The sequence below is a fragment of the Pipra filicauda genome, unplaced genomic scaffold, assembly GCF_003945595.2.
Source record: "Pipra filicauda isolate LSUMZ 115617 unplaced genomic scaffold, ASM394559v2 scaffold296_size2174093_pilon, whole genome shotgun sequence".
NCBI classification, from domain to species: Eukaryota; Metazoa; Chordata; class Aves; order Passeriformes; family Pipridae; genus Pipra; species Pipra filicauda.
In genome coordinates, this window is record NW_024104416.1 from 1,956,378 (window position 1) to 2,100,556 (window position 144,179).

General features: G+C 40.5%; 1 protein-coding gene across 2 annotated transcripts; it reads right to left on the reverse strand.

Annotated features, from left to right (window-relative positions):
* Positions 1 to 17,787: 17,787 nt before the first annotated feature.
* On the reverse strand, positions 17,788 to 97,022 carry ADAMTS18 (ADAM metallopeptidase with thrombospondin type 1 motif 18). Of its 2 annotated transcripts, none has more exons than XM_027744745.2 (23): positions 96,779 to 97,022; positions 96,539 to 96,617; positions 94,357 to 94,673; positions 68,749 to 69,031; positions 64,874 to 65,073; positions 64,109 to 64,192; positions 63,016 to 63,175; positions 62,271 to 62,376; positions 58,341 to 58,478; positions 56,912 to 57,065; positions 55,795 to 55,890; positions 54,630 to 54,778; positions 48,888 to 49,060; positions 46,823 to 46,953; positions 46,563 to 46,686; positions 45,262 to 45,506; positions 34,796 to 34,937; positions 33,209 to 33,335; positions 28,144 to 28,348; positions 25,503 to 25,694; positions 24,939 to 25,151; positions 23,412 to 23,559; positions 17,788 to 19,840 (listed from the first exon to the last, which is right to left on the reverse strand). In XM_027744745.2, exons 1-23 carry the CDS (start codon positions 96,881 to 96,883, stop codon positions 19,725 to 19,727), a joined length of 3,687 nt encoding a protein of 1,228 aa, XP_027600546.1. In that variant the 5' UTR covers positions 96,884 to 97,022; the 3' UTR covers positions 17,788 to 19,724. The 2 variants fall into 2 exon arrangements, with proteins under 2 accessions (XP_027600546.1, XP_027600549.1); XM_027744748.2 differs by having other exon boundaries at positions 96,775 to 96,817.
* Positions 97,023 to 144,179: the final 47,157 nt, after the last annotated feature.

The following is a 144,179-nucleotide window of genomic DNA, read 5'->3' on the forward strand; positions in this document are numbered from 1 at the left end:
TAACTGAGAACCACTCAGCTACAGAGCTGATGTCAACAAGAAATAGTATTTAGTTATGCTGGATTGGGTTAGCAGTCAGTGTTTCTTATCAGATTTTTTAAAATATAGTTGTTCATGGGTCTGCAGGAGGCTTTTATGACAGATGTGTAGCTCATTTTAACCAAAGATACATTACCTACCACCTGCTTCAGAGGGTTTTTTTTATTTCAGTGCTCACATCTTTATGTTTTGCAAGTCTTTAGTCCTTATTCTCACTTTTCAACTGGTTGCCTACTTTTTAATCCCTTTCTTTAATATTCATTCAGCAAAATGCTTTAAGGTTTTGTTAATAGGGAAAGGATTCAGCAAGGTAGATGGGACTGAATACAATACAAGGTTTTAAGGTGACTTTCCTGAGCTCTAAGCAGAGCTGATCCTAATGGTAGATGATACTTTAGGAGAGACATAAACTCCTTGCCTGTCTCCCCAGCTTGAGCACAGAGATGCCAACACTGCCCTCTCAGCTGCAAGTGGCAGGGGGAAAAGGACAATTAAACAGTAATAGCTGCTGACTGGTTTATACACCATGCTGATAGTTTCAAAGTGCTGCAGCCTCAGAAAGACATATAAAACTGATGGTTTTAAGCTCACTTGACATTTTGTTCAGATAAGCACCAGTATTTTCCATGTCAGGGGAAAATCTGTGTATGTGTGTCTATAAATCAGAAAGCAAAGTCTGTTGTTCCATTTACTGGCAGCCTCAGGTTAGAGGACTGAAATGGCCCAAAGCAAAACCACTAAAATGTCGTAGAATCCTGCTTAGAATAATGATGGAAATGCCCAGTGAACTGCATGATGTGATGCTGACAATTCCTGGATATGGACAAGGAGCTATAACTACTGTAAAGGCAAGACAGCCTGAGGTAAGGACCAGGTGCTGGTGTCAGGAGCTTTCAGGAGAGGGTATGGAAAATGACCCAGGTCAGCTCTGCAGCTGAGAGAGGATGTATGTTTTGAAGAAAAGATTGGGAGATGGAGGTGAGGGTACTTATCTTTGGGTCATCAGAGCAAGATGGTCATTTTAAAGACTTAAAATACATCCCAACACCTTTCAACACCTAGATGTGGTTACTGGTTTGTTCTCAGTGTGGTTCTTTTTTCACTGTTCATTCATTCATTCAGCCTTTCTCTGATTTATTGTCCTGAAACCACAATTGTGTGAATTGGCTCCATGAAGTTATATAAGGTTTTAACAGATTCTCAGCCCCGGGGGGTGGAATCCTTCTTCCTCTCTATTTCCATCATCCCTGTCCTCTCCCCTTAAGGATAGGTGCATTCATTTCCTCTGTTAGCTGTTTTTGTGAAATAGTTAAATGCTGCCAGGCATTGAATCAGTTCACCTGTGATATGTCACACAACCCTGGCAGCAGATGCTATCCTGTTGTGAAAAAAAAAATCATATGCAAGTTATTTCTCACGTTCCTCTCAAGATAAACCTCTCATTTACTGTCTCAAGACAAACATCTATTTCTTTGTGAAGCTTAAATTATGTTTCTAGTTTGTTCATTATTATTTTTATTATTTTTCATTCACTTAAGAATGCTTCTTTATGCAGTGGACTTCAGTGAAAGCCATTTTGGTAAGAATTATGGGATGAACAAAGGTAGGATTTGAAATTTTCTTAATAGAAAAAACAAAGGTCTTGGGTGTTTTGGTTTTCTTTTCTTTCCAAGCAATTATTTTATGGGAGTACAACTGGAAGTTCCTCAAAACTTCACGCCTGAATTTCTGAAAAAAATAATTCCATCATGATCATTCCCATATGTTTTGTAAAAATAAATAGTTGTCTGTACTCAATTTGCTTCAACAATAGGCATTAAAATATTTGTTATATATTTATAGTGGACGCAGCTACAACATGTGTCTTCACGTCTTGTAAATAAATGCTTTTTCTCTTTGTTGGCCAATTCCACACTAGAAGTCTTTCTGAGATACCATCCTGTTGAAATCTTAGCTGACATGTTTTCTTTCCTGCCTTTTTATAACATTTCAGTGGTCTGGGACCTGAATTAAAATACATTCCTCAGTCTGATTTATTGTGTTATTTCATTTTTAAAGTTGCATGGTCACTGCAGTGCTACTACTATGTACAGGGTGAAAAGGAAAAGAACCTAAAGCTTTTCTTCAACCTGTTTTGCAAACTTAGGAACACCAAGCTGCACATTGGCATCGGCATGTGCTGTTCTCCAAATATTCTCAGGGGTATTTATTGGTGTAAGGAGCCTCCAGTCTGTGTAAAAATACCACAACCAGCTCCTTTGCCATATTCCCTTAGGGAATCAGAGGACATAAGAAAATTGTGTCTGATGTCTGCTGAACTCTGACCATCTGGCTATGGGAGATGTCACGTTGGAAGACACCCATTGTAGATTAGACCAGTTGCTTTGGCTCCCTGACTGTTAAGACACAGGAACTGGGTTGCTGGTTTCCCCAACACAGTCAATCCCATCTGCAGCAAATGGTTCCATGTAATGCTCCCATCAAGCTGTGCAACAGCCAAATCCATCACCATTTTCCTTGGCACCTCTACATGCAGATGCAGAGATAACTGTGCTATCTGGGATGTTCCTATGAGATCCCTTAGGGTAGCACTAATTCCTTAATGACTACCACAAGTGATTCCAATAGCTCATTGCCACGTAGTGAGACACAGCTCACATTCCCTGTTTCCTTTTTCAGAGAAGGGAATGTTTCTGTTCTGAGAAATGCACTAGATTTTCCTTCAAGTGTTTCTGAAAGAGCAGGACAAAGCCATTACACTGTCATGTAGGCTGCTTTTCCAAGCCCACACTTATCTGGCAATAAATACTTGGATAGGAGTAAGATGAAGTTGTGAAATCGAATCATGATGTCTCAGCAGATGGTAACAAGCAGCCTAAATACGAGGTGAGTGCCTCAGATGTTTGCCTTGACTCTGAGAAGAAGATTTATACAGTTGTGTTCTACCTTCAAAGGAAATACCTAAATGCCTTTGTTAATCTAGATCTGTGCTACATTAACTTTCATAGGCAGACAAGATCTCTGCTGCACTCTGAGGTAGATTATTGGTCCTTCTGAGCCAGGAGGCACGTAAAAGATGACAAGAGGGAATAGGCTTCTCTTGAATTTACCAGACAAGTTGATAAATTGTATGTGAAAAGGGAGGTTGGAAGTATAAATATGTTCTACATCCTTTCCATGACAGGCTATGGAATATTCATTATAAATGGAGACATAAAGCAGGAATAATCTTCCCCATGACCTCACTGTGACAAACTGGCTTTCTAATTCTTGCTGAGTGCTGATTATTACTTGGCTAACACTCTGAGCTGAAGATGAAGCATGTGCTAAGTTGCAAGAATTCTTACAAATAGGCTGAGCTATTTCCAGAAGGGCAATTTTAAGGACACATTCATGTTTTTACTTGCTGGAGTATTTTTTCTTAAGGCATAAGAGGAGATCCACATATGCTGAAAACCTTCAGGCAAAACCAATCTGAATGCAATTGCTCATTTATGCATTGTGTAGTGCCTGGCCCAAGGAAGCAGTGGGATTGGTAGGATTGGTTACATGCTAGGAAAGGCACTCTCATTAAACACCTTTTGGAGGTGTATATTATGGGAACAGGTATAACACTAATAAACTTGCTTCAGTTTTTATCGTCTCATGGCAAAGGTAGCTCAGAAATACATAGGTATAATATATAAGAGTAGAGGTAAGGGGTTCCTTGTTGAGTTTTATCACTTGCTGGGAACATCCAGGCTGTGTTTATGTATAGACTTTGCTCATGCTTTGCAAACAGCTCGAGCCAGTCAGCTCTACCTGAACAGTTGTCTTGTTGTTCCACACCTCTCTTATGTTGCATGATGTGCTTTTCCAAACCTCATCCCAACCCTTGATCAGTTCCTCTTACACTTACACAGCAACAAACTCCAGCCACGGGAACTCGACAGCATCTTTGTTCCCCTGTTTTCAGGGCCTGCTAGTGGGAGCCTTTTGCAATTTTGTTCCACAGCCATCTTAATGTCTAGTTATAGGAACAAGGGGGAGAAAGGTAAAAACTTTTCAGGCATTACTCCTGCTAAACAGCAAGGATAGTACGCTTCTGAGGATGGTTGTTTATAGCATTTCTTCTAATAATGTAAAAAAAATGTATAAATGAAGGATTTATCATTCATTTTCTAATAATCTAAACGCCTGTAGCTTGCTTTCAAAGATTTTCCATATGACATAGGACTTCTTCTGCAACTAATTCTACCATCTCACCACACAGTCTGCTTCTGTGGTACAACAATTTGGGGCTGAAATTAGGACCACTGGGGGAGATCAGTGGAGGGGATTGTCTCACATGAAGAGTGTAAAACACAATAGAATGAGCAAATACCTCTTTTAAGTTCTAGATGAGCTGTGGGAAGTTTTTGCTTCTATGAAGTTTCACAGACTACCTGAATTTAAATCTCCTAAATCTGTGAAAACACAGTAGGTTTTTTTACTTCTTTCAGATCAAAAATACGAGGCTTTCTCCAAAACTAGATAGGCTTAACCCTGAGCAGCACTGACAAGAGAGAAACACCATCTGCAGGCTCAGTGTTCCATTGGCTCTGTCATCTGAGCCCTGAGGTATTATCAGTGCAAGCACAGGGCTCATCCAGGCCATGGGATGAACCAGCAGGTGTATCTCACTTTCTCAGGTGGGTCAGCCTTTCTCCTGTTTTACAAAAACTGTGACAACTTTATGTCTCTGAGGTTGTTTTCCAGAAAAAATGGAAAAAATCGGGTTTTTTCAAGCAAGTCATCCAGCAAATGTAAGGGTTTGTTTCTTGTATTCTTGAAATGACTTTGAAACTTTGCTTCCTCAGGCAAGTCGTGCCTGCAGAGCACCTTTTGCCTGCACGCACTGCATTAGTGTGGTTGATTGCTGACTTCATCAAAAACCTCAAGCAAATTTTAATTGTTAAATTTGTGTTCTCATGTACCTCATGTTCAGTATCATGTATTGACAATAACAGAAATTTTTACAGGACATGCAGTGAGGATATAACCACATGCTCTCCTACTACCATTGGTTACTCTGCCACATTCTGTGCCAGCATGTCAGATTTGAAAAATTAAAAGCATAGTAAAAGAATTTCCAGTACATGTTTAATTTCATAGGCCTGTGAGTGTTCAGTTGATGTACAATGTGACTCCTGTAAAATGACTTTACTCTGACACCAGAGGTGAATTTCTAGCAGTTCCATACTTCAAGTTTTCAACAGCTTCAGCTATAATTTTATGTTCTTGCCTGCCTTCAAAATTAAAAAGTTAGTTAATCAGGGATAGAAACAATAAAATAATCCAAACTCAGTTTTGTGAAAGGTCTATGAAGATTTAAAAGGAATGTTTCTGTAGTTAAATATCTGGGAAGCAATAAAAACCCACCAAAATGTCCTCTGCAAGAAAATTCATGGCTCTAGTTTTGCCAGTCTACTTAGAGTATTTTCCAGAGGCTTTGGGGGATACTAATTTTCAATTTCCAAAGGTGGTAGCATTTCTTCCTAAATCAGAAGTCCCTGGAGAGATATTTTTGCCCTGAATCACTAAAGGTTAAATCCCTAATCACAAAGATATTCAATCAAGTTCTGTCCTTATTTTCAAACAACAGACAGATGGATGCAGCTTAATGGTCATTCATATGAGAAGTCAGTTATTTTTCCAGGGATATAGAAACTTGGCTTGCTTTTGGTCCCTTGGATGCTTTCCCTTCCTGCCAAGACTTTTCACTTCATGCAGCAGAGCAATGGTATTGAACAAATTGTCAAATGCATGAACAGAACTCTTAGAACAAAATTGCAGCTGTGCCCAAACCTATCTAGGTTCAGAGGTTGTTCACAACACTGTTTCTACAACCTTAAATTCTTCAATGCCTTGCAAATTGTCTTAAATTCTGTAATTCGAAAATGTCTTATGGTTACTAATGGGCACCTCACGAGGTGATTCTGGTGACAAGGTTGTGCCAGAACAAAAGGGAACACACAGATTAACTGCTCCAGGGGGTTCAGGTTCTCAGAAGGATGTTTTTAGGGACCACCACTGAAAAGATTTTAACCAATGTAGAAATTAGTGTCATGCAGGTATTACCTGAGAGAAAAAACACATTTGCATGTCTAACATAAAGAAAATATATTTTCTAGAACCCCAGGTGTTAAGAAGCAATACCTGCTGCATGGTCTGATAGGGATGAATTTTGCCAACAAGTTCTGTGTGGATTTCTGTACTAAACTGGAGAATTACCCTGGAGGCTGTGGAGACTGTCCCCTGAAAGAACCTTTGTAACTAAACTACAGCTGGATGCAGGTTTCAGGATAAAATTCCCTGCAGTACTAGAATTACAATAAAAAACAAGCAAAAAAACCCCCTCAGCACAGAGGAAGTGAACTCCCAGCACAAAGCTGGAAACCTCAGAGGCTGCAGAAGTGGCTGGCAGAAGTTCAGACCCAAATGTCAGAGGCAGCACCTGCAAATGTTGAATTCCAGCAGCAGGGCAGTGCTGGGAACCAGTGGCCACTGGTAGGTGAGCTCAGGTGGAGGAGAAGTATGACACTGCAGTGGAGATGTTCCAGAAGGTCTATGTTCCATGCTGTAAGTCTTTCCAACAGCTGGAACTTAATATTGTAAACTATAATTTGCCAAACTCCCTGATTTGACATTTAAAAACCAACCAACCAACAGAAAACATTCAAGAGCTAGAATGAACCCTTGAGATGTCAGATAAAACACTGCAGTGAACACAAGCCATTCAGGGCAGGTTGAGGCTTGTGACACTTGTGACACTTAATACTGTTTAAATCAATGGCACACACACAAAAAATATCAAGCCAAAAGCCTATGCTTAAAAATACTCAGGGCCAAGAAAGGAGAAATCCCACAAGAAAGAATTGCAGGACTCTACTAACCATGACAACCAATATCTGTTATACTGAAGTGGCTGAAACAATTCTAGTATTTGTAAATATCTCCTCAGAGCAAACTGGATATCCATATCATCCCAATTCTCATGGAGCATAAATTTTGCTAACTATTAATAACCAGGGCTGGGAAATGGGGAGGTTGAAGTCCGTACTTTAGAGATGCCCCAATTCTTTAATGCAAAAGCCTTAAATATCTGAGTGAGGCACTGAAAAGTGCTTATCTCACATGCCTGGGCACTGTTGCAGGAAAGCATGGCATCAAATTCCTCCCTGGGTACAAAAGAGAGGAAGAAGGAGGTTTATGGAGGCAGCAGTGTGAATTTGTGAGGATCTCTGCTGTTGGGGTGGTGTCCACCCTCCCTCTGGGGATACACGTCTGGTGACATCAGGATTGAACCCCTCTTGCCCTCTGAGTGAGATCTGAGTTCATACTCCAGTTCTGGTGGCTGTGGGAGGATAAACTCTGTAAGGGTGTAACTCTGCTCTGGAATAAATGTATACTGTTTCTCCTCCTCCACAGATTTTGTGTGGAACCTTTGTGCATATGTTCAGCTTCTACACAGAAGCAAGCCATACGTGCAGGCGAGCTCTTTGGAGGTGTGGAAAGCAAGAAACCAGTGAATGACCCCAGCCCCACATGTCTGGGGAGTTCAGAACTGGAGCTCTGGAGGCTGGAGGGCAGTGAATTCCTAGGGAACAGGGAGAAACTGGGACAGAAGAGCAGCAACCAGTGGGAAAGGGAAAGGAGGAGAGGCCTGGAGCACAGCGTGCCATCTCAGTGTGACCCAGTGCTTTTTGAGCCATGTGAGGCAAGGAAGATTTTGAGTGAGACCTAATTAAAATCATCTGGCCCTCATGAGAGAGGTTTCGTTTCCTTGCAATTATTTTTTTTGTGTCAAGGATATTTAATTAGGCATGTAGAGCTATGTTTCTGAGAGGAATTCAAAGCGCATTCATAGCTATTTTTAGGATGTTATTACATTGTTAGACTTGGGGATTACAAACACTGCAAGTCCATAAGAACAAAGAAACTATATGTCCAAGGCTGCAGTGGTTCAGGATTGACATGATCTGCACCTCGGGCCGTTCTCTGTATCTAAGTTCTGGGAGGCAATAAATATTTAAGTAGAAATTCCACAGCATCCCAAAGGGTACCATCATCAGGGTTTAATTGTTTCTTCTTTGACCTACTCACTCCCCTGCAGCCAATATGTGGCATACTGATAGTAGAAGAAACTTTGGAGAACCACAGTTTTGGTAAGGTTTTCCACTAATGTCTTAATTTTTTGTTTCAGCTGATCTGTTTTTAAAAATTTTTCTTTCAGTGATCACAGTTATAAAAGGAGACCATCTGGGAGCTTCACAGCAAAAAGCAATTTACTGAGCAGCAGTTAGTAGGTAACTGCTGGACTGATGAGGTGCTGGCTCTGGCTGCTTCATTATAATTCCACACATTCTGTGTCCTCCTAACACAGGGATAAAGTTGCATGTTGTGGCTCTGTGAGCATCCAGAGCACCAGCAGAGGTGTGGGACAATAAGTGTGTAACTTTGTCAGAGGTCTCCCTGGAATAACTTTGCACAGGCAATCTCAGAAATCACACCCGAGTGTTTTTCTGTGGACCCTTGTGGTTGAGGGATTTTGTATTTCCTTTTCCTCCATAGGGGTGGGATTGAGCACACACAATAGCAAATGCAAGTGCTATTCCTGAGGTGAACTGGGCTCACAGGTTCTCTTTTCTTACTCGAAAGACCACGCTATTTTCACAACCACATTCAAATTTGGGTTGACAGAAATGGCAGGATACACCACACCAGTGAAGTAGGCTGTCTGTGCTAATAGTGGAGTCACCATCCCTGGAAGTGTTCAAAAACTTGTGGATGTGGCACTTGAAGATGTGGTTTAGTGGTGAACATGGTGGCTGATGGTTGGATTTGGTGATCTCAGAGGTCTTTCACAATCTTAATGATTCTCTTATTCTGTCTCTCCCTCTGGACTTTGCCCCTTTTATAAGAAAAAGGTAAGGTGTATATATACATATATATATATATAAAAACCATATATACATATACTTGTTCCTAAACAAAGTTTTGAAATTCACTTAAACCCCAGACTTCTCTTTTAATACTTGAACTCTCACCCAGACATTCATCTCTAGAATCAAAAAGTGATAAGAAATCTTGTCTCAGAGCTGCTCAGTAATTGAAGAGCCCTTTTGATCTGCTACTGCACTGGCCGAGGCAAAGCCCCTCTGAAATCCATGCTAAGTTTAGCACTGTTTTAACACTGTATTTGTAGTAACTCCAAAATCTCTGAATTTTCTTCAAGCTCTTGATTCCTCCCTAAACTCACTAGGTGGCTGTCTAAGAACACACATAAGTCTCTTCCTTGCTCTGTACTTGTTCTCTTATTTGGCTCTTGTGTCTGTGCCCTTCTCTGCTCTCACACTGGAGAGCACCCTTTCCTCAGCCACAGCAGGCACCAGGTGCCACTGCACAGTCAGGGCTGAGGAAACCCAGTCCCACATGTCCTGGACACCAGATCCCTTCAATTAAACCAGTTTTGTTCTGCAAGGCAGAATTATGTATTTATATCAACTGAGTCCAAGCCTTGCTTGAATTATTTCCTTGCAACACCAGTATTTCAAATTCTATGTGGTATTCCTAAGAGTCAGGTAAAAATAGGGAATAAGGTGCATAATGAAGGCTACTTTGTTCTTCCAGTAAGTTAGGAGGGTGAGGCAAAGCAGCTTCCAGAATCTGGTAATTGTGGTTTGCATGTGAGGGGACAGGCTGAGAAAAAATCTGTGCTGTTCTAACATTCTTCTTGTTCAAGCCCTTGTTACCAGATGTGGCTTGAGTTTGGCTTTGTGCACACTGATGTTGTGTGGTTATGAATCCTTTAACTTAAGGGAAATAATTTCTGATCGAGATGAAAATTGGACCCCAAGGCTCAGGCTGAGATGAACTTTGGGCACGTATCTCAGTTTTCCAATGCTTCTCATTGGAAACCCTGACTTAGGAAGGAAAGTATGCACGGATCTATCTCCAGTCCATGTGTCATCCTATTGTCTTCAGTTCTGCAGAATATAGAGCAGGGAATTAGACCACACAGGAATGAATGCATCTCTCCAGAGCACCTCTGGATCTGGCTTCCATGGTTTATACTCCTCTGGACTACCCCAGAAAGAGGAGGCAGGGAATTGGCAGTGTCTTGTCTCTTTGCCTTACTGGGACTGCAGCAGAGCTGAATTGGCACATGGCTGGGAATGATTTTAATTGCTCATGCATGGAGGAACAAGGGAAAGGATGGGAGGATAGAAAGAAATATAAATGTTATCTGTACTTAATCAGTTTTTTCCCATCACCGTGTTTTCAACAGGATACTTACATTCCACAAAACAATAATTTTTCCTTTAGTTCAGCCTTGTTGAAAAACCTAGATTTACCTGACACTTTAACAGTTTTCAGTTGGAAACACTGAAATGAGATACTTAGTCTGAGGGCTGGGTCAACTCCATATCTTCCAGAAAATCTCAGACTGTGAAATAGTTTGTTTCCTGTCATCAGGACACCAAATGCTGATGTACAACTCTCCAGTGCCTTCTGGGAGTTGTAATTCCCTTGTTCTCTGCCCAGCTCTGGTATTTTTTGGCACCTTGCAACTACGTGATACCTTTTCCCCATGAAGATAAATGCATAGTTTTAAGCCTTCATTTGCCATAAATCTTAATTTGCATATTGCAAGTTTAGCTGGAATAATAACAAATTGCCAAAACGTTTTTTGCCTGGCTGTCAGACGAGTTTGAAAGCTAAATTCTTGGCTCAGAATCAGCAGGATTAATATGAGACGCTAAAACATGATACTGGAGCTGATCAAACCGTGCAACCTACACCTGAGGGGAATTTTTCTCATGGAATTCATAAAAATGTCCTTATTTTCTCTTGATTAGATGTGACTGTTAAGGTTTAAATAGAAAGCAGCAATTTCTACGTGGACAGCAGTGGGAGCTTTACTGTTCCAAAGCCATAACTTTTAATCAGCACAGTTCCCTGTCAGAGTGGATTACCCCAGGACACTTCACAACCCACTCTGCTCCCACCCCCTGATGGCTTTGGGGGGGAGCTTTGGAACAGGAGGAGGGAAGCAGTGAAAAAGGGGATGCAATTGTCCGAGAGAGACAGAGCTATGTGCCAAAATGTCTGAAGGTTTCAGGACTGTATGATTCTCACATTATTGGTACTTTATTTTTTAATCGACCGCTGTTTCTACAAAGGCAAATCCACTGTTTGCATTCCTCTTCTATGTAGTTAGTGTGCCACAGTAACCCAATTTGGAACCTGAGGTGTAAACTCTCCTTTCAAGGAGTCCTTTAGTAGTGGAGGATGCTGGCTGGGATCCATCCAGGAGGCATGAGGTTCACAAGGTTAATGAGAAGTTCAAGGAAGAGCATTTACAAAAGCCAGCATCAAGAACAGCCCAGTTCTTGTAGCACTCTGTTCATGGGCAAAGTGGGATTGTGCAGTCTAGGAAGCTCAGGAACTACCTCATTCTGGCTGTTACCTGATAAGAAGACTTAGCATGTATGAAATATTTGGGCGGGGGGCTGTCCACCTTAATTAAGATCCTTATATAAAAAAAAGAGCCTGTAAGAAGTATACAGTATGTATTGTATACATGTGGACATGTATACAATATATATGTATACATGTATACATGTGGACAAGTAGAGTTGGGGTAGCAGCTTCTAAAATTGGCTTTATCAGAGGAATCTCTAGCCTAAAAGGAGAATAAGACTTTTAGTCTCCCTTTAAGTCACGCTCTCTCAGCAGATCAGGGCTGTACTTGCCAACACAAGGACCCCATTGCACTTGCCTTTGTAAAACATGAGGTGTGAGTTGTGCCTGCACTAAATAAAATTAACCATTTAACCAACTTAATCAAAGAGGATACTGGATACAGTGACTTAGAGAGAGGTGGTTAAAGGGCTGAAAGGGATCACTTGTTTTAGCAAATCCAGTCTCTTACAACAACATGCTATGTCACAGGTGTACAGTCCAGAATGAATTCAAAGAGGATCCACTTTTCTCCTTCTCCTATTCCTTCCTCAGAGCAAGTGAAGAACTTGTAAAAACACTGTCTGCTTCCTTACAGCAGACCAGATACAGAACATAAAAGATTCAAACCCTGGTAATTCACAGAAGTTTGTAGAAAAGGTTAAAATATGTGCACTGATATCAGAAATCTCTCCAGGGTGACCTTAGTGCAGCTTTCCAGTATCTAAAGGGGCTCCAAGAGAGCCAGAGAGGGACTTTGGACAACAGCCTGGACAAGAGGGAATGGCTTCCCACTGCCAGAGGGCAGGGTTAGATGGCATATTGGGAAGAAATTCTTCCCTGTGAGGGTGGGGAGGCCCTGGTACAGCTTGCCCAGAGAAGCTGTGGCTGCCCCATCCCTGCAAGTGTCCAAGGCCAGGCTGGACAGGGCTTGGAGCAACCTGGGCTAGTGGAAGGTGTCCCTGCCCATGGCAGGGGGTTGGAGCGAGGTGAGCTTTAAGGTCCCTTCCAACCCAAACCATTCCATGATTCTATGATTCTATGACTCTATGGTTTAAAAGTCCTCAGACTAATAAATCTGGCAGACAGACAATGCAGAATCTAAATAAAACAGAGGAAATTTAACCAGCACAAGCTGTTGGACAAATCTGGGGGAGGGAAGGGGGGGTGGAAGAGGATGAACTTTAAGGTCCCTGCCAACCCATTCCATGATGCTATGAGTCTCTGAATGCATTTGAAAATGTCCAGAAAATCTTAACTGGGTGAAAAAATCCTCCTTCTTGACCGTAGATTTAGCATTGGTTATAAAAGAGTTGAGCAAATCACTCAACCAAGAACAAGAGAGTACTGGCAAATCTTGTGCAGTATCTCATCTCTCCTTTTTGTGAGTCAGAAGACAAATTCCTCCCTATTTTGTAATTCCAAGTTATGCTTCAAGATGAAAACCCCACTCCCAGCCCCTCCTGAAGACCGGAAGAAACACCAAAGAGTGGGCCAAATTAAATGCAAAGCCAATTCTGTGCAGCAAGCACAGGTCAGCCTGGCCTCGCTTCATCCTCGCAGTTATTGATCACAACAGGGCAGAGATCAGGAGCCCTGTAATCCCAAACACTCATTTATAGCTCTGGCTATCCTCTCACCTGTTCCATAAGCAGTTCTGTGAACATCTGCCTTCTCAGATGACATTTTTTTCCACAGTGCTCACACCCAACCTGCAGTGCTGCACTGAGGCAGGGAAGCTTTAGCTCTGCCTTCCTATTTGTATCACTACCTTGCTATTACCCTACTCTACCTTCTCTTCAGGAGTATGACTGGTGAAACTGGGCAGGATTCTCAACAATGTGTAAATTCTAGGGTAGAGTCACTGTGCTAAGGAGTAAATAAAGGGCTGATAGTGTCTCAGATGTAAAATGTCTTAGTGAGTTCAGTGTTCCTACAAGCCTGTGAGGGCTGTGTTGATCTGCCCTCAAATCCATGTGCCTGATATCACACAGGTCTGCTGTAGCTGGAAATTAGTAGATTGTTGCTGACACTTGAGCTTACCTGAACAATAACCTCATACCAAGTTCATGATTTTCCTGACGCGTTCCATTACAACTGAGAACCAACCAAAAAACCTCAGCATTAGCTGTTAACTGACCACAGGACACAAGGCCAGCTCTAGGTCCATGTAATATGGTCACTGTGTATCACAGAAGCCCTTATACCATCTAATGGCCTCACTCAATGTCTGGATGCTTTTCAAATGAGATGTTCCAGTATGTTTATACACAATTTTGGGTTTGCAACTAGTATTTTGGAAGTGGACACCAAAACCCTCCAAATGAAACTGTGGGAAATGATACAGTTTGAAGAAGTATATCCTATAGTTAATTGGGAGAGAGCTGTGTTTACAGCCTGTTATTGTCTGTGCTGGTTGGCTTTCCCCCAGCAAACACCAGAATGAGCAAGTCGTGGCAGTTCTGGGCAACTTGGCAACTGCAGTTTAGTTTTACAAAGCCTGAGCTGATGAGCTTTCTGCTGACAGGCAGTATCTCTCTCTAGAAGTGAAGTGTTCTGATCCAGTTAAAATATCATCTATCAGTGAAGGATGCTCTCCATTTAAAGTCTTTGAAAGTTAAAATTCCTTTAATGGACTTGGAATTACAGTATCTTTTTGCGGACGTAAAATAATGATTTGTATATTGAAACTTAGCTCCTGTGGATAAATGACATACCATTGATACATGAATATGAGCACTTTCTGCAGTGTTTTTCTGTTTATAACAGTTTGGGGCAAAACAATACCAGTGAGATGATCTGTTTGGATATTAAAAATATATCTAGAATACTGATTTTGTCTTTGTCCACCAAAAGTTATATTTCAGCTATAAAAGCCCCCAAAAAGAAAACTACAAAACACTTTGTTAACTAGCTTATAAAAGTCATTTTTTGGTGATGAATTTTGAGGAAATAAAGACCTCAACTACTTTTCCCTTGCTCAACAGTTACATTGAATGTACAACACGGAAATGTGAGGGGCATTATTTCCATGGAAGCAGAGTGTTGGCAGGGGAGAATACCTGCTTTAGGAAAAATACCTTCCCATTCTCCTATCAGACAGACCAATTCAGATGTTGAGGTGATTTGAGAAGATGAAGATCCCAAAGAAGAAGTTCTTGTGTGTGCTTTCCTCCTAGATCTGTTTGCTCCCCCATAGGTAAGACCTTCGTGAGTAAACATTTCCCTCGTAAACCCATTCAAATTCTTTTTGAATGAGCTTTTGTGTCAGCTCCCCTGTGTTATTATGAAAGGATTAGTGAACATTATCACAACAGAACATAATAAATTAATCCTTGGCAGCTCAAGTCACCTAAGGGATACTAAAGACCTGTCCTAAGTTGCAGTAGGCACACTGCAGTGTTCAGGCTGAAGTGTATGGGGACAATAGCTTGACTTAATGTTTAGAAAGTAAGCCTGGAAGTTAGGGCTTAGCTGAAGGTTCCTGCCTCCGTTGGCAGAATCCAGAAATTAAAACAAGTTCTGTTCATGACTGAATAATTCTTATCATTGGACAGAAAGTACATAAAATATTTAGCAGTTTGAAGCATAGGTCCTGTAATAGATGTTTTTCTTCAGGGAGCATAAGGAAAACTGCTTTTGGTGTTACTACATTGCACTGTGGATTGAGATATTCAGGTTTTGTCCCTAGTTCAGCCCCGTTGGGACATTCAGGCTGTTTCTGCCCTGGTATCTCTCATGGAAAATGTTTACATCCCTTCCCTTAGCCCTGCCTGGTGTGTGCTGGCTGTTAGAAGACAAGCTCTCAGGCCAGAGGGTGATTCTGATGCCTCTCCTTAGGGTACAGGCTCTGGCTTCCCACGGGCACTGTGAGACAGCTGCTGTAAATAACCCCCTGCATCTGTGCCCTCTGCAGGGCAAGGCTGGGGATCAGCTCCACACTGACTGTGCTCGTGTTCAGAGTGTGACAGACATCCAGGGACATGTTCCAGCCCAACCTGGACCTGGGTTGTTCTGAAGAGGAGGGCATGAAGGATATCTACAATGGAGGTTCACAGCAAGTAGGCAGGAGGGTTAGCTTGATTTGGCTGATGTTCACACAGTAGTGCCTGGGGAGGGATTTAAAGCATCTTCTAGAAGCCGCACCTCCTTATTTCAGGATTTTTTTGATGGAAAGAAGGCTTTGCCAAACCCTCACATCTCTGTAGTCCCCAGTTACTGGCATTGCTTTCCTCTGGGGACAGTCACTGTCTTGGTTAGGACTCGGCACCGAACACACCCCATTTCTGATGCACCCTCAGCAATGCTCAGCGTCTGCCTTCCAAACAGAGTCAGGACAAAGTTCCTCAGTATTGCTCTTCCAGATCTTATCTGCGTGAAGCTGCCTTTGAGACATTCTGCAGTGGCCAGACAGTGAGCCACCAGCAGCACTTTTCCTCCTAATCACAACGAGCTCCCTGATAACATGTTCTTTTCCTGTAGTTTCTTGTGGCACACTCGGGACTGTGAGCTCCTCACAACATGTGCACACAGTGCTGCACACAATGGGATCCCAGTGACTCAGTAGGGTTGCACTTCAACTACAATGGAAATAATAATGTTAATTTATTTTCTTGATGCTTTTGACTAGGATTTGCTGAAAAATAAAGGAAATATAGGCTATGGATCATGTTACCATAAAACCACATGAAGCGAAACGTTCATCTGTCTCCAGCATTTCATGTCTTCTGGGCATCTGAGAGAGTCGAGTTTGATTTACACAATCAAGCTATTCATTAAATATCTGTTTGAGTTTTAGGCAGATGCATCCTTTACCTGAGTGATGAAATCTGACTACAGGAAATGGAGCTGTTCCTTTGTGAAAAGACCCCATTCTGCTTTATAAAGTGAGCCTTGCAGCAATATACTTCTAGAAAACTGCCAAGCTTTGTATACCAAATACTGTTGTAAGGGCTCAGCAATAAAACAGTTGTGGACTTGGGGGTGATCCAAGCACACAATAGCACATCTTTATGCAATATTTCCTCTTTCAACATCCCTCTCCAACACTGTAATTCACTGACAACCGTCGGTTCATTTTAATTCCAAAATTCTAGCCCAGAACACTAAGCAGTTTATAGAGTCTGAATTCTTGTGTGGGCATATTAATTATTTAAATCACTAGTCTAAATCCTGTTCCAAAGAGCTCTTGCTGGGAGTCCTTCAGGAGCAGACTGATCTATTGCTTATTAATCACCTACTGGGTTGTACTGCGAGTCAGAGGCATGTTCAGTATTTCCTATCAACAACCCTCTGTATAGCTGGCTGTTGTGAGGGCACTGAGTGATTGTGAATGAAGGGAAAAGCAGCAAATATATGTCAGAGGATATATATAAAATGATCCAGTGAATTGATATAGCCCCTATTAGGAATTGGCTTGGAAACTTCTCAGACGAGTCATTTTTAGAAAAATAAAGTATCCCCAGGCAGATGGGAGAGGCTGTAAAACCCAACGCTGTGCTGAGTGAGGCTCCTTATCTTGCAAACCACCTTGCAGATAAACACACACAGGGAAGAATCCTGCTGGTTCAGGGGTACCCACAACTTTCCACTGCCTTTGGTGAGAGGAGCAATGGGTCAGGTCTGTCTTGCACAGAGAGGGGCAGCTGTATTTTTGTGTATTTTAGCTTTTGTGTTGTTATGAAAATAAACCCATGAAGTTTTGTCCATTTTGCCTTTTTGGACCTGAAATGGGCTCATTTCAGCTGTCTCAGTGGCAGGGCAGGCGTTCAAATGAGAAACACCTTCTGCTCTTAAAAAGCAACTCCAACATATTCACTGCCTGAATAACGAGCCGTGCATTCCTCACCAGCCAGGATAATGGGACCTTCAAAAGCAGAGAAGTTTCACATGACCTTAGTACATACGCCTGACTTTGAGTGCCTGAAAGGAGTGACCTCCATCCCATTCATCATCATGGCTTGTTAACACTCAGATCCACTGTTCTGTGGGTTCCCCCCAAAATTAACCCACCCCAGACCTGAATGGCAGGGCCATGGCTGGGCAGGGAGGTCACACTGAGCCACGGTGCCTGAATGGCCACTCCCCAGAGGACAGGCTTTTCTTGTGGGCAGCTCTGCCCCTCCACAGAACCAGCTCAGAGTCACAGACCTTTGCCAATTACGCAGCAGGAGATAACAGGATAATGTTCTCCTTAAACCCACTACGGGACAGTCAACACAGATGCAAAGGAAGGCATACAGCACTTATATTACTTGATATTAATTATAACCTCCATATTTTATTCATGAATTTTACAATTCCAAATATAATGAAACAGTTAGAGTATTTTATTACAAAGCTTATAAAATAATTAAATATTACACTTATAGTTTTTTGCCTTTTTTACACCATAATTCATACTTTGTGACACTACCATTTTCTTTCCTCAGTTGTCACTTAAGGAAGTGAGCAAAGAAATATAAAGGAAAAGCTATGCATTAATAAATTAATTATTTTACATAAAATAATAAAAAGGACACAATTATAAAAACAAAACAAAAACAACCTTGTAGTTTTCCTAGAAAAAAAAGTTATAATTACACAATGTCCAATATCAAGACAGAGCGGTGTAGGTTGAGATATGTTTCCAATCATCATTTCTTAGAGTATCACAGAATACATGTTTTTAATTTAAATTGTTGCAGAGGGAACTGCTAATTTTAAGTGACCACTGTCTGGCATTAGTGCTGAGTTGGCTAATTTTATGCTGAAACCATACTTTAAAAAAAACAGTCAAACTGAACTACATTCATCAAACAAAGTTGTGGGATTGGGTGGAATTAGATAAATAAGTCCCTCATAGGCACTCCCCAGAAAATTACAGTAGGACACAGCTCTGTCTCAGATGGGTTTGGCAAACAGGTTGGGGATTTTTCCAACGCAGAAACCTTTTGAACTGCACCATTTGATCGTGTCACCGAGCACCTCGATACTGAACGGTTACAAATATCATTATGTTTACAATTCTTTTGTTTGCTGGTGGATTCTGAACTAAATACAAGTATTTGGAGAGTGTATAAAAATAGAATTGACTTTTATTTGGTTTGAGTAAAAAATCCACTTATCTTTTTCAAGCGCTTTTTCCGCATAACCTGTGTGAATAAATAACTGTTCAGAGAAGTTCAGCATGAATTAATGGACTGTAATATTCTTATTATTTCCTTTGGGTAATGAATGAATCAAAATTTGCAGAGATTTGAGATTAAAAGGAAGACATTCTTCAGTATCTTGGCATTCAAACAATCTAGCTTCTGAAACAAAACTACTTTAAAATATCAAGTTTAAATTTTAAAATTACATATCTAATGAGCTTAGAAAGTTGAAAACATAACCATTGAGCTCAATAAATCTGAGTTCCTTGAGTTAGTTGAAACATGAAATCCTTATTAATTGTAACACAGCAATATTAAAAGTCCAAATATTCTAACGCTGAGTATTTCTAGGAATACATTTTCAAGTTACTAGTTAACCACCTCTGAGTTTCTACACAAAGCAGAAAATGAATTCTTCAAAATAATAAGAACATTAGCATGATGCAAAACTTGCTTTTCCAGCAGCAAGTCTGATAGAGAAGCACCATAAATCTTTGTAGTGCACTATTTACTTCTGGTGGTCACACGTGTGACACTGTGTTCTCCAGCCAACAGCCATTGGAATGTCTCTCTGTGGCAGCAAACAGCTTCCTCACCCTGGGACAACGGTATCATAAAAAAAATTATGAGAGGAAACGCTTTTGACAGTGTGCTCTGTCCTGCTGCCACGCCGTAGCCTTTCTCCTCCAGCTCCCCATCTCTTTTTTGCTTTGCATTCTGGTAAATTAGCCAGAAAAGGCTTCCTTGCCTTAATTTCTTCCTCGTAACATGTGACAGTGCAAAATGACACTTTTAAAGAAAGAAGAACTTCCCCTCGAGTCTCAGTGTTCAAGTGATCCATAGTACCCTGTGCTTTAGTGAGGTCAGCAAATAAAGAAAAAAAAGAAACATTCCTTTTTCAACACATATCCAACAATTACTGTACCTCAGACATTCCCTTAGAAAAAAAACAAGTCTCTTCCATCAGTGGTTTATGTGGCACCATGTCTTGCCTCAAAGTAGAGATAATTCCAACATAAATTGAAGAAGAGAATCCTGTCACTGAAGGGTTCAGATAACTCGCTGCTATCAGTTCTTCTTCGTGCATGATTTACAACACTGCTTGCCATAAAATTTGTGGTTACAGACACCATGCTGGGGCACCAGATGACACCAAGTGAAGAAATCCACACAAGAAGGATCATCTGAAGGAAAGAAATCCAAGCAATATGGTAAGACTGTGTTTTTAGCAAGTCTGCAAGTCAGGCAATATTTCCAAACATTTGTATGCAATTGTAAATATTAAAAACATGGTGGGTGACTCAATTCAAAGAAGAGGAAACATGAGCGAGTTTTCATCTCAAAAATACTAGTTTCTTTTTTTAATTTCTTAAGAGATCAAATTTACTAATTTATAGAGATAGAGCTAATATCACAGGAGGGTCAGAGGCTGAATTAAAAAATTTAGAGCACACTCTGAAGTTCAGGAAAACAGAAGGAAGTTCCACATTAGAGGATAGAAAAACTTATCTGTGTTTACACCTCTGATTACAAATGTTGTTCTAAAGCCAGGTACTTGCACATATGAGCCTGCTCTACACTTGATGCCAACTGCTTCTTGCCACCACCATCACACGGAGTTTACCTGCACCTCAAAGTAGTGTCAGCTCTGAGTGTGAGTGGGTGTCCACACAAACACATGGAAATGGGAATGCCTGGGCCCTGCTCTGAGCACACGTGGGCACAGAGTGCTCTGCTCCCTGTCTGTGTCCCAGCACTTTCTAGAGGCACTTCTTCCTCTCCATTCTGCTCTGCAGGGAACCTCAGAAATCTCTTCCTCAGACACTTCAGTTATGTGCCATGAATCAGGCTTTTAGGACTATGCCCTGTTGGTGAAATCTTAATTAAGTGCAATGAGAAAAGAGACAGTGTTTAGTTCTGAAAAGCCTTTAATTACAAATACAGGTAAATCATATTTTTCAATTAAGATCTTATTTCTCTTCAATTTCTCTACAGATCATTTATACACACAGCTCTGCTGCTTTAAAAATATTTCGTAGTTGCTCCTCTCTCCAGTTTTGTAGAGGATGCTTTATGTTTCTTTAAATGAGCAGAGTGATGATTCATTTGGATGATTTATAAACAAATTCACTGTGTCTGAGACAGCAATAGGACTCAATGAGCTTCAGCAAAATTTATAGCTAAACTGAAATCTCCTGTGAGCATGGGAAAAGATTTCATTCAGCTCTCAGAACTACTGTTTACATGGTCAATAAAAGGAATTTACAAGGAGACTGAAATAAAATCTAGCCACCACTGTCTGTATTCTCAGATCAGCTAAGCTGAGTCACAGCAGATAAATGCTCCCTCACATGGCACAGACAACTTCTTCATGTTCCCTGGACCAGGAATCATCTCCATCTCTCTATAGGAACTTCTTTGGATTCATCACCACTACTTTTTTTTAATTCCCTTTTATATCATGGCAAAGGTGATTTTTTTTTTTGTATGCCTTTATCACTCTCAAATTTGAATTAATAGGAAAATTATTTCTTTTTTTTTTTTTTTTTAATATGCCATTTTTTCTCAGCTTTTAAAAACTTAAGCCTGTCTGTAAATTCTAATGGTAGGGAAAGAAAACACTGTTCTTGAACAAACACTTGTCCAGGAAGTGGGGAGCTCAGCACTGAACTGCAGCCTTCCCACTCCACAGCACTGCCTTTCCATTCTGCATGGAGTGTCAGGAGGGATGCAGCTGGAGTTCAGCACCAACCTTCCCGTTCCTTCCCCTGCTGTCACCAGACAGAATCTGGGAGGAACCAAAACAGACAAGAGATGAAAAGCACACACCACACAGAGGAAGGAAAGCTGTTCTAAGTAAGACAGAAGAAGCTCTCGTGCCATGAAAGGGTAAATTTTTAAAAAATTACAAATTACTCTTTAAAAAAAAAAGTATGAGGAGGAAGCAACATTAATAAATCTTTATTCCCACTTTGAAGATCAGAGGGCAGTGTTAATATTACAGAGGTATGGCTGAAAACTTTACACTTGGGACCTAATCCAAGGACTGTTGGAAGGAACACAAAGAGTCCCACAAAATTCAGTGGATGGGGATCAGGCTGTCAGTCCCTTATTTCTATTTACCCAAGTATTTATACATTGTTCAGATTTTCATTCATTTAAGCAGTTGGATTTACTAGGAGTCACAGTGACCCTAACTGCATTTAGCAGAGGGGTGGAAATGACCTGGTTTGTCCAGGAAAGTGCAAACTCTCCCTGAAACATTAATTTCTTGCCTGTGATCACTGAGCTGGAGCTGCATGGCTGATAATAGAGACTGATTTGCTTCAATGTGATTCCAGCACAGCTGGTTTCCTCTCTTTCTGCTGGTTTAGACAGAAAGTTAGAGAGCAGTGAGGAGATAATTGATCTCTAGAGCCTGACGACCCAGGTATAATAAAGGGGAAAGGGCTCCTGCAGATGTGAGGAGAGAGAGAAACAGGCCAAGGCCAAAATTAATAACAGACAGTACTTCAAACATGAAATATAGCAGGGGAAAACAGGGGTGAAAGAAAAGTCCTTGCTATGTAACAGAAAAGGGAGTTATACAGGAACTCCAAAGTACAGCAGAACCTTTTAGGAAGGTTAATTTGAAGTGTTAGGAACATTTACTGATAAAAACAGCAGAACTATTTCTTATCCCTTTTAGGACCATTTCATCTCTATATCCTTGTTTGGATTAAGGTCCCCTGATAGATCAGCTTGATACTCTGCATGTCTTGAGCTGATGCAGTAGAATGGTTAGGATCTCCCTGGGTTTCACAGGGTTTCTGTGCACAGGGAATGCCAGGAATTGGGGCAGACACTGGGGGTGGTTGGCTAATGTCAGTTTACAAGATGCAGGGCCAGAGCTTGACCTCTGCTCCCAACTCCATTACCACCTTCCTCTTGCAATCCAGCTTGGGTTTTATAGAGGTTACTTTCAGCTCCCAGTTTTAAAATGGTAACAAGTCAATTAATGTGCAGTATTTTGAAAGCTAATGTTTAAAGTGCTTTAGCATACCTAGATAACCAGTGTTATGTGGGACAAACCTGGACCTCCATGAGTTTTTTTCACATAGTTAGGAAGGAGTCATGAACAGTGACCATCCTGTAACCAAATAAATGGGACAGGGTAATGCACCACTCTGTCTGTGATGGTGCTGAGAGAATTAATTCCTCTTCCATCATTCCCTGCTCCTCACATTGAAGAGGCAGAGAGGGATACAGTAGATATACAACTGGGGAGAGAGCTTAATTTCATGTTCCCTGATGGCACGTCTCAAGGACATTCTAGACAAAACATTTTTGGAGTCCCGGGATCTGGGTGCAATCTGAAGCTTGGTCTGACTTCAAAAGACTAAAAGTAAATGGCAAATTCTTATTGCTTAGCTCCAGAGTTGCTATTATTAATCACAAAGCAGTACCAGCACAGGATGCTTCTGTTATTCAACAAGAGAGTATAAAAGTGCAGCTCAGAACCAAACAGCATAACTATTTCACATACTGTTTTTAAAATCTCCTGTGTCAGTCATACTCTTAAGTTTGCTTTAAGAGGGCTCAATTTGAGAAGAGACATGATGTAGTATCAAACAGTTACTGTCAACCTGGAAGCCTGGGAAAAAATCATTTATGAAGGAACATGCCAAATCAGTGAGTGAAATGGAAAGGTGGGCTTTGCTGCCTATAGAATTCTAAGGAAACAACTCTGCTGCAGCATGTAGAGCCGAGTTTTACCTCTTTTCACGGGGACTGGGCAGAAGTTGGTGTTGCAAGCTCTCAGGACAGCTGGTTTCTGGTGGGGCAGGCACCCAGACGCTGGTCTCCCCTGGCGCAGGCACTGCACACTCCGGGTCTGCACTCCCCCTCCACAGGTCACCGTGCACTGAGGAGAAAAGGAAAAGCTGTCTTTCACAGCAGAGACTCTGGAAGCCCATGAAAGCCAAAGTGGGGAGTTTCAAGGGCTTTGGATGAGACTTTCAAAGCAAGAAAGGTCAGGATCGGATGTGTCGCTGTTCAGTAACCCCCACCAGGACCAACTTTTCAGAGACGTGTGTGTCTTTTGGTTATTTAAGGACTCAGCTGAAAATCTGGTTCCTTACTTAGGCATTGAGACAGAAACTGAACATTTTAGAAAACCTATTCCTGACTGCCTGCCCTGATTTCTTTTGATCTCTGGGCCCAATCCTGCTGCCTTAACAGAGATAAAACTCCCATTGGAACAATAATTTTGGCAGTATCTGGGGAAAACCACTATGCATTTGCAGGAAGAGCTATGAAGTATTTTAACATTAATAAGCCTTTTACTTGTATGTGTTTCATGAAGAGTTGTCTTTAAGATAAATGTGATCATTTTCATCTGATTGCAATTGTCAGGCATACATTGTTTCATGTAAATATTATTAAATGAGTGTGTGTCTCTTTGATATATGACTCATGAAGTAGATAAGTTCCAGAAATACAGAAGCTTGTTTGCAAGAATGTAGAAACAAATACAGACTGATCCCACAATTAATCATAGTATTTAGGGAATTCCAGGCAATCTGTGCAGATGCTCAAATACATTGTGCACAGAGATATGCAGTAGTTCAACCACAGTGCACTTTGAAGATGGAGAAGAAAGTGTTGGAAAATGAGTGTGGAATGTAATGCCTCTCAAGCACGAATAACATTTTTAGGTGACATTCTTCAGTTTCAGGACAAAGAAATGAGCTGCACCAAAGTACATGATGGATGTGGACCAGCTGCATCATGTTTCAGTGGCTGAGTGGTGTGGCCTTCTTTAGGGAATGGCTACGTGCAGGAGACACCTGGGAACTGTTAGTACTGGGGATGGCTCCAATGTACCACTGGACTTTTGATTCCAGCAGAATGTAAGGCTGGAGCTGGCTTTAATCTGGGCAGCCTGGGCTCACCCTGCCGTGGTCACAGTGGCATGGCTGTCAGCATTTTACAGCCATCAGCTCTTTGTGCCACTCCAGCCAGTGTGCCTTCTGTGGGATATGATGGAGTGTGGTGCTCTCCAAACCCAGCACGGACACCTCACCTGCATTCCAGGGCATGCACTGCCCAGGAGGCAGCAGTTGCACTGCAGTTGTGTTGTTCTGCAGAGCTGTGCAGGGAAGAGCACCAGGGGATGTGACTTGAGCTGCTGTACAGAGAAACTTGGTCCTTCTGCAAATTCCTTAGAGCCAAGACATGAAATAGTGCTGAAAGAGCAATAGCCAGGACAGGGAGAGAGGTGAGAGAGCTTTCCATTCCTACCTGCTGCCAGGGTGAGGAATACCAGCCAGACACCATGTTATACAATGTCTGTGATGGACAGGCTCCCTTGTTACAAGGTTCCTCCAGCTTGGTGTTTGGTTTCTTGAGGTTTCTGCATCTCCTCTGAGGGAAGGTGAGCAGTTTCCCGTGGCTGCTTTTCTCACCACATTTGAGTTCTCGCCTTTGCACGCCTGGGCCGCAGGAGGCTGAGCACTGCAGAGGCAAAATACACCTCTTACATCTACAGAAACACGGTCAGATAAAGGGGAATGTGCAAGAGAACCCAAAGTGTGCATTATAAAAGCACTGTAGAACTAAACCCACAAAGACCATGCTCGATAATGTGAAAACTGAAATACGAATCCAAGTCAGTGAAAGTCCTGGATAACAAAGACAGCAGGGTACATCTAACTACATCTGTGTTTCATGGAGGTTTGCCTAGAACACCTGATTTTCAAATGACAGCTCAGCTTTCTGTCCTCCCCATGGCTCGTGTGTGTCCCTGAGTCAGCATTTCCTAGAGCAGAAAGGCAGGCAGTGAGCCATGTAACTGCACCACTTTACCTCACTCCAGGAAGAAATCACCCACTGGAGCCGGTCATTTTTGGGACAGCGTCCCAGCACACAGGTCTGCTGGGATTCGGGTCTGTGGTCTCTGCTGCACATACTTTCAGGCAAGATTTTCACCTTGGGAGAACCAGTACTTTTGCAGTAGACATCCCGTTTCTTAAGACCTCTCCCACAAGTCTTGGAGCACTGTGATGGAAAGAAACACTCATTTGAAGCAGAGGAAATGAAAATTGGCATTATTTGTATTTTACAGCAGAATGTAGAAGTCATGGCTAACATGCTGTGTAGCTGCTATTGTATATAAGCAAACTTGAAATTCTGCTGGTACATAAGTAACAGTAACATCTGTATGTCACTTCTACAATGTTGCTCTAAGTGCTCTCTTAATGTAAGCTGTGAACTCTCACAGCCCCCATATAGAAGAGATATGAGTAATATCTCTTTTCCGTAGATGAGGTAAGTTGGACTTGTGAGCAAAATGCTTTTGTGAGCAAAGTGCTTTCTCCCTGCTCAGCACAGCTGAAAGCTGGTCCTAACCTCCCATGGCAGAATCTCCCATGGCAAGATGCTCTCAGCTATTTGTTATTTTGTCCTCACCTTGGCCTAGAGGGATGAGATAGAGGCAGAGAAAACCACCCAGGGAATTGATACATAACTCCTTCACCGAGCGGATCTCACCGCAAGACAGAATCTGATACAGACAGTGGTTAAGGAGTTACACCAAAGATGTTTTAATTGCCAACTGCAGCTTAGGACAAGTCACTGGTGAATAAATAAGCATTGCTGAACCGTAGCTCAGTGGAACAGGCATTCTGCAGCTTTCACTGCCTTAGCATACAACAAAATGCCTGAACGAGCCATTTCTGATGAAATGAAGGAATAAACACTGTCAGCTTCCTACTTTCTTGCACCCTCTTCTAATTGTTCTTCTTTCTACTAATTATTATGGGGCATGTTCCAAGGCAGAATCACTACTTGTGTCAAATTACAAGTGCTTTTAAAAGATTTCATGAAAGCACAGTTGTGTTGAGGATGTAACAGAAATACCTGCATGTTGAAAATCTGTGGTTTTAATCCTTCGCCAAACAAACAAAAAAGTTCTTTTCATTTAAAATGACTCTGATTTGTGTAGAGAGGCTGGGTTTAGATTAGATATTAGGAAGAAATCCTTTCCTGTGAGGGTGGGGAGGCCCTGGCACAGGTTGCCCAGAGAAGCTGTGGCTGCCCCATCCCTGGAAGTGTCCAAGGCCAGGTTGGACGGGGCTTGGAGCAACCTGGGCTAGTGGAAGGTGTCCCTGCCCATGGCAGGGGGTGGAATGAGATGAGCTTTAAGGTCCCTTCCAGCCCAAACATTTTGTGATTCTATGATTTTGCACTTTTTCCTCTTAACTCCTTTGAACTTGTGATCTAACAGTTTTCAGCTGAATCTCAAAATCTTTACTAACTTGTTCAATAGGCCTGTTAAACTACATTTCAGCAGGACTTGTAAACTTAAAATCTCTACACCTCTTAAAGAAGAGGAAAATGGATTTTTCTTAATTGTCATTTTTTTATTTTAGAGGAGTAAAGTCTGAATGTGGGAATGTGTTTGAAGATCTGGTTTTTACAATCTCCTGCCGCACTCAGGTTTCCTTCAGATACACTGTAAGAAGCTCCTTTTGGATTGTTAAAACTCTGTTTCAATGGACTACTGAGTGGTTACTGACTGTCACATTCCAGGGCACTGCCCTGGAGGGGCAGTCTGTGCCTCTCAGCTGGGAATGCTGAGGTCAAGGTGTTCTTGAACACCTAAAGAGTAACAGTGCCAAGAACAGAACACATAAGTAATACATTTTTCAATAAATTTAAATCCATCTCGAATCCTTTTGATATAAGTGTACTGCCAGCTCTCCTTTAAATCCCAGATTTCTCATTACTTTGCTTATCCTTACAGTAACCATTCACAATAACACCAACAGCAGTGAAAGATGGAGCAGAGCTGAGGTTTTTGTGAGCATCTGTGTGTTTTTTAGCTCAGGTGGTTCAATGTCAGGGACCTCTCAGGGTGTGTACACCCCTTTCAGCAGGGTGTGTACACACAGAATCTGCCCACAGGCCTCATGCCCCTCATGGCAGTATCTGCAGCAGCACTGCTGGCAGTAGAGTAGCTGCTCTAACAGTGGCAAAAGTACAGAAGTCATTAGTGAATGTGTAAATCACAAATTTATCAACCCACAATCCATATACATGTGTGTAACTCTAAGCCCAAATACTTCTTCATTCCTTGACTGCCTGTCACCTCTGAGAGAACTTAATATTGCTTGGGAAGTAATCTCAGAGGGGGTTAATGGCTTGAAGAATTCATAGAGCCGTAAGTTATGAAATCAGAAAGAATTATCTATCCATTTATGTGCACCACCTAAAAGAACACCACCTGTCTGCTCCTGGCAAGCCCTCCTGTCTGAGCACTGCTGAAGGCTGGTTACAAAGCATATATAGTTTACATGTTTATACACACATGGTTTACATATTCTCTTCATGAATGAAGCCACTTGCAAAACACTGAACTCCACAGAGTTTGCACTATTTTTCTTTTTGAGGAGAGTTTTTTGCAATGTTTTCATTATGCCAGCAGACTAAGATTTCTCCAAATTACCTGAGACCACGGGCCAGGGCTCCATTCTGGTGGGCAGTCCTGACTATTGCACATCTGCACCTGTGGGGGGGTGCTGACAGGACACAGGGAATGGGCCACGACCTCCTCTCTTTGGAAAGCCCTTTTCTGGACACACTGAATGAGGCGACTTTGCTGCCCTCCTCCACAAGACTTGCTGCATGTGCTCCACTCACCTGCTGACCAGCTTAGAGGAGGAAAGGCATGTTAGAAACACGGGAGTGCAATTAGCTTTATAAAATCAATACACATGAGCCACCTATCACATGTGAATTATTTAGGGACCCTGCTCAGCCGATCTCCTGATGGACTGATATCTGCTCAAGCAATCAGAGAGCTGTAGTTACATTATCTACCTTCAAAGCATGGAACATTTTGCTAGGGATAAAATATAAGTCACACAACTAGAAAAACAAGTACTGCTTATTTACAGTTCTCATCTACTAGAACCAGCTTGCCTATCAATCTGACTTGGAATCTGGAATTCCACGGGGACTGAGAGAGACGCTGCCGTTGAGGCTGGTGGAGTATTTAGAAAATATAAGGGTCTGGTTAACAAATCACCATTCCTTTTTAACCCTGTCTATGCTGTTTATTAAAACATCTCTCTCACACAGGAAAAGAAAAATGTTTTCTAAATAGATTATTTAGAAATGGATGATCCCTTTTGTCACTGTAGCTGCTGAAGAGACACAGACTAACAGAAGCCAAAGGAAGAAGACAAATAGATGGAGAGACTTCTGTAAAGAGATAAGGTTTGATTATTAGAAAGTTGTGCCCTTTGTTGATGACTTTTCCTTTTTACATCTCTCTCAGAAGACAGGATGAGGGAGGAAGATTCACCTAAGCTGATGTAAGGAAAAGTTGGCATGGAAAGGAAAAAAAGGCCAGTTTAGCTGAGATGTACCTACCAGGTTTGTGCTTAGATACACTCACCCAGGGAGACAAACGTGAAGGTATTTCTGTCAAACCCTACTGGTCTATATTCACCATAAAGAACTTGCTTGCTAAAAGCAGCAGTCCTGTCACCAGTGTCATGAGGATTTGAAAAGGCTCTGAAAGGCTGAGAGAGTTGGGGTTCTTCAGCCTGGAAAAGAGAAGGCTCAGGGGTGACCTAATTGTGCCCTCACAGTGCCTGAAGGGAGCCTGCAGGAAAGATGGAGAAGGACTTTTCACAAGGACAAGCACAAGGACAAAGGAGAATGGCTTTGAGCTGAAGGAGGGAAGGTTTAGATTAGATATTAGGAATAATTCTTCCCTGTGAGTGGGGAGGCCCTGGCACAGGTTGCCCAGAGAAGCTGTGGCTGCCCCATCCCTGCAAGTGTCCAAGGCCAGGTTGGACAGGGCTTGGAGCAACCTGGGCTGGTGGAAGGTGTCCCTGCCCGTGGCAGGGGGTGGAATGAGATGAGTTTTGGGGTCCCTTCCAACCCAAACCGTTCTGGGATTCTATGATTCTATGACTCTATGGTTTAAAAGTCCTCAGACTAATAAATCTGGCAGACAGACAATGCAGAATCTAAATAAAACAGAGGAAATTTAACCAGCACAAGCTGTTGGGCAAATCTGTGCTCGAGGCACAGACATGCTGCAGCTACACGTCATGTCCCTGAAGTGACACAAAGTCTGAGGAGTTACTGCCAGTTGTTTGGGGTAAGTTCAGTTTTGGAATGCCAAGAACTGCTCAGTACTTCTATTCTTGAAGCCCTGAGTGGGTCCCCAGCCATTGTGGAACACTTTGGAAACATTCAACCAAGTGTCTTTGTCCTCGAAGGCTTCCAATGTAAGACCATAAATAACAGCTAGATAGGAAAACAGAAGTGAAGAAACAGAGGAAATTCTGAATGACTAAACCATTACTCATTGAGAACTCTTATTCAAAGACCCAGCACTGAAATTAAACTGAGGATTTTAGAAAAGTTTTACAAATTTTTAATTATTTATTTCACAGAAAGGTTCTTGTCTCAAATCTGACCATTTGGCCTATCCTGCTTCCACAGTTTCTCACAGCATCAGTCCTGTGACCATTGGAATAGCTGCTTACATACAGTTTTAATGATAAGAAAGCTTTTTATTTCCTGTGTGAAAGATGCACAGCTTCCCACTTGCCTGTCTGTTCACATCTGCCTGAAAACAAAGCTAATTTTAATTTGTAGAAAATGCCTAAAAAGCCTAGTTTTGCAAAATCCCTCTGGGAATAGAAGAAATCCCAGCTCTCAGAGTCTAACAACTCCTGTAACTGCCAAAAGTAGGGGAAATATAAAAGGCACTAATTTAAGGACAAAGAAATATTAATGTGAAAAGTCAGTAGTTATGTAATTCCAGAAACACATCAGAAGTTTCCTTTTTGTCTGATTTATAAATATTTGGACCATTTCACTACAAACTTCTGGGAAAAGAGTTTTAATCCATTTTACAACTTTTAATTAGTTTGCCTTGATGTTTCTGACAACGGTGACTGGTAGACCAACCAAAAGTGTTCACTTTAAGAGTTTATTCACCATCACTGCTCAGAAAGTTCCCTTCTTCACAGAGGAGCGGGCAATAAACCTACTTTAATGTCCTCTAGTAAACTGCCATTTTCCAAGATTATCTGGGCTGTGATCCAAGAGTATCTTTCATTAGCTCAAATAACTAAATAATTATGACCAGGTTTGGCAGCTCTGAAACCCAACAACAACAGTGTGCAGCGCTGGTGCCTCTCTGTGTTCTTACTGTTGGGACAGTAGTTTGGTCCCACTCAGACTTATTTAATAAGCCTTTGTTCTTATGCAACAATTATTCCTCACTGACCCTTACAAGTCTGGAGCCTCTTTTATGTCCCAAAACTGACCCACTTGTATCTCATCTGCTAGTCACCTCCTTCCCTCGCCTGTTCTGTCTGCTGTACTTGGGTTTGTGTTATTTGCTGGCTATTAAGCATTCCTCCATGTGATTTATTAATTAATCCTACTTTTTTTTTTTTCTGTTGGCAGTCTCAGGTTTATGGGAAATATTACATGCTATGACTTTCTGGGCAGATTCCTCAGCAGAGAGATTCTGGCATAGTTTCACTCAGCCGAATGGCAATGTGTTAATTTAAGGCATGATCCTACATGTAGATCCTCCATGCATTAATATATCCTAAGGATTTTATGAATAATTAATTAGTGAGTTGAACTGTTTTTCCCTAGAGGTGCTTGGGGCTTTTACATCTTTTCTTTTTGTACTCTTTTTAGGGTTCAAGTCATTAAATGTATTTTAAATAGTAAATTATACAATAGTTGCAATTTCATCGTGAAAACACTGCACTGTGTGTCAAAATGGATATTCAGCAGTTTCACTGATAGGTATATCAGTGGATGTTCAAAGTACATCAGGACCTCAGGTTAATAGAAATGGAAATTCTGTGTGTGGTCAGTAGAAGTTAATGTGATTTGGGTGGAGCTTTATATAGCATAATGATGCCACATCAAAATGAAGGTAGGCATAAAGAGCTTAAAAACACTCCTGAGGACATCACAGACAATACATTTCTGTGGGCACGATACTGAGTTCATTGGATAAAAATAGTTCTGGCAGAAGATAAGTTGCATATGAAAAGACTGGGTTTGGCTACAAAGATTACTTAAAATTGGTATTGAGAAAATCATGTGGCTAAACGCAATGTAAAGAAACTGCTGAAGCAGGAACACGGGGCTCTCATGTCACATGTTACCATTATTTAAACCTTATCTCTGTTGTTTTGTGGTCAGAGTGTATAATTTGCCATTTGGGTTTTGTGTACTCTGCTGTAATCATTAAATTCTGCAGGAAATTCCAAACTATTACTGGACTATTTTTTAGTATGTTCAACATATTGCAAACTATGGATTTTTAAATAAAAACAAAGTCACTGCAGAACATATGCATCTTTTTGCTTTGCCCCATCATCCTCTTCTGGACTGGGGGAGAAGAGGAATGCTTTCTATTAAACTTCATTAAATGTGTTATTTTATGAAGTATGGGCTTAGCCAACTGCTTTTACTGCCCCGTTGCTTTCATCACTGGAGAGTAAAACCAGCAGATGACACCAGGTCTAGACCCTTCCTCCATTTCTTCTGCTTCGGTGCATCTTCAAATTTATTTATTTCCCACTGACTGAAACACTCTCAATTTTTTCAACATATCACTTTAGAAAATCTCCTGCTCTGGAGTCCAAATGTCTTGTCCAACATAGTACAGTTTTTGTGATCTTCAGTATAAAATTAAAATAATGCAAAGGTTGCAAAGTCAGGAATCCAAAGGTGAATAAAAAGCAGAAGAAAGATGGCCATTTATATCCCAATCTACCTATTTATACTCTAAGCCAAATAATACTGTGGTTAATTATATAAGCACACAACATTTTTTTTTTTTTTTTCAAAAGGACCCCTACTACAGCTACTATAAATCAGTGCAACTCCCTTGGTTTTTAAATTGATTTAGACCAGCTGGATTCTAAGAGCTTATCTATATGTCAATGTCTTCCTTTGCATCTCACCTTTCTTTTAGAAAATAGGGTTGTTCACATAGGCAATGCCTTCATATTTATTTCTGTGGGCACCAGGAGCATTGCTGACAATTTGTTTGGTTTAGATAGTCCTCTTCTTGGTATCACAATACTCCATGGGGCATTTTGCCCAAAAATCACTAATTACACTTCACAAGACTCTTTTAACCTAATCTAACATGTGGAATGTGAGTCGTGGGGGCCACGCTTGCACACAGGGAGTAGCACTTTACTCAGGAAATGGGCTTAGTGATTCAAGATGAGTAAAGGTGGCAGAGGAGGCCTGTGAGCGAGCTGGATTTGCTCTGTGTCACAGGGCTCACCCCAGCACGGTGACAGAGCTCAGCAGGCCCTGCTCAGACATCAGACACACCGACACTGTTATCCTTGGGCAGCAGCCACACCACTCACGTCTTTAAACAATCCCTGGTTCACGTTACAGAACACAAAGGGGGTCATCTCGCAGGGAAACAATTCCCTGTGCCTGGCACACTTGGGCACAAGGCACAGCCAGCAGGTACAAAAACACAGAGAACTTACTATGCTGGGCATGGATTGGTGTTGCATAGTTTTGTTTCAGTCAAGGGCTTCATCCTTGGGCCACAAAGGGAGGTGTTGACTCGTACACGATGATCTTCCAAACAAATTGCTTTTGCTGTAATGTGTCCTGGGGAAGCATTCGAAAAAAAATTGCACTACAATAAACATTTATTCAAAATGTAAGAGAAAAAGTAGTAGGCAACAATTTTAATTAAACAAGCCCAAGCTCATCCTTGGTACAATTCCACTGACTTCAACTAACTAAAACAGGTTTTTATCCAGCAACATGTTTTTAACATTGATTTCCTTCTTTGTACTATTGCAGTCAGATGAAAATTTGAGTTATAAGCAGCATATTTGCAGAATCTTCCCTCTGCAAAAGTTAGTGATTCTTCAGATCTTAATTCTCTGCAGACACTAGCAGGGCTTGTTTAGAGCCCTCCTCATGCACTTACAAACTGCAAATAGACATTCTGCACACTTTTTACAGTATATGTTTACAGACTCCAGAATTCTGCAGGTTCCTGTACCTACACTCAATCTAGTGTCAGCATCAGGACAGGTTACAGAGAAGACTGCAAATGCCTTAAGAGATGAAGTGATTTTCTAGATTTATCTTTTAACTGAGATCTATCATTCACCTCACACATGGTTCATTTGGCACAGTGAGTCAAATTTGGAAGCCCAATTGTTTCCATCATTTTTATGTTCATGCTGCAACCTTTTAAAGGGAAGGAAGAAAATACAGCTGTCATATTTTAGGGCTGCAGTGCTCCTGGTGGCTCTTTCTTCCATGAACTGTTTACTGAGATGCTGTGAAGTCTGACAACACTCTGGCAAGATATTCCTGAGTTTCACCTGGATGGACTATTTTGCCAATACAGGAGCACAACATGGCATTTCCTTCATTACCCAGTCCTGTTCTCTGGTATTAAAGACTTCCCACATGCCAGTTTTCTGCTTTCATTACATTACACTCCAGAATTATTCACTGACAGAACATCCAGGATTCAGAAAAAACAAACAGATGGTCTGTGCAAAGCAAGAGGAACATGGCAATAGGAACTCCTTAGCTTATATGGAATTTCAGACTTTGACCTGGCAGCATTAAAATATTGGTAATTAAACAGTGAGAAGATTTGGTGCAACTTTCAGTGAAGGTCTTGATAATATCTTAGTCTTTTGTTGCTCTCCACAGATAGAATAGATTTTCCTCATTTTACCTAATTTACCTCGATTCAGGATCTTTCAATGTTCCCCAACTGCAACTTCAAAGCACATATTTAATTCCCACATTACTTCAACATCAAGATTATCATATGGATATGGATTGACCTAAACAAAAAAGACTGAGTCATAGTGACATGAATTGAGCCTGGCATGGATTTTTTTTTTTCCTTTACTATAAAGGAAGTACAAAGGTACTTCATCTGTGTTCTAAATTGTCAGGTAAAAAAATGACCAGGTGTTCACTGTAACCCCCTGTATGTATCAATACACATTTGCAAAATTAAAGGCAGCTGAAGAGTTTGAGATGCTTTAAAAAGAATTAAACAGAAGAGGCTTGGCAGTTGGAAAGTTACCTACCACCACCACAGGTAGCTGAGCACTCAGACTGCACTGTCACCCAGGAGTAGCTGTGTTTTCTGACAGATGTCTTGTTTTCAGTGTTGGTTTTGGAAAATGTATATTCCCAAGCAATCCCAGGATTTTTGCCTTGTAACAGGATCTACAGAGGGGTATTTGGGGGTTGTTAAAAATAAAAAAAAAGGGAGGGAGTAAAAATGGCATTCTGTCAGTCTGAAGGAAGATGAGCTAAACATGATACAAACACAGTATACATATACACACCATGCTTGTGAAAGGATTTTTAGGCTGGCCATCAAAGCAATAAACACCAAAGTGTTGCTTGGACTTACAGCTGCCTGTAACAAAGGAGTGCAGAAACACACGGTCCTCCTGTAAATCAGGGGGCACCTGACTGGGTTGGTGAAGCAGCAGTGCCCTCAGCACACATGGAACATCACCCAAAGGCTCTTGGCACTGCACTATTTGTGCTGCCCCCGTGCAGCTCTCAGTGCTCTGCTCCTGGCCCTGACCCAGCTGGTCCCTGCACTCACTGGGAACCCACTGGCAGGGGCTGGAGTTTATCCACAGGGGATGGATTTGGGTTATGGGGGTGGGAGACATTTCCTCTCTTTCACTAAGCAAAGTCCAGGCTGATCCTTCCACAATGCCTTGTAGGAAGGAAGAAGCTTTTGCCCATTAAGGAGGACTCAAAACACTTCACTACAAGAAGCAAAGCAGTAGTAAAGCTCTGTGGGGTTGGGAGCAAAGGTGGTTGGAGATGGCTTCCTCAGTTCTTGAGGGTGAGGGTATAAAACAGAAGTTTCTTTCTTGTAAAAAAACTCTCTTCTATGCAGAAAAATTTTTTATGCAGATAAATTTTGCTTGGAAGACCCTCAGCTGGTATTTTTCTCATGATGATTGAAGCTGATAAAGCTTCAGTCCAGGAGAGAACCTGTCCTTGAGTGTCTACAGAGAAAGGATTGGAAAAATCTTTTACTTCACGACTTCAGCATAATGTGTTAGGAAATTTACAGAAAGTGTGATTACTGACTATAATAACAATCTTTGTCATTCAATTCAAGAGCCCAGCTCTCAAGGGTGTACTATTTTAGTGGTGAATTATATTGCAGTTTTCATGCAGGCAACTTTCTAAAATTCACTGTATTCATTTCAAGGCTGAATTATAATCAATGCAAGATGCACGAACATCTGACACACACCTAAATTTGGGGAGAAATTTCTACTTAATGACATTTATTTTAGAAACGTTTTGGCAGCAAAGTGCATTTATATTCATACTTAATAGAAACACTGCAAGAGTTTACAGTTACAGAGCTCTATGGATCTTGTCTTACTAACATAAAGAGCAGGTGCAGTTAACCTCAGTTCCTAAATATGCTTTTTGATAAGCATTAGCATTTCAAGTATAATTCAAGTCTATGTTAATGATTGCCATTCAAAACATTAATAAAGTTAAGTTCACATGATGTCTGACCCAAGCACTTAAGCAATCCATATAAATAGAACTGATCTCTGTATAGACTGATTTCATAAAAAAGCAACAAACTCGCATTTATGTTGTTTGAGACACAGGAATATAATAACATTTTGAAACCTAGCCATGGGTTTTAAAGTATTCTGAAAATGTACCCATTGGAAACCAGAAATTGCCCATGACAGTGAAAATTCAGACCAAATTTACGTGACCTCCAGCTCAATAATGTCGAACACATGAAGGACCTGGACTGCACACTGTTTACTTTTCTAGAAGAAAGAAAAATGGACGCTGTATTTTCCATTTTTAGTAGCCAAAGACTTGATTTCAGTCAGGGAACCTCAATAATGATCCAGACTGAGAATACAGCAATTAAGGCTGCAAAAGGCAAAATACTTCCAGAAGAATTGAAGAGTACGTGTCTCCTCAGGACAGGATTCAGATTAGAAGCTCCTTCAAGCCCAAGTAAATGGAACTATTAGATGTGAATATTTTCATCTCACCCATCCAAGCTTAATTCATGAGCACCTTAGAATACCTGTGAGATTATGGAAGAAATAGATCTGAGAGTAGTTGCTGACCTCTTTATTTTTACTGACATTTCTTGGTAGAAATGGTACAATGGGATCTGCTTTAGGGGTAAGTCACAGACACAGGTGTATCTCACAACTATTTTACAAGAACAGGATTAAAATTGGACACTCTGAAATTAGGAGAAGTTAGAATTGAGACTGCTGTGAAACTTCTCACTGCCCTGCAGGGATGCACCCCAAATCTCTGGATCTCCTGCTGGCTTCCCAGAAACCCTCTACCACGTTCAGTGCTCCCAGCACATGGTACCCACTAATGAGCACATCACAGAGCTCCTATATCTGACTTTAGGCTCATTCCTCAATGTGTGGTTCTGTGTCCTTTTTGCTGTACTCTGTTCAAACCATTCCCAAGTGTAACTTTCTTCAGGACCTTTCTTTTTCCCTTGAATATTCATCACTATCTGATGTAAATGTTTTATAAGATTTAACAGCCCCTTAAGATGAGGGAAAACATCTCTTCTACCTAAAATTTTTATTTTTAGAAAGCTATCAGACTGCTGATAGCAAAAAGTCCGGCTCTGTTAAAACAGCTGTTCCACTTTGAATCTTGAACCCCAAGTCCATGGGCACTAGAGTTTCCAGGTAAAACAGGGTGCAATAACCTGTTCACTCTACTTTCTTCTCTCAAGGACAAATTGAGACAAATATCTAAAGTGTAAAGTTTCAGAACATGTGCTTCAGGAAAAAAATGGGAGTTGTTAACTGTAGTAAGAATTGAGCCCTGGAAAACTATTCTTCAATTAAAACAATTCCTTCTTCTTACAGACCAGACCTCAAAATGTTTCAATTTGCTTTTACTCATCCGAAGGTCCTACGAGTCCAAGGTATTAGCACAGATCTCGGCATCTCAGGCAGCCAGAAACACTTTCTCCCATTTCAGTAGATGCTCTGTGTTCCTTCAAGCCCAGAGACTGAAATTCTGTCTGGCCTTTTAATACACAGTGTCAAAAGAGGAGGAGGTTTTGTCCACACCACAAAACCTCATGTAAGAGTTAGTCCTCATCTCATTTCATTCTGACAACCGTCATAAAACTGTGCTGTGTCAGTGGCCAAAACCCCAGTAAAGTTTAAAACCTTTCTAATAAAAATATCTTGAAGCATTAGACTGAACATTTGTCTTCTGAAAGCGCTCATTATTTTGTGACAGTAGAGGCAAGGAACAGAACGAATGCATCCAGAACACAGAATTCAGAACAGGAGAAAGGGAGGATGAGAAGGTAAAAGCGGCAAAAGGTTTTATTCCTGTTAAAACTGTTTTCTCCTGATGCTTCACCTGAGTGTAGGGAATGAAGAGGAAATGATCTTGGACAAGTCAGAACAAGACACCTCAGTATCTACCACTTCAGAGAACAACCACACAGCGGTGTAAGGAACTCACAGCCTCCAGCTGGGTGAGTGCCTGGGGGGTAAACCCTGGCAAGTTGGGCCATATGTATTTTAAGACCTTGGGCTACACCCCCTCCTTGCACATTGGGAAATAGCCACAATTATAACAGGCAGGTGAAGGGAACTTCCTCTCCATTTCCTGGCTGGCAGCCAAAGCTGGAGCCCCTTCCCACCCAGCAGACCGCAAGAGGGAATGTTTACCGAGCGAGAGCTGCACCCCAGTCAGGTGTCTGTCCTCCTGTATCATCCCAGCCACGTAGAAAAAAGGTAAAATCAAACTATGGAATAGCACTGGAAACAAAATATTGCAGGGCACAAAACCATATGCTTTAAAGTCCCTGGCACTCAGCTGAAAAATAGTATATTATGTATAATGTTCAACCAGGTTTTCATCAGGAATGCAATACTATTGCAAAGTTGCAATTTTGCCAAAGTAACGAGCATATAAAAAGTTTTCTATCGTATTTTCAAACATTCATTATAAAGCCCTTTCTTAACAACCCAATAACTGAAGTCTGCATATTCAGCCAAGTTATCAGACCTACAAATTTGGAAAGACCTCCAGTGCTAGTCTACTTAACTGGACACATTCCAGCATCTTTTCAGCCAACTGGCATTTGCTCCCAAATTTACAGCTGGCAAACAACCTCCTTAAACATTTCCAGTTCCTCAATAGAACTGTTTAATGTCTACCTTTAACACACCAACCACCTGACTTCAGACACAACACTCAGCAGCTCTGACCGCAGGGCGCAGAGTTATAAAATTTACAGCTTCTTGAGTTGGAAAACCACAGGCTCTACGGCTGGAATCTGCCGGATCTATCCCCAAGAAAAAGAACTGTGGCTTTTGCTTAGGGCACAAAATGTTAAAACAATGGATAAACTGAACTCTCCTGAGTAAAGAACCTTTTCCTTTTGCTGCTAATTTTGATGTGAGAGCTAAACCAATAAATTCTCCAAACTAGCTGTGCATCTGCTCCTTTGTTTGAGATTTTATTTTTTTCCCATGGCCATCCTAAGTTTCCAGTATAATACCTCTATTTTGCAGGCAGATTTTTAAAGAGTCTACCAATGTTGCTTTGTTAGGATTGACTCAGTGCTTTTCAGGGTTTTTTACTGTAAGATGTGTATGTGAAGTTACTTGCAGCACGCTGAATTAAGACAGATTAATTTAAGCAAGCTAAATTCCTCTTTCTTCCACAATATTTTGTCCAATGTACAGGAAGGCATACTAGTGCCTGGCTTGTAACAAGCCTAAAAAAGACTCATTAGGTCTGTGGAGGACTAACAGACATTTACAAATCACTTATAGAGTGAAGATGAGCATAGAGAAAAGAGCCAGGTAAACGACTATTTTCAGCTGCACACATTCTGCATGTGCCCAATTTACAAAATGGGCATGAGCCCCAACTTTGAATCCCAGCATCCGTGGGAGCTTTTATCCGTTTCTTCAAATTGCAGCTACACTTCCTGGGTCAGTCCCATGCTCTGTAAGTCTTTGAAAATTTCTTTAGGGGGATGTAGCAAGTTACTCTGTCTGCATGAGGGCAGATGGAGAAGTTTGTGTGGAAGACAAGTGCCTGGTGTGCTCTGCTTGAGACCTGCAGCTTTCATCCCCTGTGGATGTACACACTGTTCAATAAATATTGTAACATCCAACATCCTAAGCCAGATTCTGATTTCTCTGTTCAGTCAAGATTAATTCCATTGACTTCTCTGAATTTACTCTGGTTTCAGTAGGATAAATCTAAGCATGCAGCATATGGTGCTGGTGGAAAACTGCTTAAAACAAGTTTTAAAACAAGACCATTGTCTTGAATGGGCAGTTATTGGATGGGATCCTTGACAGTGGCTAACACCAGAGCTTCAAAGGAAAGTGAGAGAACACCTGTTTGGAAAGCAGTAAAGGAAGAATTACCCACTGAGTACTTAAGCCAAACCTTAAAACAAAAGGGGTTTTATCTCTTCAATATTTCTAAAGTAACTTTAAACACAATCCTAACTAAAAGCTTATGACAAACTACTGTTTTTCAAGAAAGTCCACTAAGGTCATTAAAAGGAAAAAAAAAAAAAGTAGTATCCTTGAAAGGTCCTACATGATCTCATTTCTACTTCAGCTGTTTCAAATTTATCTTCGTTGTTATAGTGTCTCCATTTTTTCACTGTTCACATGCTAAATGTACAACCTTCAGGGACACTGTCCAGCTAATCTCTCCTCACTACAGGAGAACCCTTTTATCCATTGTATTGCATCAACATCTGTATCTTATAAGCACATCTTAGTTCTCTTTAGCCTACTTTCTCTTTAGGGGAAATCAGTACAAATTTATCATCTAGTAGCTAATAATAAATGTAATCCTTTATAACTGCAACTTGGCTTTCTCCCAGTGGCAGCTACATCATCAGTAAAACCATTCCACCTGGCCTCCTTTCTCCTGTTTTACTCTATTGATAAAGAGGAAGTGATATCCTGGATTTAATTAGACATATTCCTGCCTTGAAGCTCCATTCACCTTCTCTTCCCATGGATGTCTGCCTCTTTACAAAGCATCCTTTCCATCTGTTACTTATTGATGTCAAAATAAACTCCTTTTTTTTCCACAAAGATCTCACAATTTCTTGATTCAGCAAGACTGAGGTCAACTTCAGTGAGGATACTGATCCTGTCTCATCCTGGAAAACTTTACAGTGCTTTCTCAAATCATATTTGACTTCTCAAATCAGTCAATTCTTCATCTGTTTATTGATAGCACGGAAAACCAAACTATAAAACTCCTGTGTTTCTAAGTCAGTTCATCAATCCCTGGCCATGCAGCGTTTTTCACGCCCACATAATAGTTCAGTTTCTTTTGCTCTTTCAGAATCTCTCCCAGGATTTGAGTGAGTTGTGGAGGGTGAATATTTCACCAAATGGATCTCACAGGTGAGTTCTGAGTTCTGTCGTGACAGAGCCCTGTGAGGGCAATGTCCCTTGGCCTCTGCCAGCCTCTTTTCCAAAGGATTTTGGTGCCCACTGGCAGCTCTTGTTTGCAAAGCTGGATAAATGAGTGATAAATATACTGATTGTTTCTCCCCAACTTAAATATTTTTCAGTTAACAGAAAAACACTGGCAAGGTCTTTAAATTGAAAGTGCTGACCTTGGATTACCTAAACCCAAACGACAGATAAATGAGTTGAATATATTCAACTACAATAAAAAAAAATTCCAGCTTATTTCTATTTAAGATGAGATAAATATTCTACAGAAACTGTATTTTAAAAGGCTGGTATCAATTTCTCATCCTAGATTAGCAACTAACTATCATATTTCTACCCCCTGACCAGTGATTGTTATTTCATGTAATCTAAATTGGGCTATTTCAGGAACTGCCTTCTGAATCCATGAATATTTTTCATTACAGCTGTTACTGGTTTATAAATACCCACAATCACCAAAACACTACTAATATTAACTTCAGAGGTGCACTGATACACCAGTTCTGAAGGACACAATTTTACTGGTTTTACCCTTGCTTCCACATGTGAAACGAATTCCTGAACAATCCAGAAAGGATCCTGATGAATCCTAAAATCTCATCATGTATTTACCCCTCCTGTAGTTGTGCTCAGGAAATAGCAGTCATACATATTTCATTCCACATTCACCTCACAATGTTCATCTTCTCCTCTTCTGAAAAATATTTAGCCACTATAATTTGTACTTCTTCTCCCACAACCCAGTTAAATTACAGATTCACTGTCCTTTGTCTTTTCTGGTATGACCCATTTCCATAATTACATACACTTAATATACATAAATATATATAAATACATGTATGTGCTGGGGAGGGGTTTTTGTGAAATTCTAGGGTAAGTAAGAAAAGCACTTTTTATGTCTTTTTCTTGTCTCTTACCCATTTTTGAATAGTGTTGAGGACTTCAAAGTCTGATTAAATGATACGTGCTCAGCTGAACTACTGAAAAGCCTGACAGAAAAGTAGATGCTCAGGAACATACTGTACAAGAAAACAGAAATACAAACCATTTCACAGAACTGCAAGGCTGAACTTGTGGTATGCAAGACAATAGGGAACTTAAAGATTTTTTTCTTTCTTGTTTGCATCTCCTCCTTCTCTCTTAATACACGCTTCAGATGTCTCTTTCAAGAAAATATTTTGGAGAATGACTGCATTTCAAAGGAAGTGATTGCCTTCAGCACAGACTTGCCAGACCTGCCTGGTCCCATCCTCTGCTGGGAATGCTGCTCCAAGGACGTGCATAACCTGAGCTTTCTGGATACACACAGATGGGTTTGCATGCAGAAATGAAGCAGAAAACCTGAGCCATTTGAGTCACCAAACGAATGTGGAACGAAACTATAACCACAGAATGAAGTGGGCACAAGCTGTGCTAATCTGTCTTTCAGTCATAGTGGAATGGCAATAAATACAGCTACAAAACCTTATACTTTCTGCCCACTCAAATAATAAAAGTTCCTGTATTTATACATGCAATTTATTTACTCAATACCTGCAGTGTGCATTTTTACAAGGGCTCACACTGAAGTATTCTGGGGGAAAAAGAAAATATCAACAAACCTAATCTAGAAAAGAAGTATTAAATATCATTTGAATACAACCTAATTACAAAATGAAGAAAAAGAATCTAAAGATTACAGGAAGAAGTTGAGGTCCAAACCCTGGAAAACCTTATCTTATCAAAACCTTAATTGAATAAAAAAATTGCTGGCATGACTTTTCCCGTATGCTTCTTTGAAAATTACAGATGAGATAAAAATGAAAACAAAGCTACACTGTATTATGCTTAAACACTCCTTTTTTCAGCCTTCTATCAGTTTCTGGTATTTATAGTGGAAGTAGGATTTGTTTCATTATTACTGCTCCAAGCAGATCTTCAGCAGTACGTGTGTTTTCTCATCAAAGTATATTTTCTTCAGTTTTCATTGGCATTTTTGAGTCTTAGAGTTACTGGTGAATCATAATTAATGCAGATCTCTGAATACAAAATTTGGCATTTTATTTCACAATTCAGCTTGTTGAATGTTGCTTTAATTATTAAAAGGGAAAAAATCCTTAACTGCAGTTCATAGATATCCATAATTGGGGAATACATAACAGTAACATTTTCAGTCAGAATCCCTAGCTACCAATGCCAGTGGTGTAGGTATTTCAATAAAAATACAAGGGAAGCTTAAATAAGCTCTGAAAGGAGAAACAGCCTCCAGTTAAATGTTACATCTTAATAAAACAGTTTAGCATAATTTGATAGGATGAAAATAGAAGTGTTATTTGGCATTAAAATTTTTTTCTTTAATCTTTATTCTGCAAAGTATGTGCAGAATATGCAGCCAAGTCGTCTTGCAGGAGATTTATTATTCATACTTTAACTCCATAATAACACAGCTCAAATCTACTTTGTGTTATGACAAATAAGATTCCTGAGAGCTCAGCTTAACATTTCACAGTATTTGTAAGTGTGGTTGTTTCTTTGGTGTAAGGCTGTTTTAGAGCTGATTTGCAGTCAGGGGAGCGTGTCTGTAACTTTCAGACTAAACTCTTCCTTGGACTAAAGGAAGATCCCTGCTAACACACATACCCAAAATGAATTTCTTCAATGGAGAAAAATGTTTCAAAAAGGCATTGAGAGTTAGGATGGCAATTTGTGAAAATACACACCCTTTACCCATGTCAAACTGTCCATTCTAAAACATGTGTTCACCCTGAAGTGCTTTAACATGTGTTCATGGTCCATGGCCCTCAGTGGCTCTTAAAGCCACGTTTAAGTACATTACTCAGTCAGTATGAATAACAGTAAAGCTCTTCAGCATTCCAAATAAACACTTTACTGAATACTTGTGAAAGTTTATGCAATCCTTGAAGAATATATTTCATGTCACAGTCTGTGCTTGTTCTCTCTCTTGGTTCAGCAGAACCAAGCTGGGTAAGGAGGTGGGATGGAGAGATCTGGGCTCCCTGCTGAGGCTGCAGGAAGTGGATTTCAGTGACAGGGATAGGGGATGGGGGGAAGGACTGCAGATGCTGCCTCAGACAGGGGGTACAGCACTCGCTCCCCTGCTCTCCAGGTGCACTACACCAACCTGAGTATTGCTGGAAGGGGTGGGAAGGAACTGAATCCCTTCTGGAGAGGACTCCTTCCTTCTCACAGGGAAGGAAGGATTCATAAAACAGACATAACAGCTGAGTTACAAAGCCAAAGACCTGTCAGAGCTTTCCAACAAAGCAGGCAAACTAACAGAGCTAACAGGGAGCAAAGACTTCAATGATTCAGCCAGAAATGGACCCTCAGATGTTCTGCTGCATTTTAAAAGAAAATCCAGTTAAGTAAACCAATGCAGGAAGAGATTATCCTTAGAACAGCAGCAGTAGTGGCCAATTTCGAAATTGTAAAACTGGAACAAACAATATAAGTACCAAATTTCCTTTCTACTAACTATAGTTTCAACACAGGACATCTGGCAGACAAAGCAGGTGATACGAATTTGATTGTGAGATAAACATATATAAGAAAACAACTGAATCAAGGGAAATTCTACAGGAAACTATGTGTGGTACTTTGACTGTGTTCCAAGGTGGACGTGAAAACTGCTCCATGCACCTGCAGTTTCAGAAGCATTATTTGAACCTGTTACCATTGAGTTGTTGACATAATGTTACATTTAATTTTTGCATTATTAGGTTTTATTGTATACCACGTATGGGATGCATTCATAATCTCTATCACCATCATGCAGCAACTGAGAAATGATGCTGTATGGTGTGTTTTATGCCCTTTCCTTTTCCCTGAGTTTGTGACAGTTTACTAAACTCCAGACGTTGATAAAGCAGTGAAAGGCCTTTCAATCCAGCGGGACCACACAATTAACTCTGAATGCTATCGTGACTCAACACTATTCTTTAATCTTGCTGAGAGCTCCAGTGCAGAGCTCCAGCTGTCGTTATTAATTCTGTAATGGACATCAGGGGAAGAATAAACAGAAGAAATCTTACTTCAAAGACCAGCGTCTCATTAGTCGGTCCTGCAGCATAGAGACTCTCTGGATGGTTAAAAGAGCGTTGATAATCAAAAACTGTCCCAGCAAAAGGGAACTTTCCTGGCCAGTCAATTGTCCAGTCCCCTGTCAGATAGTACTTTTTGCCCAGGTTTCTGACTGCAAGGTAGCTGGTGGAGATCTGCAGCTCCTGGAGCTGGATACTGCGCGCTCCGGCCGGGACCGTCACCACCGTGTAGTAGTCTGGAAGGAAAGAAGTAAGCAACGTGTTTGCAGCTGTCATACAGACAGAGGTGGCTTATCATCTGTGAGCCAATCTGAAATTATTGCAGTTTAATTAAGACAGCTGTTCTGGTCCACCAAGTTTTCACAAGGAAAAACCAGTTCTGATTTTAACCCCGCTATGTTATGTAGCCTGCAATCAGAGTAACTCTGAGATATTTCAATCCCTGAAATTTTTCTTTGTGATTAAAGACAAGAAAAATCAAGTTCACCTTAGAAAAATGCAGAACACACTAAAGGTGGCTCCACTGTAACCGTTTTACCAAGTTTTCCTGGTAGTTCCCTACAGCAGTTGAAAGGTACTGCTACCATCACAGACAAGATGCACTGGGATGTACAGAGCCTTCACAAAGCCCTGGATACCACAGGATCTCCCTGCTGCCAGCCAGTGCTCTATTACTACATCCTGACCAATTTCCTGGCCTATATTACTGCAGTATTGACATGTCTTATGATCAGAAGTAAATGGACCCTCGAAATACCCCCTTGGGTACAGAAATCTTATCTTCATTTTATGCCTGAGAAACTGCAGCACAGTGAAGCCTGTGACAGTTCCACTAAAGAAAAGTCCACCTCCCAGTGCCTGGATCTTCCACTGAATCAGCTGGACAGCTTCCAGGCAACTTAATTTGAAAATAGACACGGAAATACTGTCATGTTTGGCATTATGCTCTGTATTGCTTTTTATATGTTCTACACTCCCACTGCAGTCAGAGCTGCTGACAGCTATTTTTTTACTTGTCTGAATACTAAAACCTCTTTTAAGAGGAAATTCACACGTACAGGGAAAATGTGGCTTAAGAAACAAGAGGAATGTTCAACTGACCAAGACTTACGCTCATAGCTTTTGTGTTACCAAGAAACAGGAGAAATGTGAACTCTCCTCTCACTCTCCCTGTGATTTTCAGCTCACATCTGGACCCTCAGCCACTGCCCAAATGAGCAAGGAGTCAAATATATTACATGGGGATAGAGCAGAGCAATGAGTTGATGATGATGTGGAACAGTTTTCCTTACCATTAGCTTTGTGCTGGATCAAGTATTGGCCTTTAAAGAACTTGCACGTTGAATTATCTCCTTTACAAACTCCACAAGCATCCAACACAGCTTTGGAACCAAGTCCATGATCACACCCTACTTGCTGCAACCAAAAGGCACAAGTGAAGGACTCAGACACAAGGGAATTTGAAGAAACAGCTGCATTTTCCATAAAGGAGTCAACTGCCCACTTAAAAAAAAATAGACAATAGGTTGTAAGAAACTGAATTTTATCTTACTTCACATATTCCATCAATACAAACATCAAAATTATTTGGAGAACACAGAGTTCCATCCTTCACTTTGCTGGACATTGCGAAGAAAAAGTCAAAGTCTTCAGCTGTGCAGTACAATTTACATCTGTCTTCCTCTGGGGAAAAACAAACAAACAAAAAAGGACAAGGAAGCATCAGCAGACCTGCAGCACAGTTTTAAAGGAAAAAAAAAAATCACCTTGCTATTGTTTCATGTGAATCCTAAAGGACAAGCTACAAGGATTAATTGTGCGTGGAGACATCTTAGGACACCAAGATGGGCAGAAACAGAATTAAACAGAGTAGCTTAAAATATGCTATATTATATTATATTAAAAGCACACGTGGGTTTGCTTGTCTGCACACAGAACCAAGAATTCAAACCCAGCTTGAAAACATGCACGTTGCCTCAGCTCTGCTGCTGTGCCCTGATTTCAGTTCCACAGGTTCAACCTACATTTTTATTAGGAGAAATGGGAGACTGTAATAATTTTATTTGAAGTTCAGTTAAAATTTGGAAAACTTATAACACGGTAAAATGATCAGCTGAAAATTTTCAGCTGAAAGCTATGACCGAGGCCAGATTTCCCCCTACTAAAAGCATTTTTCCTCCAACAAATCCCAGCCATTGTCAAATTTCTTCTTACACATGGATGGTGTGTTATGCTTAAAAAGGGCTGGTTAATTCTGCACAGACAAAACCAGTCATGCAATTGTAAATATTATCACAATTTTAATACAAACAGTAAGTGCAACAAACAAAACGCACAACTAAGTTCTGAAGAACATGAAACTGGATTCAAAATAGTATCTTTTTATTCTTGAGTCAGCAGCTGGATTTCCAATAGTCCTTTCTAGAGAGGAAAAGCACCTGTAACACTTTTGAAAATGAGCTCATGTTTTTGGGTCTATAAATGTAGATCTTGGGGGAGATTTTTAAAGCAGCCAAGAGAGCAAGGACAGGCATTTTCAAGTCCAGAGTCACTTGGGGGACACCTCACTTTGGAAAATTACATGTATTGTCCCTAATTTTAAGCTCCTTTTACTAAATGCAGCCCCTACCTTTAAAACCAATGTAGGCCACCTTTATTTCTATTAAACAAGATGCATTATTCTGCCTGTTATACAGCATCCACTGTTACATGCTGCGAAATCATTTTACTTCTTTCCTCTGTTCACATTGGCTGTTAGGACACAGGTTTCTAAATACCCACAAAACTGTCTGCAAAGACTTTTGAAAACAATATAATCAGGCTATGAATGAAAGTTCCATGTACATGTATGTGTATATATATTTAATTATATACTTATTATCATCAAAAGCAAATTTGTACAGGTGCTAAACAAAGCAGCTACAATGTGATATAATCCACACACTTTTATTCAAGTATTTGCAGCTACAAATTGGGCTTTCAACCTGGAGAAAATGTTTGTTTTCTCTGATAAAAGTGAATACTGACTCAAAATACCCACAAAATTAAGATGCATAAAGTAAAAATAAACTTGCTTGCACAAAGAAGAATAAATAGTTATTGAGATCTGAACTTGATAAAGATCTCTTAGCAAAAGATGACTTTAAAAAAATGTATGCCAGTACATTGTTTGTTTTTCCACTTGCCATGGGACTATACCAGCAGAAAAGTCAAAAGGTTGACTTGCTGTTACATTTTGAAATCTGAGAACATTCCAAAGGAAGGAAGATTCTGGTATTGTTATTGTGGAAGCTTACATTTCCCATGCTGAAAAACCCATGGAAATTGTTTTGGTTGGGTTTCAGACTCACCAATATAACATAAAATGAAAGAGAGGGGCAGCAACAGCCAGGGAGTCACGCTAAGGACAAGGATTAGGATTCCCAACCCAAATCAGTTCTGCATGTCCACACAGGATCACACAGGAGGCTGGGTTCAGCTCTGCTAGAAAGCAAACACATCTCAAACAAACCAACTGGCTGTGTGTGTTTGCTTACACGGGGTGATATTTGCCCAAAGAACACGGGTGAATTAGGGCTCCCTGTGCCTGGGTGTCCCTCAGAGAGGGGCACAATTACCTTCCACTTTGGTGTACGGCTTCCACTTGTAGTACCAGCCCCGGAAGGGTTTGCTGTTGTACTCTGCACACTGCTGGGCACGGAAGTCCAGGCTGTTTGCTGGGCAGGGCTGGTGGTTACACAGCTGATAAACACGACTGGAACCTTGGCAGAATTTGCCACCATACTGTGGCCTGAAAAAAAAAAAAAAAAAAGAGAAAAGAATTATTTTTTGCAAAATGTCCTTTTTGTGTGATTGGCATGTTACACATGTATGAGAATACAAAGAACAGCACTGGATGGACTGTCCTGGGAGATCAGTATTTCTTACATGGGCCATTAATTTTCATGGTTCCTAAAACCAAGCAAAGCAGTTGCCATGAATTATCTTCTTGGATCACTGCAAACTCAGCAAAGATGCAACCATTGAGGTGAGTCATGTTTTCAGTAATTTAAATTTATAGGGCTATTTGGTATTGGCCTGGTTCAATCTTGTTATAGAGCTATTTTTACTCTGCTGTAACCCAGGAACATGTGCAAAGAATTACCTATTGCAATTAGAGTTAATAAAGGATAACAAAACACTGGTCAAACATAAAGAGAATAAATGATTACATTTGCTTGTTCATTTCTTTTGTAAACAGTTTTGAAAAAATGTTCTTTTAAACACAGGAAACAAAGACTGTGCATGGTCATGCTGCTTTAGGAAAATGCTGGAATTCAGGGATCATTTTAAACATGTCACATCCACTTCAGCAAACCTTACCTGGGCATTTCCCTTCATTTTGGACAGAATGGAAAGAGCGTATTCTATTACTTTGCTAGTATCTTACATTATTTGAATACTAATTTTTTAACTCTTTGGTCTGGGCACAGGCACTGTAAAACAATGCAAAATGCAAGAGCTGCTCTTTTCAACTTAGGAATTCACTGATGTCACTTGTGCAGTTTCACAATGCTCAGATACACATCTGCAAGTCCTGAGCCAAATCTTCAAAACATCAAGTTCTAGGAACTGCTCGTTGTATTATATGACTCTTGCATCAAGTGAAAAGAAATGTACCAAAGCTGCACTAGCACTCATTTATATAATGATTTTTTTTAAAATTAGGGAACATACACACTTGGAAGACAAGCTATAAACTTCCATGGACAGCTTGCCTATATTACAAACAAGGAAAAAAACCTAGAATAATATAAAAGATATTGAAAAACAGTAATATATATTAACTAACAATATAAATTTAAAATAATAATAGTATAAAAGACATTTGCAATGTATTGTTTGTTTAAATCCCTAAACACTATGTTATAACTATTCCCCACACTCAAGTATCCCATGCAACCCTCTTGACACAGTCATGCCTTGAGTAACATGGAGACAGTTCAGTGGAACATGGAGGAGAAAATCCAGGTGCTTCTGGTTGCTTTATTATAAATTTTAACCCTCCTATGTCTAACCCTCTAACCAAGCTGGGACTTGCTTTTTTATGTTTTGAATCGGCTGTGAATACCCAGTATCTGCCTTTTCCAGAATTCTGGGGGAAAAAAGCAGTCTTTCAGAGGAAGAGATGGACACCCACCTGCTGCTGTATTTAAAACTGGGTTAAAGCAAAATGTGCTGTGGAAAAAAAAACCACACAACTTCCCGTGATTTTTCTTGAGGCCACCTGCTAGCTACTGATACTGGGTATAATGGTGAAAGTCTTAAAATAAAGTCAAACTTTCTGTCCTAGTTGGTGGCAATTCAGTCTATGAAGTGTTGGGAGGATATGAAACATCAGTGAAGTCAGGGAGTATCTATGTTGACTCTGTGCAATTGGTGAGAGCTTTGAGTTAAGGCAGCCAAACCCTTGGGTCCTGACTCAATTCTCTACAGACTTTCTTTACAGCTTCAGCACATGTATGATTTTTGACCTCCTTCAACCCCAGAGAACAAATCTGCTCTAGTGTAAGGAGAAGAAGCAAACTCCTTCCAACTAAATGCCACCAAACAAACAATATAATAGAATTATTTATGGCTTGATGATGATTTCTAGCTGCACTCTTGCATTTGAGGATGGGATAAAATTCCCTCAAACTAGGGAAGCTCTGAAAGAGGCATTCTGTTTCCCAGCTCTGTTACAGCATTTTAAAATTACAGTACACTCCCATTACTGAAACTGTTGGCTAGAGAATGATGGAAACTTCCCCACCTTCATTTTTACAAACAAGATGTCAGTAAGAGTTAAGTAATTCACAGGAAACTAGATGGAGATCTACAAACCCAAATTTCTGAGACAAGATTATTATCTGCACTGACAAAATCACAATTTTGGGGGGGATGTTTCTACCACCAGTAGATTTTGAGTTGACTGCCTCCAGAAACTGTTCATGGAGCCACCCTTACAATGGAATGCCTTGCACATGGAGGGTATGCCAATATTTTTGCAGTGGTACTGTGCTCCTAATCCAGACACAGCCTAAAGCTTTCATCCCTCTGTGGACTCCCCAGTGCTGGCATACACAGGTTGACATGCATGAGGCCTTGCTGAGGATAATTGGAAAAGGGAGAAGTTTAGTGAGAAAGGCCAGCAGAAAAAAAACCAATCTCCAAAGATGGATTTGGAAAAGGACTATAAATGCAAAGATGTAAATACTCCACCTCATATAAGATTCAACTATTAAAATGTTACAAGAGCAGCTTAAATTAATCCTGCAGTGTCCTTCTGAGGGCAGACTTTATGTGATGTGCTATTCACTGAACACAACACAGAGAGTGAGAAATCCTGGAATTAATCTGATCAAGGGAAGTATTTTATGCAATACCAAAGGAATTGAGACATCGAAATTCTGGACTCCCATTTTTTTCATGTTTTGTAATCATTTAAATTCAAGTAAGAACAATTCTGCTCATATTGTGGCTGTATTAGGATAGTATCATGAAGCTACTTTATTCTGCATTAATCTGAAAGGTCCACAAGGTCTTTCACAGTCGTCATTTTTCAGAAGCATTTTAAATGGCATCATTACTTTGCATCAGTTTACATCTGCATTGTCTGTAATCACTGTTACAGATATTGTACCCTAAAGATTAAAATGTGTTTGAGCAGTTTTGATTGCCTATAACTCCATTCTGCTCTTGCTGAACAATGCACCATTGTGAAGTGGTAGGATGCAGTCCCACAGATATGATTTAGGTATTAATTTAAATCTCTCGGGCACTCTTCAGGTTCTTTCCCAGCTAAACTATTAAATTATGCAATCAATTTCTATCTTGGAAAAGCACCTCAATTGTAAAGTGTTGTGGTGTATGAAAACCAGATCCATGAAATTACACTGTGACAATTTACAGAAGCATAATGATTTTAGCAAATCTGCCCAGCTCTGTGCACTACAGGTGACCCCCACGGGTGTTTGTTGGTGTGAATTTGTGCACAACTCTGGTGGCAATTCCAAAGCCATACCCAAAACTGTTGTGGGTGTTGCCACAAGGGCTGTCTGCAAATTGGCCAGAGAAAGGGAATTGAGCTGGTTGGATATTATTTGCAAGAGGAGAATTTCACAAACACACACAGGTAACAAGACTTTCCTACACAACAGCCTGTGTAGTTCACCTGTCTTTAAGTTTCTGGTAAGATGGGTGACCCTTAAAATCACCAGAAACTGAGCAATTTCCCTTGATGTTCATAAGAATTCAATTACTTAGACTTCATTCTAAGGTCCACTCAGTTCTTCCTAGATCCACACCCTTTGTTCTTGTCTCTTACAGAAATTTCATTATTTGTCATTTACAAAATTTTGCTGTCCAAAATCGTCTATGAAACTTTTGAACAAAATAAACATTAGCTCCTACACAAATCTGGATTAGGAAAAGTGAAATAAATATATCACATATAAAATAATATACATATATGTACCGAAACACATAAACATCTGAAATATGTTTCAGAAGCTCAAAAAGAAAGGAATCATTATTCTGTGTTTCTGTGTTGTTACAGAGGTGAACAATGAACAGGAACTAGGCTGTAAATCGTTCCATGTGGTGTAACACTGAAAATGGATGGTATTATTTTTCTTATTATTCCACATTTATACAAAATGCTGTGATGGGAAATACAGGTACTTGGATATTTGAGCACTGTTGTGTGGCTTAGTTATAGTCCTGTCCTTCCATCACTGTAACTGAGAGAATTATACTATCTTGTCTCTGCTCTGAGTTACACAAATACACTGAAATTAAACCTGGTGTAAACAAGATCCAGTTCTGGCATCAAGCTGACTTGGTTACATCGAGCCTTGCATCAATTTTTACTTATATTAGAACAGACAGAATACTCTGACTGCAAGTTCTAAATGCATAATGCTACAGGGACTGACACACTTCACTTTGAAGAGCTTCTGTTTGAAGACCTTAGAAATCCTTACCAGCTATAACAGTGCACCAAACTGAACCATTTCCATGACTGGATATTCCCCTGTAACACCAGGAGAGCAAGGGAGGGCTTATGAATAAATGCAAAGAACAGTGAGCACACATACAAATTTAGCAAGGAAAACAGGGACCAAAACAGGAAGATCAAAATATACATATTGATACTCTCAGGCACATGGTGTGACTCTTGGGGATGGTCCTGTGCAGGGCTAAGGGTTGGACTCGATGATCTTGTGGGTCCCTTCCAACTCAGCATATTCTGTGATTCTGTGAGAGATATATATATATCCCCTGTAATTGAGACCCTGCATTCTCCTGCTAAGCAGCTTAATAAAAGAAACTATCCAACTAATTTTATTTATCAAAATATACTGAGAAACAACAGAAAAGGTTGAGAAAATGCTCTGCTATGGATCTGCAAAAATTGGCTTGACTGAGGGTAATAAAGGCTATTTTAACTAACTCACATTTTCCTATAACATAGTATATGAAGCGTGGATATTATTACTGCAGCACTGTATAGTAGGTGTGAGGCTTCTTTACAGCCTCATATAAACTGTGTCATATTTTCTCTGTTTTTTTATTACTGCAGTTTAAATGCTGTTTTTATTGTGTGCAATGAGGAATACATGTGTCTATGCCTGCTGAATTTGAGTATGAAATAAAACAGTGACATCCTTTTTTTCCCTGTAAGTTGCACTGAATTGAATACTTGGGAAAGATGCTGGTCAGATAACACTTTACCTCTACTCTGAAATACCATTATAAGGAATAGCAGCATTTACAGTGATAAGAAATCAATTAGATGCAAATACCAGAAATGTTGAGTTAGCACACAATTCCAGGGTTCAGCACTTTTAGTCTGACCCACGAAACATAAAAGGATGCCAAGAACATGACAGACATACAAAGACATCTGTCTACAACCATTTTGATATTGACTTTAAACATTTTTGGTTTATTATCCTGGATAATATGATCTCATTAGAAGCCTTAATAGCTTTTAAGACCTTTTCCCCTTGCTCTTAGACTATTAGGTGTGAATATGTCTGTATGGTGCTTCGTTACTTCTGCAGGTATTTCATGAAATGTAGTGTCACAAAATAAAAGGACAAAGTCAGGCTGCAGATGTTCTGTACTCCAGCAAGTCTCCAGACAGCCACTGCTTTCTAGCACCAGGACACAGTTCTGTCTTCCAGCCACTGCCTGGTCATACTGGACATGGAAAAAAGGTCATACTAACATATCCACACACATTATTCCCTAAGGAAACGGACTCTGTTAATGTATTGTTCTAAAAACATAAACAGTTAGTATAAAAATAATACCTTTTCATATCTATGTCTTACTTTGGATTGTTGCAGTGTCTTTCTTGGTACGTGACCCCGCCTCCACAGGAGCGAGTACACTCTGACCACTCGGCCCAGGCTGACCACTGGCCATTCACAGGCTTGGGGCCATGGTCCCCGTATTTCACACACTGTCCTCTTCGACACCACTGCCAAGGGAATGCCAAAAAACACCCCATCAGAGTTAGCACTACTTAGTAAAAATGTAAAACGCTAAAAATCCACATTTAAAATCTCCAGTGCTTGACCTAAATAAACATAAGGTCACCCACAAGGACTCTGAAGCAGGACATTGCTCCATACAACGGTATAAGTAAGTAATGTCCTAAAATTTTTCCAAGTTCTGAGTTGAAGATCTCTGAGGTACAAAATTTTCAAAACTGTTCTCTTGGAGAGTGTTTTTTTGGCTCACTCTTCCCAAGAAAAATCCATGTTATTTTATGGTCCTGTGCTGCAGAGCCTCAACATTTCCCATGTAATTTACAAACAGCCTGCTAGAATTTCTCCCTTTTATGATTCAATTAGGAAAGACTGCACAAAGAGAAAAAGCAAAATAGAACATTTGTCAGTAACTTGAAAATCAAAACAGTGTTCTACTGGGAGAAACATTATAGGAAAAGAAAATATTTTGGGTAATTACAGATGAGAGTAAATTAGAAGGTTCCACTCAAACAAATAACTCGAACTCAAACAAACAAGATGAGAGGAAATACAAACAAATAAAATGAGAGTAAATTAGCAAGTTTGGCTCAAAGAAATAAGTGCTTTTAGTGGAGATCACTGTTGACAATAAAAAGGCATGATGGCCTTAGTCTGTATAGCAAATATTACAGCTTAAGGAATGCTCACATCAGAGTGGAATTTGAAGCACTGATCTGACTTCTGTTATAATTGATGTATTTTCTAACTGATTTAGATATGCCAGAGATACCTTATCCCACAGCTCCGTGGGAGAGGCATCACACCTGCCATCAGACAGGTACCACTGTGAGGACCCGTCCTGACTATGCATCTCAAGGGAAGCTTTTACAGAGCAATCTGGATGTTCACAACAGCAAATCTGAGGGTGTATGGATAAAACTGGCTTTGATGGCAGCTTGTATTTGTCCCAATACAGTCTAAAGCCACGCTGGAATGACACTGTTGTATTTATAAAACAACTCACCATGCTTATACCACAAGCTGTTCCTTCTGCTGCAGGCATGAACTTTGTCTCACACCTGTGCCCCACTTTGTGACACCAGAGAGATTTGCATATATCCTGAAAAGGAAGAAACACTCACTACAGTACTCATAATTCCCATTATTTTCTAGTGTTTAGAAAGATTAAAAAATGATACATGCCTTTGCTACCTTAAAAGACACACAAATAAATTCCTGAATTCAGAAAAGCCCTGGTTTAAGGTTCATAGCACAGTCATATCCTGTACATTGCCTTCTTGTTTATGCACCATTTCACTATATATTTTTAAAAACTATTTGAGTGTGAGATTATAACAGAACAAAAACAGTGTTAAAAAGCTCAAGGCAAAGTTCATCAGGTCTACAGGGAATATATATAATACTGTGAAGACACAAGATTTTCTAAACCACACAAGATATCTGGAAAGGCAGTCTGTGCACAGTGCTGTTCACTCTCTCTTCTTTGTCTATTAGCTGTAGAAGAAACACAGCTGCCATCACCTGATAAATGTAGTTAGCATAAAATAAATCAAAATACTCCTGGATAATAAAAGAACTAAAAGAAATTACAATACTTCTTTTCAGAATGAGCATCCCAGATTATTTAAAAAAACGCCTTCTCTGAAGAGATCAGTAAGGAGTGTAACAGTCGCTAAAATAATGAGTTAATCTAAATTAATCCTTCATCATGAAGTCAAGAATATTTCGTTGCTCTAAAATAACCCTATAGATCTCTTCCAGACTTTTTGCTGTAAAGGCACAAAAGTAAAACACAAGAAACTTAGTCCTTCTTACCCCACACCCCACACAAGCTTTGATCAAAACTGCCAATATCCCTTAGCATAGCAGGCACGGGCCCATGGCTCACATGCATTCAACTGCACTCCTTATGACTCCTGGAAAGAACACATTTCCTTCTGAAACTCCCCCGGGACTGTGATATTCCTCAAAAGAGGCCAGTACCTTCAAAGCAAATTGCCAAGCAAGATAAGGCAGGGAAACAGCCCAGGCCCCTGAAGAACACTGTATTACTTGTACTTATTCAGGGTACGTCAGTTCTCCAATGTCATTTAACTTCTCAAAAGTATATTGATAGGTACCTTTACAAAGCTGAGGTTGCATAGTTTTGCTTTCATTCCAAATTGCCATTTGCACTGGGTATCAGCATCATAGATCTGCCCTGGCAGTTTGTCAGGGTATTTATACTGTCCTGTTTGCTTAGGTTCATCAATCAGGCAGGCAGCTTGAGCTGTACTATAATGAGAATGTAAATTAATCATGACTATGATCTTTATATCAAAATATTTTAATTTGCTACAGACCAGCACAAATACATAATATGGTATACAGTACCTTTAACTAGTTTTAGAGGTATGCTCTGAAATGAGAATATCTGCTCGCAGGAGCCAAAAGATCTTGACATCTTGTTGGTAGCCTGACCTGCAAAGTTTTAAGGAAGCAGGAATTTCCAGGCTTTGGGACTGTTGTGACAACAAGAAAGAACGATGTCAAATTCTTTTCCTCCCTTTATTCCTGGGTAACCAAGAGCAAGGTGACCTAGTCTGCTTCTTTCCCTTAAATGGGTTCCCCAAATCAGGGATCCACATAATCAGCAGACTCACTGTCCCACTCCAGAATTCACTTTCTGTGCATTGACTGACCCGTGACTTTTTAGTTTGCAATTTTCTTCTGTACTCAGAATATGTTGCATCACTGCAGCAGGAAAAAAATCTCCAGAACTCTGTTACCTTTCCTGGCTGCTACTCAGCTATATTGACTGGGAATTCAAGGATCAGACCCACAGAACAACTTAGATGCCTGATTCTCACTCTAAGGAATTAACTTCTAAAATGCCCGTGTTGCTCTTGGTCACAGCACTGCCTACAAATTCTTTAGTAATTGTGTAGTCTACCCGCATATGACAAAAAAAAAAAAGGGAAAGTTTAATGTAATGATGAATTAAACACTGACTGAAAAACAGTTCCTTTAAAAGCATCACTGAGTTATGTCAACATGCTGGAGAAATAATTGGCATCTTTCTCTTTTTCCCTTTTTTCTTTCTCTCAGAAACAGGATGTGAAAAATGCAGAATGTCCTTTACTCCTGTCAGGAGTCAGATCAAGAGAGAAACTCCAGTGAGAAAGGCCACTAATGTTAATTTACATTTTCTAACGACTTTGGTACCACTGTGTCTGCCCTCCTTTGTGTACACTTCCTACTAATTCTCTAATAAACTCAGCTGCTGACAGGAATGCCTGGGAAAGAATGATATGCCAGTCATTACTGCAGGGTATTCCTGGAGGGTGAAATTCATGCTTTTGAAACAAGGCAGGACAAAAGCACTTACATGCCAACACCACCTCTATGCTTCAGCAGCCCGGGTGTGTGGGCTCACACACCACATGGGTCGGAGCACATCTTAAAAGAGGTGTATTTCACACTTTAGTAACTTTTATGCTGTTCAAGAATTCAAGCCCAGTTACTAAAGCTGCACTCCCTGGCACCAGCCCAGATTTACACGTTACCTACCTGAGAAATTTGTTGAGATACTGCCTGCTGCAAACAGACCAAGAAAACACGCCGTTGTTTCCAGTGAGGGTGGGAGACATAATATTTCCCTCAGCTTTTCTACAAGCATTCCCTTCTCCATCATGAATCATACCAAAGCTGAAAAGAGAACCAGGTGGGAGAGCAAAAGTCTAGATTAAACAGAAGCAAGACAAAATTTGAGGCAAAAGAAACACTTTCAGGGCAACAGCACTATGCTTGAACTCCACAGGGAAAGTGGGATTCATGCCTTTCATTCCAAAGGGATAAAAACATAATGCACCATACAAATTACTGTTAGTATGAAACAAGCTCCAATTAACACCAAATTTTTTGTCATCACACAATTGTCTGATGAGAAAGAGTCAGGTTCCAAGGAAGACCCACACTGGTGCTGCACAGGAGCTCTGCAATGGGACCAGGGACAAGACACTGCCCAGAGGTACCAGAGCTGCAGACTGTGCCCAAAGTTGCACAGTTTACCCATTTCTCATTCCTGAAGGAGAACTGTTCCATGGTGAGACGGATGGAAGTCGTGGAGCTTATGTTCAGCCACATTTGTACTTGCCTATGAATCTGTCAGCTTAAAACACGCAGTGTGAGCCTGTCTCTGCCCAGGGATAATGCCTGTTAGCATGACTGGCGTGGTGATCAGAATCCAGGGAAATACCAGTGTTACACAGCCACAGGAATATACCTAAACTGCCCTCCTAACAGGAGGGAAGAGCTCTAGAGCTGCATTCAACCTGTAGCAGAAAAAATGGGCATGAATGAATAGAATACAAGGTGTGAATATAAAAATATTATTTTTCTAATTTTGGCCATTAACTTGCAATATTATCTCAAGCAAACCACTTTTTTCCCCTCACCTTTGTTATACATTGTCATTCACTCTGTCTAGAATTTAACTCTTCAGTGGGAATACTGCTTCTTATGGGGTTCTTTGCTCAGTTTGAGCATCATGAGGCCCTGCTCTCACTAGGAGAGGTGTTAGGATGATACAAAGAATAATAAGCAATAATAAAAAAAACCCATGTTATAATGACGAATTATGGGGATTTTGTGTATATAATAAAGCTAATTTTCAGGCTCTTTCCTTTCACTGTTCTGTATTTACTCACTGCATGGGACATCTGTGGATTTCAAAGTGTTTTGGAGAGAAGTTTCATCATCTGTTACTTCAATATTGTAGTACATTGGCGACTTTATGAATGTAGTCTGTGCATGTGCATGTGCAGGGAATATCTAATTTACTGGACTCAATCCTCCACTGCTATAAATCAGTACAGGCTCATCAGTGTTATTGCATGTGTTGCCACCAGCTGAGGCTCCAAACTTCCTAAAATATATGTCTCTTTCTATAAATGGACAGAAGAAGTACCAATTGTGCTTATATTTTAGAATCCTTCATAAAATACTTTGTTCCCAGGCACTGCAGCCAGAGAATCCCCAGTTTATACCCCACTGACACAATGGGCTCTGAGCACCCAGAGGAACTGTTAACCTTTCAGGTAAAAACACAAAGTAAAGAAAACAATTAAAATGTCTAACAAACCACTAAAATGTCTAACCACTGAAGCTTGTCAGTGGACCACAGAGTGTGTTCTGTACATTATACAACATTCTCCTCCTATGAAACCCTTTGGTTAATATATTCACAGTGGACCTCCAAGGCTGTCACAGGTTTGGTTTTTTGTTTTTTTTTCTTCCAGGAATCTCTGTATCACAGAAACCAAATTCTGTTGTCTTACATCACATACTAGGTAGTCTCAGGAACATGAACACAAGCAAATGGTCATAAAGACATTTTCTATCTGGCACAGGCTTTTCCCAGGAGATTCAATGCATTTTATTAGACAGGAGTATGGAAGTATACCAAAGAAAGGTTGAATAATATGTGAATCAAAGGCAGTGGTGAAAAAGGAAAAAAAAAAAGGAAAAAATAAAAAATTAAAAAATTTCCATGTATAATCTCTCAAAACAAATAAGAAAATAAAAAAGAAGGAAACTATTAAGAGATTAAATGGGATAATTCTTGAAAAATAAGCTACGGGCCTGATTCTCTCCTAATATCGATCAATAAAAATGTACTGAGGTCTTGAAATTGCATTAGTGTGACAGGAGGATCAAACAATACATATTTTACATATTTGGTCCCTTTGAATGCTTTGGCACAAGTCCCACAGGCTTCACTGGTAGCTGGATTATTCTTTAATTCCTTATTTCCCTTCAGATGTACAGAAACCTGTGAAGGGGTCACTCGTGTAGACATTAGGTCATAGTATGTACTGCAGAGCATATTTGTACAATGAAAACTAAATAGTCCTGATTCAGTCATGCAGAATCAGAAGGCTCCATGCCTTGACCAATCAGCAGAATGCAGTACCACTGCTTTTCAAAGATATTCTGTGCATTAATGTTGCTGCTCAAAATAAAGTTCCTATGCTTTATCTGAACCTAAATTTCAGGTTTGTACCACACAGAGAAAACTATGCTCCTCTACTGCCACTGGGGAGACAGACTCCAGACTGAACTACACTAAAACTGGAAACCAAAACCACGCACAAAGTTGTGAAAAAGAAATTCAAAATTATTTGGAAAAAACCAGCAGAGCAAAACCTAATCACCTTCTTTAGATTTAATTCAACAATTTAAAGAATAGCTGAAACTCCATGGAAGATTATTACTGATTTTGTATGAGAGACAGCAGGTTCTTAAGAAAATTGCAGTCTTACTACAATAGAAATAAAATGGAAACCCAGTGCCTAATCATTATATATTTCTCCATAAATCAGAGTCATAGAATCATAGAATCTTAGGTTGGGAAAGACCTTTAAGATCATCAAGTCCAACCACTTCCCCAGCACTGCCAAGGCCACCATTAAGACATGTCCCCAAGTGCCACATCTAAGCACCTTGTAAATCCCTCCAGGGATGATGATCCCACCACATCCCTGGGTAGCCTCTGCCAATGCCTGACAACCCTTTTGGTGAAGGAATTTTCTCAAATATCCAATCTAAAGATCTCCTGGCACAGCTGGAGGCTGTTCCCTCTCCTGCTGTCCCTTGTTCCCTGGGAGTAGAGCCCGACCCCCCCCAGCTCCCCCCTCCTGTCAGGGAGTTGCAGAGCCAGAAGGTCCCCCCTGAGCCCCCTTTTCTCCAAGCTGAGCCCCCCCAGCTTCCTCAGCTGCTCCTGCTGCTCCAGACCCTTCCCCAGCTCCGTTCCCTTCCCTGGACACGCTCAAGCATGTTCATGTCCTTCTTGCTGTGAGGAGCCAAAAACTGACCCCAGGATTGGAGGTGTCTCAGCAGTGCCCAGGAAACAGGGACAACCACTGCCCTCGTCCTGCTGCCACACTATTCCTGATAGAGACCAGGTGCCCTTGGCTTTCTTGCCCACCTGGGCACATCCAGTTCATGTTCAGTCACTGTCAACCAGCACTCCCAGCACAACCAGCACTTTCCAGCCCCTCTGCCCCAGCCTGGAGCTGCAGGGGGTTGTGGTGACCCAAAGGCAGGACCCGGCACTTGGCCTTGTTAAGCCCCACCCTGCTGTCCTCAGCCCATGGATCCAGCCTGTCCAGACCCCTCTGCAGAGCCTTCCTGCCCCCCAACAGATCAACACTCCCACCCAGCTTGGTGTCACCTGCAAACTTTCTGAGGGGACACTTGATCCCCTTGTTCACATCATTGATAAAGGTACTCAACAGGACTGGCCCCAGTTCTGATCCCTGGGGAACAGCACTGGTGACCAGTCACCAGTTGGATGTAACTCCATTCCTCACCACTCTCCAGGTTTCAAATGATCTATATGTAGAATCAGCCAATCCAAATGATCTCTATTTAAATGATTTATATTAACTGTGACGTTTCCATTCACTTACACATTTGTTTATAGAAGAAGAAACTTACTTGTGTCCAGATTCGTGAGCAATAGTAAAAGCCAGTCCCAGGCCTGTATCTTCATTAATGGTGCAACTACGGTATTTGCTGCACATGCCACTGATGGGTGCAAATCCTGAAAGAAGGAAGCAGCTAAACAGCTTGTCCCTCTACAGAATTCCAAACACACATATCATCTGCACTGGTCCTAATAAGCCAGTTTATTTCGGTGCATGAAGGCACTTATTTACTTTATCGGGTTTATCATGGAGGAATTACAGCAGACTTTTATTGGATGATAAAGTATAAAATTTAAATTATAATATAACACAATATAAAAAATAAATAAGAAGTTTAAGTCTAACTTCACCTCTCAAACTACACTTTACTTGTAAAGATTATTCTCATCCCACCTCCCATGCCTTTACTGCTCCCAAATTAGGGAGGAATCCCATTCAAAAAGGGCGAGTAGTCACCAAAAGGGGGGGGGGGGAAGAGTGGCTCAGAAATAATCTCAAAATCAAAAATATTCCTTGAAGGGGTGACAATCCAAAAGAGTGTCTTCAGAAAGCTTATTTTGCCATTTCTGGGGCAATGATACCAGCAATACCCTTTTTTTTCTAGGTACCTCAAAGACAAACATGCAAAAATAATACTGCTCTTCCCTCTTCAAGGAGGCTGACAGCATGTGCAAAAATCAACTTTTTAAATTTTAAAGCATTTCAGTTTCTGCTGTGGACACCCCCAAGTTTTCAGCACGTGCTTGCTATCATACCTAGGGTATCACAGGGCTCATTTTTCCAGGAGCAGATATCAAATCCCGTGAGCAGGATGGCGTGGTCGTGGCGCTTCCCGTTCTTCCCGACCAGGGCAGATTGCCACTGGCAAAAGCTGTTCAGGGACTGGTCTGCGTGGTGGTTGATCAATAACCCACCCTGCAGGGGTGGCACAGACACAGAAACAAGGTGCTTCCATCAGTACTCCAGAAAGAGGGGTTGAAAGAATAGAATTTGGTTAGGGAAAAGGGAAGTATTTTTTTGTATTTGTTCTACATAAACTTATGTGTTCCCATGTGATGACTGAGTCAGTTGATGAGTGAATGTCTTACAGCTGTAAAATAAAACTGCACCTCTCCCAAGGCACACAGATATTTCCAAAGTTGGTGGTTGAAACTACAGTGTACAAATATATTTGATTCCTGAGAAAGCTGAACACTAAGCCATATTCAATCTTGTGATTAAAATGTTTGGTGATTTCTGGGGAGGAAAAGTATAATCCAAGTAGATCAACCCATCACAAATTTCTTTTCAGCAAAAGAGATTTTGTCTTCTTTTGTCTCAGCACTCTTGACACAAGAATTGGCTCCACTCCCACCTTTTGTTTCATGCTATTTTCAGTTTGGGAATTTTGGATCCTTACCATTTCTGATCATCACTTCCTGGAAAGCCCAGTTCAAAATCTTTCTACGTATTTAATTAGTTATTAAGTAGATTTCTTATTCCAGCCACTTCTGATCATAACACCCTGGAAAGCCCAGTTCAAAATCTTTCTATTTATTTAATCACTTATTAAGTAGATTTCTCATTCCAGACATTTCTCTTCAAGAAAACTCTGGAAATTGTTAAGTTTTGTCTTACTGGCAGCATTTCAACGTTTCTAAAGAACATTTACATGAAATGAAGGAATTTAGTATCAAAACCCAAGAAGCAGTGAAATGCAGAAAGTGTCATTTTGAAGGTTTTTGTGATATTAATCCGTTCTCAGGTTTTATGTCTTAAGAAACCTTGTACATAACATGGGAGCACCCAGTGCTCCCAGTGACCAGGAGCAAATGAAGTAGCTGAGACGAAAATTCCAACACAACTTACCGGCTCTTGTTCCAAAAGAAGCAGGCTTACAACAATAATGTTTATATCACTTCCAATTGTTCCATCTTTAAACAGACTAGAGACCTGCAATGATTATTGAAGAGGAAATATCACCTACACGCATAATACTTTTTAATAGATTAAACATATGTACTGAGTTATTGCTTTGGACTTGAATTTTCAATACAAATTAATGGAGTTATATACTTTGTAGGATTAATCCAAAAGAGTTTAAGCCAGAAGAATTATGCCCCAAACCACTACACTTATTGAAAAACTTGAAAACCATCTATTGACTTCAATGGGCTTTGTTCTGTCCTTGGTCTCCTGGATCAAATGTAATCAAGTTCAAGCTCAAGTTTTGTAGTACAAAAGTAAAGAGCAAAGCCACACAGGAAAATATATTTCTAGTTATATCAATTTTATGAACATAAATTTGTGCTCTCTCGAATAAATACTTGTTTCAAGGAGACACATCAGATAAAACAGACAATTTCAGAGTATCTGAAATTCAGAGTATCTGAAATTGTACTTTTTTGTACTACACAGGAACTACTTTAAAATTTTAAATATGTTCCAGTTTTTTTACTCTGTAGTACTGTTGCTAGAGCTGTGATAATCTAAAGATCTATTTATAAAGGCTTTTTTACATTAGTAATACATTAGATAAGGCTGCTCTTTTTGGTGTCACTACTAACAAAAGGACCTGCTCTGACATAACATTATTCCACAGAGAAAACACATTTTAGTTACAGCACATCTTACCATGTTCATGACTGTTAAGATGTACGTTGTTACATTTTCCTTGCCATGTTTCTCCAACATTTTTTTATCCGCCACAACAAGGGTTTCAACATTTAGACTTCCATTTTTCTGAATTTTAGCAGATGATCTCTTGAACCTCGCAGAAGTCCCGTACTCGTCCGAGCGAATGTACATCTCTGCTGTGGGTGGTTTGGGTGCATCTAAAAGGAAATAAAACTGTTTTGGAAAGGGTTCAGATCACCCATGAACTGCTTCATCAGAAAATGAAGTATCACAGGTTTAGAGCCTTAGATTATTTTTACAGCATGTGATTTAATACTTCTGGCTAAGTTCTTCCATGTTTATTAAAAAAGGCCCGATTCATTCCTGAGGGAAGGATGGCTACAGGGGGAGAAGGAAATGGGAGAACCACATTCGTATGCAATAAGCAGTTTGAAATAAGGAATTAATCTAATAAAATGGTAGCATCTGTGCAAAGAAACACAACAGAATTTTTAACAGAGTATCTACATTTGTCCTGTCCTTTTGATAACTTCCTGAGGTGTTTGGCATGTGCTACTTACACAGCAGTTGGCAAAAAAGTCCTTTCCAGAACAGATGTCCACGGTCAGCACAGAAAGCAGATACACACCACAAGTAAGATTCCTGCCAGCCTGTTACTGTGACTGACATCAGCCTTCTATGCGAGTCTGCCACTGAGATTATTCCTGCTGGGAATATATTTATTTAATACAGGGAAATGTCAGGCAGCAGCAAGGAGGGCTTGACAACAGGCAATGCATATCCCATTGCCAGGGTGTACTTTTTCCCTCTGGCTGGTATTGCATGGCCAATGGCACAGTTAGAGAATGGTCTCTACTCCATTTACTCAGACAGCCAGAAAGTGGGAAAAGAAATCTATGTCCCATATCCTGCAGTGCTCCTGCTATCCACAGCTTCTGCTGCATGAACCTACACTGCCTTTGCATCAAGAAAGTGGCTCAAAGGCCACTACAACCTAATCTTTGGATAACAATAGGGGGTTTTTTTGACACAGGGTGTAACACGACACAAGTCAGGGAGCCTCAGGTAACGAAAAAAATCCTGTCTGTGCCTCATCAGAAAGTTATTCCAAAGACAGAGCTAAAATACAGATTACTTCCTTCCATGCCAAACTGGGAAATCAAGGATACCACAGAACGCACAACAGCGGTCTGCCTTCAAGAACTCAGTCACTCTGAAGTACATTTAACATTGCAAAGGACTGTGCTAGTAAGATTTTGAATGTATCACATTATAAACGATTGTCCTATACAAGCTCAAAGAACATTTCTTTTCTGGCAGCACATCAAGACATAATGAGAATCCTCGCCCAAGAGAGAAGAGCTCAGTTCAAGGCACATCAGTGTCCAAATACTGTTTGGAAGGCAATACAACTTCAAGGCTTTGGACACAAATATCCATGACCAGTGAAGTTTTGCTCTTGAATTAACTGCACTGCTACTAATAAGACATAAGCAGTGGCAATGCTTCATGCATGATTTACTAATTACAGTCCAGCTAATTCTCATGCTCTGAAAACATTTATGTTGTGAAGGAGAGTTTGGAAGATGAGTGACTGGCTTTTCTAATGTTTACAAACTACCAACACATGAAATTTTTAAAGATGGTGAGTGGGACAAGCTATTTTTGTGACATCAGAAGTGGCAACGTGCTCTTCCTTCTTACTGTTCAGCAAGTTTGATTTCATTCTTAGGTTAGGATAAATTAACCTTGACTAGGCAGGGTTAATAGCAGAGGACTGCCTTCTGTCAGACTGAATTCTCCATCCCTTTGTTCATTTGAGCTGAAATCTTCTATTCCAGGTGACTAGACTGGATTTTGCTGAAAATTTCAAACTGATATGACTCCAGATCTCAGAAGAAGACCAGGAAAACAATGTAAAAACTTAAAACCACCCAAAAAAAAAAAAAAGGAGGGGGGGAAGAAAAAAGAAAAAAAAAAAAACAAATACTCATAGAAGGAGTGTTCCCTTTAGTGGAGTGATTTCTTCTGCATCCTATATTTTCCCCTACTAAATTAAACAATGACATGTGATTTTATTTGTAGCACTGCATTGATTCAGTGATTTGTTCTATAGATTAATCAAGGCTGGATCTGGAAGTACATTGTTTTGTTTATAACTCCTTCCTTTCTCTCAGAAGGTTATAGGTATGTACTGCATGAAGTTAAAGACCACAAGATGTGAAAAGAGTTTTGTGGGTAATTAAATGCCATCTTGCTTAATCAAATCCTTACAGTGTGTCTGACACAGAGTTCCTAAGATGGGTAAATCACTTACACTAATCACAGTTGGATGCTAATTGCATGTTCTGCATTTAACATAAACCCAGCTTGAATATGCAGCTAAGAACTCATAACTGTAACTGAAATTAATGAATATACATATATATATAATTAAATGAATTACAAAAGTATGTGTATGATAAATATTTTAAAGAAAAATCCAGTTTCTTGATTTGGTACCCAGAAGCAATGATTATTTTTGACCTCTCCAGTGCCTGTGAGTCCCATTTATAAGACAGGAGTAACAATAATATCTTCTCAGACCCCTAACCCAGGAGGTTATGAAAATACAGTGTTCCAAATGCTCTCATTTATTATAGGACTAAGCACCGTGTAAAAGCTCAAGAGGACATGAATAATCCTGAATTTGGACAAGCAGTCATGGAAGGAACAGTAAGTAAGACACAAGACCACGGAGGACAATGCAAATAAAACTAACCAGTGTAGAGCAGAGGAGCTAATTTAGCACCATCACCCCCTGCTCTGCAGCAGGAAAACCAGACAGGAGGGAAAGGGAGGATGGAATGAGGCAGTTTTGGACTACATTAGAATGCAAATGTTTACAGGTTGACTCACAGGCTTGTGCATCTGGCATTTGAGGTTTGGCTTTCAAACCTGGGGGGAAGGATTCTGGAATTTTTAACAAGCCATTTGTTTTCAGGCCTCAGATAGGGCTCAGTCTCAGCCAGACACCTTTTCCACTAACTCCTTGCTCATTCCTTCCCTTCTGTTTATTTTCTCTTTCTTCCTTACACACCTTTGGAAAAGGAAGCTGCTCATTTTCTCAGAACTTGAGCAGGAAGTTGGAAGAATATAACTGGACTGAGACACTGTTTGCAGTCCAGGAGACCCTCATTAAAAATCGCAGCTCCAAAGCTGATCAGCTTTCAAAAAGCACCAACTGAATGCTGAAAGTACACATATAGGGACCAAAGGGGCTCTAAAATGTTCTGCAATTTGAGGGCCTAAGGAAAGACTCAGAATAGATCTTGGCAGGATAATATCTTTCAATGTGTTTTTTAAGACGTGGCTCCAAAATCTTATTAAACAATTTACATGGGAGGTTCTTTTTGAAGATCTTAGTTGCTGAAAATTTCATTATCAAATGGTGAGTTCTGAAAGACTTACTCTCTATCCTCTCAGAAATTAACGATTTTGAAGATTTTCTCTTCATTTGCAAGCCTAATTAGTTTTTTATCCCCAAACTAACAGAGAGCAGTTCAGGGATTTGGCCTCCATCACTATGCAGAATTGCTTACTGAGAACTATGTCAATGTAAAAAAAAAAAAAAAATCAAGCAAGGGATCTTTAAATCTAGGTAAAGCACAAGGAAACTAAACAGTGATTCTGATGGCTTAACAAAACAGATGATTCTGTGAATGTCAAGGAAAACTCAAGTTCTCATACGTGTTTTACTTTAGAAATACATAATTTAAAATTATTATATCCTCATCCCAAAGGGATGTGAAGAGATGTGAGGCACACCTCAGGATCACCACACAGCCTGTAACAGCCACTATCTAAAGAGGAGAGAAAGTTTCCTTACATACATTTCTTGCGACGTCCACAAAAATGCTGCTTTTGAAACCTTCCATGGTGGTAACCATTCGCCCGAGCATGATACTTGTGGGAAGTGTGCATTCTGTCATGGCCAAAAGGGAAGGATTTGGGATGGGACTCTACTGTGTACCGGTGCACCTTCTCTTCTGCAGTTCGTTTGTACAGCACGTGAGGATGGTGTCCAGCGGGGGACGTGTAGTTGTGCTCCTGTGCCAGCTGCTGAGGTAATGGGGATATAAGGAACTCGATCTTCCGTGTCCTTATCAAACCTGACTAAAAAAAGCAACACCACCACAAGTTAGAGACAAGACTGTCAAGGCTCACAGCTGGAAAATGCTAACTCCTGCAGTGATCTTCCCTGCAAAGCCCAGACGGGTTGCAATGTGCACCTCTAAATTAGATTTACTCAAGTGATGAGCTGGACAGTCTTCCCAATTAAAGTATGCATCGTTGCACTTTGGAGATGACCAGGCCTCACATTTGGTAACACACAGAACAGGAATGTTGTGGGACTGGCAGCACAGCACCTTCACACAGTACCATGGATAATTTCATATGCAATATTAACCCATTCTTCACAGTACAGGTTTATTTGTATGTGTGTTTGTGTACAAGATATAGTCTCACATAAAAAGGAAATGCTTTTGGAAAACATAACTTCTCATAAAAGCATAGATTAGTAAACCAAAATATTTCAATTAAGATTCAGGGGGTTTTCAGAACAAGGTATTACCAAACTGGAATCCCAGACTTCAGGTTGCTATAAGTAGAGATGTACTTATAGAGATTACAAGACAGCAGCACAAAGTTGAAGCATCTGAACACTTTTGCACCATCATTTAGTAATCAACTCTCTGCAATTTAATCATAATAAACACAGTTTAAAATTTATACCGTCCTATAAGAGAAAGATAATCAGTGAAAGCAAGTATCTAATTGTTTTCCTTCTTGGATCCCTGAAAGACAGAAGTAAGTATGGGAAAACTACACTCTAGTTTTCACATAGTATCTGTGCATAAAACTGCACATGTGATGAAGTGTTTCCAGGATCAGGGCCAGGGAAATGTGGGTGGCACTGAGGAAGTATTTCCATGCAGCTCATTAATCAGTTATGATTTTATTTCATTTCTTGGTTTTGTAAAACATGTTGTAATAAACACTCCTTTTTACCAAGTCAAAAACCAAGGAGAAGTTTCATCAGGTAATTCTACTACATTATATACGTAATACTAGACACAGATTTTTGGTTTGGATCAGTGAGGCTCTACCATGTGCCAACACCCTCCTGCCAAAATTGACATCCCACGAGGACTACATATCTCTTATGCTTCAGAAAAATATGTGCAGACAAACAAATGTCAATTGCAAACCATCTTGCCTGACATCTCGAGTCCTCCCAGACCATGATTCCACCTCCTTCCCCAAAAAGTCTTCTTTGGAAATGCAGGTAAGAGACATATATGACCTGTTCCTTTCTGAAAGGGATGCTCTTCTTTAGCCTAACTTCCTAGGGCCAGAATGCCATGGGTATCAGAAGGAAAGTAGTTCCAATGTCTAACGTAAGCACAGTATTTTTTAAGGATCTGTGGAATTTTCTACACTTTAAGAACTGTTTCCCAAGAGGAAAACTTAACAGAAAATAGAAAGTTACACACGAAATCTTCACAGCTTTAACTGTTTACTAAGCTAATGCTGACAACAATTTTAAGCCAATTCCAGCAGGAGAGATTTATCAGAGATCTACAGGTCCTCAACAGTCTACAGTCATCTACTGTGCTCTTTTCATGGAAATTCACTTCTGTTGTTCCAAATCAAAAGCAACTTTGCAGTACTCCCCAATATAAGCACCTCTCACATGGGCCTAATAATGATGCTCATAAAATCATACTGTGATCTTAATTTTTACAACAGAAGAGATCTCACATTATGAACTGAGAGTGTCTAATTGCCCTCTGAGTAATAATAAGAAAACAAACTGAACAGATATTCTGATTAATGATTTGTCCCCTCTCCTTTCTTCAACATGAATTCGTAATTACGTATCTCAGCCTGTATCTACTTAACATTCAAAATGAAGGTTGAAATTGCCTCCATCAATAACAGACAGGATTTAAATAATTGACAGGAATTTAACTTGCCTGCCCACTGCAATAAATTGGCATATTTCAAATGTCAGATCACATTTGGTCATGACAAAGTACTTTCCTGGAGGGAAGAAGACTTATATTTTAATCCTTATGATGTGTGTCATCACACAATTTACAAGTGGTTCTGAGAGGCTATCCTTATCTACTAGAATGCACTGATAATTGGGTGCTGCTAAGTGGGGCTTTTTTTCAGCTGGAAAACAGAAATGTAGTGAATCTGTTTTTTATTTCCCCATTTTAAAGGTTTCCACATCTGAAATTATTCCTGTAGGATTCATTTAGTAAATGATTCAAACCATATGGAAAAAAAAAAAGGGGGTCCTACATTTTCCTGTAAGAAACTGTCCCTGATGTACACCAAGTTTCAGCCTCCAACATAATTTCTATATTTAACGTTATAAGGGCGGATGGAGAATTCAGGGTGAGGGGGAAGAAGCAACTGAATTCTGGGCCCTGCATGTGTTTTGCTGCACCTTTACAGAGGCTGTAGATGACTAAGTGCCTTATAAATGTAGTCACTTTTTCCCAGCAGAAATGACCCTAAATCTCCACTAAGACTTCTTTCCTTTGGGTTTTACATCAGGCTCATCCACCAAATTGAAAAATGCTGTGTGAATGAAAGATACCTTCTTTTTGATAACATCCAGTTTTATGAAGTTGTCGAGAAGAAAGGAGAAGTGCCACAGAACAGTTTGGACACTCATTCAATCACAGACTATTTTCCACTTCTTCCAGGTATGGGATGGGATAGTTTCAAGGATTCATATTGAAATAATCGCTTTGGGAATTCCAAGTAATGCTGAGAATGCTGACCCGGCTTCAGACAGAGCTGCAGACCTCCAGAGAACTGCAAAGGGGGCAATGGGGCAACAACTGCCAGGTACTTTCCTGCAGGTTCTTGAATTTTAGCGTTAGGTAAAGCAAAGTGACCCATGGCTATGGTTGTGTTGGCTGGAAAACATGCCAGCTGGGAAATGCCACAGCACAGAGGAAGGAGACCAGCCCAGAGCCATCTTTTCTAACTTTACACAGCCAAGGAATTCCAGATTCTTGAAGCCCAGATTTTGGCTAGTCTGTACTCCTGGGTGTTCTGGTAATTTTTTCTACAAATACATGAAACATCTCCATAATTGTGAGTTAGATGAAATATATTTATCCAGCTCAAATACTTCAGTAGTTGAACAAATACTGTCAAAGTCGTCATGGAAAATTATGCATTGGGTTTCCTATTGTCAGCACAGCTTTCAGGATACATGTGATTTTCCTCAAATCAAGGATGTCTTTCCAGTAACCTTGATGGGCTTAGGACACAATGAGGACAGGGTCAGATAGGTCAGACCCCCATTTTTATTTCAGATTCTCTGCAATTATAACACCATGAGAGGAAGCAGGATGACAAAATCTAACATTCTTCTAAGTCTAGACAACACAGCATGAAAAAGGCCAGGGACTCCTGTCTATTCCTTCTGTCTCCCACTGTGGCTATCACTAATAATAGCAATAATTGTGAGAATATGGTGGGAAGGAACACCCAAGAGATTGCTCAGTTGGAACTCGCTGTTCCCTTGTTTTTCCCTCACAATACATATTTGCTGTCCTTCTGCAAGGGATATCCCATGCCATTGGAAAGAAAATGGAAAGACATACATTGACCTGTGTGGTTAGCAAATAATTTTGAATCAATAAATTAGAGGAACTTGTAGTTTGTTTGCAGAAAAGTTGAGAAGAGATAAAAAGGCAACATTCCTCCCATTCCTTATTTGTTATAAAACATTTGCTTAGCTCTGGGCTGAAGGAATTTTCAGATCCAATATATCTTTGTGAAATTCCTCAGTATCCAGGTGTTATCACCAAGGTACAGCACTTGTTCTGTTTTCTTGGTGTGTCTCAAAAGGAAAAAGAATATCAGAATTAAATTTGGACAAGGGAAATGATGACATGGTATCTGCTGCAAGATTTTTTTTTTCTATTGAAGATGGATTATAAGTTCAAAAATAAGGACAACTTTTTAAACCACTGAAAAAGTTGATCTTAGCTACACAAAACCACAACCTACATGGAACAATTTTGAGTCACACACTAACATATCTGTTCCTAACAGGACTCATTGACCTCTTACTGGAACAGCACAGAGGCTGCTCCCATTTGCTCCCCCTGTGTTCTTAAACTCCGAGTGAAGCCTTTGGCTGCTTTTCCAGCCTGTAAACCTCATTCAGTTGGAGGTTTCAGCATCTCCAAAAAAACAGACCCTCCATAAAAACCAGAGCAGTGTCAGGGAGTGAAGGACTTTCAGAACTTCCATTTCTCACCCATAATTTAAGAAAGCTGAGTGCTGAGATATCAGACAAATCCTCACTCTACACCAGCAGAGCCTCATGGCTGTGGGTTCTCTGTTTGCATACAAGGCATTTTCATTACATGCTAATTAAATCAAAGGCAACAGCTTTATGCATATTAAAGCTAGAGGAGTTTCAGAAACCAGATGCAAATAATGAGGTCAGAAGCACAATAAAGTGAAACTGAGAATTAAAACAGATGAATAATTGAACTGCAATGTCTCCGCTAAACATAACTACTGATGTAAAGTTAATTACAGTTCATACAAGAACAAGAGTATCTCAGCTAAACAAAGTGCTAAAAAATATGCATGTATTTTCTAAGGAATACTACTTATATCCAAAATGCCTTATTCAATGCTATGAGCATATAGATAAAATTAGGTGCTAAAAACCCACTGTCTTAACTGAGCAGCTAAAACAATGGCCAAAGAAATCAATGAAGTCTACACCAAATTTCTCAAAAGGAAGAGTTAAATCTTATTTCACACCCATTAAAATAGTTCCAAATATTCATGAAAAGTTTTAAAAGACTTGACAAAAGGCCAACTGAAATTGGCATAAAGCTTTCCACAGACTTCAGTGGACATCGATCCAAGACTTCTGCTGTGTTATTTCCCAAATGTCCAGCTCTTAAAAAAAACAAACCAAACCATTGACTCAAACACATCCTAACAAGAGTTACAGAATGTACAGAGACAAAAAGTACAGTTTTTAGTTCTACTCAAATCAAATAAAAATTTAAATTAAGAACTTCCCTGAAATACAAGGAACAAGGAGAACAGATGACCTAAGAACGATGGCTGCTGGCTATTTAAGATCATCTGAGGTCAAAGATTCCCAGAAATCTAGTATTCACATCACATCGTTGGGACCATCTCATGTTACAGCATATTGGAGTCTTTCCTTATTCACTTTGCAGGGAAAACTCATTAAATTATCTTGTCTACAGATGAACTTGTCCACAGTTCATTTTAATCAAACTCTTATTTCCTGCCCTGATGCTCTGCTAAATCTCTGGCACTCTGGCACCACAGAGGAAACACAAAAGACCCATCTCTGCCCACAAAGGAGGAGTGACTGCCATAGCTCAGGTATCCCACCTGCGGGTTCTGCCTGCCAGACCATTTCCTATACTGAAAAAACAGGCGTGTTGGGGGTCCAGAGAATATGAACTTACAACTTAGAGCTACCTGACAACAGCCAGAAGCTGCCTTTGGGCCCAGACTGGCCTACTAGAATTGGGCAGATGTCAATTTTTAAATAATGATATACAGTAACGTGTGCTAGAAGAGGAGAGAGGTCTCTCCATGACTTCTGTACCTGTGCTCAGACTCCACCACAGACTGACAGGGAGATGAGGCCCTTCCCTCAGGTTTTATGATCAGGTAATGGCAGTCCCTTCACCAAATACAGAAATGATCTTCACATCTGCAATCATCCCTCCATTCCTGCCAGGAGCACGTGCTCCAAGACAGCCAGAGGCAGCCCAGCCCAAACCAGGAGCAGCAGATCTGCTCAGAGCCTGGGTCAGCTCAACCACAGCATAACACTCGTGTCTGGACATGGTTTTTTGTACCAACCAGTTCATGGCCAGCAGCTTGGAGAGCAGGAGCAGTGATTTCAGAGCCATTTCAAAAGTACCCCTGGAGAAACCCGTGTGGAGGTGGCAGTCCCTGTGCTCGCGCCAGCATCCTGAGACAGAATCCTGCCGGGACAGCAGGAGAAGTGCCACAGCTGTTTAGAACAGGCTTTGGGTCAAGCCTTGAAAATGTGGTAAATACATCATTTTCTCACACATGCCAAGGAATCCCAGGAAGAATAAAGTCCCGTTAAGTCTGTCAGCATTCATCATATGAATTCCTCTTTCACCCAAAGCAAAGATATTCAACCAATGCTATCACAAGGCTGTTCAAAGCAATCCTGCACCATGTAAGCAGTTTAAATAAATTATTGTTTCTTTAGACAACGTGTAATGAAGTAGACTCACCTCTGGGGATGGGTTAAATTGGTAGTCTGAAAAATATGTGAGACTATAACCTTACTACAGTCATGAGCAAAACTACTTCCAAGAATTATATCCAGCAGTATAGTACAGCCTGACCTGGAACTGCAGATACCCGATATCACTGACTGACTTTTTGAGAGATGGCTTAACTGAGCCCCTCTCAAGTTAGGGTCAAAATGTCAATGCTCTGGAAAATATAATCAAAATGAGCAAATTAAGATGTGAAATTAGGTAGAAAAAAAATGACAAGCAGCATATCTGGAAAGCAGAAAGAAGGAGCTGAATTGCAGAAAAGTGTTGCTGAGGTGAAAGATATTTTTACCCTCGGGAAGCATCAGGAGCAAACAGCCAAGCCAATGGCAGTAAATCACAGTAATTAACCAAGTTCGTTCCCTCTCCACTCTGACCCACAGCCCCTTTTCTGGGAGAGGCTGCAGAGGGGACAGCAGCAGCTACAGAGCTGAGCTGGATTTTGCCTCCACACAGTTTCTGTCCCCCTTCAGAAGGGCACTTACACAGTTACCCACATTACTGAAGCACAGGGTAAGTGAAACAAGCCACTCAACAACGTGACAGGGACACGATCCATGATCCACCAACCAAAAGTGAAAAGCCTGGCCCCTAAATCCATACACAGATTGTTAAAGTAATGACAGACTTTTACAGAGTGTTAAGCACCCAGGAGCTCCCATTGAGCTGAACATTGTCTCTGCAAGCATTTCCAGAGCGCTTTTATACCACTTTGGGAAAGCAAATGTTCTGGGAAACTAGTGAGAATGGACTCTCATGAGGTTTCCAATAATACACATGTATTATTGAAGTCAGGAATCCCACGAGTAAAACTCAGAGCATGTTCATTTTTGATCCCATCCCAAACCAGGCAGCACAAAGGCATGCAAACACACTAAAGGAAAGAGAGAATTTTTAACTAAACTTTTCCCTAGCTTTTATGTTTGCCGAAAAAATGCACCCATCCTTCAGAAAAGTATCCAGTCTGCAAATGGGCAGCTCCTGATGACTACCCCGGAGTCAGGGAAGTACAGAAGTGATGTTTTATTGGACTGGGTCCTTGGCCAATGAGAATAACCTCAGCAGACCTTTACTGATTTTCCCCAGATTGGAATACCTGGCTCTGTACCACAGCAAATGTTTAGGTTAAGTTAATGGCCTTTACACACACTAAAATATTTTTATCGTGAAAGAAGCATTAGAATCACTGGTTGCCTATTCTGACTTGAGAATTGTCAGCAGATGACATTTTTCTTTAAAATCTGACTCACAAAAATAACTCAATTATTCTGTTTTCTAACATAATATAGATTTCTTGCAAATGTAAAATGTTACGAGTTCTTAACAATATAGCATTTTATTATTACCTGAGGATCTGACAGAAAGAGAGTACAATGTTTAAATTACCAGTCTGAGTTAGTCAATGAAAGACCACTCTGTTTGGTTGCTCAAAAGAAATGCTATGCAGAACATTCAGCAATTATTAAAACAAGGTAACAAAATTGCATGTCTTTAATTATTCCTATATGAACAAAGAGGGTGTTATCTCTGAATAGTGCCTTTGTATTTCTGCAGTTGACTGAACTTGTTTCAAACATCTTTATGCAACCCCCTGTCAGCATACGGCAAATAAGGAAATATTCTTATTTGTTCCTCCACTTAAGGTAATTGAACCAGTCACCTTGGTATTTAAATGTATTAAACTGGTATTTATTGCAGGGTAATGAGATATTCTAGAACTAACACAAAGTTGATTGCTTTGCCACAGATTAAATACTTGCTTGTCAGTATGTGAGCTCCCTCATTTCTCATATTTTGGGTTTTTTTGGAAAAAAAAAAAAAACACAGAAGTGAGCATGATAAATGAACAGAAGAAAAATACTAATGTAAACTACAGCATTATGGCACTAACTGTATACCAGTAATATTTAAGTGAAGCGCCAGAGGTTTACCAAGTTGCACTTAGGATCAGTTAATTTACAATTCCATCAGGAGGGTTCTTTGGCTCCCTATAAAGGTTTTGGAAGGCAATTAGCTAAAACCAACAGCTCAAATTTGGCCTTGGTAGCTGTACAAGCACTTGGGCATGGCCTGTTTAAGCAAATCCCTGCAATTGTAAGATAAAATCTACATCTTTTATTAGTTATGACAGCTCTGAAATCCATCACAAAGCAAACAGGAAACAGAGGGATTATTTAATGAGTGCATTTATGCTTCACTTTTCCTAAAAAGAGGCAGCCCACTATTTGACATGTGCTGTCTGACAGTTGATTAGTTACTTAGGATACATCAAGTATAACAGAAAAACTGATTTCAGAGGGTAGCTTAGTTAGTTCCCTAATCTAACATCCCACATAACTGAGTGCCCAGCTTCAGAAAATGCTCAAGGTGTGAGAGGAGGTTGACTTTTTGGAAATCTTCAAAAGCACCCTCTCTCTGTCCTCTCATTCTGTGTAACAGCACAAACTAAAAGCACCATTTATATCCCTCTTAAATATCTGAAATTCGACTTCAAGACGCTCAGATTTTTTAACAGATCTTTGGACAGGGCAGAATTTCACCCTAACGATGGTTTGCTACAAATTATTTATGCTGCTTAAAGGATGAGGTGAAATGAAGATGTTCTGGCAAGGTTCTCCTTCCCCCTTGTGTACAGCTAATCGATTTTATGTGGCTGGAGTTCAGATGTACAAATATTCTAGGGAAAGTGCATATGTTCTTAATGAAGCTTCTGTTCCTAAAGTGGTGATAAAGGTAAAACCAATAAAATTAGGGCATAGTGACACAGAAAATGAACAGCTTAAAAAAAAAGAAAAGAACTGATAATAGATAACTAAAATCAGTACTTGGAAATTCCTTTCTATAGGTACTTAGAATTAACAGATGCTTGCTTGAGTGCTTCTGATCAGGAACATTCCTCCCTATCAGACAGGCAACTCCAAACATTAAAAGTCATGAATTAGGCCCTGCAGAAAACAACACTATAAATTATGAGATTTTTTAAAAATAACGCTGAAGGGCTTCAGTGTTTTATTTTCTTTCTGATTTCTTCAACAATTTTCAACTGAGATTTTTAAGAGGCTTTTTTACCCTTCATAATCATGTGTACTAGAATCAAACTTTAGTTGGTTTTGTTTGGGGTTTTTTTAGTGAAAACACAGCTTTTCCAGTGATGACGGGCCATTGGCAGCTGGACTTTCAGAACACTTCATGAGTGAGAGCAGCAGGCAAGCTTGAAATACTCCCTCTCCCTCACAAGACACCCTGTTGAGGCTGCAGGTAACAGAGAGAGACACTTGCCCAAGCCCTGGGTCACCACCTGGGGCTACCTGATGGCAGCCCCTTCACTCTGTTCAGGAGTTGTGGCTGCAGAGTGACTCACACCAACTGCACCAAAGCCCCAAGCAAACGCCCTCCACGGGGGTGGTTCACCACCCACGCCCACTTTTCCCCAGTGAAGATCCTCCTGATATAAACTTCAGCCTGGCAGAGCTGATGCAAATGAATTTGAGGGGGCAGAAGATCTGAGCCTGTCTGACCTGGGATAATTTGCATTCAAACAAAATAAATCCAGCTCAATTCCCATAGCAATTTTGCTTTGCTATGAATAGCTCAGGCAGCTCCAATAACTAGGGGGTTGGGTTACATCTGATTGCCAGCTGTATTGCTTACTAAGAAGTTAGGTCAGTGGTTCCCAACCTTTTAATTTTCCTTGTTGGAGTATACATTGCTATGGATTAGTTACATGAGAGAGTGGTCACAAGGAACTCTGTAGGGAGCACAGTATCAGCTTTGCTGATATTCCACATACACAGACATATACATATGTTGAAATATCTATGTGGGAAGGAGAAGGGGAGTGGAACAAAAGAGCTTAGGCCATTAAGGGAATGGAAAACAAGAAGCAAAGATGGCCCAAGAGTGAGAATGTCAGGCTGGCGCCTGGGTTATCTGGATTAAACTCCCAGTTCTTCAGCATCTCAGCTCCTCTGCTCCTTCTGTCTCAGTTTTATAGGCAGGATTTTGTAACCAACCCAGAAAACGCTCAAGAGAGATTTGTGAAGGTTCACATTTGACCCTGGCTGGGTGGTTCTATTAAAGAGCCTCCATGTGCCCTACTCTAAGCTACAGTCCCAGCCTTCAGGATGCCCCTGAGCAGCTTGGCCTGTGCTCCTGTTCTTTTGCTTCAACAGTCTCTTTGAAACAGGCCAGCAGCCTAGGTGCCTCCAAATATCTTTCCCCCCCACCCAAGAAAAGGTAAATCAGTAAAACCTTGACTGCAATTCACATGATTAAACCCCAAATACAGGGCAGCAGCACCCCAGAGATCCACCAAGTTTAAATAAGACCTCACCATTTTCTCAGTTTTCCACAACATTAAGAAACCTGTACGATGGCAACTGCACATAACATTTTGACAGCCATACAAACATCCTTAGCATCCAGAGCTTGGTTTATAATGGACATTTGAATAAGGAGTTACTTACTAAGATAAATGCAGTACCTCACATCTGTGTTCCATGTCATGAAGAAGCCTCATATTTGTAAGCCCTGTCTACAGCCACAAAACCTGCCTTCCCCAGATTATATTGCCAAGTGTGTCATGGCTCCAGAAAGCTTTTTTTTAATCTCCTTGTAGTCAAGTGCTACTGGATCTGCACTGCTCAGCCTTCCTGCACTCATCTTTGTCCTGCTTTAAAGCTGCACACACTCACTCACACTCCTCTCCCACAAATTAGCCAATGCTTTTATTTTAAGGGGATGATGCCCAAATGTGAGCATGGTATAACTGCTCTGCTGAAGACACTGTGCTGAAGTTAAAAGCAGGAAGCCTGGATTTGTCCCAGACTAGAGAAATTTTTAATACTGTTATAAATGGAAGTTTGATGATAAGTAATTTTGAGTACTATTTTCTAACTATAGACATCTCTGTAGTAGAAATAACTGTGATGACATGCAAAAACTGCCACAAAGAGGTCCTGTTGGATATGAAATAAAACATGATGCCATGGCTATTTTAAAATGGACATAGAAAAATACTACCTTATATTGGACCAAGTTTTCAGCATAAAGTGATCCATTCTTCAACCTTATATCCCCTTACATCTCCTGACATCTTGTCTGCTGACAAAGTCAGAACCCAAAACACAAGCCTAAACCAGTACTTGGAATGTTAACACAATGGTTTGCAGGTATTCAGATCCATGTTTGAATTGTACCCACTGAACAGGCCAGAAGAACTAAAATGGTCACAAAAGGTTATACTAAAGTCTAGTGATGGCAAAAATCAGTGTAAGCCTGTGAATTATGTGACTGTTTAGCAGGGATGACTCCTAAGAAAGATGATGTGGGAGCATTTATTTATGTCTTTTCATTAAAGAAATCAGTTCAACCTTTGAGAATCAGAGGTGAAAACACGAGACAAAGAAGAAGGTTAGGAGAGGACAGACACGTTCCCATCTCTACAGTCCCACAGGAACTGATCCAAGAAGGGAGGGTCTGGATTCCTGTGTCAGCAAGCACACACTGTGAAGAGCATTTCTTCATGAAAGCATTTGTACAATAGTGTTTTTAGCACACTACCTTACATATCAGGCTCTCAAAATATAGTCTGTGGAGCTTCAAAGCTCTAAGTAACCCTGTGATGTTCTCTGAGATCTCAGAAAATAGGAAAACTAAAGTGACAAAGGGAAGGTTGTGCCTGAAAGTAACTTCTTTTTCCATGAGATATTCTTGATATTAAATTAGTCTAAGATGTCCAGATATCTATTACACAGATGTTGCACTATGTTAAACACCATAGGCCTTCTACTGAAATAAAGATGCAGTGAAGACAAGGGAGGTATTTTGTTGACAGTTCAGCATGTTGCAAAGTTATAAAAGGATGGTAAAAAAAATAAATATATATCAGCAGAAGATTTAAGAGGCAAAATTTCCTAAGCAGCCTGACCTTGTTTCTGCAATGAATCTACTGAACAGTAGGTTAAGCAAAGGTCAGGTTAAGCATAGGTTAAGAAAAAAAGCTCCAAGGGGAGGAATGTGCTGTCAGGGTCACCAAGGCTCTGGGACATCAGGGAAGTGTGTGAGAGTCACAGACACTTCAGCTGCAAATGTAGATCATAGTCCCAGGGCCTGGGTGTTCTCCCTGGGTGTGCTCCATCCTGACACCACAGGACACAGCCAGCAGTGAGAGAAGTGCTCTTGGATCTTGAGCCCTGCCTAGAAATCAGGACACACCTGGTCTGCTGAGAAATGCTACACGTGTCAAATAATTAGTGCATCAAAGCCCACCAACATCCATAAACAAGAGACAATTTGCCTACTTTCATAGGCTAGAACTAGAAAAATGAATGTGAAAAGTGGCAAATGTGGTCCTTCCATTCCCAGTCTCTGCACAGCCTCTGATTTAGCATTCTGATATTCTAACTCCTCTGCTAGAGCCTGTCCTCAAGCCCCTGTCCCATGTATGACCATATCCCTGACTTTTCCCCAAAACAACTGGCTGCTCAGTGGCCTCTAAAGGAGCACTGGCTGTCAAAAGACTGTTGGCATGATGGTAGTCAAGCACCCTTTGTGACTACACATTTTCCTACAGAAGCTTCCAGGAGTTAAAGCACAATCCTGGCACTTCTCAGTGTGAATTTGCCCCACTTCACACCTTGTGACTAAATACATGAGTGTTCCTGCAATCCATCTGGATCATCAGTCAGTCACTCCACCTTTTCTTCTTTCCAGGTGGTAACGCAAACAGAGGAAAAGCCAGAAGGAGCTCTTGTGAAACATTTCCTCTCTTCACAGCATGTTACACCACACACTCCTCCCACTGCAGAAAACCAGCGGTGTTAATGTGCTCTGGAAGTAAATTAGGCACAAATAGCACCATGGGGAACTTAAATATTTTGAGTGTATACCATATAATCAGGAAATGCCCACCCTCTTTATCTGTTAGGAACAAGGAAACTGAAAGCTTTGTAATTTTAAACTGCCCGTCAGTTGCTATGAATCAATCAGGCCTCTTGCTGGGGAGAGACAGCACACACAAGGCTGGCAAGATAACAGAGGGTTTAAGCTACACTCCCCATCCTGTCCGAATAGTTTCAGCCCAAGATTCCACATCTGATTCCACCCCTCTCCGTGGCTTCACTGAACCCCCCAAGGGGACTTGAATAGGACACTGAACTTTCCTAGATTTTCAGATTATACCATCACTAATTCTCAGAAATGTCACTAATCTGAAATAAATTTAACCTTGTTTTCAATAGCAAATAAATTTTATAAAAATAATTTAGAGATTTACAGTGACTTAGTCCTTTAACATATTTTAACAAATGATAAAGGAAGTCATGCAAGACTGATATACAACCTCTACATTATAATTTTTTTTGCAATAACCCAACATCCATCCACTTACTACAAAAATCAAAGACAAATCACAGCTACTTTCTCTTTAAAATTTAAGTCCCTTCCTGGAAGAAGCAAGAAGGTGTTGACTTAAATGATAATTACTATTTTGCTAGGAGATAATACAGTTATTGAACAGCAGAAGAGAGAACAGCCATAAAAAGCACTGCCTTGTGCAACTTTATGGACACACGAATAGATCAGTATTTCACTAACAATGGATGCCAAATTGCACCATCCTTTGTAAGATAAAGATTAAAGAATTGACACTAATTCAGTGCATTGGTATAGAAAAGTATGTATGAATATATAAATTCCTCTTCCTTTTTATTGGCAGTTCAAACACAAGAAGCCAGGTCCAAAAGCTAAGCTGTTGTTAAGGGCATGTGGCATGTCCAGGGAGATATTTTGGAGCATATGGGCACCATCCAGGGCAGGCTGATGGTGGGCAGGAAACACAATCCCATGGGAAATCCTCCACATCTTCTGTAAATCCTAACACAGGAGTAGGGCTGTGGAGGCAGAATGACCAAATGCTTCAGTTTGCAGAAGACAGACCTTCATTCTGGATGAATAACATTTCCTTCTGTTTTGTTTCTCACATCAGAGTGTGTTCCTGACTTTCCCAAACTGTAGTCTTTCAAATGACTAAATAAATCATGTGAACAGCCACAACAAAAAAATACACAATTCCCTCAGCCCTCCAGCTATTTGCAAGTAATTTAGTGTTGTGGTGCTGCTCTGCACCAGAAAGCTAGTTTTCAAGAAATGCTTGGGAAATTACAACTAAAATAAACTTCTAAGGGCACTGTAACCCAAAAGCTGAGAACCTGTAAACAGAACCAGGGCAATAATGAGAGGCCAAGACCACGGTCTGGCATGTTTTTGCTCCCAGCTTCATCTATCTGTGGTGATGTACCAGCCTCTATGTTTGGCTTCTGGTCCAAACTGTCCTTTCATTGGTATTTTTCTGTCCCACAGGCTGATGGAGAACACAAGCCTTTGTCACCACCTCACGAACCTGATGCTCCCCAACACTGACTGTACCCTGTGTTGCCCTGGCTCCCACCCTGTCCTTGGGACCACGGATGGTCCTCATTAAGCTGGACCTGTAGGACTGTCCGTGCCTCAGGCAGTTAAAATGACCACCCACTCTCTCTGGTAAACATAGGAATCAATTAACCATTCCTGTCACAGTGTTCTCCTCTCTGCAGTTGCTCATCCCTCGCCGGATGGGCAGAAGATGAACAGGGTCTTGTCCCCTACAGGTGTGCCAGGATGACACTGATCATCTCCTTGCACATTTTTGCAGATCGAACTGGCAAGTCCCTCTGCTGCCTAACAAGGGCAATAAGCCTCAAAAGCAACCACTGTCTGTTTCTCTCAATACCAGATGTGCCTTTATCAGGGTTTGATTTGGGTTAGGCCAAATAACCACTTCACGTTTACTGTTGGTTTCATATTTTTCGGTGGCCATCATGCTTCCTTTACTCCTTCATTGTCAGAATACTCTGGCAGCATAGTGGAATGAAAACACTTGGCACTAACACACTGAAACGTATCTGGCAACTGCAGGCACTACATGCCAAGCACTTGAGTGCATCTTCTAGCAGTAGCAGCAGCAGCTGATTCTCTGGGAAACTGCCTGAGCTCCTGCCTCATTTCACTGCTGGCTGTCACAAGTCTGAGCAGTCCATGAGAACAGCACAGGGTCACAGCCTGCAAATGGGTTTCTTTGCCCTTCAACATCCTGTTTTCCTCCATTTAACTTCTGATTCAGTGAAATCTGATTATACAGCACCCCCTTGGATTATGTACAACATGCATTTTGGGGTCTGCCAGGAGAAACATGCTTCACTTTTGTGATGAGCCAGTGGTGCTTCCCATTTTCCAAATGTCTTTCTAAACCGAATAGCAGCTACAGTGATGTTTCCCAAAGAAGTGGTGTGCCTATTGACTCAAGGGCCAAGATGATGTAGGGAATAAGAAAAGAGACCTCTCCCTAGGCCAGGTTCAGATCCAAAGCAGTCAGCATAACACATATTACTCACCACAAGAAGATGAAGCCCATAAACCAGCAAATACCTGTCAATGAGAGTGGGCAACACTGGAGTGCAGGAATCAGCAGATGTCAGCAGCTCCCTTGTGTCTCAGCCTGGAAATTATCCTTTTTCTGTCCCAAGCTTTTTCTTCTCAAGCTTTTGCTGCCAGAGGCAGGATAACAAGCTTACTCATTATGTACTTATTAGTACATAATGTCAGGACTGCAAAAAAATATCCACATGGCCTTGAGCATGGCTTGTGGCACGAAGAGAACCAGCAAATAGAGAAAAAACCTGGAGGCTGGAGGTCCTGCTGTGATAGGCTGGTCTCTCCAGTGATTTCAGAGACATTTATTGCAAACAATGGAAGAGCGGACTACAAGGAATTATTCTTTATCAGGAAAAAGTAACAAAAAAGTGCCAAAGTGACACAAGCATTTTTCTTGTCTATGCCATAATCATCCACAGTAGACTGAAAAACAAAACAACAACAACAAAAAGAAAACAAACAAAAAAAAAAACCACCTCAGCCCTACCCCAAGACTGATATTTTTATAGTTAATTTATACTTGCATCTAACAAAATAAGTAACATAACTTTCTGTCAAGTGTTAACAAGAAATGACACTGGGTAGCCATATTTTTACAGAAGTTTAAACCTTCTTCTCTGATGCTGCCTTATACCTGTTATTTATACCTATCCCTTACCATGACCAGCTTATACTTTACTAGCAGTATTAACTTGAACTGTTTCTTTAGGTTTAGTCTCGCCTAATTTTAAGACTTACTGTTTTGATGACTTCTTTCTAAAAAAAGAATGAGAGTGTGGCATAAGACAGGCCTGGTCAAAAAAGAATTATTCTTAAATGCTTGCTCTTTTCACTGAAGTGCAATAATTTGCACACAGCAAATCTGTTTTTAATTTCATGATTGAAAAAGAACTAATTATATTCTGGTGTTATATAAATTTTCTATCTCATGGCAAGGAAACTGCAGGTCTGAAGTGTAATCCATGTTTCATTAGTTTGTGTATTCTGCCACAGAATATAATATTACATTCTTAAATTAGTTGGAAGCCACACTGTGCTGCAGAGTATAAAAACAAAAGTGAGGGCTCAAGTTAGGTCAAGCATATTTTGTATAGGTCCATTAAAAATCTCATTCCATTAATATTAATAAAGATGTTGAGATACAAAAGTCCTTCAATTAACATATATTAGGCAGGCAGGCACAAGCATTCAAGTGATCCCACTGTGAACAGCAAGAACCCAGTCCTCAAAGAATAAAGCCCCAGAGTGTGCTGTGTACAGAGAGGGGCAGCCTGAAATGCTAATGCCCAGGGGAGTGAAAAGGCAACACCCCATTGTCTGTGCAAGCAAATATCACTTTATTGCCTCAGCTTCCTCTTCTATGAAGCAGGTTTGTGCAGGGCCTTCTTATTCCAGTAAGACTAATTTCAAGACCTATGATCTTTGTCATCAAACCTTTTGTCTTATACTATTTTTTGGCAGGAACTTGCCGGGCAGCCGCACACGAGATTCAGGAAAGGGATTTTCGTCTCGCAGTACAACTTGTTTGCAGATTTCCCCAGCTTATGAACTAATGTTGTAAAGAAAGAAATTACCTTGCATGTTCCAGAAACTGCTCTGGACAATAATGGTTCCCACGGTACCGAGCTTCAACCATCAAGACTCATTCCCTTGCATCTGACCTGATTATTTGACATTTCTTCACCCTCATTCTTGGTGACTTCCGAGCATGATAAACAATAAAAGGTTACTGATGTCAACCTATTATGAGCCAGGATGTTGTTCTCATCTAACACAGAGTAAAGCCAGCACTGAAGCTTAATTAATACATGTTTGTAAATTGTGCTGAGCTGCAAGGCATTATGATTTCAGGTTTCTTCTGTAAATGTTTACCTCAGAGCTTTAGTCAATGCTCCACTGTCTGAACCAAAGATAAGTTCTGCTTCCATCAGCTATTCACATAGCTGGTCAAATCACTGTCAGAGCAAATCAATAGGAAATTCCTTTAGCATACTGTAATTTATGGTAGACCTGCAGCAACAGAATTGGGATTAAAATGGGATGAGAAAAGGCAAGAAAGAACCAACATTTCTGCTCCCAGTGACATGATCAAAAAGACAGAGGAAAACCTTGTTTGTAATGGAATTATCCATTAAAGTTCAATTCAGATACCGTTTAAGGGCTAGTCAGAGCCTTCCTAACACAAAATAGAAAAAAACAATATATTGCAGTCTGAGTTTCAGCTGCTAAAACTCACTGTAGGTCCACTGCCAGCTCCCACTGCAGAGACAACTAAATTTAACCCCTCTCCTGCCAGCTCACTGAGAGAAGACCATAACAAAGTGGGGCACACAGAGCTAACAGCTCCTGTATGTGGTCAGCAGTCAACTCAGAGGAAACACTCTGGATGACTAAAGGCTGCTGACATTAGTGGGGCTGTTGTCAGGTTACCACTGGACACTGCAAATTCCAGAAAGAGAAAGCAGGTACCTTCTAGAAAATCCCTAGAGAGCTGTAAGTCAACAACATTGCCCGTGCTCAGGAGAGAATGAAATCAAATGCAAATAGCTCTGAAATGGTCTTGAAGAATTGACTGATGTGTTATGGGCATCACTGCTCTGGATGCTTTTGCTTAGCATGGCCCCAGCTTTTATCTTTCCCTCATCCGTGGGCTGCAAATTTCCAAACCACAGGCACTGAAAACAGTCTTTAGACCTCCAGCCTTCTCTCCTGTTTGCAGTACTGGGCAGCAATCCCAGTGATCCATCTACTTTCAATGAGTACGGGACATGCTGTACATCAGACACACAAACCCATCCCTAAAAAGTTGCAAGTCAGAAAAAATTATCTTAAATACCTTGTGGACTTAAACACAATACAGTGACAAACAAAAATCATAGGTGCCCAAAGATCTGAGGGACTTATCAGAGCTGTGACCATCCAGTGACCATCCAGACCAGTCCACAGTGAATCAAAGTCAAGTCTCCAACTGAGTGCAAGTGTGCAAGTCACAAAGCTGTCACCATAATCAAGGCACTGGTTCTGCCGAGAGGGTAAGGAGGGAATAAGCCTGGAAAAAAACCAATGTTTAAGACCAGTTTTGACATCACTTTTTGCTCAAATTAAGTGGACTGTGTGTCAGGATCAGGGCACAACCAAGGCACTCCTGTGCTCCCCACTCCACTGCCATGTGTCAGGTACAGAGCTCCAGGAGTGGGCAGCTTGAGCTGGAATTGAACTACAGTTTCACAGACTGTCACTGTGTTTTGGGTAAACAAAAGCCTTTACACACCAGGTCTACAAACCTGGTACCTTCCTCAAACACTTCTGAAGTGAAGGAAGGAGAGGGGAAAGACAGAAATAAAACCTCGTTTAGGTTAATTGTTAGTGACTATAAGCTGCTATTAGTTATTTGAATCTGCCTCTAAAAGGAGAAATATTTCTGATATTTCTCAGCACAGCAGTTCACAGCTGTGCAGAAGAGAATACTCTGCCTCTCGGCAGTGGGGATGGTATGGTCCAAATGAAAATAGTGGTCCAAATGAAAATAAAAATCCTCATGACATCAAAGACATCCTATTATGAAGAGGTCAAGTCTGTGCAGACAGGTCATCCTCTTCTGACCCTCATGAGGGCATCTGTCTATAAGCTTCTCTCTAATGGACTAGGGAAAGTGTGGGAACTAAGTTTTGTGGAAAGACTTTGCTACAGCAAGAAAAACGCTGATGTTACAAGTATAGAGAGAGTCTTGCCTTTGGAAGTGATGGTGAGACTGCAGCTTAACAAGAAGGGCCAGGATGAACTGTCTACCTCTGTACAAATGGATGGCTCCCTGTTCCTGGAACCACTCTAAAGGTGCAAGCAACAGTGCTCACAACAGCCTCGAGTCTGGCTGGAAATACACTGACAAACCATTTCCATGCTCTGCTGGAGCAAAACCAGGGCAGGCACAAGTGACAGAGGACCAGCTCCTGTGGGTACTTGAGAGCTGCTGTGCATCCACAGCCCACTGTGTTCAGTCTGATGGAGTTAAAGTGCTCTCAGGGACACAGTGCTTCCTCTATGTATGCTGCAGGTTTTTAAATATAAAACCAGGAAGAAATGCAGCCTCTATTACTTTATCCATCAAGCAGAAGCAGGTTATTTCTCATCATTAACCCTCTTTAATTACATTTCTTACCTATCAGGAATCAGTAGTGTCAAAATGCCTGGGATAACACTGTCTTTGTCTCACAGAGCTAAAGGCAGAGTTAAACAGAAAGCTTATCAGACAGATATGGAGAAGGGCAATCAATAACCTAATCTCACAATTCATCACAGTCAGTTCAATGTTGAGACCAGAAACAGTGTCTTGTATTTGCCTAGTATAAATTAAAATATCCTCAAGAATATTACTTTTCCCCATTGTCACCTCATTTTCCTGTAGAGATTTTTCTCATTTTCATATTTACCATATTATGGACTAATGGAATAATAACGGAAAAATGTTCATCAAAACAGTGGACAAAATTATGATCCTGTACAACACAGTTTGTGTTTTATAAAGGATGGAGATGCAATGGTGTGTGAATATAAAGAAAGTCAAAGAACTCATGCCAGATGCTGCTCATGTCATGCTGGTATAATGGCAGAAAACATAAGATTTGTGTACTAGCTTCTGGGTGGACTAAAACCAGTTTTAAGAATAAGAAAAATCACCAGCTCTCTACTTAGTTTCTCTTGAAGGTCCCACTGGGACAAATTTTGTCATACTTTTACAGCTGTAGATTCCTAAAGGAGCCTCACTACAAACAGCAATTATTTTGTACCTTCACCAGCAGTCTAGCTCACTGAGTTTGATGGGAGTTTGGTTGCATAAGAACCTTGGGATTTGTCTCAACATATTTAATTGGACTTAAAGTGTGAGCTCTAGGAATAGGAGGCTGTTGTTACACGAACTTACATGATGCTAATACAGGGTGCAATTAAATGACTACAAAGACTGAGTACATGAGTTGCCCTGCCTGCCTCTCAGGTGGCCAGACTGCATTAAGCAGCTTTAATTTTGTGGCTTCTTTGATACTTGGAGCAAAGTCCTGCCCTCAGACAAGCACACACAATCTCCACTGAATTAATACATCTCCTGTATATCTCTCAGTGCTACATCTAACCCTTTCTCCAGTCCTAGACTCCTCTGACAGCTCAGCGAGTGTAACATGATTCATCCTTCCCTCCTCTTTCTCTTCCCTTGACTAGACACTAATAAACATAACAGAACTTGAGACAAGAGAAAGAGGCCCCTTACAATGACAGATTCAATCACATCCTACCAAAACCAGAGGAGGGCACCACTACTTCTTCTAATTAAGGTACATAAATAAATGGGAGAGAATGGCCCACATTCACATCTGGTGCAAGCAGGTGCAGCCTCTCAAGCCTCCATTCTAAGGGGTTTGCTTAGGGCTAAATTTGGTCTGAACAAAAAAACTGTGTATTCTATAGTTTTAAGGGACCTGAACTGTTCCGCTCAGCAGTACTTGTTTTCTCTGACCCAAAACACACACAGATCTCCTCTGGGACTCGATGGCAGGTAAGTCCCTTACGTTGTACGAGTGGTTTGCTCCTCTGGGCACATGTGTAGTTCTTGCTCTACACCCTCACCTGTCTCCTGCACCAGCAGTGCCCCCACAAATGCTGTATAACAAACTACTCACTCATTAGGTCACCAATCCCTGTGTTGTGCATTGGACTACAGTAAAACTTGTTTGACTTTGCAAGAGAGTTCTTGTTCACAAGGGAAACGTGACTCCTGCTCCTAAATGCAGAGCCACAAGTTACTTTTGAGAGTGTCTCTAGAACACAGCTGGACACCTCTGAGGTTCTCTTGTACTCTGCCCTGATTTACTGTGTGACTGCAAACAACTCACTGTATACAGGAGATTCTGTATACAGAAACATAAAGTAAGGAGACAAAAACTGGCAAATAGAGACAACACAGGGATACACAGACTAGGAAGGCAGCAGTGAGGCTTTTAGATGTCATCATGGAAGCAGAGTTAGAGATGCTGAACCTACAGCAGCTAGTAGATATTGTTTTTATTGCAGATTAAATAGCACATGTGGATGAGAATGGGCAAGAGGAACGAGGTAGGAACACAGACACAACCACACTGAGTAGGTCCTAAAAAAACAATTCCATATTCTAACAGTGGCCAGCATCATCTCCTTCAGGAAAACAGAAAAACCACTGCATTCTGTGGATTTGACACAGTCTGCCTCCCAGTTAGCTAGCTAAAGGTAATTATAAGTAATAATGAATTACAAAATAATAATAGTAATAAAAAAATAATTAGAATAAGCAAGAATTAGCTCAAATCAGGGGTTTGGAGGAAAAAAAAGATTGAATTTGGAAAGAACGAACAGTTTGAATTGGAGAATGTAAAAAGGGAATGAAGCAACAAGAGAAACCAGTGGCCTGGATGTAGCAACTGGGAGAGGACAAGGGACTGAAGGAAACTCCAAGAAGTCATGCAGGGATAACAGAAGAGGTTTATTAAAAGCAATAATGAATATCAGTGGAGAAAGAAGTTGAACATTTTGCATTTCTATTCAGGCCACATTAAGATGATGTCAAAGAGAGAAACCAGTTGTGTATTTACTAACATAAACAAACTCATTGACCCGAAGGTGTAATAGTTAAAAAAAAAGACCCTTGAGAGTGAGAATGTATTAACAAAATATATGAAAAACATTATCACAGCACTGTGGAAGGAAGGTATGATGTTCTCCACAGACAGCCCAGAACACAGTTTTCATTTAAAAAACAAGTAAAAGCACAGCTTTCTTGCTGCATAACAGATGCCCCAGCAAGCAAAGGATGCTGACTGAAGCACAAAGGGCAGAAAACAGAAAAAAAAGCAAGTTTCCATTTGAAAAGCAAAGCACCTAAACATTTTGATCATGAAAAGAGGAACTACTGTAGTAAACTTGTGCACATCCTCCTGAAATGCCAACTTACTGTATCAGAGCACGAAGAGCACAGATCCAGTTCTGCCTTCTGACACACCAAGAAAATTGTGTTGACTGATGGAAACATTTGGTCTCAAATCAACAAATCAGCATAGAAATGTAAGGCCTTCCTGTCAACTAAGCCATTAAATCATAAGATACACACAACTCTTAATGGATCTATAGCAAGGCAAGAAATTCTTGCTCCTTTCCAGTGTTAAGGTCATCCTGCCTAACAAACCATTTCATATAGACTCTCTCCAAAGTCTCCTCTGCAGGCAATAGCAGATAACAGACAGCTGAATGACTGAATACTCTAGGTCATCCAAAAAATTAGATCAAAGAGTCCCTGTAGTCTATTGAAATGCAATTGCTTCCAAATCACATTGTGGTGTTCCAGGCTTGAAAGAATGGGTCACTGCAGCTTTATTGTAGAGAAGCTATTGCTAATGAAAGGAACAATGGAAAGATTAGTGCTACCAACCATATAGAAGAAACACCACTTTCGGTTTAATTGCAGTGAACAAAGCAAATAGGAAAGAAGGGCAACCAAGTGACAAAAGTAGTTGGTGCAAAAAGGATATAGAAGCTATTCACAAGGTTCTCTTGATCAGAGCACAGCGTCCAGACTTAACATATGATTACTGAATTTGGATCACAGTGAGAAGTGACGTGGTTGTCATTACAGACAGCTGACGACACGTTTTTAAGGGGGCAGCCTTGTAAACTGAAAGACAGAATCCTGTTGATAATTTGCCTGAGATTCATTAGGTGCACTGAAATTAACAGATAGATAAAGGAACAATTATACTTTGGGATACCTACTCTACAGGAGATTACTGTAAGTAAAGGTTTACTTCATTTACCAGTTTAAAAATAACAATTAAGGTGAAATCTATTGAACCTTGGAACTAATTAAAGAGAGATTCTAATTGCTAATAATCTAGGTACTGCCAGAATAAATCCGTTCATGCCACAATATTTATTCTCTTTTGATCAGTTTCTGGATCTTTCCTAAGTGAAGCTTACCAGTCATAACAACCTCTGTGTCGAGACAGTGGTAAAAGATCCATTTCAGTCTCAGTTAAGATCACCACATTCTGTTCCTCTGTGACCTGAGGCAGGCTTGAACCTTCCTTCTCCAGACAAGACTTGACAAGCCCAACTTCACTTAGCTCAGAAAGCATGTTAAAAACCAAAACGTGACCAAACAGGGGGGATCACCTAAACTGTACCTGTGGCATGTAGGTAGAGCATTTCCTTTAGAGGAAAAGGCAAAACACTGAAATAAGTGAAAACAGGGTATTTTGTGAGTAAATCTGGTAAAAAGTAGCAATTGTGAACACGAGGCTTCCAGAGAAACAACTAAGCACATCCAATATTAACAGTTCAGCACTAACAATACAACTTTAAAAGCCAAAGAAAGCTTCATTCCAGTTCCGGGCACCTGCTCCAAACTCCCACTTGCAACTGTTCAAGTGAACTGTAAGATACTAATTCCTCTAACTTGCTGAGAAAAAAAAAAAAAAAAAAAAGAAAAAGAAAAAAGAGTAAAGCATTCAAAATATAACCCAGACCACTTCAACCAGTTATCAACAGCCCTTCCTAACGAACAGGCTTCTCAAGTCACTGATTCCAGTTTCAAAGGAAACACTGGCTGTCTCAAGTGCTCCTTCTTCGGTCCCATCACACAGTTCAATAGCCCTTAGAGACAAGTACCTTTGCAAAACAGATTTCTAGAGGGTGACCCAACATATCCTCTGGACCTCAGTCAAGCACAAAGCACACAGATGACTTCATATACCAGTGCTAAAATGACACTGCCTTACTCTGCCTCCACAGCAGACTGCTTTGCAAGTGCAAGGGTTTAAGCTTAAAAAACATCCATAACTATTAATTCTGTAGATGATTCTTCTAAATTGCATCGGTACAGACTTCTCTGCAGGCAATGAGCACTGTCAAACACACTTTGAAAAAACCACTTGGGAGTGACAATTTTTCATGAACTTTGATGACAGCCATAAATGGAAAATATGCAACGATAATATTTAACACATTCATAAGAGATCAACTCATCAAGACTTGTAAACCCAAATAAGGCTTGAATTATCAAAGGAAACAAAGGGAAACTGGTTCATGACTCCCGCTGAGCTAGGAAATTCACCCATCCTTAAAGCAGTTGACAAAACTAGGTAAAATAATATTTTTTCACAAGCTTCTGGATAGTTGTTGGGGTTTTTTTCCTTTATTCATAGGAGTTCACAAAGGCAGGAAGAGCTTATACTTCAGAGCGAGCAGAAATGTATAGACTATCACAAGCCATAACAAATTGTTATGGGATAATTACTAGGACTACCAGCCAGTCTTCTGTTTGTTTTTTCCCCTGAAAGACTGTCATCAACAAATACAAAGGGTGTGATGTTTTCCCTGAAAGGCTGTCATCAACAAATACAAAGGGTGTGATGCAGTTCACTGGCTTTAACTAAATCTCTTCTGTTAAATGCAGTAGCAACTAGTGGTGCTAGGAAAATCAGCAAATGGTGTATGGTACCCTGAATATTATATGAATTACATTCCTTCGGCTACTATTCCACATATGAAAATACTTTTAGTGCTGATTTGTTTTAAATAGACACTTACCAAGCCTACACATGTAGATATTGCTACCGAAGAGGTGCTATCATTCCTTATAAATCCCTGGTAGAAACACTGCTCAATGTCATGTTCCTGAGAATTTGACACTCCATCTTTCCCGAGTACCTGGACAATAAAACTGTTGCTTAAAATGGTCGAAGGTTTAAGTTCTAAGTGAAGTTCCTGTCCAAATGCTGAAAATTTGTAGTGCAAGGAACTCTTTGAACTCTGAGTTGATCTCTTTCTCCTAGTACTGTGCAAAACATCATGTGAAATGTACGATCCGCTGGAATCCACTCTGACAGGTGTCACAAACACATAATCTGTAAGGATAAAAAGTTAGCCATCAGCTTTGGTATCCCACAAACCAGGTAAGCACCACTCTGACCCGGGGAGCACCAGGCATTCACTCTGGGATGAAACCTTCCCTCACTCAGGGACTGGCCTGAAAGCTCTGCAGGCTCTGTGTGTGCAGCCTTGCCTGCATAAATTCACCCCTGTTAAGTCTCACAGGCTCTCAGACTGTGTTTGTTTCTTTTGTGCCCCACTGAGAGGCACAGACTAACTAGCATAGCTGTGAACATTCCCACAACGGCTCCTCTGAAGACATTTGTCATCACCAGCAGATCTGTAGACTTTCCCCTCCCCCTGTATTAATTGCTGTCAAATGTGAAGGCCGTTCTGGTTTGAGAGGCTTTTTCCTTCCCTAAGAATGCAGCAAATATTGTATCACTGTAGGGATAACCATGACTGAGACTTTGCAGAACTACACCACTTGTTCAAATGGATTAAAGGATTAATTTATTAATGCCTTAACTGAGTGAGACCTCATCTCTTTGTAGTGACTTGATTAGACTGGGTTTCAAATTGTAACTGACCTTCAGCAGAAAGAGATTACATCCTACCTAATAACCTTTAGTCAACCATCGCTAATTGCATGTCAAAGAAATGTATTGTTTTGAATAAAACGTGAAAAATTACAAAACTATTTTTGAGAATGCTGAGATCTACTCAAAACCACTTAGGAAAGGGGAAAAAATAGAGGCCATGATTCACCTGGCTGTGTGTGTCTTAAGCCTGAAGTAATTACCATTGGTGTTGACCTAGCAGGGATTACTTGTGTCCCAGAACCAGGGTATGAATTTTATCTGTTTCCTGAACTAGGATCTTTGCACCTAGTCCTGGTTACACAAGTAATTATGCTGAATAAACTGCTTTCCAACCCCATTTTAATTTTTGGGCTGTATTTCTCTATGGATACTTAGATGTCCATGCATTTAACAAAACAATTAATTTCTCTTAGTAAATTGAAATAACACCATGTAAAAAAGAGGAAAACCCCTTTATTCTTGTGTTGTAACAGATGTTGCAAAAACTATCAATCTCTTTGCCTGAATAGACTTTATTGGACACACATTAAGCTGAGAACATAACCACTGATAGGTTGTTTTCCCTTAGACAGTGGAAACAATACATCAAGAGCTTTCACTTTCCTCTAGTGGTGTTAATCAACAGCAGAAGTTGAGGACGCTAAGAAGGCTGGTGGCCAAAAAATGTGAGCAGCTGCTAGAGAGAGGGAATCCCCAGTGAGCAGAGAACAGGGTGCAAGAGGGTTTTCCTTTCTGCACCCTGGTGTGGTTCTCTATTGTACTTTGTTTCCACTCACACCCAGTAAAAAGCATATACTGCACTTCAAACATCCCAAAGTCATCAGCATCTACATGTTAGTCCCTGAGACCTGGGAACAAACAGCTCCTGAGCTCCTGCTCAGAGGAGTCCTTTCTCTCCAGGTTTGTTTTCACTCAGCCTGCATTGCACGGCTCCTTCCGCTCTCCCACCCAAATATTTTCATTACTTTTGTCTCACTGCTTCCACAACAGACACATGAGGTTCTGCTGTTGCGGCTACACACACATTCATCTTTCTAATCACACATGGAAATGTGGATGTATTTACTATCCCATTCATTTGCTTTGCTGTTACACGTAGTTCCTTTCAGCTTTAACACACGGGGCTTAACAAGTTAATCCCTGCCCATGGTTCGCTATCCCGCAGCAGCCAGCCTGCCTGCACTTTATGCTCCCCAAACACTGCGGCTTCTTCCTTTTAAATGCTCACTCCACCGAAAAAAAAAAAAAGCATCCATGCAAATGTTCACATAGACAGACACAGAAAGAGCTATACAAACCATGAGTCAATTCACTGATGCTGTCACTGGTTAAAGTTGCTGCATGAGACATGCAACAGAGGCAGCACAGCTGAAGGGTCTGCAAGAGAAAAAAAAAATAAAAAAAGAGAGAGAGAAAAGGAGTATTGGGCGAGATTTCCTCCACAAGGGAAGGCAGAAAGACAAGGCACCAGGGACTGCAGTAACCTGGTACGGTAAAGCACACTAGGCGACTGCAAAAGAAAAGTGCTCTCGACCTGCCTTTACAGTGCTTCCAAGCCACGGGAGAGTCTGGAATTGCATGGAGCTGCCGCCGCCGAGGATCGCGACAGGTAAAGTCCAGACGGCCAGCAGGAGACAGTCCATGTTCCGCCGCGCACCTGGCGTGTGCTACCTGCCCCCGAAAGCGTGCGGGCGAGCCCGGCCGCCCCGCATGGTCACCTGGGCGCTGCCCCGCAGCCGCTCGGGCGGCCGGCGGAGCCCGTGGAGCGGCGCCCAGGTGAGCGCGCCCCGGCCGGCCCAGCGCTTTAAGCCGGCCCAGCGCTCTAGGCTGGGCTTTAACCCGCCGCCGCCGCGGGGCAGCGCTGCCTCCGGCACCGCGAGTGCAGCGGCCGCCGCCCGGGGGGCGACGCGGAACGGGCGGGCGGGACCAATGGGGAGGAGCGGGGCCGGGCCGGGGGAGGCACCTGGGACCGGGAATGGGGCGGGGGGATCGGCCGCGGGACGCGGGGAAGGGCCGGGCTGGCGCACCTGTGCGGATGTGCGGGGGGCGCGGTCCGAGGGGTGAATCGCTGAATCACAGGATGGGTCAGGTTGGAAGGGACCACAGTGCGTCGTCTGGTCCGAGCAGGATCGTGCCAGAGCACATGGCACAGGATCGCATCCAGGTGGTTCTTGAGTATCTCCAGTGAAGGAGGCTCCACACCTGCTCCGATCTCTGTTCCAGTGCTCGGTCACTGCACAGGAAAGTTGTTCTTCCTCATGTTGAGGTGGAACTTCCTGGGCATCAGTTTCTGCCCATTCCTGTTGATCCATTGCTGGGCACCACCAAGAACAGCCTGGCTCCATCTTCTTGGCACCCCTCCTTCAGATATTTGTAGACATTGATGAGGTCTCCTCTCAGTCGCCTCTTTGCAAGGACCAGAGATTTGAGGGTGCTGGACCAGCCATGCAGCTTCCCCCACTCACTTGAAGATAACTTGTGCTGTTATTTTCTGTTATTTTTAAAAGTCGCTTCATGGGCCAACAAAGAAACAATTCACATGAAGATCATGAAGATTATGGTGCCTGGGAAACAAACACAGCTGTGACAGGCACAAGCAGGTACTGGACACTGAGCACTGATGTCCATCAAGGAGCTGACTTGCACGCAGTGGCTCTCACACTGAGCCAACACAGCATCAAGATCTGGTCCCACCCTATCTAGCTGTGCTATTACGCATTCCCTTCTACAGAAAACTTCAGTAAAGAATCAAAGACCTAAATGATCTGAAAGCAAACTGAGCTATTGAAGTGAATGTGACTGGTCCAGGCTGGAAATCAACACAGAACTTGATTCTGATGATTTTGGCTGCACTTGGAGAAGTGTCCCTCACCTCATGATCTCCCTTTTGTGCCAGAGAGTGGTCTACTATGTGTCTCAATCCAATCTCACTCAAAATCTTCCTTGTCCTAGGGTCACATCGTGAAAATAAATGGTAACTGTGTCAGTCTAAGGTGCCTTTTTGCTCCAGTTGGCACAGGAGCTGGACAGTACAATGGAAGCTGAGGTGAGAGGGAGGTTATCTCCTTTACTTGCCTCCTCCACTGAGTGTCTCATGGTAACTAGTCTGGGGCAGTAGATTAGACTGATCCGAGATATTTTCCCTTCTAAAGCATTTCCTGTCTTTAAACATTAAGTTCCCAGGTGTGGAATTTCTCCTTCACCTCTCTCTATTTCCCAGTAGGTTTTACATTATCACCTCGCTGAATATATTATGATAAAGTTTCGAGATTCTTTTGTAAAAATGCACCTGACATCTCCCACTGAGTGTATTCAAGTGAAATAGCTGGCCACGGGTTTACAATGGTCCCAGTGGAGCAGAACACATAAAACATGCTGTGCATGGCAGATAAGAGGAGAAAAATAGAAAATTATTGAGCTGTTATTTTATTATCGGCCCTCAACACCCTGAACAGACAGACCTGACTCTTTGCAGTAGACTACCTGACTGTGAACACTGACATTTAATTTGCTGTGAGGGGAGAGAAATAAATGCAATTCTCTAGCAATTACAAGAATTGTTTAAGAAATAAACCCACAACTTTTGCCATAAACCTTGCACCACTGAAAGGGGGTTTGCTCTGGATTTCTGTAGAGTTAAGATTTCACCCTGGGGATTTATAGTTTCTGGGTATGATCAAAGAAGAAGAAAAAAATGTGACACTGCTTTGCATGACTATAAATGACATGCGTCTGAATTTGAGTTGGCATTAGGCAGGGGACCCCAACCTTCCTTGGCCTGTAGGCAGCAACACTGATCAGTTAACATGCTCAGACAACATCATACTTTGCTCCCCGAGTCAATCAAGGTCCCAGCCGTGATGGCCATAAACATCAGAGAATCCTGCAGGCAGCTCGTTCCATGTGCAAACACACTTACCATGCAAAACATCAGAGAACTAAAGCTCCACAGTCAGCAGTGGAGTAAACAATGCAGCCAGAGGGGGGTTTTCCTCCCCCCACTTCCTAGCAAGTCCCACTCCAGATGACCAGCAAGTATATATTCCCTCAGAGACAGTCATTACCATGCCACAGTCTCACTGGGCTCTATTCTCCCTAAGCTGTCAGGCTGGATGCTCCCACCACTTTTTTATACTGATCAGTTTTGTCAGGTTCTCAGTAGATCTTTATTTTCCCCTACTAGTTTGTATCCACCTGTAACATTTGTGTTCCACTTACATGAGAAACTCTTCCATTACTGGGGAATCTAAGGAATTGTGGAGACCCAGTAGAAGCTCATCAGCCTTGGGCAGCATTGCCCTACAGGTAGCAATACCCTTGGGGAGGGATCTCCAGTGTGAAGAGATTCTCAGGAAATCAGGATTTCTCTCATAGCTGCAAGGAAAAGGAAGGGGTTGCTGCTCTGCTCCAGCAGTGAGTTACTGCTTCACCACACCAAGGCTCACAAGAGCATAGCCCGAGTTTCACCAGGACATCTCACACCCCCACTCTAGACAGATCACACCTGCATGCAAAGTGTCCATTGTCTTGATGTCTACGTGCAAAGATGTTGGATGTTCTTGTTTCCACTTGTGAGCTTATCAGAGAAAATGGATTATTATTTTTAATCATTCTATTCTTTCTAATTTAGAATCTCTCTTTTCTCATACATTTCTGTAGATTTTTTCCCCCCAAGAATTATGCTGTCATGGCCATCATGATAGAGTCTAGCTGCACACAGAACTCACATGGTTGTGGCTGCCCCATCCCTGGAAGTGTTCAAGGCTGGGTTGGAAGGGGCTTGGAGCAACCTGGGATAGTGGAAGGTGCCCCTGCCCATGGCAGGGGGTGGAATGAGATGAGCTCTGAGGTTCCTTCCCACTCAAACCACTCTGTGGTTCTATGAGTCTATGATTATTGGTAACATGAATGACAAGCATGCAGAAGAAACAAGCCCTGAATTAAAATGCCATCATGTTTGTTTTGCCATCTTTGTTAGAGCAAACTTTTTCTCATGTGAGACATTTGTGACCACTGAGATAACTGAGGGATTCACAGAAGTCTGTTGTCTGAGAGCCGTCACCTCTTCCCCATCAATCTAGATTATTTTTCCACATTTATTTGTACTAATAATGAATTTGTATAATTTATATCATATTTAAATCACATCTGACTGGATGACTGAAGGCAGAGTACTTCCAATGGGAAATGGTGCAGGGAGGGCTTGTTTTAATCAATATTCAGTGAACACACATAGTAAAATCAGAGCAGAACTTTTTTTGCTAAAGCAGCATTCAGTTTCTGAACTGTCTATTCCTACATGAGCATTTCTGTGACTATTTCTTACCAAATAATGTATTTGTTGTGTTTCTCAGGACACACATAAGCACTCCATAGGATTCTTCCAGCTCAGTCCTTATGCTCTCTTTGTGTTTATCCTCATGAAGATGTTTCACTCCTGAGAGGCACAGAAGCCCTTTGCCTTCATTTATAGTGAGTGGTGATTAACCACATGCTGGGTGGAACTCTTTCAGCAGAGCAGCCTTCACAGAAACCCCTTTACAAATGACCCTCTTTAGAATGAACTGGTAGTCTTTAAAACCCATCAAGTTCATCTTTGTCACAGGGTTGAAGAGGCTCCAAAGTGAAATTATGCTCCAAACTTGGTTATGCTCCATATACACCACAACTGCTAAGGAGGCTTTTCATTCCCATTACATTTTTCATTCAGTAATCTCAAGGCATTTTGTGGATTTATATAATTTGTCCAAAGAGTTCAGCAACTGTTACACACTCATAGCAGGACAAGGCTGCTGGTTGAACAAACATGAGCAACTTAAAAAAGACCTTGAGGAAGGGTTTGTATAGATTTAGTGCAGTTGCAGAGATATAGTCACCTGGTATTAAATCACACTCATGGCTCTCTGTACATTATCTAAAGCCATGCAATCAATACCATAAAGTTTAGGAAGAGGCCAAATCCTGTCAGTTGGCATGAATGATCACAGCTCCTCTCTCTGGCTGGGTTACAGAGCCTGAGAAGGTATTCTTTTGTATCCTCCCTGCCAGAAGGATCCTTTGTGCAAAACAGAGATTATAAACAGAGGGAGTTGGTGCCCAGCTTCCTGCCCCAGGGACCCCTCAGGTATGGGACAGGGGGCAGCTGGAACATGGCACATCCTGAGGACACTGCTCAGCTTCCCCACAGCTGCAGCACCATTAGCACTTGCTCTAACTTCCACAGAGCAGGTTTATAAAGTACTAGACAGTCTTATAATGGCAGCTGACAGCAAATCCACTCCTACACTATATTCTTAACCCTCTTCCCAAATTTTAAAAGGCTACTGTGAGGACTCCTTTGTTTATTCCGTGAAATCCGAAGCTGACTACAATATTCTGAGGCATGGAAAATGCTAGTCTAGTGTGTTCCCAAAAGCATGTTTCTGCATTTCTAGCCAGTGTTCCATTTACAGTATGAACTACTGTAATAGAGTTGCTTTTGCATGATGGCTAATTGAATTTTTCAGTGACACGTGGCACAGGCTATACCATGTCACTGGTTATTCTGTTTATGGGGAACATGTACTGCTTGACATAGCATGGTTCCTCCATTAATTCCTGATCCTTAAGGGCCTGAAAGTTCACAGAATAAAATTCACAGAATAAAATTCCTCACCAGTTTCTCTACTAAATTCTGCTTTCTGCAGAAGCCTTCAGATGTGGTGTTAGGACAGAAGCTATATCCTCAGCTTGTTTCTAAACCCACAGTTTTCACTTTGCATCTTATAAATTCTGGCAAACTCCACGCAACAAAGAGTAATCTCTGTGGAATAGGTTTTCACCACCATTTACAGTGACATTTTCTGTCAATAAGCCCCTAAATTCATTTCACATAGCTTTTTAATCACAGCCCCTGGAAAAGGATCCAGCATTCCTGCTGCACCCTAACTCCACGAAATCAAAGAAAAAATGTTTACATTTTTTCCTCACCCAATTTGCACGTAGCACTGGGCTGTTATAGTCCCAAATAAATGCTTTTGATTACAAATATTAAACACAATTTTCTGCTTACATGCATTTCTCTGTATTGCACAGCATGTCCATCCTAATTTGATTAGTTCTACACATTTATTTGTGCTAGCTGGACATCCCTCTTTCTGGCATGGAGTATGAAGTTCCAGCTATCCTGCTGACTTGTTACCATTGTCCCTGCTCTGTCCTGCGACACAAGAGATTTGGGCTCGGGAGCGGAACTAAACCCACCTCCGTGCTGGGTTCTTACGGGGAAACCTCCCGAGCAATGTTCTGCATTTCTCCTGCCCTGCCTGCTGGAGGCTGGTGCTTAGGTTTTAGAAGAGATTAACTGACTTGCATTTCTAGTGTCACCAGCGATTTTTAACAGGGGGAGGGGAGACCGAGGAAGCAAGACAGACAACCTAAAAAACTTTGCAAACAGCGCTTGCTTGGCTCGGGTCCAAACGTCACAAGTTGCTGCCACGGTGTCCCGACGCACTCTGGGGCTGGGGAGTGAGCAGGGGGAAGCTGCAGCTCAGTGCACGGGGGCTCTGTCACACACCCAGACCAAAATTAAATGAAAATGTCCATCACTAATAGAGGAAAAATAAAAGCTGTCATTGTGGGTGGCCCGACGAAGGCTCTGCAAGCACTACATTTTAGAAGAGTTTTCCTGGAAACTTGCCAAGTGTAATTAAAGCACAGGTACCTCCAAACTCACAGAACTCTAATAAAAACAATTATGCAGTTTATAATGTTGTGCACGTGCCAAAATTTGTATTTATACAGTGGATCAAAAATGGCACGGGAGAAACTGTGCAGTCCAGCAGGTTCAAAGATCCACTTTGAAAATGCTTTTAATAAATACTGATTTGCACTCTACCCAGAAGGCTGGGCAGCCTACAGAGTCACAAAGACACAGTTAAAACCCCTGCAAATTACTTCTAAGACACTAGTATTGGTTTCAGACGTACTTTGGCATCACATGCAGGAAGGAAAGCTCAGTCTCTGTTACAGTCAGCCAGCATCTGCACCCCAGAAAAGGATAAACCAGGCCAAGAAACAAAATCCATATGGAAGTTTCAACCTCTGTCTTCCATGATAGGAATGTATGAAGTTGCTCCACCCCTAAAACAAATGGCATTGGGATGAAATGGTTCCTCATTTATTTCTTATTGGTCCTTCTTTTCATGTCTGTAAACAAAATATACTTGTTTCATCCAACAGAGACTAAAAGTTGTGCTTTTCTCCCCCACTCTTGGTGGTGTTGCTTCATCACACCCAAGCCTGACATATTATCTTGCTTTTTCATTTTATTCCTGGACTGGAAAGGTGACTTCTGCTGATGTGACTGCAAGTGCTAGCATCAGTTTGCATTGCTGTGTAAGATAAGATCTCTGATAATTCTCCTGCTTGTATCCAGTTAGTTTCAAAGTGGGAGTCTGAGTTCTGGGATGAAAATTTCAAGTGTACTCTGGGGGCTTAATTTTCTAAAGTACCAAGAATTCACAGCTCCAGTTGGAATCAAGAGGAACTGAACCTGCTGAGCAATTCTGAACATGGATCCATGTATGCTTTTGAACAACATACCCCAGGAAGAATGTTGCTGGGAAGATTTAGTCTCCAGTCCTTTTTACATGTGTTTCTTCTTTTATTTGCTACTAATTTCTTGGGCCAGGCAAAGAAAATTGGCTTCTCTTTTCTCTGAATTTCATTATTTGCAGATTTTTTTAATACAAGATAATGCTTCTTTGGCTGGCTCCTGGGATTCCTCTATTAAAAACTTCCCTCCCTTCTCACATCAATGAGCCTTTGTTACTTCAGCCTTCTTGCTGGGAACACAGATTGCAAAGGAGTTCAGGAGCCTTTTCAGTCCCTTGCATGGAACAGTTGCAGTGTACCCATAAATACTTTGTTTTACCATTTTCAATTAAGCATCAGCCCATTTCCTAAGAAAATTAGATGCCTTTACTTCTGGTTCAGTGTGTGTTCATCCTCTCTTTGTAGGTGTCTGCTCAGACCCACCACCTTCATCTCTTTCTTACCCCAACTGGACCTCTCAGCGGGAATTTTAACTACAGCTTGGCAATCAAACAGGAAAAGGTCTCCCACAGAATTATGGAGCTGTTCCATATTTGCTTCTATAAGAAAGGGCTTGCAGCACCATGCAACACTACACAAAGAAGGTGTTGTCTAAAAGATCTGCATAGATATTCTGTTTGCTGTTCACTGAAAGACTCTAAACTCTTGTACCATAACGAGAGCGGGGTTTGTGTTAGACATTGGAAAGTTGTATCTTTTGAGGACCAGAATCTCATTACTTGAGGACTATGTTGCACCACAATGGCAGTGAGCAATCACTTCAGAGATTTGTATGAGGGTATTAACTCCCTTTAAATTGCTTTATACTCTTTTACCAGGCAAACATGGCCTTTGTGACCTATGGCTTATTTTTCTGCAAATAGAGTTATTTTTACCGCTGTTTTTCGTGCCGAAAGATGATGATAACAGATGGAGAATATGGTAGCAGTCGCTGTAGAGGGCTCCTTGAGCTAGGTGCTGAACACATGCTGAACAGAAAATTGGTCCCTATCCCAAGAGCTCAGCTTACAGTATTTAATTTACCACAGCTTTCTTTGCATTCCTAATTTGCAAACGAAACTATTCCCCGACTGTGGTGTTGATTTCCAAAGTGATTTCAGCATGTTGAGGAGTCAAACAGTTGTTTTACAAACTCAGTGTTGCACCAGTTGCTGTGACAACATCTAATAATATCTTACTCTGTGTGTGTACCAAGTGGAAAGTGTTTGATTTTTGTCTATTTTCAATAGGGCCGAATGTTGAGAAGAAAAAGGAATTAAATCATTTTAGGCTGTACATCTATAATATTGAAAAGAACAGCCCTTTTTCAGCTGAGTTTAGTAAAGGATGAGTTAGGTCTTTATGTTGTCAGTTCTGACCTTGAGTATTAAGGCAAGTGCTGCAGTGAACCACGAATGAAAGGTAGCTGGGAGAGTTACAGAAGAAGTGATTTCTAGTCCTATTACAATAAGAGAAATGTAGACTATTCATAAAAATTGGAAACCTGCAGGTTGAAGCTTTCCTCAACCTTATGTATGAGCCTAATTCTAGGTATGTTTATGTTTGCTGGGAGGTGCCTTATGACCAAAATCCTTCCCTTCCTCCCCTTTAAGAAATACCAAATACTGTGAAAGTGCTGTTGTTTTGCTCCATGGATGAACTCTTCAAGAGTGTAACATTAATAAAAGTGATTTCATGGCCTTTTCAATCATTTTACTTTTAATGAGAGAAGGATTTTTTTAGCTTGAATTTAAATGAGATTTAAACCTTATTGGCAAAGCAGACACTACAACATTGTGCTAAAGCTTCATAACCAGAAACTGAAGCTGGTTAGTCTATTTGAAGGTAACCTGATTAGTTTTTACCCATGCCCACAGGATAATTTTACTGAGTTGCATCTAGCAGGAAAAACTGTCTCCAGCTCTGCCCGACCAGCCAGCACTGCCTGCCACCCTCATGGAAGGAAACTGGGATAGGCACAGGATCTTGCAGAGGACTGTGGAAAGCAGCTCATGTCTAGGACTCAGCCATGGTCAGGCAGAAATTATTTACAGCCAGAATTCTACAACTGAAGTCCAGGATTTGAGTTGTCTTGGCCTATTTTCATGATCCAGTATAAAACGGAATTAAAAGTAAACAGAAGAATGTGACAGGTAAAATATGAATTAGATTGTAAAAGCACTCTTATTTTTATGACCTATAATAGTCTAAGCTGCAAGATGTATTTTTTTCAGTATCTGCCTTTTGTGTCCCCTTGATTATATATGTACATTGTGTCTTGCTCATTTGTAATCCCCCACTAAGGGTGTCAAGAGCAGCAAGACATAAATGCTGCTCTCATGAAGCCACATTTTCTCACTGCAAACTGAGGAAAACGGGCAGTTAATTATTAAGTCTCTGTTTTCCAGATACATTTTTTTCCTGCAACCTGGCTCATGACAGTATAGAGACAATGAGAGCCGAGAGCAGATGGGTTTGGATGAGTGCCAGCCATCTGGGAATCCTTCACAAGTACCTGAAATAGAAGTAAGGTAGGGCATATTGAGGTGAGCAGCTTCCAGATTCTACCTGAAAGCTCCGTAGGTGGCCTAAGGCCACTTGAATCTAATCCAAACCAGGCACCTGGCTCTGGGCTGGCTGCCTGCCAGTTCCATAGCGTGTTCTATCCCTGAATTATGGTGTCTGGACTTATTTCATGGCTTATTGTTGTACGTCTTTTAAAACTAATTCCTCACTGAAAGATGTTTGAAATTCAAAGCTTTCTTCAGTTTCCCACTTTATTCTGGAGCTGCAGACACTTGCCTTATTAGGTCCAGGACAAACCTGCTCTAATGATAGAGCTTAAAGCTTTTGGCTGTTGTTTTTGGGAGGAGAAAGAAAGGGGAGAATGGAGGCTTGTGTTATGGCTTTACCTTGTTGATAAATATGACAAGGTATAACTTTTATAATGTCAGAGTTGTCACTGAGTACCTGTGCTGCTTAACTTTCAAAAGACTTTTTAATAGGTGTAAAGGGAGCAACCTCCTTGCAGTGATTAAAGCTTGGTTGTTTATTAACTACAAATGTGGCTTGTAGATGTGAGCCCCTGAATTATCACAGTGCTTTTGTTGTAGCTCAGTCTTTCATATTTCAGTGAGATTATTTTAACTTCTTCCTTATGGGCTGCCTAGAAGCAACTCTATGGAGCTTCATGACTATTGGACTCCTTTGGAATGCCAAGTCAGACTTACTCATACTCCAAAATTCCAAAAAGAGAAAAAAAATCTCCTAAAACCCAAATGTGAGTAAGTATACTTGATATTTCCTCCACAAAGGAATAAAATACTTAAAATACTTAAGGGAAAATTTAGCAATGGGTGATACATGTAAATATGAGAAGTTTTCCCTGAGAGTCAAATGTTTAGCTTTTGATGTTAAAATATTTTAAGTGGACAGCACTACAGGATCTCTCAGTGCTACAAGGGCAGCTTAGATGGTAATGTATTCATCTTTCTTCTCTCTATCAGATCTGTCAAAATGGTTTGTATCTTCATGATTTTGTATAACCAGCAAATCTAATCCTTACCAGATGCCTGGACTTTATATTGCAGTGTTGCATATTTCTAATTATGCTGCTATCTGCCCGTCTCAGGACTGGGTTATCATTATCACACTAAGCAGTCTACTTAGTTAAACTTTGAAAGGAAGAGAAAGGCAGACTTTTACAAACTCTTTTCCCAAGTTGGGCAGCCTCACTGTTACAGAAAATGTTGCTGTTTAAACAGCCCAGAAAGGAATTACCTGACCAGAATAAATAACAACTGCCTGAGGGCATGTTCCCTCTCAAATGTTGATGTGAAATTGCTGATCAAGGGTTAGATTAACCGAATTACTTACAACTCTCAATTAATAAATACCAAAGCAACTTGGCTAAGAAAACAACAGAGAACATGAAACAAAGAGAACAATGCCCACGTCTGCAAAAATCACTCGGAGTGGTTTGTTGGATACCAGGGCATTCCACACAGAGATTTCTCCTGAATCAGCCTCAGAGCTAAACCAAGGGTCATCTGTTATTTCCCACCTAAAATTTTAACAAGCAACTCAAGAGGATTTAAAGACTGTTTGGCCTATAGGAAAATGGCAAATAACTGCAAAGTCAGGAGAACACTTAACCTGAGATTTATGTGTTGTATCAACAATAATGGAAAGCCCGAGAGAGACTAAAGGTTCAAGACATGAACCTATTATGTGTGTGTGTGGAGTGTGGAATGTGGGAAGCTTAGGGCTACCATATTTCTGTCCAGGTTTTCCCAGACAAAATGAAATGCAGTGAGACTAATGTGTCTGGGATGCATCCTTGATTTATGCACATACAGTAAGTTCAGAGTGAATTGGATTTACTGTGCTCACACAGATCACCTACTCAGTGCACACACATTAGATCCCAGTGCATCCCAAATGCATGAGGTTCATTGTCCATGTGCCATAGAATAGACCTGACCATGTGCAATAGAGATGTCTGCAAGTGGCCTTGATCCACTCATCAGATGACTAAACAGGCCTCACAGAATCTCAGTTTTACCTAGACAAAACATCAAGGTAGAAAAAGAGAACATACCTGGAAAAAGTCAGATGCTGCCCTAGATACACCCTGTAAGTACAGGTTTCATTTGGTTTGCTAATGGTATCTTTACAGAAACACCTGAAGATACCATTCATATCAGATTTCAAAAAAAAGGAATGGTATCCACAGACACTTGGAATGGAGAATTGCATTTTATTGCCCTAAGTGTCCACAGAGTGAGATTAGAAAAACATGTCATTGTCCACTCTGGTCTGCAGAGGCACAGAAATAACTGCTGGTGTTCAAGGGGGAGAGATCCTTCCTGAAACACTAGAAATCCAATAAGCCATTTTCTGTCCAGCCTAAATATGTGTTTGACTAATATACACCAAAAAGCCTGATCTTAATCATAAATTTTAAGGACTTTCAGCACTTTTGAAAATGCACTTCAATGTATTTGTATTTTGAAGAGGCTCTGCAGTCCTTGGATGGGGATAGTCCTCTGTATTCAGAGTGACTGAAATGTTTGGAACTCCAGAATGTGCACTTGATGTGCATCCCCACATTCCCTGTCCTGGACTATGACCCTGGAAAGTCAAATGATGAAGTAATTATATCCTCAGCAGTGTACAATTAATATTGCAGTAGACTAAAGGAAAGAACTGGGTGTGAAGCAGGCAGTACCTGCTACTGTAGTGTGGCTGAGCAGTGACCACAGACACTGTCACCTCCTTCTCAGAGCCCTGACTGGTGCCAGCACACCACAGCCCAAGTTCTGCACATACTGAGGCACCGGCAGTTACAGAAACACTGTCAGACACAATCTGATTTTATTTTACAACATACACTGATGGCTATCAAGCTGTGATATCTTATCTGACTCTACTTTCTTTGGTTTAAAAAAATGGCCACTTTTTCCTAAAAATGTCTCCCATTACAGCATACAATGCCAGAGGGATGCCTCCTGTTCAACTCCAAGCTAAGTAACCTAACTCAAAGCATGCTCACAAATAATTTTTTAAACCGTATGAAAATAATGCTAAGCACTTTTTCCAACTCCAAAGGGTAAGAACCAGGCAATCCCAAACCCAGAAACACTTTTGCATCCAGTCCCTGTGCTCTAAACTGAACAGCAAGTCAGTGTGGAAATGGTGGGACCCAGCGCATCCGAAGGATATGCTAGACCTGGTATGTGCATAAAGGAATTTTTCTGTTCTCCACCACCATAACATTTTATATCCTGACTCCACTGCAGCCAAGAAGCAAGTCAAGACACAATTCCCTTCCCCAGTAAACCTGGAATTCCATTCAGCAGATGTCAGCAGAGAGACTCGATCACAGGTCTTCAGGTTACACACTCTGCTGTTGTTCCTTTCAGGGCACTTACTGAACTCACAGAATCACAGAATATGCTGAGTTGGAAGGGACTCACAAGGATCATCAAGTCCAACCCTCAGCCCTGCACAGGACCATCCCCAAGAGTCAGTCAACAGATAAATCAAGACGAAAACAGCTGTATTAAAAAATACCAGTGAACATTTCCATTGCAAGGGTGATTATGTGGGAGGCCTTTTTAATAGTCTCTGGCTTTCACCTTTTGAGTCTTAAAGATGCTATTTTAAAGTACCATTTCAGCTTGCTCCCTTTCTGTCGAAGGAGAGAGGAGAGTGCTCTCACAGAAAGTTTTGGGCAGCCTGTGTACAAGAATTATTCCAGTGGTTCTTGTGGACTGTGTAAGTACAGCAATAATTTGGGGGACCTGATGATCTTTAAGGTCCTTTTCAACCCTTAACATTCCATGATTCTATGATTCTATGATTTTGTTGTGGAAGACAGTGATAGATTGAAGATCTAGAATGCCTCCTATCACAGCCTAAGGGGTTCATCCCAGTAGCCTGTCTATTGTTCTGGAGAGGAAGGTGGCCCTCCAGAGGATGCTTCAGAGGAGGTCCAACTGGGTTGGCATTCCAGAAGAACCTCCAGCTACAGCCATGTATTCTTCTACCCCAGTAAATACACACACACAGGTTTAGGTCTAACAGTGGCCTCAAAATCACCTACACAAGGTCTGTTGAAACCTTTAAACAGCATCAACTCCACATGCTCAACCCTCTGAGAGCCCTGATCAACTACAAGGGATTGAATTTGTTCAGTGCCTTTAACTTCAAAGAATTCTAGTAGTTCATTTTGTTTAGAAATTTCTCATTCCAAATTTTAATCCATAATTGGCTGTTGTAACTCTTCAGGCTAAACTTGTAATTTTAATTCAAGAGACTTTAAAACTGTCTGGACAAATTAGATAGGTACTTAGAATACTGGCACTTCTCCAAGACAAACAGTGTCTGTTATTATCAACAGTGCTAATGTTACTAGAATAGGGAGGAAGATTTACAAATCAGCATGACAAATTAAAAAGAGGAAAAACAAAAATCTCTGAAGGCAAGGAGTTTTTAACACTTGTTTAAATCTGATCTTCACAGCTTAGATTTGCTTCCATAAACATCCATTTGTTGTAATTAGCTACCAAGACTGGAGCTTAATGAGTTTAATAAATATTTTAGGCTGTTAAGAGACGGAAGTGGCACTGTGATGACTGGAGATTTTCTGCAGTTCACTGAAATATAAATGAAGAGTAGAAATTAATAATTAAAAGAGAATTGGAATGACCGAATCACACATTTCCTAAGGGCACCACTTGACTCTGTGTGGAGTGGAAAAAGTTATTAGGAACTAGGCATGGACCATAAGCTTCTAAACAATTGTCCAGCAGAGAGAACAGAAGATCAGTCTGCTGGAGTTTTCCACTAGGGAAACACGAATAATTATGTGCAGATAAATATTTTCCCCAAACAGGAGACTGAAGGTCTTGGTGTAGGTATTGCCATTTGCTTCAGAACTGTTTTCACTGCAACCCCTGTGAATATCAGAGAGTTTGATGATGCCCTACGAGGAAACAAGTAACAGGAGCCACACACAGAATTACAGGGCTCATGAAGCTTCAGACAACACCCCTCTTCATTTAGACCTCTGGCTGATAAAATATCTTCCCTTTTCTTGTTCCTTTATTTCAGAATGTTTGGGTTTGAGGTGTTATAGGAAACTGTTCGGATTTCATAGTCTTGAGCACAGATGCCAGTATGTTTTACTTGTTTGTAATCCTGGGGCTGCTTATACACAGATTTAGACCATGTCTCATCTCCCAGACATCCGTGTTACCAGAATGCAGAAAAGGCCAAGGCCCCTTCCAGTCCTAAGTCTATCTTTTCATATTTAATGAGATGCATCAGAACCATCTTAAAAACTATGAGAGAACCGTACAAGCCTTTAAATCATTATGTGGTCATGTTTGTAGGAGGGTTTATGCAGCAGAATTGAGTTGTGCACCAGTTGCTTGGTTTATTTTTCCATAGACTTTAGTCTTTCTTTACAACTACAAGCTGGAAACTTGTGGGTTTTTTTAGATTGAAGGTTAAATGTCCTAAAATGACCACATGATTTCAAGGAAGCTGGGACATTACCTCCTCCTTACTACCATCACTAAAGCTGATAATAAGCTTTAAACATCGGACCTAAAAATCAGAGTTTGGGAATTTGGAACTTCCTTCTAGTACTGACTGACTGTTCTTAGAGCAGGGGCAATTTTTGCTTTTAGATGATGAAACCACTCTTCAGAGAAAACAAATTAATTGCTGTTTGTTGTGATGTTTGTGTGTTTGTTGTGTGTTTGTTGAGTGTTTGTGTTCTAATTCATGCACTGCCTTCAGGCGCCTGTGGCTACAGATTCTTGTTGAAGCCAGACAGAAAATTCACTTCCATGATCTTGGAGCAAGTACTAAACCAGACCTTTCAGCTTGATGCAATGTTTGCCCAGGCTCTCGAGAATCTCCTGACTTGTGCTGCATGGAAGATAATCTATGGATGATCTAGTCTATATTGTATAATAATTCACTACTTCAAAGGGAACAGAGAACTGTGCATTTATCAGATAATAGTAATGTAATGAAAGGCTGAAGGATATAAGAATGAGATCAAACTACAGAGATAGAAAGTTAAGTATTTAAATGTTAATGTGGAAATGCTGCATACCATAAAATACATAAAAAATCTTACAATAGAAGGACATGATTACAGTGGAGAAATTACTGCAGGCCCATTCTCACCTATTATTTCAGTATTTGATCATGGGTTATCATTCAATAATTAGGTGTAATCTAGCAAGCAGACAGCACTTTGAAATGAGGCTTTGGAGAACTACCTTGCTTTGATTCCCAGCAAATACTGAAGCTGTTACTGTAATGAGGAGTGCAAACGTCCTGTCAAAGGACACTGGTGAGGTTTTTCCTTTTCTTCCTCTCTGGCTCTTTAAAGGATGATGTTAAATTAGCCTGACTCACAGACAAACAGGTAAACAATCAAAACTTTTGTCTGTAGCTAGTTTTTTTCTTTATTTCACTTCATCTTTCTCCATGGTATTCAGTGGGCCTGCAAAAGGAGCACTGTCAAACTTGTTTTCCTGGTCTGATTCATAGTTCATTCCTTATGCAGATGCAGAAGAAGGGGAAGGGGGAATTCTGCATGGGTTCAGCATGTCCTAAATTATCCTTATTTTATTTAGTTCAGACACTTTCACTGGTTAACATATTTTGCAGAGTACATATGTCTCAAGAAACACAGCAACATGTTAACTATGAATATACCAACCACAAAAATCAGCTTATCTCAAGCTGCCCAAAAAGAAATATAATGAATGATGAAATTAAGAATCAGCTGTCATCACGTTGTAATACTCTCACTCCATATATTTTCATAATTTCACATGATTACGTCACAGAAGTCTGCAATGATTGTACAAGTTGTGTGCCATGAGATGGAAAGATTTAAAATTGCTGAAAAAAAAGGTAAGTTTGTTCTTTCTTTTTTCCTCTAGAATTTGACAAATTTCTCATCATCCTTTTATCAGGGGGCTCAGTAGCTTAAAGCTGCTAAACAGTATATCCCAAAGAATATGAACATGGTTCAAATAATATAGATTAATAAAAAATAAAGCAAGCTAAACAGAAACATGTTTGATATTTTTCAAATAAATTTTCAAAAATCAAGCCCCATGAAAGTATATTCTCATGCACTCAAGTGGAAAAATGTGATCTCAAACCAAATGTTTATTTTTCAAACAAAGAAAGAAGTATCCAGTCCATTTTATTCCAATGTCTTCTTTGTGGTCTAATTAATCAAATCAAAATGAAAGAAAAAAAAAAAAGGTAAAAATTTGCCAAACACATAAAAGAGATGTCTGATGCTGATGATTAAGAGAACAACTCCTCCAAACAGTCTGAATTGTTTCTAGAGGAAAGAATTTTAAGGGCTTTTGAGCTTTCTGAACTTTTTCTCATAAGTTTTTTTTTTTTTCAAAAGATCAAATAAAAATTTACCATTTATCAATTATAGTACATACAAGAATTGTGGGTGTCTTTGAAATTCTCTTCACTTGAATTTCTGCCTCTACTTAAAAAAAAAAAAGCCTCTGTGGAATTTTTTTCTTCTAGAAAAGGCTCCATTTATGAACAGCTCCACTAAAATATATATGACTACAAAACTGAGCACAGATGCAGGTGCTTGGTACATCATTTATAACATGCATTCCTGATGAACTCAAGCAAGTAATTTCTATTCATCTCTCAAGTAAAAAGGAAATACCAGTACTGTTCTGAAGCACCTTCATTATAAGAATTCAGAGTTTGATGGATGCTTGTTTCTTGCTGTATTTCCAGCAGCTTGCAGCCTTGGTGTCTGATGGCAATTTACTTACATAATTTTACGCCTACAGGAACAGTTGTTTCCAGTGAAATTCTCTATTTTCGTGCTCCTGCCGTGTTTGTGTTCCTACCCCACAGACCTGAGGCTCAGAGATGCCACTGAACAGGTTTCCTGAAGCCGAAAACTGAACGAGTTACCAAATATAAAATTTCCCTGAGGCAGAAATGAATGTTAATAAATGATGAAGAGAGCATAAATCGCTGTTTTTTTGCCAAATGGCAAAAGGTTTTAGCTGATTCACTCCAACCAGGGACACAGAGGGAAATCCTATCAAGCATAAGCCACCTGGAGATTGTACAGAGGAATAACTGGTAAAACTTCTCGACCACTACAGCAACATGTTCCCACTGGGGGAAATGTAAGCCCAGCCTCTTCTGTGCCCCATACACAGCATTTTAAGGCCAATTGATCTGTGTTTTCACACATCCTGTATGTGGTCTCCTCTCAGGTCCAACCACGTTGCTGATCACTGGTGCCAGGCACACCTTTTTTCTACCACACCAAACCTGCCACTGGCCCTCCTGTAAAGCTTTTACACTGGTGCTTTCCACACAGAGCCAGTTCATGCAGAGGAACAGAAGTTTCATCACTACTTGCATCACCATGGACTTCACCTGCTTGGAAAACTGGTAATAACAAATGTCAGAGAAAATAATTTCCACACGCTGTGGCTGCTGCAGCTACTGTGCTTCAGTCAGAGAGGTGTAAAATGTTTTTCTATTGCTTTGTTTGGTATCAGCCTCCATGGAAAAATAGGTCAGAGCTCTAAGCATCTTGGTGCTTTTGCATTACCCAAAATCAAATGGAAATCTGCACACTTACAGACAAAAAACTGCCCAAAGGACATAAATTTTCAGCAAGAACTGGCAGTCACCTGAAAGGACTAAGACATGAAGAGGACACAGAAGTTTATCTGAGGGCATGTGCACATAGCTATTATAAACTAGCACATCCTGAAACATGAGAGATGTCCTGTACATTAGAAATACTGATTAAGTTATTGTTATTGTTCAGGGAAAACCCATTTCTGATACCACAGCTCTTATCTGTCTCTTCCTGATAAACATCAACACAGTGAGTTTTCTTAGTGATGAATATCACTTATGTTTTACAGAGAACCTGACACTGAATAATTCATATTTACAGTCTGCTTGATAATAATCATGAATGCCACCTTTTGATGAGAAAATTGAGTATTCCCCATGTTTCCTGCCTGGCAGAAGATCCTTTACTAATATGGATTAATATTCCATCTATTCCACTGTATCATCACAACGCTGCCACGTGCACTGCAGGACACAGAAGACAGTCCATTTCCAAAGGATGTGTCACAGAAGAGTCTTTCCCAAGAGCAAACAAATCAGCTGAGAGAAATTTGATTGCTGAAATCGTTAGTTGTTCATCTCAGCATGGTAAAGTCTTTAAGGATCTGAAGAGCTGATTCTTAAAGCAAAATCCCCACCAAACTCCAAGAGCTTTGCCCAGGTTACACTGAACCTTTAGGTTTTGCATAAGGCTTTTAAAAATTTCACTTTTAGAGTAAAAAAAAATAAAAAAGGCTTTTGAAAATTGACTTCGTACCCAGGTGGCTGACACAGCCTGAGATCCACCTGCCCACAAGGGATTTTCAAAAACCACTGGAGGCAAGAAATGCTGTTGAGTGGATCTCCTGTTGCAACCTGCAAGCATATAAAAGCATTTCCTTAATGGGCATGGAAAGAAAAGCTCCCTGGCATCATTCCCTTCAGCAAGGCTTCTGTTGTTTTTACTCAGGTTTGAAGATCATTGATCCTTAAGTAAGTGAGCAGAGGCTGCTGAAATCAATAGGGGTCTTTCCCATTCACTCACACATTTGTTAGGTAAGGCCTGTCCATATTCCCTTGCTGTAACATGGTGCCCTGATGATGCCTAGAGAAGCATGTCTCTGTCTTTGCCACTGGAGCTTTAACGAGGAACAAATTTTCATCTCACTAAGGTCTTCAGTTATATTATTATTATTATTATTTTAGAGCTAAAAATGTCTCCTTTAGTCAATATAGTCAGTTTTCTTTCTGCCATCCACTGAAGTCAGTAAAGTGTCTCCATTAAAGCTCAGCCAAAGGGACATCTCTTCTCAAGAAAAGAGCAGCACATTTCATGAAACAATTTATTTAAACAACATCTGCTGGAGTTTTCAGAATGTTGCTGTAGGATATGGTTACACTGAACTGCAAGACAAAAATGCCTGGTCTTACTGTGTTTCATATCTCAGTTATTAACTCAATTTTATAGGAACACTTATGTAGGCTGAAAGTCTTCCTAATAAATCATTAGAGGATATTTAGGCCTCTCTCTCAGTTTGTGGTCTTTGTTTGTTTTCCAGTAACCACAAAACATCTGAATTAAATTATCTAGCAAATTTGATTACTTGTATTCCAGAAGTTGTACATCTTCAAGATATGTGAATGTCATTGCTACATCAGCAACCACATGTTCTGACTGCATTTAAATCACTCTGTTCCTCTTCCAGTGTTTTGCTGTCAGGGAGGGGTTAAATCAGATACAAGCAACATTATACAGCTTCAACTTTTTCTAAAGTTGAATATACAAATTTTAAAAAAATATTTCTGTTTGGATCACATCACTGACTGGTTTGACCTTCTTTAGCCATGACCCCCAGCTGACAAGGAAACCATAATCTGGCATTTAACATAAAGGTACCCAGGCTATTTGGTGTTAGGGATGGGATTGTGGTGATACCCAGGTGACTATTTTGTCCATTCCAACAAACTCTTTATTGAAATAGAAACAACTGAGATGGAAAGTGTCTGAGTTTTCCATTTGGATATACCTGACCTTAGAAAGACCTGGTTTTATTCGAAATTTTTAAACAACTTCTGGAGACAACTCAACGTATTTTTCAGAATTTAGTTTCCTCAAAATAATTAACAGCCTGTGATTACATCTTGAGCCAAAGGGCTTCTTTTCTACGCAATCTCAATTTTTTTAGAAGATTAGAAATTTCTGTCCCAGTCAGCTGTGTTTTGTTGGTTTGTTGGCTGGTTTGTTACAGCCATGGTGTGACAGAATTTAGCACAGAAGAGAGGGCAGATGTCTCACTGTGGGACTGCAGACAGAAGAACCAGTCCCCTTTATTTACAAGAATTATCTTCATTTAGACAATACACTTTTTTTGTCAAATGAATGCAAAACAAATAAAAAAATAAATAAACCCCAAAGATGATACAATAACTCTTAATTTTCTTTAACAATATAAAAAGCCACTAGGGTTTTTAAATTTGCCTTTGCTGCTTAAAAGCAACCTCTACTTGTATGTAAAAATTCTTAAATCCAAATCCAAAATAATGATTGAAAAGCAGCTCAAGCCACTGAAGAGCAAGTGTAACCCATGAAATGCCCTATTCCTGGGAGGTGTCTTCCCATATCAACATTCTTCAGCACAGGGAATACAAAAGTTAATTAAATTAGATATTAAATTAAGCATAGTTTTGACACAATACAGTTCATTGAAATTTTATAACAATAAGCTCCCAGAATTACTCAGGGTCAATAAAGAATTACCTCAGCAACCCCCCATGGCACAGACATTGTCCCATCAGGCAAGACAAGAATGTACCACACATTCCACTCTTCAAAATGGGCTTTTAAGTATTTAGATTTTTTTGGGGTTGACAATGGAGAGAAAGAAAAGGAAAATGAACATTCCTGCAGCAAACAGTTTGATACAACACCATAGGAGCAAAGAGTCTCCTCTGCACTGCTCCCCTGGCCTGCAGCAGCAGACAAGGGGCCTTTCAGACACAGCATTTGTGTTGCACTCCAAGCTACATTCCACATTTCCTTGCTTTGGGCACCATCTGTAGTTTGCAGATTCCTTCAGGACGCCAAACATCCCTGGGAAAACAACAGCAAAAACCCAAACACACACAATACGCAGCCCATTCTCACACAGCAGAAGCCTCGGCTGGAAAATCTAGACAATAAAAGCTTTAAATAAAAAATACTATCTCTAGGCAGAACTGTATTTTCCTGGTCCCCTAGAGAACTATTCTCTTGCTTCTGGCTCTGCTTTGTGCCAGTGGGTGCCCTGCTTCCCTGTTGTGTGAGGTAAAGAAATCTATAATGATGTCTCTTTCTCCATTAAAATGTCCCTGCAAACGACTAGAGATAAATTCACAGCGTTTTTAAAAGCCTCAGTGGATGCAAAATTGGAAGACTGGAGTGTTTTACTGCTACTCTCAGAAGATTACACACACTGTCAGCAAACTTAGTGAACCCAGTCCCAAGCACACAGGTTGGTTCGTGACCTGAGAGCAGCAACTCTGTCCTCTCGATCGCCTGCCCACGCCAGACAGAGCTGCAGGGCACTGTTACTCCCCACATTCCCACATCTCCAGTGCCTGCAGAAGCTTCAGCAGCAGCTTGTTGCTTTCACACACACACCTTTGCCAGCTGTTTTATCTGCCAGGTCACTCCAGGCTTTCAGGATAAGGGAATGTCCCTACGGCGGGAGATGGGGAAAGCAAGCAGTGCAACACCCTTCCTTAAGGTACCTCCGTTCCCAGCTGTTCCAGAGGGGAACTGCTGAGCCCTAAATACATCAGACACCATGTCCCCATCCAGAGGGTTGGCATTACCAAGCCTCAAGCACTGCTTCACTCTGTGACACCTGCAATCCCCACATTTTATTTTTTTTCCTATACGTTATCATTTAATGTTTGCAGTGTACACATTGTCTACCCTGTGCCTCCTGGAAGCTCTGCTGCAGGCCTGAGCTCTCTTGGGTCGCCAGGTAATAGGACTTTTCTTCAGAATGGCACCAGGCTGTGGGGTTGCTTAAAGGTGGAGTTTGGAGAGTAGCAGGAAAACGTTGCATGAGGCCCCAGTCATTCTGTGCCATCAGGGAAGCAGCAGCAAAGCATGTGGATCTTACCTAGCAGATCCATGAGAATTCTGGAGATATTCAACCTGCCCCCTCCCAAGTCATGCTCTTTAAATATGGCTCTTTTTTTTCAAGGATCTTTACTAAAGTTCCATTTCCTTAGTAGTCTTGCAGAAGAACATGATCAGGATCTCGGTTCCTTCATTTGCTCCTCTGTGCTATCACTTATATCAGCTCTTTCCACACAAACATATCTCACAACACTACAAAACAGCCCGACCTCAGGAAGGGAGTGTGCATTTGACACAGGAGGAATGCACACTTTACAGAGGAGTACATTTTTATCATCCAGGATCTGTGTGGTTTGGCTCTTCTCTTCTCATGAGTGCACATTTTAAATCATGCTTTAGAAGACTGACCTTTTGCTGAAGAGACATAAAGCTGGGGAGAGAAGGATTAGGGGGAAAGGAGTAATAACACTCTAAATTTTTATTTCTTCTGTTGAAGATAAATACACACGAGAAAGCAGCCTGGGTGTATTTCTGTCCATCACCCCCCTGAAGCTGAGCTTCACATTGCACTTAATTCTGAAAGAAGTAAAGCCAAGGAAAGACCACGACATGTTTTACTTTGTTGTATATGTGGTCTGGCTAAAGCAATAACAGCCCCCCAGAAGAAACCCAGTCCAAATGCTGCAAACATGGCTCTCTGTTTACATGTCTTACGTGAACATTAGGGGGTTGCTTTGTTAGATTCTCACAGAGTTCACAATCCTCCAGCTCTGGAGCCCACCAGCACTGGTGGGCTTTTGTTTTTCAACTTGCACCAGGTCTTCCTGCAGCTCTCTGACTTGTATGGACCTGTACTTTGTTGTTTTGGTTGGTCAGGAAAAGCACGACAGGATTTCATAGGGAAACTTAAGAAGGTCTCAAGAATCTTTGGTTTCAAAGCTATTAGTGGGATGTTCTATTGAATTTTTGGGTGGCTCCAGGCTCAGAGCCCTCCTGTTGTAGGCACCCTATGGTACATTACTGCCTGTTTCCAGTGAACTAGTAGGAGGTGATTTGGTTTTTTAATATGATACAAATAGTTTTTATTAAAGAAAATATGACTGTAGAAAGGGATGTTGTCTTGTGATGATTAAAGGGTCTTTAACCTATTCAGTGTCAGTATAAAACTGGGGCTGAGCAATGTATGAACATCTTCTACCACCAGGAATTAATTGCTGCATTTTAGGTTTGATATGGGGCTGTAGAGATCACTGTAATATAATATTTCACATTTTTCTTTCAGCACTTCTTACGTGCTTTTTATACCCCCCCCCCCCATCAAATATTTTGTTGTCTTTACATTATAAGCTCTTTGGTTTGGGACCAACCCCTTTTTATAGGTTTGCACAGCGCTCCTCTTATAGGTTTTCAACAAGCTCCTACCTTTGGAGAGTTCTGCTGTGCAAATTAATGATGTCAAGTCCCCCAAAACCTATTTGCAGAAGGACATTAAGTTTGTGAAATAAGGATTTGTGTAGTAAGTTTGTGAAGTAAGCTACCAGCAGGTACCAAAATTAAGGTTTCCTCTGCAATTGCCTATGCAGTCTTGATTTGACATGCATGCCTATCTGTATTATGGTGCAGACTCTAATTATACAGCCATATGCTTTGTAGAGGAACAGGCAGTGCTCACCACCAGTAGTGAGTAGCTTATTTTGTTCCCTCCCTTCCCTGCATTCCCTGCTGCAACTCATCAGACTCGAGTCCTCCAAAATTGCCACATGTGCTCTCGTGTTTTAGTTGCCTGCTTTAAGCAGCACTGGGTTTGACTTTTGCAAGCAACTACAATGTACAGCACATTTCCACTCAGAACAGATGTGAGTGCGACAGAGATCCTGCCACATCTGCAAGCCAGAATCATCAGCTTAGATGTCTCAAGCTGGATCCCCAGAAAACGAGGAACACAGTGTTACCACCTCCAAAACCTTGCTTTCAGTCACTTCCTTGCACTAACTACACAGAAGTGCCTGCCAAACACACAGTTCACCAGACGTGTTTCACTACACAAGCACTGGTTCGTCTCAATACTTGAATCCTCTGCCCCTTTTACTGCAGCCACGACACGTCTCAGAGATCTCTTTGAGCTGGCAATTATTTAGCAACTTCTTGTCGGGGCTAAAAGCTTATTTTAGTCTGTGTAAAATAAGCACCTGAAGATAGGTACAGTTCTCAATAGATTTCTGTCTGTGAGGAGGATTTGGCACATGTTTACTGTCTTGCCCAAGGTCTTCAAAAGGAGTCCCTGTGCCATCCTGCCAGGTTCCTAATCCAAATAGTTTTGAAAAACATGACCTTAGAGCATGTTATGTCACATACCTGTGATGGGGTCCAGCTACATCCTCAGAAATAAAATCCACTGCAGCACCCAAGAGATTGATTTCTTACAAATATCTACCAGGCAAAATGCACAGGAGTCCCTTTTGCTCACCAGAGACTGATCTTTCCTAAATCCCCATCAATCTAGGACTTTTATCTTGACTTCTTTGACCTGCATTTGCTTCCCAGCCATTCACAGCTCTTTCAGGCTATGAATGGTGCCTGATGATCAAGTCCTTATCCTATGGAAAGACCCACAGAGTAATGGTCTCCTTCTGTCAGCCTTGAGACATAGTTGACAGTTCCTTCTTCCACAGCAGCTTGACACTGAGCTGGTCCTCTAGAGACTCATCCTCACAAACCTTGTTCTTGTTCAGATACTTTCTTTGCCCTTGAGCTCTATTCTATCCAAGTCTGTGAAGCTCACTGCCCCCTTTGAGGACAAGGAGCAAAAATCCCAGGAACCAACTGCATGGAGTACCTACCTACATACGGACCAAGCAGTACTTATGTTTTAAAGTTTACTGATGTTGGGATGGAGTTTCACTCTCCCTTTGAGGAGACAAACGTAAGAGTGTCTTCCCCTGAAATTCCTGCATTAATTAAAGAGAAAATAATGCTCCACTGGAACAAATCCCTTGTGTTACTTTCTAATCATCAATTTACAAGTACAGATCCTAAAGCAAAACACTTGTGGGTGGTTCTGAGATCATTAACAAGATATAAATCTTCTAATAAATAATCTCATGGGTATGGCACCTTAGGAAGACTGGTACCAATTTCTACACCATTTTAAAGCCTGCTGTGCAGTTAGGCTGGATACCAGTGCTGCAAAAGAACAGCCTGAATCTTGGCATGGCACAGGTCCAGTGGGCAGCCTCAGCCTGTGAGTGGTCACACTGTGCTGTTCAGGGCACTGCTCTGCAGAAGCCCTCAGAGGGGGAGGTCCCTATACTGTAGTGGAGCATTAGCAATGTAAATCCAAGTGTTTTCATGTTGCCAGCTGAAGCCAACTTAACACGGGCTGTGTGCACAGCATGTAAAATAACAGTGTGAGCACTCTGCAGTGTGCTAAGGCCGCCCTTACAGCGAGGGCTGGGGAATTAAAATAACTGCCCTGCCTATTTCATGTAACTCACTCAATAAAAATATGGGAGACAGTCTCTGAGGGTGTGTATGTCCGTGGTGATGGTAACTGGAGGAAGAACTTGCAGGGGGATCATAATTCTGGATGTGCTTTCCCTGCTGGCACAGCCATAAGGGATGGGAGATCTCGGAGGTGGCTGAACTCAGTGCCTTTCTGACTGGAATGATAATACCATCAGGAAGATAACAAACTAGATGAAGCATCCAAAATACCTTATTAGCCTTTGATGGGATGGGAGGAGCTGCCAGCAGAAGCAAAATATATACGACCTGCTTTTCAGCTGCTTTGTGTGTGGAAGTGCAGTGCTGGAGCAACATGGAGGGTGTGCGTACATTAATTGTCCTTCCATGAGGCAGAGTAGGTTGAAAAACAGGCAGGAGGAAGACTTATAGTAGTCTCCCTTTTATTGTTGTGATTTTATGTGTAGTCAGCTTTGTCCTTTCAGTCAGTAATTTACAACTCTGTTGTTTGTTCTACTTATTGTTATGGGATCTTAGACTTGGCCTACAAAGCCAGAGTTTTTTGCATGGGGACTGTATCATTTTGATGTTTCTTTTAGCAGTCTTTTTTTCTGTTCTAAACTGCTTGTTCTGACCATCTGGTTTAAACAGCTAATATAGAGTTAGTCTATTCTGTTGGACAGTAGCACAAGGTCTGGGACAGCTTTTGAGGTGTATTACAATGAGAGACCTCAAACAACTTAAGAAAGAGGCTCTGTGTATCCCTTGCCCCAGCTGACTTGCCTGTTGGTTGGGACAGCAGCACAGCAGGTGCTCAGGCTCCTCCTCTGCCTCTCCTTGTCTGCTCTGAGAATACACTCGTTTTATATCCCTGAGCACAAGTGTTCATTTGTTTATGCTCTCCTCCATGCCTCCACCCTGTGAATATATATAATAGAAGTACTTTGACCTGTTTTTACATCTCACAGCATTCTGGCACCATCAAACCGTCCCTGTGTAGCTGCTGTGGTTAAAGTGGTTACACGAGCACCTCCCCACTGAGATGTCCCAAAGTGCTGGCATTGTAAGGTACCCAGTCCCCACAGTGATGCCTCTGCCAACCCCAGCTGCTGAAGCCACCGTGAGCCAAACACAGGATAATCAGGTTGGTTTTTCCTTAAAGATGAACCAGGAGCTGTCTCTGTCCTCTGACTTCTGAATGCCACAATTGTGCCTGCTATGGAGGGCAGAAATACAAACTGTTAGGCTCTGTTATTCTTTTCAGATTGACTGGAGATTCAGCACAATAAAAGAAAGGAATAAATGCAAGTTTTCTTATAAATACATAGCTGAGTGATTTAGTTCAGCATATTCCATACCTATAGAGAATGTCTCAAATTAGATTTTTTTCCCAGACCACACTCATGGTTCTGCTATGCCCACTTTTCATCACTTCAGCACTTGGCAGGATAGTACCTGGCAGACTTTATCTTCAAACTGGTCTTTATCTCAGGTAATTTTAATTTCTTCTTTGAGAATATCTACTAGTTTGAAAGAGGATGGAAGAAAATAAAAATCATCTTGCATTTCGGACATCTCTTTTTTCTTTTTCTTTGCAAGAAGCCTTAGAAGAAGAGTTTGTAGAAAGCATGACTGAAACTTACTTGAAAACATTTTCTACTGCAGATGTTGCCATCCCATGGGAAAGAAAGTATGTCAGGAATTCTTTTCCCATCCCATATGATTATGCAACAAGCTTCTAAATGCATCTGTCACCATCAACCTGCAATTGGTGAAGCACAAGATAAGAAACATTAGTTTAGCTGTGAGCAGACCTAACTTGAGGGTCTGTCTGTATACTGCAGCCATTAGTTCTGCCAAACATGTAACACTAAAAAAGTCCTGCCCCAATGCCCAGCATTTACTGCATCTGTACCTGACAACAGATTGCTTTGCATTGTGGGATTTAACACAGAAAACGTTTCCCCAGGAATAAGGCTGGCAATAAGCATTTATAGGGAAGTGAGTAACCCTGAGGGTCTAATGCAAGTGCCCAACACCTGCTTACTGTGTCTGACACACCTTTCTGCCTGGCACCAGCTTGGCACTGCAGAGCATCTTCCATGCAGAGAACAGAAGCCAGACATTGGGCTGATCCCTTAGAGCACCGTGAGATGCACTGGGTCAAGATTCAAGGGAAGGAGGAGATTCCAACATTTACTGTAAAATGAACTTGACAAAAATGCAAATTATGTGATTGTTTAAGTTCAAGGGACTTAGACTCTGGTCTGTCTAAGGAGAGCCCGTGTAACAAGAGCTCTCTCAATGACATGTGGGTTGGATATGAACATCAGGGCTTTGGTCAAACAGCCATAAGTTAATCAGCAAACTTGAATGTCAGTAATCCCATGTAAAAACAAATGTAACCACTGCCACTGAGCCCTCATCAGCATTCTCCTCTGTGTGCTCCATCTGATATTCCCAAGACTAACCTGGCTCATGCAGACAAGACCCAACCACCTTCTGCCCAGTAAGGCCCTGAATCCTTCCCTGCAGTCTCCTGGTTCCCTCCCTTCTCCATCAACCAGGCTGATGCCCCTGTCATCAAGAAAGCAGGATTGCTTTTCTAAATCCCCACGGCCATCAGACAGAGCAATCATGAACCTTGAACGACTTCCAGAAGAGAGGGAGACCTGTTTCTGCCCACGGCTGCAGGACATGAACAGTGTTCGTAGACAAATCAGGGCACATGATGTCAAATGCTTCAATACCCAGCAGGAGGTTTTCCCACTGTCCATCCCAATCCACAGTGCTACCAGAGGGGCATATCTTCCTTAGCATCAGATCAATCTTCAACTTTGCATGACTTATAAATGATAGGGTCCTTATAACTGAATTAAGGATTATTTTATAGGCTTAGAAACTGAGATGATCTGTGAAATATATATAGTTTTTAATGCCAAATGTTTTAATACCTATGAGAATGCCTTCTTTGATGAAGGATTTCAGCTATATGATCACTACTGAAGCATTTGAAGCAGCAGCTCCTGGCAACAGTAATTGACAGGGCTTGTTATAAGGAATTTCAACTGAGTAAGAGATAATTATATGTGGTTAAGTAATTTAGGCATGATATCAGAAGAAAATTCAGGGTGAGATCTATTAGACAATGAAAATATTGTCCAAAGGAAGTGATAAAAGCCACATCACTTAAAATATTTAAAGGTGGTTTGTTTAAAGCTCTAGAGAGGATAATTATATTGAATCAATCTCCACTCACAGAGAATGAAATCAGCTTCTATTCAGCAGCATGAAATAAATTACTTAACTGCCCATTGTAGTCTCTAACTGAGGTACCTCCATCATTTTTCTCTTCAGGGGATGCTGCTTCTCTCTGCACATTTCTTTTCAGAGAGGAAAAACATTTCTAAAAAGGAATTAATCTGCAAGCTTAGTTTAGATAGCCTCCCAAAACCACTGCTGTACTCCAGTGTGTAGTAAGGCTGTAAAATGAGTAAAATAAATATCCTGGAGTGTCACAGCTCTGGTCGATCCTGTACTCCTTCCCAAAATGACCAACAAAACCAAAACAATAAGTAACATTTACCTAATCTTCAGATTTTACTGAAACACAAACAGTTCTTTCACATCTGGATTTGTAAAACCCCATTCTGCAATATCTGAGGGATTGTCTTTGATATTTTCTCCTTCAGCACATTTAATCAGCTCACCTGAAAGTGCTTTTTTTTGCTTTTCTATAGTTTTGAGTATCAATTCTACTGTATGGATGATTACAATTTAGGATCCCCATGTCATTACAGCACTGATGGAAAATGTTCACAAAAGCGATTTATAAGTTTTCAGCTCTGACCCCCATCTAGATGTGCTCTGATGGTTTTTGCAATTTTCCTTGGAGGAAATATGTAAGTGCATTCATTATTGTGGCACTGGTGGGTTCCTGTCTGAGAACAATGACAACTCTAATTGCAGTACAGGAGCTGTTTGATTCTGCAATAACTCCTCGTGCTGAGGGCTGGTATCCAAATGGAAGTTTTTGATGCAGACATCTGTTAATAAAATATTTCCTACTTAACTTTGATATGGAAATAAACCAGCAAGTCTGATTAAGTCCTCAACAATCCTTAGGGCAAAAAAGAAAACAAAACCACCCTCCCAACCCTCAGTTTTAACAATACATCAGACTTACATCAGGGTTTCAAATATAAGGACATTTTCCAATGGATTTAAATGTAAAAAGAAAACATTTGCTACAGTGTGATCAAATGTTCTCAGTATGATGCACATCCATCCAAATAAATGTCTGTTCTTTACAATTTAATTTATATATTCATAATTCTAGAAAGACTTAGGTTCATATTTAACTAAACCCTGGTAGCAATCCACTGATCATAATGAGATTATCCACAGTTTATTGACTTAAGCCTATGCATAAATCTCTGCAGCAATGGAACATTCATTTTTTGCATAAATGCATTTATATGTTATACAAAAATATTTAGGACAGCAGTCTGGCATGTCTGCACTTTATTTTTAAAATTATATTACTTCATTTTGTGCAATTCCTAGTGTTTGTGCATGCACCACCATATGTCACAATATTGTCCCTTTCTAAGGAAAAATGTGTACACAAAAGGCAAAAACTATATAAGCATGTCTCCACATACTTCTGAATTAATCACACAGAAACTAAATGCATACAGACATACATAAATATATAGAGAGACTTACATATTTATCATAAATATTTAGATTTTTACATATTTGTATATATATTCATACACACGTGAAAAAAGCTGTGGAGAGCCATAGCTACATCACACCTTAGAATCCATGCTTCAAATACATAAATACATGGTATTAGCATAGATTTATACTAGAAAGGATTAGGAAGAAAAAGAAACAGTGGATTATCATTGAAGTGTTGAGATTAGTAAAAGAATAAACAGCTAAAAATTGGAATACTTCTCCAGCAATTATGGTTAATGACTCAGCCCCACTATCTCCTCTGTGTCAATGACTGCAAGTTGAGAAATTCATTTACAAATGCTGCCATCAGTCACTATCAGTCAGCATTTCATTTTTGCAGGACAATTCAGTTCTCCTGTGCATGGATTTGTACTTCACACTTTTCTCCTGTAACACATCACCCACCTCCACACCAGAGACAGCACTCACAAAGGACAACCCACCCCACTGCTCAACGACTGGCCCCAAACCTCGGCTGGTTTTGGTCTGCAGCATTAAAACAGGCTCTCCCCAGCACTTTTGCAATGTCACCGTGGTTGTGGCACACCTTGGTATCAGCTTTCAGACATCAGTTTGTTCTGGAAACGTGTTACAAACCTGCCTGGAACACAGCCTGTGCAACTCCACTGACTCCAGAAAAATTCCAAATATACGTCTCCTTCACAGCTAATACATTTCTTCTGTAGTTAATAATGCTGAAAAATTGCTTACCTAATCTAACCTAGTAATGGTAGTGCAATAATCTACACCAGGTCTCTATATGATTCCTACTGCTACTTTAATTATACTCCATCTCATCTGAGACACAAACTGACCATGTCCTTTATCACTGTGCAATTTGTCTGTACAGAAATGTTTGACCAGAAATCTAAATCCAGCCCTTTCCATGGGCACTAGGGCTTAAACCATCACAGATGTATTTTTCTTCCCCAGTATCCTCTGGTACAGTAATTATCTGACCTGTTTAGAGGATTTCTAAAAATATTATTTTGAGGGCAATCACAAGCTATTTTATGTAGATCAAAAAGAATTATAAAGATTCGATTTTCTGCTCATATGTACCATTAGAATCTGCAGTAAAAACATTTAAGTTTGGGCATTATTTCAGTATAAAACATGAATATTACAGTATTCTATTTAGCAACATTGATGCCAGAACAGCACCTATTATCTGAGATTAGACATCAGTATTGGCACAGCTGTAGAACCATCAGTTAGGTCTTCAAAATGAACTTTAGCCATCACAGTTTTAAGAAAAGCACTATGAAATTTGCTTTCAAGTTTTTTAGCCTTAAGCATTCACGGTTATGTTTTTCTTTCCACAGTTAGAAGAACAAGGAAGTCACCTTTAAAAAATAAATTAAGAACTAGGAATCTATTGTAATTCATGCTCTAGGAACCAGAATTATTTTTTAAAATCCCAGTTTCGTGAGAACTGGCAGCTCTGAGTCTGGATGAAAATTGTCCAGCACTTCCTTCAATAATTGTATAATTTAGAAAAAAGAAACAAAAAAAAACGAATTTATTTCCACAGAGTTTGGGGAAGTACAAAAATGCCTGACATTTCTGGGTAAGAGCTTGAGTGTGTTGTTTGAAGTGTGATTATTTAAGAAGCTGTCTTAAACCATTTTTAGATTTTGGCATACAGCATTGAGCTGAACTATAAATTTTCCTTTCCCTTACTTTTCTTTTGAGCAGCAATTTGTGTCAGCATAAAGCCACAAGGGTCTGTAAAACCCATAACTCCAAGCATGGCCATGTGTGTTAATTGGCGAAGTCAAGGAAGATAAACAAAATAATATGCAATAGGGACAGGATACTTCTTGAATTCTAGAAATTACTAGAAATGCATTAAAATATATATGACTCCCATTGGTCTTTGCACATCAGTGTGGCAAATCCAGAATTCCAACACTCTCCGTGTTAACGGGCACTTGCTGGTTTTTATTTGTATAAATCTTACCTTTGATTTACACTTTCAAAACACAGAGAAAGGGAACTACTGCATGAATTACGGTTCATTTTTTCCACTCCATACTTAGAGAAGTTAGATATAAAATCTTATATGAAACAGCTTTAAAAACAAGACTTCCTACAGGCCTGATTTTCACCATTCCTTACCAGTCACAGCTGAGTGAGCTGTACTCACTGAGGGGTGTGGGGTTACTTAGTGTGAGAAAGTGGGTTGGAGAGGGAGGCAGAACCTAAACTAGATCCTAAACTAGAATCTTTATTAGAATAAATCTCTGCCATTCAGAGAAAAAGCAGTGGTAGGCACACAGTGTGGTGGCTTGGTTGTGTACAGTGAGGTACAGCCTTTGAAGGGTTTACACAGTTTATCCATAGGATTCTCTCCTGACATCCTTCCAAGGAAGTTGTTCCCTAGTTGCTATTCTGTTTGGTCAGGTGGAGCCTCACCCTGTGAGAACCCTGAGGGATGCCCAGAACAGTTTCCTGGCCAGGGTGAGGGTCCTTGCCTGGCTGAAACACAGACCTCTGCTGTGGCTCCCAACACCTCATTGCCCTGTGAAATTGTAATTGCTGTTTCCTGCGACACTTTGGATCAAGTACCGACAACCAACCAGGTAATTACATTTGTTTCTGAAGATCTCTGGGCTGTTCACCGGCCAGGATGTGCCATGTCACTCTCCCCAACTGCCGGCCCCTGTGGAAGATCAGGGTCATGAGAAATCTAAGCAGAGAGGAATAGCTGAATCCACTCTTTACAATGGTTCTTAACAGTTGGCTTTGGCTGTGGCCTGAAATGGGCAGCCAAGAGCAGCTCCAGGAAAATCCTTTCTAAAGCTTCCCCCACTGCAGACAGGTGGCAGCTGCAGTGCAAAGGCCCCTTTTTGGGCTGAGAAATAGACCACATGGGAGCATACATTTAAAAATTTTAAATGTCCATTTTTCTGCTTTTGCTGTTTCTGAAGCAACAGCTGCTTCAGCTGAGCTGCTGTGTCCTAAACTCTCAACATCCTTCTCATAATAACAGATGCATTATTGAGCATTATGAAAGAGTCTCTCCAGGGGAACAGAGCCTGCTCTTGGGGTGCCAAAAAACACAGATATTAGTAAAAAGACAGATGATTTGTGAATTTGAAACTGCCTGGTTCTGTCTCTCACTGTGTTAATAATGAATTCATTACAGAAGAGCTGTAGTTCTTCCTCCCCCCCCTGCCCCATCCAAGTGAATCACCTTTTCTTGTCTGGCAACCCAGCACTTACTAATAAAACCAGTCCTGATCTGAAATTATACAGATCTTGGAGACACTCTGTGTTTATGTAAGCAGAGCCATCAGACTCATGTGCAGCCCAAAAGTTTACACTGTGGCTTCTGTGCTACCAACTTCAGGTGGTTTCAGACTGTTCCACCTGAGCTGAGCAAATAAAATATGGCTGTATGGTCTGAACAGTTTGTTGTCAAGCAGTGCTTCTCACCCAAATTATGAACAGGGATGGTCAGGTAAAAAAGAGAATGTCCAAGAATCACTGTTCTGTTTGACAAAGTGTACTGAATTACTTGCTGGCTTAATTCCCAGGGTTTACTGGGAGGTTGCAAGGCATAACCATGGGCAGGCCTTAATCTCCTTCAAGCCTCTGACCCCCACGGAGCAACAACATCAGAACAATGCAGTCACTTAGCGTGGGAGGTACAGAACCACCTCCTCAGAAGGTGCTCTCTGCACTGGTCACTGAGCAGCACTATCAGGTAATAAGGTAGATTGCACATTATTAGGAGATTATGAAGTACTCTGCTTCCAACCTGCCACTGGAAGCTTTTGTCCTCTCCTCCCATGGGGAAGAAGAAGCTTGAGAGGAGAAAATGCCAAGTGTGATGGATGAGAGGGACACTGGGCTGAAACAAGTGGGTAGGAACATTTTAACAGGAAAGAACTATGGAAAAAATTATTTGCATACATTTTCACAAAATGAAGTTTGTACTGTTTGCAGAACTCCAGTTACAGAACACAACAGCACCATTCTCTTGCAGTGCAAGCAATGGAAAAGGACAAACTTCACCCACCAAGTGATACTGCTCTTTAGCTACAGAGTAATAAACTGCTTTATTCACCTTCAGTGTAGCCTGCCAGTCCTAATATTACTAATATTCCCTTAGTGAATTGACTTTGTCAATTGTCTATTATAAGCAGAAAACAGCAGTCAAAATAATAAAAAGTACTACAAAACAAAACAGTCCAACATCAGGAAAGGATTTTTGGCAGGGATGTATTATGTCACTCCCTCAGCTGTGCTGACACTGCATACATCAAAATGCTATTGTGCATTGATCTTGGTCATTGGATTATGGAGTGTGAATGTGAGGAAACAATGGAGTGGTCTTGGGGACAGGAGGAGGAGGAGGAGGATTATGATATCCTTCCTAATTGCTTACTTGGAGGAACAGGTTGGCATCCTTGCAACAGAAAGGTCTAAGTTTGTGTGGTTTCTGGACTACACATATAATGTGATCCTTTCTGGTTTTTCTTCTTTGGAACTGGTAAAGTCCAACAACAATGGACAGTAGTGAAGTGCCTGGGGAGGAATTTCAATACCCCTTTTTCCCAGCACATAAAGAAAAGAGATGTACCAAAATACTCATGAAAGATGGTAATGACCCATGAAAACTAGGAGACTGTGAAAGACAAGTGGGAAAATTACAGTGCTTGTTCTAGACTTTCCTTGGCTTTCTTGATTCCCTGAAGAAACAAGCAGGTACAGGCATGACAGAGGGGAATTATATTAATCAGGGAGGGGAGCACATTAGGTCAGTGGTGCAAGGAAATACATAAAGGGTGTTCAGTGGAAAAGAATAATCACTTTAAACCTTAGGTAAAATACTAAACAATGTATAACCTTTGGTCAGCTGGGGTCAGGTCTCCTGGCTCTGTCTCCTTCCAGCTTCTCCTCAGTGCTGGGGTGGGGTGAGGAGCAGAAAAGCCCTTGACACTGTGTAAGTTCAGCAATAAAATCCCTGAGTTACCAACACTGTTTCCAGCACAAATCCAAAGCACAGACCTACACTAACTGCTGCAGTCTGTCTGGAATAAGATATTGGCAATCATCAATTCATGTCTGTTTTTAAACCACAGCAATGCTCACTGAAACATCATCTTGCTCATTTAATGAGATTAAATCATTTACACTCTCAGTAAAAATTCTACAGACAACCCATGTAATTTATCAACCATTTACTTAACAAATATGCTACTCAAAATTATAATTTGTGTATTTTTTTCACATTTCTTCTGTAAACTGTACATCAGTAAAATGTTTGACCAAGTTAAATCAGGCTAAGTATGGATATGAAGTTCACTTAAAACCATTTCAAACTGATTAATCTGTCTAGATATTATTCTTAGCTGACTTGGGGACCTGCAGGGACAATTCTGGAACATAAAGCCATATTAATCATTTGAACATAATTAGTGTGGATTATATACCTTTAAAAAGTGATCAGAGTTCTTGTCTGACCAATAAAAATGTTTTACTTATTCTTATGACCATTCAGATCATTATGGCCTTTCTGATCCCTAAGTACTATTTAGAGAATATATAGAAAAAAACCAAACAAACAATAAAACCAAAACATTTGGATCTGGGTATTAATAACATAGAGCCAGATACAATAAAAATGCTGTGTTACAGAAACATGGGTGTGATGACACTTGCTTCTCATTACATTTTTAAGAAAGAAAATTTATTACTGCCTAATTTCCAACTATAAAATAAAAGTGATCTTTTAGGATCCTGGTGTAGTCAGACTATATTGCTAATATTATGAAAAAAAGCTATGTTAGATCAAAATTATAACATGCATTACACTTGATATTTAGCATGCAGCGATGAAAAGTTTTGATTCCCATTTTTAGACTGAAATTCTCTTCTCCTCAAGTGATTTTTCTAACTCCTTTTGAAGGTCATACCAGCATGGAAGCAAGTTGGCCTGAGTCAGCACAGATAGTAGCTGTATCATTCTTCACACTTTAAAGTCTAACTCATGTATTTTTTCAATTACAGAAAAAGAGTTCACAAATGCTTTTTCAACATATTGCATTTCAGCTTTAAAAATAAGCCTTCAGATATATGCCCTTCTGAAAACACAAAAAGGAGATTTCAGTTCAAAATGAAAAACCCATCATTCCAGTTAATAAAAAACACTTGTTAAAGCAAAGATGAGCCTTGGTGGAAATGTAAGTTTAAAATTATTTGGACTAAATGTATGTGTAATAAAAAACCTCCCAACAGAGAGGATACATTTTTACAACATATTCCTGTCATTTCTTGTTTTCTAGAGTACAGAAGCACTTGTACAACTTTACATAGAGTAAATCTTCTGGCAAACTACTATGGGCAATCATTCTGAAAGCTAATGTAGCAACACAGCTCAGAGCTGAGAGCAAAACACACTTCCAACCACTTACCTAATACACAAATTCTCTCAATTTTATTGCCATTTTGCTAATTAGAAATATTTCTATTTCTAAGATGATTAATGGGAATGTGGTTGCAAAAAGCCATAATTGCTATTAACAATAACTGGGTTAATTTCAGAAGGGGATTTCTAACAACTTCAGTTCAAATGCAGTGTGTTATTGTAATAACACACAGTGATTTACTTAAATATTTATGCTGGCATAAACATATCTGCTAATGTGTTTTTTCAGGATTTGACCCATGATAGTCACACAAATTGTTTTTTCAATTCACTCCATTTATTAGGATGCTTGAATTTGGGTGCTATCTCCTCTTCAGTACCATCAGTACTTATGCTCAATATTAACTACTTTTCCCTTCCGTTTTTTTTTTTTCCTTGTCCCCATTAAATCAAATTAAAGCAGCACAATATAACAGTAGGTCACTGATGGTAAGACCCACTCTATTCTTGCAGCACTGGCAGTGAGAGACCTCTCCCAGATAGAGAAAATGTTCTAGGAATCTTCCATTCTTTCCATCCTAAAAGTGGAAAACAGGACCATGTGCCCTTGAAGCAGCAGGAAGCTCCTTCTCAGCTGCTAAGATGGACAGGGATTGCAGCAGGGGACCCCACTCGCTCCAGCAGCTGGGAAATATCCATTTGGGTGTGTGGGTTGGCCTCGCGTGACTATTTGTGGAATCTGTCTATGTGCAGCTTATAAAATTCTGCGTTGATATTTTGAAGCTGTTGTTGTAAAAATTCTTCAATACTGGAAGGCTAAGGTGGCCTGAATCCAGAGAGCTTCAGTGGGCTGGCTTGACCTCTGAAAATTCTCTGCATTATCCATGTGGGCAGCCTATGGACCTGCTGCACACCTAACCCATGCATGGGATGTGGCTGCAGCAAGTTCAATGCTCTGTGTCCTCTTTTATCACCAAAACCTACCAGGTGCTCTCCAGACCAGGGCCAACAACCTGCTTTTTGACAGAATAAGTGTGTTAAGCAGATAAGGTAAAAAATGCTGGTGTTCAGAGGAGATAGATGAGTACAGACTTTTTCACTTTTAGTAGAATCTTGCCCTGGGAATAACTATGTCTTGGAAGATAGGTGCACACACACTCTATGGTATATGCCTCAGAGAAGGGATGATGTAAAGTATTTCTCATTCATGAAAGGATTATATGGAGTCCTATTAGAGGGGCCTCACTGTGTGGTGAGTTTCCCAAACATACACTCCTGGGAAGGGAATTCATGGCACTTGGGTACTGACACAGAGAGCAGGGAGGGCAAATGTACACGAGGGGCTGCGACCACTCTCAAATTAAAACACACATTTTGACCTTGAATCTCTGGAAGGACTCTGTTTTTATCAAAATTTCTTTTCTTTCCTCCCATCCTCACATTAATCCACCTCCACCTTTGTCATATTCAGCACTCTGTTGATAAGAGAATGACAACCCAGGTAATCCTACCTCTTCTCTGGTCACTCTACATTGTTGCAGTCAGAAGCTGTTGATTTATTCAAATCTACCAGGCTTTGTAGTTTTCTTTGTCTAGGTCTGTCTTTCCCCTGCCTTTCAAACCCCACTTATCTGTTTATCACTCTGTCTCGGGTCCCAGGCTTTCGGGAAAGTCTCTGTCAGGCAGAAACTATTTTTGACTCTAGAAAGTGCTGAACACTCTAAAGGCACTCAACAAAATGAATCTTTGTTCCTTTGGGGATCGCACTGGTATGAAAATATTATCATTTATCAAAATAGGAGATTGAAATCTCATTTCATCAAAAAATACAGCACAGATGTCCAGTTGTACGAAATCTCCCCAGCTACTTACAGATTACTGACAGGAATCTGTATTCACCTGTCTGAATAAGATCTGTCTGCATTTAAGATGACGAATATAGACATAGAAGAGCCTATTTTGTTTTTTCACTTAAACAGCTGAACTTTTTACTGTCTTTATATAACACACAGGTTATATAATTTTATCAGTGAACTGTAATTCTTTCTGTAAGAACAGTTTTGGCTTTGGTCCCACAATGACAAACCACCAACAATACCTTTAATAAAATACTGTGGTTTTTTTCTCACAGTGCCCCTTAATTTCAAGGGTACATTCAAGGAAAGATATTAGCCTCATCTTTGTTCAGATCATCTTGAATAAAAATATTGTAATCTATCCTTCTGTGCGTTTCAATCCACAGTTTTCAAAGAAAAGGACTGTTTTACATTTAAATATTTCAGATTTATAGACATACTGAAAACACATTGCAGAGATTTATTGCTGTTTTTTTCTTGCTGGTCTTATAAAGATGGGTCTGTATTGCCGACACCACAAAGATGTAAACACTCTGGATAAGAAATAAAGAGCAACCCCCACCAAGAATAAGATCCAAGCCACAAGACCTATAAAATGGCTGTGGGTGTTGCAATGTTAAAAGCATTCTTGTTTGTAGACTGCTAAACTTGTTTCAGCAAGGACTTGAAATGGACTTCTAAAAGTTCACTGTATGACGTGTGCAGTGTGTAGTGCTGTGTTCTAACTCTTTGTGAAGAATATTTAGCAATTTCTTTTAAAAGGATGTGTACAAACAAATTCTACATAGCAACTCGCTTGCTTTTTGCTATTTCTATTAATATTTCCCTCTCTCTTTATTCTTTCTTAACTCTTTCCTTCATTATCTTTGCCATTCCCATCTTCTCCATCTTAAAGCACATCCTAGAGATTTTCTGTGCTCATTCCTTCCCTGCTCTTGTATCAAGGTTGAGTTTGTGCCTGGCACAGTGACTGGGAGCACACTCTAACCCTGAGTACACCTGAGTGTCCAGGCCATGTGTCACAGCCATTATAACAGCATAAAGTTTCTTTACCATTTCAGAAAAAGTCTGTACTTCACCTTGAAAAGAATGGGAATGTATTCCCCCACAGGTTATGCATTACTTTTCCTTTATGAATATTGAAAAGATTAGTGAATGTGCAAATGCCTGAGGCAATGTGTGAAAAGATGAAAAAAGGTAGAAGAAGAAAGGGGACAAAAAGAGGGGACAGAAAGGGAGGGAAAAAAAAAAAGTCTTATTAATAGAAGTTGATTAATGACCAGATCTTTATTATTTCAGGGACGACTCTTGGAGAAACAGTTTCAAAAAGAAGCAGCACAAGATCTAGCACACTGTACACTGTTGATGCTCTGCTCCTTCCAGGCTCCTGAGGCTCTGCTGTGAAGGGTTTATCCTGTGTATTGCTCCTGTACTTAAACTTTGGCTCCTGATTATCAGCAACTGGAGTTTTCTTGGACATGCCAAGGGAACAGGGAAGAAAATTATGTTCAGAGACTGTGACTAGCTTTATAAAGATCCAGCTGGTAGGGAGGAAAAAAGGAAAAGCCTTTTCCTCTGCTCCTTTAGTTTGACCAGGGAGATAAACCAGCATTTCAAGTAAATGTCATCACCTGCCTCAGTTTCCTTTAAAGAGAAGGATGATAGTTTGAGAGCACTGCTTGATGGAGTGGCCTAGAACTGGCACTAGAACTGGTGCAGTTTGGGCTCTTTATCTCCTGGAAGTGAACAGTTTTTCTTGCAAAGGACTCAAATATTCTGTTTGGTACTGTGCCTATTCTTGTAACTTAACAGCCTCATCTGAAGACTTATGGAAATGGCATCTGCTACATGTCAAGCAAAAATATGGGCCAACACTGATTTAAAGATGATGCCTTGTGCTGTGTAATACTAAATAATGTCATGTGTCTGACATACCCATCAAAGCATGTGAGACACACCCCATAACATGTTTTAAATTAATTTATCCTAATGGAGAAAAAATTGTTTCCTTGCTTGTGAGAGTTTATTATTATTATTATTATTATTATTATTATTATTATTATTATTATTATTAAGGAATTTCCTGGGCCAGCCTTTTCTTTAACTGAAGCTCATGCTCATTGGCCTGTTCTTGGAGAGAAGGTACATCTGAGTACAGATTCTTCTTGCCTGACAATACCAAGATCTCAAAAGTCAGGATAAGGCAAAGAAAGGAATGAGTTAATGATTTGCATTTTGCTTGGTTTTCAGGGAAGGCATGGGAGCACAGGGAAAACTTGGAGCTGATGGGGTGGCCACTGACTGCCAAATTCAGTCTGCTTCTGGTGGCTCCTTAGAACATTCCTCCTCAGCTGTTTGCTTACCCCTTCAAAGTGCTGCTGTAATATAGTGCAACACAGGTACTATTGTTCCTGTTATCTGTAGGATAAAACTGTTTGAAAACTTCAAAAAGAACACTGATTTAAAAAACCAAAGCAAAAGCTCTCAGTCCCAGTGCACTTTGGGCAAAGAGACACGGGGTTGTTATCAGAAAGGTACTTCCTCTGCCTGGTGCAGGCTGGTGAAATATTGAATTATTCATGTAATTGACTCCACTGTAGGGTACTACCAGGTTGAAAATTACCCCTATACTTTGATCTTTAGACATTACTCTTTGCAATCAGGAGTACAAATGCACTTGCAGGAGCACAGAGGCAGCAAGACCCTCTGCACTACGTGGTGAGCCACTGCAGGGGACGAGTGAACACAACTCCTGTGGTTAAAGGTGCGTGCCCCTGCACTGACCAGCCTGCTTAACCAGGACCCTGGGTTCTGTACACAGTTTAGAAATGATTACTTGTGCAATAGAAACCACTAGTACTCTGTTGACTCCCTTGTCCCTATTAGGGAAATAGTTCAAATACATATTTCACAAATTATACTCAAATTACAGTTCTGGCTGAAGGAGGAACTACATAACCAGGCCCAAGCAGAAAACTGAGGTTCTTCTTCTGAAGCTTTGGTTTCAAAACTTCTGCATGCCCATGGGCTGTGCAAGTGTCTGTCAGTCCTGAAGACCTAACTTTGAGTGGAATTGAGGAACTCTCTTTATATCCTGAAGTTTTATTATAGTGGAAAAAATGTATAATACTTCTGTGTTTTGAACATCGAGATATCACTATTGTTCTGTCATTACTGAATAATTACTGATAACAAAGGAGCATTCAGTGGGCATTACAGATTTTATGACACACACCAAGCAGTACAGAATACCCATCCCACTGGGGCCATATTAATAGCATGAATAATTACATGTTCCTGAGCTATAATAAAATCAGCAATAACACACCATGTGAAACACAGAAATATGACTCTGCCATTGATGAAGCAGAAAGAATTGCATTGAAAGTATGGTGTAAACAAAATGGGGCTGTACCTTGGTGTGACATGACTCATAATTCTGAATGTTAAGAGTGGCTGAAGACTCAGATTCTTTCCCAAATTTTCCTCCTTTTGAGCTCCATGGGGGTATAAAGAGCTCTTTGAGGCCCTGAGACCTGAAATATGAAGGCTCTCTTAATGCAGACCCTATGACAACCAAGAATAAAACTATCAGATGACTCCCTTCCACAAGAAAAAAAGCTGGGAGTGATTATTTCAGAACCTGGCCATCAGCTGGCAGCACTGGCTGGATGGGCAGAAGGAACTGTTAGGAAAGGAGGGTGGGGAAGCTTTCTTGAAGTTGGATTTTTGGGAATGACCATAGAGGGGAGATTCAAAACAAGGTTTAAAGGCACTGAAACCTTTTGCCATGGGCTGTGCAGTCTCTGCTTCACCTCTCAGAGCAGTGGTCAGTTAAAACTATTTTCTTCAGTTCTTCATATAAAGAAGAAAAACAGGCAGTTAACATATGCATTTTTCCTCTGAGTTATTTTTATTTCTGTGTATTGTCACAAACCAGCCATTAACTTCCTCAGTAACTTTTGAAAAAAAAAACAAACATATCATTAGTTATTATAATTTCTGTGTTAGTCTCATGATTTGGGACAGACCATGCCAATGGTAGCCAAGACACAGATGCATTTGTGTCATTCTGCAGTCACTAATCACTGCTCCTCTCTGAGAGCTCTGATATTTTACAGCTAAGGTGGCAGTTTGACTGAAATAATTCAGTTTTATTCAGCAAGGACCAGAGACTTACAAATGTTCACTTCCTTCTTTGTACCATAAGTGAGCTAACTGTAATGACCAGACTTAGTGTTTCCCACTGACAAGCCTAATCCTTACACATGCACTTTAGCTTGCCCATCAAGTCAATCCCCATGAAAACCCAAGTTATATTTTCCCATCAATATCAGTGACATGATCAAATCGTTTCTGGTACTTATCTTTGCAATCAGGTTGTCATTCCTGAAATGTCTCTCATACTTTCCCACAACAAAGACAATCAACAAAGAAGCTTGAAAAAAATCACTGTTTGATGAGTACAGATTTGCCTGTATCTTTTAAAGTTAGCTTATCCACTAAAGCTGTAATTAATTCTTATACATGATTATGTTTTTTCTTCTGATCCCAGCTTAAAGCCAAATCTGTGCAATAGGACCAGCCACATGAAAAATCCTTCAGCTATTCAACTAAAAACACACTAAATCCACATTTTAAAATATGAAATTCAGAAAGATGAACAACAATCTAAGTACAGAAGTTCATTTCAACTCAAGTAGCTATAATTTACATGGCAAGTAACCTAATTACACTGTGCTTTTTAGTAATGTATTGTTCTATGACCTTTTTGATTGGAGTAGGAAACATTAGCAGTCAGAATGTTAAATGCTAAATCACACTGGTGAGTGATAAGTGAGTCATTCTGAAAGGCCACAAGAAATATCAGTGGAAAAAGCTTGAACTCCAAAAGCCTTCTATGATTCACACAAAAAACTGCACAGCAAAATAACTCAGCTGTGAATACAGTAATTCGCTGCAAAGTTCTTTTGTAAAATTCCAATTAAGTAAACATCTTAGGATTTGCTGACTGAACTCTGGTGTCTTTTAATTAATTCCATGAGGCTGAGAAAATTAAAATATAGCTTTTGTTTTAGACTTTGCACTAGAAGAAATCTAAATTACTCAAACTGAAATACAATTATACCAAGACTCCAAAGTGTTTCTTAAGCAGAATGTGTTTTTAACAGGCATGTTAAAGACCTAAAATCACATAAATGCAGACACAGGCTGCAATGATACAGCTGGGCTGGGGAATTTATTAGAGTGCCACAATTTTAGGACCCTTTAAGGATAACATCTCTCAGCTACTGTTTTCTCATGTTTTACATCTAAGCTTATACTTCACAAAATAAACACAAAATGTGAGTTTATCTTGTGAGGAGAATTATATGCAAGGAGTCTCACGGAGACTGGTGAAATCAAAGCTCATTAGTATTTCCTGCCTTTGAACATAACTAATGACAGGGTTTCAAAGGCTGACAGATCTCTGAATGAACGGCAACAATAGTCATTGTCATCTCGGGATTGTGCAGGAGCCATTTTGAAAATTGTCCAAAGAGTAGGGAAAAAGTTTATACTTTTGCAGAGTGGACATCAAGACTGAGAGAAGCCTGTGTTAGGCCCTTGTCTCCAATTTTCTGCCCTGATTAATTACAAAGGCTGCTAATTGTGTATTGATGTTAGTTAAAACCATTTGGCATTTGGTATCTGTCTAGTCATGTCAAAATAAAAAACTTTCTGTGTAAATGTTGGGTCAAAGAAAGTACCACGGTGTTTTTCCCTCATTCATTTCTGTTTATAAATCCTTTAAACTACAAGTATTTGTATTTGTATCATATTGAATGTGACTGCAACAGGTTAAGAAAACACAAATTAGAGGAAAAAAAAGCAATTATAAAAATACGGAGTGGAAGTGGTGATTTCTAAACGTCATTAATCTATGGTGATTCTGCCACAGTTTGTAAACAATGAGAGGATCTGATTTTCAGCAAGTTGGCTATTCATGTGTTGCACATCTCATTTCTGTTGACTGTTGTTACACATCAATACACAAATGAGAAGCTAAATTTTGCCTTCCTTTCCCTGCCTGGTAATACCGACTTCCTTAGCTAGAGCCTCCCAGCCATGGCACAGCCAGTGTCCCAGGCCCTGACAGGACCATCTCTGTGCCTTACAACCCACTGAATTTCAATTTCCAATTCACATTTAGATGTTGTTTGCCTTTTCATTCCTGCTTTTACACAAGCTGATTGATTGGATGATTACTCCACAATGACTCACACATCTGGGAGTCCAACATCTGGATATGTTCCCATTTAGTGCACGTTCCCAAGAGCCATCTTACATTGTCAGTGGAGAACTGCCTTTGCCTCCTTCTAACCTACATCTTGAAATAATCCAGAAGTTGCTGAGTCCTGTGGGTGGTACCTCAATAACTGCTTTACCTCCAAAGTAAGGGTTTAATTTAGAGTTAGTTCCATGAGTGTGAGTCAGTTAAATCAGCACTAAACTACCACTACTAAAGCCACAAGTTTCTTAACTACAAGATTTGGGGATCCACCACAGACACTTATGGTCCACCATCTTCAAACCTACTGCAAACTACATGGGAACATAATGTGTAAGAACTGATTTCTTATATCTTAAATGTCTTAAAGTCAATGTTTAATAACCACTTGCCAGTGTGACAGCAAAGCATAGCCTGGAACTATGCAAACCTTTGCAAAACTAACACATGTAAGGCTGTAAGGGTGTTTGGTCTGTCCAGTCTCCCCTGTGATGTGTTACTCCATGTTCAACTACTGAAGGCTCCAAGAAAACTTTGAAGCAAAACGTTTCAGCTAAATAAGCAGGCTTGCTCTCAAATGAAAACTACTTTCTGCAGTTCTCAGCATCCCTCAGACTCTAAGAAACCATCATCCCATGATTTTCCCTCTTCCACAAAGTACCTGGATTCTAGGAATGTCTTTTTAGTAAGGGGTTAATTTGGAGATAAAAGCATTAGACTTTGGTACACCTCTCTGTGCCATATACATCTGAACTTTTTAAAATGAGCCTGTGTTCTGACACTGCCCCAGGCCTTCTGCCCTCCACCCTCTGCCATACTGGCTTCTGCCAGGCAGAATTGATCCTGTCACCCTCCAGCCATTGCTAAAGTCATTTCTGTCACAAACAGCCAACATGATTCCCTTTGGTCCCTTTGCCATTCCCCATGCAAAAAAATCCTCCTTTGAGCAGAATCAAGATATCTTTCCAGGCCTTGACTTGCAGCTAATCAAAAAAGGGAAATGTGTCCTGTGCTGAGTTCCACATGGAATGATGATGTCTGAAAATTGAGATCCAAGGGAGGGTTGGCGTTTTTCACCTGCAGGAACTGCCTCGTGTTAGAACAACACAATGTGCTCACAGTGTCTTATAATTAACAAGGAGAGAGATTTCAGTACAGCTGCAGAGAGGTACCAGCAGCTCATGCTCACATCAGAACACTTGTTATCTGAGGGCAGAGAGAGAAAAGTGAGGCCCAAAATAGTTGAGTTTAAACAGCTGAGAGGACTCAGAAAAGGTGTTGAGCTGTGTTTCAGATAAAATATAAGCACAGAACTGTAATAGAGGAAGCATAAAGTGGATTCTGCTCAGAGAATTATTTGTTGATGTTGTGGAAGAAGCCTCAGTGGTTAAAAGTGTTGTCTCCCTATTGTATTGCAGGTCATCACAAGCAATCTGGAGGAGCTGCATTTCTTAGTCCCTCAGGAGCATTATGATAGCATTATCTATAAGACATATAAACTGCACTGGACTGCTTAGCTGAAGCCCTTCATCTACAGTTTGTTGTCCTGAATGCAAGGGTAATCGAGTAACAGCTTTTGGACAAATACCAATCTTACGTTAAGTAAATATTTTTTCCACAGAACAACTGACTAAAGACAAAAGACTTTACTGTTTTAAAGTAAGCCAGGTAAACTGAATAAGAGGATTTGGATTATATTTCATGTCTCACCAAGGTACAGATAATGAAATTCTGTTCCTTCATTTCCAAATATATGTCTCTCAAGATTAAAAGCAAGGATTACCATTTACCACAGCTGACTGGATCATGCTAACAAGGGATACAAAAAATTTGTTCATCAACTTCCAAAGTAAAGAGAATGGAATATGTACACATTGAAAAAAAAACTTTGAAAAAATCTAAATAACTTTTTGTGATGCCTTCTTCTGGCCACTTTCTGTGGGTGTGATTGTATAAACATGACTTAAGTCTGAAAGATTATTGAATGACAAAAGGGATCTGATTTTTAAATTATCTCAATTAATTAAAGCTTTTAACCATAATTTTTTTTTTCTCCCAGATTCATCAGGGAACAAATCTGATAAACAAATTCTCTACCTGTTTTCCTGCTGTGTTTAAAAAAATCTTCATGGAGATAAATAGCTTAGTTGGATGTGTCCAAAATATGCCATGTCTCATAAATGCCTAAGAACAGAGGCAGACAGATACACGAACTCCATTTGGCACACCTCAGAGGAAGGGAAAGGGCCAAAAGTACTGTAAGACACCATTGTTTTTCCCCAGAACAGGTGGGGTCCCCAAGGGGTTCCCAGAACTGTCTGGAAGAAACTGTAAGATGCTCTAAATTGTGGCTGTTAGACCCCAGGGCCACACCTGCCTGCAGCACAACCCTCCCTTC

What these genes read in the sequence shown, in the direction of transcription:
- ADAMTS18 (XM_027744745.2), bottom strand. Translation starts at nt 96,883, where the DNA reads ATGGACTGTCTCCTGCTGGCCGTCTGGACTTTACCTGTCGCGATCCTC. An exon ending in CATCAGTGAATTGACTCATG is followed by an intron (nt 94,674 to 96,538) that starts GTTTGTATAGCT and finishes TTATCCTTACAG; the next exon opens with ATTATGTGTTTGTGACACCT. An exon ending in GCAACCTCAGCTTTGTAAAG is followed by an intron (nt 55,891 to 56,911) that starts GTACCTATCAAT and finishes CTTCCTTTTCAG; the next exon opens with GATATATGCAAATCTCTCTG.